Source organism: Macaca mulatta, chromosome X (genome assembly GCF_049350105.2).
Source record: "Macaca mulatta isolate MMU2019108-1 chromosome X, T2T-MMU8v2.0, whole genome shotgun sequence".
NCBI classification, from domain to species: domain Eukaryota; kingdom Metazoa; phylum Chordata; class Mammalia; order Primates; family Cercopithecidae; genus Macaca; species Macaca mulatta.
Window position 1 is genome coordinate 14,470,805 of NC_133426.1, and position 144,179 is coordinate 14,614,983.

Below are 144,179 nucleotides of genomic sequence, written 5' to 3' on the forward strand. Positions count from 1 at the left end.
TAAATAACTGAAAGAGTATAATTGGATTGTAACACAACATTCTCCATGATGTGATTATTAGGCATCATATGCTTGTATCAAAACACCTCATATACTCTATAAATATATAGACCTACAATGAACCCACAAAAATTAAAAATTTAAAACTTTTTTAAAAATTTTGAAAACCATGTACACTCAAAGAAAAGTTCATTTTTTTTCTTTCTCTTTTTTCCCTATCTTTTTATTTATTTATTATTTTTTTGACACAGGGTCTTACTATCTTGCTCAGACTCATCTCAAACTCCTGGGCTCAAGTGATTCTCCCTCCTCGGCCTCCAAAAGTGCTGGGATTACAGGTGTGAGCCACCATGCCCAGCCTAAGAAAAATTCATTTAGAGTTGATTTTTGTATATGGTGTGAGATACAGGTCCAATTTCATTCTTCTACTTGTGGCTATCTCATTTTCCCAATACCATTTATTGAAGAGTGTCCTTTCTCCATTATGTGTTCTTGGCAAAGTTATGCATTGTATATTTCAAAATTGCTAAAAGAGTAGATTTTAAATGTTTTCACCATTAAAAAAAAGTATGTGAGTAGAGATTTAATTGGCCTAATGTAATCATTCCACATTGTAAATATATATATCAAAGTTTCACATTATACCCCATAAATATATAGTTATTATTTGATTTCACAGCCATAAAAGAGAAATCATATCCTTTGTAGCAACATGGATACCGCTGGATGCCATTATCCTAAGCAAATTAACCCAGGAACAGAAAACCAAATACCGCATGTTCTCTCTTATAAATGGGAGTTAAACATTGAGAACTCACAAACATAAAGACAATGACAATAGAAACTGGGGACTATTAGAGTGGAGAGGGAGGGAGAGGAGGCAAGGGTTCAAAAACTACCTACTGGATACTATTCTCAGTATCTGGGTGATGAGATCATTCATTCCTCAAGCAACATACCCTTGTAACAAACCTGCACATGTACCCTCTGAATCTAACCTAAAAATTGAAAAAAATGTGTTTAAGAGGATTGAATAAAATGTACAAATAAAATAATAAGAAAAGAATTTGATGAACACAGATGCAAAAATTTTCAACAAAATACTAGCAAACCAAATCCAGCAGCACATCAAAAAGATAATATATGATGATCAAGTGGCTTTTATTCCAAGGATGCAAGGATAGCTCAACACGTACAAGTCAATAAATGTGATTCACCACATAAACAGAATTAAAAGCAAAAACCATATGATCATCTCAAAGTGCAGAAAAAGGACGTGACAAAATTCAGCAACCCTTCATGATAAAAACCCTCAAAAAACTAGGCATAGAAGGAACATACATCAAAATAATAAAAGCCATATACAATAAACCCACAGCCAACATGATACTGAATGGGAAAAAGTTGAAAGCATTCCCCCTAAGAACTTGAATAAGACAAGAATGCCCACTTTCACCACTAGTACTAGAATTCCTAGCCAAAGTAATCAGGCAAAAGAAAGAAATAAAAGGTATCCAAAGTGGAAAAGAGGAAGTCAAATTATCTCTGTTTACTAATAATATGATCTTATACCTAGAAAACCCTAAAGACTGCTCCAAAAGACTATTAGATCTGATACATTCACTAAAGTGTCAGGATACAAAATCAACATACAAAAATCAATAGTATTTCTATACACCAATAACATTCAAGCTGAGAACCGAATCAAGAATTCAATCCCACTTATAATAGCCAGATACACAAAAATAAAGTACTTAGGAACACATCTAACCAAGGAGGTAAAAGATCTCTACAAGGAGAACTACAAAACACTGATGAAAGAAATGGCCAATGATACAAACAAATGGAAAAACATCCCATATTCATGGATTGGAAGAATCAATATCATTTAAATTACCATATTGCCCAAAGCAATCTACAGATTCAATGCAATTCCTATCAAAATTCCATCATTTTTCACAGAATTAGAAAAAAATCCTAAAATTCATATGGAACTAAAAAGAGCCCAAATAGCCAAAGCAATCTTAAGCAAAATGAAAAAAGCTGGAGGCATCACATTACCTGACTTCAAATTATCCTACAAGGATATAGTAACAAAAACAGCATGGTACTAGCATAAAAACAGACACATTCATTAATGGAAACAGAAGAGAAAACACAGAAATAAAGCCACATACCCTCAGCCAACTGATCTTTAACAAAGTCAACAAAAACATACAATAGCGAAAAGACTCCCTCTTCAATAAATGGTGCTGGGAAAATTGAATTACCACATGCAGAAGAATGAACCTGGATGCCTCTCTCTCACCATATGCAAAAATTAATTCAAGATGGATTAAAGACTTAATGTAAGATCTGAAATTCTAAAACTACTAGAAGAAAACCTAAGAAAAACTCCTCTGAACATGTGCATAGGCAAAGAATTCATCACGAAGACCTCAAAAGCAAATATAACAAAAACAAAATCAGACAAATAGGACTTCATTAAGAAGCCCTAAAAAGCTTCTGCACAGTGAAGATGGGTGATTTCTGCATTTCCAACTAAGGTACCTGGTTCACCTCATTGGGACTAGTCGAACAGTGGGCATAGCCCATGGAGGGCAAGCCAAAGCAGGGCAGGGCATCATCTCACCCAGGAAGTGCAAGGGGTCAGAGGACTTCCCTTTCCAAAGCCAAGGGAAGCTGTGAAAAACTGTACCGGGAAAATCGGGACACTGCCACCTACATATTGTGCTTTTCCAACGGTCTTAGCAAACGACACACCAGGATATTATATCCTGCGTCTGGCTCAGCGGGTCCCACGCCCACAGAACTTTGCTCACTGCTAGCACAGCAGTCTGAGATGGAACTGCAAGGCCACAGGCCTGGCTGGCAGAGGGGCGTCAGCCATTACTGAGGCATGAATAGGTAAACAAAGCATCCAGGAAGCTCAAACTGGGTGGAGTCCACCTCAGCTCAAGGAGGCCTGCCTGCCTCTGTAGACTCCACCACTGGGGGCAGGGCATAGCTGAACAAAAGGAAGCAGAAACTTCTGCAGACTTAAACATCCCTGTCTGACAGCTCTGAAGAGAGCAGTGGTTTTCCCAACACAGTGTTTGAGCTCTGAGAACGGACAGACTGCCTCCTCAAGTGGGTCCCTGACCCCCGTGTAGCCTCACTTGGAGACACCTCCCGGTAGGGACCAAATGACACCTCATACAGCCAGGTGCCCCTCTGAGACGAAGCTTCCAGAGGAAGGATCAGGCAGCAATATTTGCTGTTCTGCAGCCTCCGCTGATGATACCCAGGAAAACAGGACTGGAGTGGACCTCCAGCAAACTCCAACAGACATGCAGCTGAGGGACCTGACTGTTAGAAGGACAACAAACAAACAGAACGGAATAGCATCAACATCAACAAAAAGGACATCCACACCAAAACCCCATCTGTAGGGCACCATCATCAAAGACCAAAGGCAGATAAAACCAGAAAGATGGGGAGAAACCAGAGCTGAAAAGCTGAAAATTCTAAAAACCAGGGTGCCCCTTCTCCTCTAAAGGATCACAGCTCCTTGCCTGAAACAGAACAAAGCTGAACAGAGAATGACTTTGATGAGTTGACAGAAGTAGGCTTCAGAAAGTCGGTAATAACAAACTTCTCCCAGCTAAAGCAGGATGTTCAAAACCATCGCAAGGAAGCTAAAAACATTGAAAAAAGATTACACAAATGGCTAACAAGAATAAATGGTGTAGAAAAGAATTTTCAACCCAGAATTTCATATCCAGCCAAATTAAGCTTCATAAGTGAAGCAGAAATAAAATCCTTTACAAATAAGCAAATGCTGAGAGAGTCTGTCACCACCAGGCCTGCCTTACAAGAGCTCCTGAAGGAAGCACTAAACATGGAAAGGAATAACCGGTACCAGCCACTGCAAAAACATGCCAAATTGTAAAGACCATCAATGCTAGGAAGTAACTGCATCAACTAACAGGCAAAATAACCAGCTAACATCATAATGACAGGATCAAATTCACACATAACAATATAAGCCTTAAATGTAAATGGGCTAAATGCCCCAATTAAAAGACACAAACTGGCAAATTGGATAGAGTCAAGACCTATCAGTGTGCTGTATTCAGGAGACCCATCTCAAGTGCAGAGACACACATAGGCTCAAAATGAAGGGATGGAGGAAAATCTACCAAGCAAATGGAAAACATAAAAAAAGCAGGGTTTGCAATCCTAGTCTCTGATAAAACACACTTTAAACCAACAAAGATGAAAAGAGACAAAGAAGAGCATTTACATAATGGTAAAGGGTTCAATTCAACAAGAAGAGCTAACTATCCTAAATATCTATGCACACAATACAGAAGCACCCAGATTCATAAAGCAAGTCATTAGAGACTTACAAAGAGACTTAGACTCCCACACAATAATAATGGGAGACTTTAACACCGCACTGTCAATATTAGACAGATCAACAAGACAGAAGGTTAACAAGGATATCCAGGACTTGAACTCAGCTCCACACCAAGCAGACCTAATAAACATCTACAGAACTCTTCAGTCCAAATCAACAGAATATACATTCTTCTCAACACCACATCACACTTATTCCAAAACTGACCACATAGTTGGAAGTAAAGCACTCCTCAGCAAATGTAAAAGAACAGAAATCACAACAAACTGTCTCTCAGACCACAGTGCAATCAAACTAGAAGTCAGGATTAAGAAAGTCACTCAAAACCACTCAACTACATGGAAACTGAACAACCTGCTCCTGGATAACTACTAGGTAAATAACGAAATGAAGGCAGAAATAAAGATGTTCTCTGAAACCAATGAGAACAAAAACACAACGTACCAGAATCTCTGGGACACATTTAAAGCAGTGTGTAGAGGGAAATTTATAGCACTAAATGCTCACAAGAGAAAGCAGGAAAGATCTAAAATTGACACCCTAACATCACAATTAAAAGAACTAAAGAAGCAAGAGCAAACACATTCAAAAGCTACCAGAAGGCAAGAAATAACTAAGACCAGAGCAGGACTGAAGGAGATAGAGACACAAAAACTCTTCAAAAAATCAATGAATCTAGGAGCTGGCTTTTTGAAATGATCAACAAAATTGATAGACCACTAGCAAGACTAATAAAGAAGAAAAGAGAGAAGAATCAAATAGACGCCATAAAAAATGAGAAACAGGATATCACCACTGATCCCACAGAAATACAAACTACCATCAGAGAATACCATAAACACCTCTATATAAATAAACTAGAAAACCTAGAAGAAATGGATAAATTCCTGGACACATACAATCTCTCAAGACTAAACTAGGAAGAAGGTGAATCCCTGAATAGAACAATAATAGGCTCTGAAATTGAGGCAAAAATTAATAGCCTACCAAACAAAAAAAGTCCAGGACCAGACGGACTCACAGCCAAATTCTACCGGAGGTACAAAGAGGAGCTGGTACAATTCCTTCTGAAACTATGCCAATTAATAGAAAAAGAGGGAATCCTCTCTAACTCATTTTATGAGGCCAGCATCATTCTACCAAAGCCTGGCAGAGACACACACACAAAAAGAGAATATTAGACCAATATCCCTGATGAACATCAATGCAAAAATCCTCAATAAAATACTGGCAAACCAAATCCAGCAGCACATCAAAAAGCTTATCCACCACAATCAAGTTGGCTTCATCCCTGGGATGCAAGGCTGGTTCAACATATGCAAATCAATAAATGTAATCCATCACATAAACAGAACCAAAGACAAAAATGATTATCTCAATAGATGCAGAAAAGGCCTTCAACAAAATTCAACAGCCTTTCATGCTAAAAACTCTCAATAAACTAAGTATTGATGGAACGTATCTCAAAATAATAAGAGCTATTTATGACAAACCCACAGCCAATATCATACTGAATGGGCAAAAACTGGAAGCATTCCCTTTGAAAACTGGCACAAGACAGGGATGCTCTCTCTCACCACTCCTATTCAACACAGGGTTGGAAGTTCTGGTCAGGGTAATCAGGCAGGAGAAAGAAACAAAGGGTATTCAATTAGGAAAAGAGGAAGTCAAATTGTCCCTGTTTGTAGATGACATGATTGTATATTTAGAAAACCTCATCATCTCAGCCCAAAATCTCCTTAAGCTGATAACCAACTTCAGCAAAGTCTCAGGATACAAAATCAATGTGCAAAAATCACAAGCATTCCTATACATCAATAACAGACAAACAGAGAGCCAAATCATGAGTGAACTCCCATTCATAACTGCTTCAAAGAGAATAAAACACGTAGGAATCCAACTTACAAGGGATGTAAAGGACCTCTTCAAGGAGAACCACAAACCACTGCTCAACAAAATAAAAGTGGACAAAAACAAATGGAAGAACATTCCATGCTCACGGATAGGAAGAATCAGTATCGTGAGAATGGCCATACTGCCCAAGGTAATTTATAGATTCAATGCCATCCCCATCAAGCTATCAAGGACTTTCTTCACAGAATTGGAAAAAATTACTTTAAAGTTCATATGGAACCAAAAAAGAGCCCACATTTCCAAGAAAATCCTAAGCAAAAAGAACTAAGCTGGAGGCATCACGCTACCTGACTTCAAACTATACTACAAGGCTACAGTAACCAAAACAGCATGGTACTGGTACCAAAACAGAGATATAGACCAATGGAACAGAACAGAAGACTCAGAAATAACACCGCACATCTACAACCATCTGATCTTTGACAAATCTGACAAAAACAAGAAATGGGGAAAGGATTCCCTATTTAATAAATGGTGCTGGGAAAATTGGCTAGCCATATGTAGAAAGCTGAAACTGGATCCCTTCCTTACACCTTACACAAAAATTAATTCAAGATGGATCAAAGACTTCAATGTTAGACCTAAAACCATAAAAACCCTAGAAGAAAACCTAGGCAATACCATTCAGGACATAGGCATGGGCAAGGACTTCATGACTAAAACACAAAAAGCAACGGCAACAAAAGCCAAAATTGACAAATGGGATCTAATTTAACTAAAGAGCTTCTGCACAACAGAAGAAACTACCATCAGAGTGAACAGGCAACCTACAGAATGGGAGAAAAGTTTTGCAATCTACCCATCTGACAAAGGGCTAATATACAGAATCTACAAAGAACTCAAACAAATTTACAAGAAAAAAACAAACAACCCCATCAAAAAGTGGGAAAAAGATATGTACAGACACTTCTCAAAAGAAGACATTTATGCAGCCCACAGACACATGAAAAAATGCTCATCATCACTCGCCATCAGAGAAATGCAAATCAAAAGGACAATGAGATACCATCTCACACCAGTTAGAATGCGATCATTAAAAAGTCAGGGAACAACAGATGCTGGAGAGGATGTGGAGAAATAGGAATGCTTTTACACTGTTGGTAGGACTGTAAACTAGTTCAGTCATTCTGGAAGACAGTGTGGCGATTCCTCAAGGATCTAGAACTAGAAATACCATTTGACCCAACCATCCCATTACTGGGTATATACCCAAAGGATTATAAATCATGCTGCTATAAAGACACATGCACACCTATGTTTACTGTGGCACTATTCACAATAGCAAAGACTTGGAACCAACCCAAATGTCCATCAATGACAGACTGGATTAAGAAAATGTGACACATATACACCATGGAATACTATGCAGTCATTAAAAAGGATGAGTTCATGTGCTTTGTAGGGACATGGATGAAGCTGGAAACCATCATTCTGAGCAAACTATCACAAGGACAGAAAACCAAACACTGCATGTTCTCACTCATAGGTGGGAACTGAACAATGAGAATGCTTGGACACAGGACAGGGAACATCACACACTGGGGCTTGTCTTGGGTTAGGGGGCAGGGGACGGGATAGCATTAGGAGAAATACCTAATGTAAATGACAAGTTAATGGGTGCAGCAAACCAACATGGCACATGTATACATATGTAACAAACCTGCACATTGTGCACACGCACCTTAGAACTTAAAGTATAGTAATAATTAAAAAAAGATTGGTGGGGGGAAGAATCCCAAATTAAAAAAAGATGCCATAAAAGGTTAAAAAAAAAAAAAAAAAAAGCTTGTGCACAGCAAAATAAATAATCAACAAAGTGAACAGATTGATTAGCTCAATATTGCTAATCAGATAAAAGCAAATTAAAACCACCAGCCAGAATGGGTATTATTAAAAAGTCACAAAATAACAGATGTTGGTGAGAATGTGAAGAAAAGGGAACACTTATACACTGTTAGTGAGAAGGCAAATTAGTACAACCTCTATGGAAAACAGTATGGAGATTTCTCAAACATCTAAAAATAGAACTACCATTCGATCCAGCAAACCCACTACTGAGGGTCTACCCAATGGGAAAAGCAATCATCTTATCAAAAAGACACCCACAGTCATATGTTTATCACAGCACTATTCACCATAGCAAAGATATGGAATCAACCTGTCTATGAACAGATGACTGGATAAAGAAAATATGGTACATATACACCGTGGAATACTACTCAGACATAATAAAGAATGAAATAGTGTCTTTTGCAGCAACATCAATGGAACTGGAGGCCATTATCTTAAGTGAAATAACTCAGAAACAGAAAGCCAAATACGGCAGGTTTTCATTTGTAAGTGGGAGCTAAATAATGTGTACACATGAACATAAAGTATAGAATAACAGACATTGGAGACTACAAGAGGTGGGAGGTTGGGAGGTGAGTGAGGGATGAGAAATTACTTAATGGATCCAATGTACACTATTTGGGTGATGGCTATACTAAAAGCCCAGACTTCACCAGTAGGCAATATATCCATGTATCAAAACTGCATTTGTATCCCCTAAATTTATGTAAATAAAAAAGAAAGAATTGAACAGATAAAATGTACAAATATAAAATAAAACAAAATAATTTTAAAAGGAGGATCAGAAATCTTGGCAAATATTAGTAATGTCTACACAGATACATAGAATATTTTTAGATTTTACTTCTAGGCAAAGAAGGAAAAATAAAATACAAATGTTATATAGTAAAAATAAAATTAAAATATTTCAAGGTATTTTCAAGTATCAGAAGTTTTTTCCCACCTTCCTCCCACTTGTTTCTTGTTTCAGTCTCTTGTGACCAAGGAAAAAAAAGAAATAAAAAATAAGACTTCAAACACTTTATTTATTTTAATCCAAGCCATGTCATTAATGAGGGAATGAGAGCTTTATTTAATCTATCACAGGGTTTCTCAACCTCGACATTACTGACATTTTGAGCTGGATCATGCTTGGGCACTGTCCTGTGCATTGCAGGATGCGTTGGCAGCCTTTCTGGCCTCTACCCACCAGATTCCACTCCAGTTGTGAAAAGGAAAAGTGTCTTCAGACATTATCAAATGCTCCTGGCAGAGTGGAAACATTAATTCTGGTTGAGAACCACTTTTCTAAGTTTCTTTTGACCAGTAAATCATCTAAAAGGATGAAGATGGTCTAAAATATCAAGTGGCTCATATTGAGGTCAAGTAGATCAAAGATGAAAGAAACACCTTCTCCCAGATCTACCACTTATTTCCCCTGTGACTTTGGGCAAGTTTCTGAACCACTCTTTACCTTATCTATAAAATGAGAATAATGTTACCTAGCTCAGAAGCTTATTGTAAGAATTAAATGAAACACTATCTACTATTTTCTCTCTGTTTTGGGAAACTATTCCTATTATACACCCAGTTCCTATACAGACACAGGGAGTCTATTTCTGAACTTTCTGTTCTCTTCTATTTGTGTCTCTGCCTATTTCTGTGAGAGTTCCCCGCTGTTTTTATTAACCATTATTATTATTAGCCCTCTATTATCCACAGGTGACTTGTCTGGGAAACTCAGCCATTCATACATGAAGAGGCTGGAAACTGAGAAGTGAAGAAAAGGGCATGTAGAAGCCCTGCACTAAAGGTCAGATACATTTCTCTCACCATAAAGCCCCCAAAGTTATTAAGATGCTTTATAAATTATTTCCTCCTCAGCCCCTACATCATCTTTTGCCTCACATACAGGTATAGACACCCAATAAATGAGAAACGAAATGACCAATTTCAGATATAAGGCAAACAAGATTATCATTATCGGGCTTCTCCATATCACCAAAGAAGTCCCAAATTAGGTAGGACAGGGATAGGGAAGGTGTTAATACAATCAGGACTAGTGTCAAGATGTCAGTAGTAAGAAGTAACAGGTCTGACATTAAAAGAGTAAATTAAAGGGCAGACATTAATTTAAAAATAAAAACCACATGCTCTGGAGAGTAAGCAGCCATAAACACCACAATAACCCCTTAGCTGCATTACATTGTCAGTGCATAATAACTGACATTCCTAATAATGACTCTGACATTTTGAAAAAAAATGCTAATTTCTGTTCACCATGTTCCATTTACAAAAAAAAAATCAGGGTAGTGTATAAGGCATTTGAAAAAGATTTCCATCACAGGCTTGTAAAATATGTGATTTGCAATGCACTTTAGGGATTCCCTAATCTAATTGTTTTCTAGATGAAGAAAGTCATTTCCGGAAAGATGAAGTGCACTTGCCCAAGGTCGGGCACCAGAGAGACAGAAACGGAATAAAGGTCTTAGTTTGCCAACTCCACAGCAACTGCTTTTTCCACTGCTGCACATCTGCACAAACATAAATATATATTTTAAATTTATTAAGAGTACCAAATTTAATATTTGGCAACTCAACAGGGATAGACTTCAAATATTGGAATTTCCCTCACTGAGCTATTAATCAACTGGTCCTTATTGAGCCTTTGTATTGTTCAAAAAAATTAGATCTGATGGGTGGGTGTCAAAGGAGTGAGAAAGCATAATGGTTGACTCAGATGAATTTTTAGAAGGGAGGGTAAGATTTACATGTAAGAAGTCAGAGCTATGCAAAGCAGTAGGGAGAGTGGTGCCCCGGGAATGGAGGGATAGGAAAGGGCAACCCATGGCTGCTGGTCAAAGAAGGTACAGGGGTGGAATGGGGTGGGGCAGATCACCTGGGCTGGACCCAGAAGCATATTTGAGTTGGACCCAGAAGCATATGTAGGCCTTATTAAAAGAAAATAAAAAAGAGAGAGAGAGAGACTCTAGATGTGAAGAATATTAGAAAACACTAGGGGGGTTGGGTGGAAGCCTGGATCATACGTTCCAAAACATTCATTCAAACAAACTATTTAATGAGTTACTTATGAAGATTGGGGGGGGGCTGCTACAGAAAATATTAAAAATTGAGGCTTCCCTGGAAAATCGAAGTTGAAGGGATGGGAGAATAAGGAAAATGGCCCAAACTGCTCTGGAATGGCACTATCTGGTAGAAATATAATACATGCCACACATATAATTTAAAGTTTTCCAATAAACCCATTTAAAAAGTAAAAAGTAACAGTTGACATTTACTTTAATATTTTAACTAACTCAGTATATCCAAAATGCTATTATTTCAATATGCAATCGATATACAAAAATTATGGAGAAGTTTTACATTGTTTTACTCATAGCAAGTCTTTGAAATAGAATGTGCATGTCACACTTAAGCATATCTCAATTTGGGTACTAAATTTTCAACAGAAACACTTGATCTGAACTTAGATATGGTAAAATTTGCAACTGAAAAAGTGAATTCACATACTCAAGTTGTTCCAAACACACTTAAAACTTTTCCAGTAACTGCATCAAATATCAAAAAATCATCTTCCACTAATATTCAAATCCACACCGACAAAACTGCTTCAGTTTTTAAAATTTAAATGCCAATTAACTAATAGTAATTCAAAGTTCAGTTCTCCAGCCCCCCTGGACAAATTTCAAGAGTTGAGTCATACATGCGGCTAGTGGCTACGCATCAGGTAGCTCAGGTCTAGAAGGTTGGTTTTAGCAGTGGAGCAGGGTTATCCCATGACATAAGGCCCTCAGAACATAGACCCAGAATGCACAGAGGTAGACTCTGTGTATGAGCTAGTTCACAAAACAGAGCCACTCTATACTATCCAACACTTGGAGAGGATCAAGATAAAAATAGATTTCTAGGGAGGTTAATATGCAGCAGAACAGAGAAAAAAAAAAAAAAACAGGGAAGCCAATCAACAGTTTTTTGTCATAAATAAAATGTGAAGTAATGAGAACTCAAACTGGAGGTGGGAAGGAGAAACGCAGGGGAGCTGAGGATCTGAGAGGCAGCTGGATGGAAGAACCAACAAGACTGAAGAAGAGATAGGATACAGAAAAAGAGCCCCCAGCTAAAGACCTCAGAGGAACCTGATTTTTGTTTGATTGGTTGTTTGAGTTTTTTGTGTGTGTGTTTGTTTATTCTCTATTCTCTCTTCTACACATATTTTATAGGAAAAATTATATAACCAAAGGAGTGAAGTACTGTAAAGGTCTGTTTCAAGGAAACCACTGCAAAGAGCACCCCATTTAATATCTGCCTGAATAGGCAATCTATTACACAGCAATGACAAAGTTCTGCCATTTGGATGTCAAAATATTTCTCAGTTTCATTCATTTGCCTTACGACTGCCCTGTTCAGGCCACGTCTTTTACCCAGATTGTTGCAGTAGCATCCTAACACTGCCTGCTTAGTATTGCTCCACTCCAACCCATTCTCCAAATGGTAGCCAGAGTACTCTCTCCAAACATAAATCAGATCATGTCACTTTCTTGGTTAAAACAAGTCAGAGGCTTCCCATTGTCCCCCAAGTGAACCCTTTAACATGGTTTTGCAAGACTTTCATGATGCGGCCTTTCCTTCCTTCTCTAGCCTTAAATTTCACCATCCCCTGCCTTTCTCACCACTCAACTAACCTACCCATCCCTCTTCCCTAGTCCTATGCTCCTGATTGGTTTTCTCTTCCTGGAAAACACTAATCTATCTCTCTTTCTCTATCTCCATCCGTCTGACTCTGCCTATGTCTCTCTTCTTCCTCCTTTCCCTTCTCTCTCCAGCTCTCACTTCCCAGCCTTTCCCCTTCTTGTTCCTCTGCCTGAAATAATCTATTCTTTACTGGTATGCTTCCTACTTCCTTATGTTACAGTTGAAACCCATGTCATTGCTTTGGTGATCCTCCAAGACTGGGTTAGAATCATGTCTTATATACTCCCACAACTACTGAACTTTATTGTAACGTAATATCCATTGTTAAGGTATTATAATTATCCATGTCATTTTTCTTGTTTGTTTTCCAACTAGAAGATAAGCTCATTAAGGACAAGGACTCTGTAAGAGTTTAGCTGATAGGAGACACAGAATAAAAATGGGTTACATAAATAAATAGAATGTAATACAATTTAATATCAAAAGTAACTGACTTACTAAATGCAGAGTAGTGGCAATAAATAATTTTGTTAGGGCATCAATCCAATTAGACCCAAATTTTACCTTCTTAAAGTTTAAATCTAAAAAAGATAACTGAGAAAGATAGATAGCAATGATCTCAGCTGTCCAGATCTTTATACAAAAATGGTATTTTTATTATTAAAATGCATTTTATTATAGTTATAGATGTTAACATAAGGAAAAGCTGGAGGAATGGTATACAGGAACTCTGTACTATTTTTGCAACTCATTGAAAGCAAATCTAAAATGATCCCAAATTTAAAAGCTTTTTAAAATGATTTTGGATGCATTCTCTCCTTCTTAGGTATGTAATCCCCTTCAAAAAAGGAATTTCATGAAAATGTGAGGGCAAAAGAATGAAAATCTGAAAGTTTTTCAAAATAAATATTGATCATGGGTCTCAGATATATATTCAGAATGCCTAAAATATTCTCTTCATTGCATTACTAAACATGTTATGATGAGTCTGGTCTATACAACTTTTTTTTTCTTGCTATAAAGATAAAAGTAAATATAGAAAATTAAGATTTTTTTGCCATAAACTGCTTTGGTTCTCAAAAATGCTTTGATTCTCAAAATTCCATAATGCCTACAATGGCTAAAATACTATTCTTAGTTAAGAAACTGCCATATCAATTTAGTTGAAACACACTATAATTGTATCACAGTTCAGTAATAGATTATGTGTCTCAATTACAGAAAACCCTTGAGAGAGAAAAATCATATGAAAAGTGAAGCCCCATGCTGAGGGTATAAGTCATAAAAGCCAGTTAAGCAGGGAAAAGAGTCTATCCAATTTCATATTTTAATTATATTTTAAAATATTTGTTCAGAAAATGCCATCCTCTAACAAATTAGCCCTCAGTTACACAGCTGACAAATAGTTAAGACATATGACATGACATAGACCCTAACAGAGTAAGACGAAACATTCAATATAATTTATGACATATATAACCTAGTTATTTAAACAGATGATTATTCTGGTTCTCTTTCAGTCTGCTACAAATTCACATGGGGCTTTTCTTATCATCTGGGAAGTCCTGTTAAGTCCCCAGAACCGAAGCCAATGGGCAACAAGTGTGCATTCATTCTAAAGTCAGCTGCTAACTTAGTGACAGGCTGCCAGACTGGTTCAGTAACCACCACCTACACTCAACTTATTTAGGAGAGACCCAGAGAGACAGAAAAATGAGGAGAGGTGATTCTCAAAGTGAGAAGAAATGAGAGGATCCGGGCATTTTGTTTTCTTCCTCATAGGGACATTCTCTCCTCCTTCAAGCCAGGTCAAGGGGACACTAAGAAAATCCTTTGAAGAGATGGGAGAAATGCTTGTCAGAAGGGAAGAAGAGCATCTCACTCTGCAGTTGGTGCTTGCTGAGCTGCACATATTCACAGGTTTGCCCTGTCCCACCAGACTAGAGGGCAAGAGGATTCTTAGGGAAGACCTGATAGCAATCATAGACCTTTAAGGAGCACCAAGACTAGTGCCAGACTGTCCTTTGGAGAGGTCTGAGAGCTGCCCCCTGACAGCTGGGAGAGAAGGAAGCAGTGCAAGCAACTGTACTTCCTGAGATTCAGGGGCACAAGGGTGACTGGTTTCTCTGTAGGCCAAGTAGATGCTGTGGGAGGTAGGTAGCCAACTCTGCTTGATTGCCTGATCCTCCACTGATGCTGTGGGGGAAAATGGAACAGGGTTGGGGTAGCCTTCACATTATCACTGTAAGGAATTGAACACTTGAATGTTAATTTCATTTTGACTTGCGGTCTTAATCAGCTGCCCTGACAACTGGCAGCTCAGCTCTCTCTAGCTTGCCTGAGCTCCTGACAGAAACTGAGGCCAATGGAGGTAAAGGAACTGACCTAGTATTCCTAACTAGTATGTGGTGGATCCCAGATTTGAACACTGGCCATTTTCCAAAAAGTAGTCTTTACTTTCTAAGAATAATATACATAACTAGCGGAGAGTAATTAAACCCACAAGATTGAGCCCTTTCAAGCAGAGTTCACAAAATGGTCAACTTTAGCAAAAGACTTGTTACTCATTGCAAATAACACAAAGGGTTCTGGTATTAATTTCCAATCTGACCTCTCTTGAAACCAGGTATGTGGTTGAGGGAAATAACTTTCTTCTGGTTCTACAAACCCTAGAAAATTCCTATTAACTTTATTTCTAGATTTGCTTCACTCTAATGGTTTTGAAAAATGTTTGTTGCTCTTTTTACCTGAAAAGAATTCTCTCACTAATCTGAACCATGTTAGTTTTTTATTTTGAACATGGGGATCACATTATATTTGGTGTTAACTTAATATCTGGATATATTCACTAGTTTTTTTACACATTATGTTTATGAGATTAATCCATGTCTTTGTTCTGTTTTATTTCCAACTAGTATTCCATGGTAGGAACATAAGTTCCACAACTTATTTATTCTGCTATTAAAGGACATTTAGGTTGTTTCCTTCAGAGGCTATTACAAATAAAACTATCACAAACATTAGTGTACAGGTGTTTCTGTGGACAAATATTTTCATTATTTTAAGTAACTACTTAGGAGTGCTAAGTCACAGAGGTTTCTATTAACTTTTGGTGTTTGACTTACAGATCACAAAACACATATTTGGCTTATTACATCATAATACAAATAATTTTTTCATTTTCCTGATACTTCTAGAATGTAGTAACTTAAAATCTACTTGCTGTCCTAAATTCGTTTTGAGTGTTGTTCTGCATTTTAGTTCTGCAAATAAAGTCAAGACATGGCAATTACTGTCTTGTAAAGAAATTATTTATATTTACATACTACATATATTTCATACATTGTTCATTACCTCCTGCATTTCCATGTTCTGTCCAGTATCATTTCGTTCCTAAAATCTCTTGTAGAGGAGGACGGCTGGAAAGGAATTCCCTTGGTCTTTGTCTGAAAATGTCTTTATCTTTTCCTTATTTTTGAAGCAAATTTTTGCTAGGCATAGAATTCTAGGCTATTTGTTATAAGCAGTTTTAAAGATATTAATTCCACTGCTTTTGGGGTTTGTTTCTGACAAGACATCAGCTGTCAGTTACATTGCTGCTTCTTTGAAGGCAATCTTCTCTCACCACTTTAAAGATCTTCTCAATGACTTTGCCTTTGTTTATCTGCTGATTTTCCATGAAGTGCGTAAGTCTGGTTTCTTCTTTTTTTGCTACTTGGGGTTTTGTGAACTTCATTCTCTGGGTTGATGTTGCTCATCAGTTTTAAACAAATTATCGGTTATTACCTTTTCAAATAATGCCTTAGCCTTATTCTCTTTCTCCTTTTCCTCTGGAGCTTCAATTATGTGTATCACATGTCTATTACATGCTAGTCTTTTTCCCACTTTGTTTTCCCTCTCTGTGTTTCTGTTTAAGTATTTTATATTGATCTATATTTCAGTTTACTAATTCTGGATTCTGCTATGTGCCCTCTCCAGCTAAACTCATTCATTGTTTTTAATTTTAGATATTGCATTTTTTAGTTCTAAACTTTCTGATTATTATTTAAGCATTCTGATTGCTTTCAATTTTCCATCCTTTCATCTTTTGTCCTTTCCTCTATTTTGAACATATCATTTAACATATTATAACTATCTGCTAACATTAATACCTGTGCATCTGCATTTTTCTCTTGATTTTCATTGTCTTTCCTCTTTACATATCTAGATATTATATTGTGTGCCAGACACTGTATATAGAAGAACCATAGATGCTCCAGATAATTTTATCTTCCACCAGAGAGGATTTCTCTTTTACCCCATTAGGCAATAAGAGTGGTTAATCAACTCAATCCAATCAGAATTTGTGCTTAATCAGAAATATACTGCAAGTTTAGTAAGATTTAAGCTATCTCTGGTATGTTCATGCTCCTAAATCCTGAAGGGTATACATCGCCTTAGCACTGGAAATTAACAGAGACAGTTCTGTCCTTCAAAAGTTTTCAGCTTAGCTCTTTAGCCTCCTACTTCATTCAGTTTCAAAATTTGGCAAATGTCTCGAAAGGGAAACCAGCCATGTGCTTTAAGTAGAGCTCCTCCCTGGCAGCACTGTACAATTTAAAGAAATTTCAATCTGCCTTTTAGAAGTTTTGGGGCTAGCTCTCCCATTTCTTGTGTAACCACAGAACTATGAAAATATTCCAAAATGAAAATTGTTTCTGCATTTAAGGCTCCTCAATATTTTAATTTGTCATGACAGCACCATACAGCTGCTAAAAGGTTGCTGACTTCTGTTCCCAAGCAGAAGCCCTTTCCTTGGACTAAGCCTGATTCACAGCCTGTCCCTAGAGAAACAGTGTAGTTATCAAGTTACTTTGGAAAAATTCTCCCTTTTCTATAATTTTAGCTCATCTAGACCTTATTTTCACAGTTCTCTGTTGCCTTTAAGATGATTTCTGTAATGTATCCAGTTTTGTCTAGTGGGAGAGTATGCCTGTAGCAACCTATTTTATTTCACTCTTAAGTCATTTTTTCAATGTACTTTAAATCATTTCACTTGAGTGAAGCTGCACATGTTAAGAGTTCACTTGCATATCTTTTTCTGCTAACTATTTTTAAGTTTCCTTGCCCCTTTTTCTATTGACTCTTTTCCTTTATCATTTTCAAGACATTTTATCTGTATTTTGGAGGTTACTTCTCTGAGATAGGAGTCACAAATAATGTTTTTCCAGTGTGTATCTTGTCTTTTGACTTATGTTGTTATTTTTAAATTGAAGATGTTTTGGCTTTTTGTATGTGACATGGCTTCTGAATTTTGTGACACAGATTGATAAGCCTTCCCTACTCCAAGTTAATAAGAAAATTATCCCTTGCTTTCATCTAATATTTTTGTTTCATTTTTTTACATTTGAAATTTTGTTCTATTTCAAATTGATCATGCTGATAGGCACATTCTTTCCTTTCTCCCCAGATGGCTACTTAGATTTCCGAAGATCATCTTTTCCTCACTAAAGTGGAATGTCATCATCATCATATGCTAAATTCCCATGTGTATTTGATCCTATTTCTGAACTTTCTGTTCTATTGTAGCAGGTATCTATTTGCACACTAGAAACAAACTTTTATTTATATTATATATTTTAATATCCAGTACAGTGGATCTCATTTCCCTACATGCTTTTCTTTTTCAGAGTTTTCACAGCTTTTCTGGCTTGCAAATTTTTCCATAGAATTTTAGAATCAGCTTGATTTGTGCCTTAGATGGCTTATTGGTATTTTTATCAGGAGTGGGTTAAATATATAAATTAATATAGAGAGACCTGACAGTGAAATTTAGTTTTTCTATCCACGAATATGGTATATATTACTATTTTAAAGCCATTTTTTGAAATATTTTAGTATTATTTAAATGGTATTTTTTATTCAGATCTTACACATTTCTTGTGATGAGTACTTTTTAGTTGTTAATGTAATTATATTTGCTTTCTTATATAGTCTCATTTTGAAGACAATAGACTGGAATGAACTTTTCAATACCTGAAAATGAGATTGCTCTTCAGTACCTAAAAGTACCAAAGAAGCCATAGTGATGAAACAGAATTACTATCTGAGGGTAAAGAAAGAAGGCTTCTCTCATTGAGGTCAGCCCATTTAATAAAAATTGTTTTCACAAAGTGGGATAGATTTATTGAGGAATTCAAACTATTCTTCTAAAATCCTCTATATAATTAATCCAAAATAAAAACCTGGGAGTACTCCTTGACTACTCCTGCTCCTTCCATTGACCATCTCATGGTTTTTAACTAATGATGAGCACCAAAATCACATTTGTAGCTTTAAAAAATACATATAGCTAGGCCTTATTCTTGATTATTCTGGTTCAGATATAAAGCAAGTCTAGGCATATATAGAAATACCTCCAAGACATTTTGGGTTCAGTTCCAAACCACCATAACAAAACAAATATTTCAATAAAGTGAGCCACACATTTTTTTGGTTTCCCAGTACATATGAAAGGTATGTTTAAATGTTTAAACTATACTTTAGTCTACTAAGTGTGTAATATCATTATGGCTAAAAACCGTAATATATATATATATATATATATATATATATATATACACATTAATTTAAAAATACTTTATTCCTAAAAAAAGCTAACCATCACCTGGGCCTTCAGTGAGTTGTAATTTTTTTGCTAGTTGAGGATCTTGCCGTGATGTTGATGGCTGTTGACTGATCAGGGTGGTGGTTGCTGAATACTGAGGTAGCTGTGGCAATTTCTTAAAATAAGACAACAATGAAGTTTGCCATGTTGATTGGCTCCTCCTTTCAGGAAAGATTTCTCTGTAGCATGTAATGCCATTTCATTGCATTTTACCCACAGTAGAACTTCTTTCAAAATTGGAGTCAATCCTCTCAACCCCTGCTGCTGCTTTATCAACTAAGTTTATGTATGTATCCTTTGTTGTCATTTCCATAATGTTTACAGCACCTTCACCAAGAGTAGGTTCCATCTCAAGAAATTACTTGCTTTGCTTATCCATAGGAAACAACCCCTCATCCATTCAAGGTTGATCATGAGATTGTAGCAATTCAGTCACATCTTCAGGCTTCACTTCTAGTGCTAGTTCTTTTGCTATTTCCATCACATCTGCAGTTACTTCCTCCACCAAGTCTTCAATCCCTTAAAGTCATCCATCAGGGCTGGAGTCACCTTTTCCCAAACTCCTGTTAAAGTTGATTTTTTTTTTTTTTTTGAGACAGTCTGTCACCCAGGCTGGAAGTGCAGTGGAGCAATCACAGCTCACTGCAGCCCTGTCCTCCCAGGCTCAAGATATCCTCCCACCTCAGCCTCTTGAGTAGCTGGGACCACAGGAGTGCACCATCATACCTGCCTATTTTTATATTTTTTATATTTTGTAGATACAGGGTCTCCCTGTGTTGCCCAGGCTAGTCTCAAACTTCTGGACCCAAGTATTCCTCCTGCCCTGGCCTCCCAAAGTGTTGGGATTATAGGTGTGAGCTACCATACCCAGCTGAATGTTGATATTTTGACCTCCTCCCATGAATCACAAATGTTCTTAATGGCATCTAGAATGTTAAATTCTTTCCAGATGATTTTTAATTTACCCAGATCCATCAGAGGAATCATTATGTATGGCAGCTATAGCCTTACAAGATGTAGTTGGGTGTCCAGGAACATTGTCAATGAGCAGTAATACTTTGCCAGAACTCTTTTTGTTCTGAGCAGTAGGTCTCAACAGCGAGCTTAAAATATTCAGTAAACCATGTTGTAAGGAGATGTGCTGTCACCCAGGCTTGTGGTTTCATTTATAGAGCACAGGAAGAATAGATTTAGCATAATTCTTAACGATCCTAGGATTTTCAGAATGGTAAATAAGCATTGTCTTTAAGTCATCAGCTGCATTAGTCCCTACCAAGAGAGTCAGCCTGTCCTCTGAAGTTCTGAAGCCAGGCATTGACTTCTCTCTAGTTATGAAAGTCCTAGATAACATCTTCTTCCTGTAGAAGACTGTTTTGTCTATATTAAAAATCTGATGTTTAGTATAGCTACCTTTATTTATGACCTTAGTTAGATCTTCCAGATAACTTGCTGCAGCTTCTATATCAGTACTTGCTGCTTCACCTCACACTTTTGTGTTATGGAAATGGTTTCTTTCCTTAAACCTCATGAACCAACCTTTTCTATCTTCCAGCTTTTCTTCCAACTCCCTCACTTCTCAGCTCTCACAGAATTGAAGAGAGTTAGAGCCTGTTCTGGATTAGGCTTTGGCTTAAAGGGATATTGTAATAGAAGAACGTTGATCTATCCAAATTACTCAAGCGTTCTCCATACCAAAGATAAGGAAGGCTTGCTTTCTTAGTATGTTCACTGAAGTAGCACTTTTAATTTCAAGAACATTTCCCTTGCATTCATGGGTTGGCTAACTGTTGCAAGAAGCCTAGTTTTTAGCTTATCTTGGCTTCCAACTGCCTTCCTCACTAAGCATAATCATTTCCAGCTTCTGATTTCAAGTGAGAGACATGCAACTCTTCCTTTCACCTGAATACTCAAGAGGCCACTATAGGCCTCACTTTAATATTGTTGTGTATCAGGGAATAGGAATGTCCAACGAGAGGGAGAGAAACAGGGTAACAGCCGGTAGGTAGTCAGAACACACACGTTGATCAATTAAGTTTGCCATCCTATATGGGTGTGGTTTGTGGCACCCCAGAACAATTACAATAGTAGTGTCAAAGATCACTGATCACAGATCACCATAACAGACATACTAATAATGAACAAGTTTGAAATATTGCAGGAATCACCAAACTATGACACAGAGACACAACATGAGCACCTTATGTCAGAAAAATGGTGCTGGTAGACTTGTTTGATGCAGGGTTGTGGAGCTTTCAATTTGTAAAATATGTAATATATGTGAAGCACAAAAAAACAAGGTATGCCTGTTATATGCATGTCTTTGTGTACATGTACATACACACATATTTAGCTCCAGTGATTCTGGCTCCCCACCCTTTAAAAATCATTAATAAAAGAAAAACTAAATCCAATTGACAATCATTAATAAAAGACAAACTAAATCCAATTGACAATATATCCTTAATATCTCTGCAATACACTTCACCCTTACCTTTGTGAATTTAAATCAATACTTCATCTACTCACACCTAGACTACTCTAGCAATATCCTCATTCCAGAATCTACTTTGCCCCTTACAATCCTGCCTCCAAACAGATGACATGGTCACCTATGTAAAACAAAAAGCTGACCATGCCATGTGCCAACATAAATTCCTTCAAAATTCTCCTAAATATTGACCCCTGCTGACGGATGCCCATCCATACCTTTCCACTAGTGTGTTGTACAATGAGACTGAGAAAAATAAAGACAATGTGATTTTTCCATGAAACCAAATGTATCCACTTTAGATTATCTGTATTCTATGATTACACATTTAGTATCAATATATTCTTTGTTTTATGAAATCATGGTGGCAGAGGTAGCATTTTTAAATGTCCTGACCTGGCAAAACGAAAAGGTTGTGAACTTCATGTTAGTCTCCACAGTGTTTAAAATGACACTTGCCAATGTGATCAAAAGGAACCACTGACTGCAGAATGAAGTACAAGCTCCTTAATGGACCGTCATCTCTGACACAAAGACTAGCCCCTTACTTTCTTAAAACAGTAATACATTTCATTCATTCATGTTTTCTTGAAAAAATTATACTAACATTAGTTTACCACCTACTACATGCAAAGCATTATGTTAGATGGGATACAAAGATGATCAAGATAGAAAATGGGCTCTGCCTAAAAGGAAGTTAGAGTACTAGGGGTTTTACATTTTGGAGTCAACAAGCCATGGTTTCAAATTGGTGTTAACTTTATGACCTGTCTATAATTAGCTATTAAATTATAACTGTGAACACTGGAAAGAAATGAATCAAGAGCTGAGAGGTGAGAAATGAATGGGTATAAAACTAGGTGAATGGGGAAGTAGGATTGAAGAGAAAGCAGTATAAGCAATGGAAACTGCCTGTCCAGAGTTTGAGGTGGGAGGCAAATCACTGGTGCTTGAACTGAAAGGATGTCAGAGACTAGAGCCCACAGAGATGGGGAATGGAATCTTAGCTAGACTCATGAGGTAGGCTAGATGACACCATACCTTGCATGCCACATAGGGAATTTGATCTTCATTCTAAGAGTAATGGGAAGTCATTGAATGAACACTGAAACAGTAGAAAGATGATGAATAGTTTTTCAGCAGTGGACGATCAGACTTGTGCTTTGAAAAAACAACTGTGGCTGCAGTTTATAGAACAAGACTGGAAGGAAGCAAGAGTAAAAACAAGCAGACAAGTTGGGAAGCTGCTGAAATAGTCTAGTTAAGAAATAATGGTAGCATGAAGTAGGGAGTAGCAATGAAGAGGAGGAAAACTAAAAAAAAAAAAATGTAAAGATATTTAGGAGAACAGACTGACCACCAACAATCATGTTTATAGTCCCCTGGAAACATCATGGTGTTTCATGTTTTGTTGCCTTTAGAATGACCTACCCTCCTTCTTCCAATATACCCTTGATTTTCTAATTTCCAAAAGTAATGAATGTTGTACTAGTTTCCTAGGGCTGCTGTAATAAAATACCAAAAACTGGGTGGCTTAAAACAACAGAAATTTATTGTTCCTCAGTTCTGGAGGCTAAAAGTCTGAAATCAAGGTGTTGGCAGGGTGAGGCTCCCTCTGAAACCTTTCTTACCTCTTCCTACCTTCTCGTGATTTACAGGCAATATTTGGTTTGCAGCTACGTAACTCCAGTCCTTGCCTTGTCATGAGCATTTTCCCTGTGTCTCTGTATTAACATGGCCATCTTCTTAAAAGGACACCAGTCATTGGAATGCAGCCCACCCTCCTCCAGTATGACCTCATCTCAACCACATCTGCAACAACCCTATTTCTAAACAAGGCCACATTCTGAGGTACTAGGAGTTGGAACCTCAGCATATCTTTTGGGGGGGGGGGTGGGGACATAATTCAACCCACAAATAAGTGCCTACACAAAAAACTGCAGTAGTAGTAAACAGTAAAATGTGAAGTCTCCCTCTCTATCTTCAAGCCTAAGCCAATTAATATAGGGTATTCAACTGGCCACAGATAATAGTTCAGGATTGAATGTGTGAATGAACGTGGGGCAGTAAGACATGAGGGAAGATTTTCCTTTGGAAAAGAAGGTTCCTCACTCTTCCATAAAGCTCTCTTCTGGATGGAGTGGTGTGCAAATGTGTATCCTGGAAGTGTTGCAGCCCTTCCATAACACATGGGGGGCCAACTTTAGGAGGAAGCTGACAATCTCCTTAATATCCTGCTGAGTTGCTGCGTCGAACTGACTCAAGCTTGAATGCTTTCCACTGGTTACAACCACCATTATTTATGTCTTTCATGTGTAAATTTGTTTTGAGTTGGGTTTTTTTAGTGTAAGTCTTAATGAATAAAGGATATCAGGCATTGTACAATCATCATCTTCCCATTGCTTCTGCATTCAGAATAATTTCTCATTTTAGGAATTAAAGAAAACATATCCTTCCTTCCACAATGATCATTTACATAAGGCATGAACAATAACCTAAATGGTAAAATGTAAAAATAGAAAAAGATTAAGTTTATGTATCTTTTCATTTTCCTTTCATCAGCAAAGATGCTGGAACACAGATAATGCAGGGAAATACTTTTGTACAAAATTTCTATCAGTGAAAGCACAACACCAGCAAAGATGGATTACCTTGTATTTATCCATTCAGAGAACACATCGGATGGTGAGGACTTTTTGGAATGACAACAAAGCTCTATTTGAATACTTGAATTTTCCCCAAAACAAAAGCCCTGACTTTGATGAGGGTTACTTATTGAGTCTCAAAGTGTGGCCCATGAACCAGCAGAATCAGCATCAACTGTGAGCTTGTTAGAAATGCAGTCTCAGGCCCCACCCTAGACTTACTGAATCACAAAGTAGATTTCAACAAGATCTCCAGGTGATAGTATGTATGTTAAAGTTTGAGAAGCACTAGCATATTACATTGTTAAGACAATTATGCTACTAAAACTGAAAAATCTGTGAAGCCCTGCGTCCTGAAATGGTCAAGCTGATTGTACAGCAGTGGCTCTTAACCCTAGCTGTACATTAGAATCACCTGGGGAGGCTGGGCGTGGTGGTTCACACCTGTAATCCCAAGTAAAATCCCAACACTTTGGGAGGCCGAAGTGGGCGCATCGCTTGAGCCCAGGAGTTCCAGGCCAGCCTGGGCAACATGGTGAAACCCCGTCTCAAACAAAACAAAACAAACAAAAAAACCACACTCTCTATATATATATGTACACACAAAAATTAGCTGGGCGTGGTGATGTGCACCTGTGGTCCCAGCTACTCGGGGGTGCTAAGCTGGGAGGATTGCTTGAGCCCAAGAGGTGGAGGCTGCAGTGGGCCGAGATTGTGCCACTGCACTCCAGCCTGGGAAACAGAGTGAGACCCTGTCTCAAAATAATAATAATAATAATAATCACCTGGGGAGCTTTTAAAGCGCTGCTAAGGCTCAAGGCAAAACCCCCCTAAACCGTATGGATCAAAATTTTACTTTGAGTTGGGCTTAAGATCAGCAAAACATTTTAAGAAGCCCTTGGGTGATTCTTTTTTCTCCTTTATTAAAATAGTGAGTTTTATTTCACTTGTATATTTCTGTCTCCCCACCATTTCCATGTCTGACCACTGCTACTAATACGTCATAACATTCCATACATACTTAAAACCAAGCAAAGAGTGGAGTTCCATCTTTAAAAACTAAACAGGCATTTTGGACAACACATTCTTGGCAATGCAACCTGGACAACATTTATCAAACATAGTAGGGAAAGTTCTCACTCTGCATTATAAAAAGGAGAGCCAGATATCAACTGTTATGGAAATGAAGTAAGATGGAAAATTTTTAACAAATTGTCCAAAATATTTTCTTAAAGAGACTTCCTCCACTGCCAGAGATCTTGAATAGCCTCCTGGTCAGTCATCCAGAAGCAATTCTTCACATAACTGATGAACCTGGCTTCCACTCTGGGAAGAGAACCACCTTTTCTATACTTGCTTGCATTTTTGCTTTAATGTCTTCTACAGAACTAGGTCCTTTTGGTGTTTTAGGAGTTTTTTCCTGTTTTTTGAAGGATTCTTGTCCTTTTGCTCTTGGTGTTGATGATGGTTTTGAGTCTTTTCCATTCTGATTTGACTTGTGTGCATTTTTGGCTGGAGTATCTCGTATAGATTTCTTCACTGGTGTGGCGCTTTTTCTTCAGTTTCTTCATCATCAAAATCATCATCATCATCATCATCTTCATCTTCATCAGCAGCAAGTATTACTTTTTTCTGTGGAACCTTGCTACCACTTCCAGGGGCCAACCACTTTCCAGATATACTTAAGAGTTTCACATCCTCCTCTTCATCTTCTGACTCTGCATCTTCCTCCACAGTTACTAAGTGCTATCCACTAATATGCACTGGCCCTGAACCACACTTCAACCATAAGAGCACTGGTGGTGTTATTTCAAAGCCCCCAAGGGAAACTGTTGGCTCTATAGACATTTTCAAAGTTGCCAGTGTTACTTTAATTGGACTGCCTTCATAATTCATTGCCTCTGCTTCAACAATGTACAATTCATCCTTTGCACCAGCCCCTAAACTGACTGTTCTTAAAGATAACTGGTGCTCATTTTCATCATTATCCACCTTAAAGCGATCATCTTTGTCGGCCTTTAGTTCACAACCGAAAAGATAGTTCTGGGGCCTCAGGGGGCTCACGTCCACATCCATCGAATCTTCCATTGGGTAGCTACACACACTTAGATGGGAGAGAAGGCGGACAGAGACAAATGACCCCACTCAAGAGAACAGCCGCACAGGACAGAATCACACCTGGGCAGGTGATTCTTATATGCAACTGTGGCTGAGAATTATTAGTGTAAAGCAGCAGTTCTCAAACTTGAGTGTGCATCAGAATAACCTAGAGGGCTTGTTAAGATACAGATTACCATGCCCAACTCTCAATTTCTGATTTAGCAGGTTTCAGGTAAGGCCCAATAATTAGCATTTCTAATAAATTCTCAGATGTTACTGATGCTGTTCCTCTAGGACCACACTTTGAGAACCACTGATGTAGAGAAAAAAAAAGTGACTGAACTGGAAACTCAAAAGGCTGCCCAGGGTCTCTTAAAGGCAAAATAATTCATTATCTCATACCCGTTAGGATGGCCACTATCAAAAGAACAGAAAATAACAAGTGTTAGGATGCAGAGAAATTGGAATCCTTGTATACTGTTGGTGGGAATGTAAAATAGTGCAGTTATTATTAAAAATAGTACAGAGGTTTCTCGAAAAATTGAAAATAAAATTACCATATGATCTAGCAATCTCACTTCTGTGTATATAGCCAAAAGAACTGAAAATAGGATCTCAAAGAATTATTTGCACACCCATGTTTATTGCAGTATTATTCACAACAGCCAAGAAGTGGAAGCAACCTAGATGTCTAACAGATAAACAGATAAACAAAATGTCATATATGCATACAATGGAATACTATGCAGCTTTAAACAGAAGGAAATACTGTCACAAGCTATGACATGAATGAACCTCAAGGACATTATGCTAAGTAAAATAAGCCAGGTACAAAAATATAAATACTCTATGATTCCACTCATATGAAGTATATCTAAAGTAGTCAAAATCACAGACAGTAGAAAGGTGGTTGCCAAGAGCTGGTGGAAGAGGGAGAGGGAACTAATGCTCAATGGGTATACAGTTTCAGTTTTGCAAGATGAAAAAGTTCTAGAGATCTGCTATACAACAACATGAATATACTTAACACTATTGAACTATATGCTTAAAAACTGTTAGGATAAATGTAATGTTTTTTCAACCACAATAAATAGGGCAAAATAATTCAGATAATCACTTTTTAAAAGTTATTTGCTTTAATGTACATGCATATGTTATTTAAATTTCTACAACAAATTTTATTCTAAAAAGCTTTAAATATAATTATTTTAGTTCCCCAATAAAATAAACCAAATTTTCAATCAAGAAATACTTCAAAATCATGATTTAAATATTTTAGACCCCTTTTTGCTATTCAAAGTGCTTTGGTTTGAACTTCTTTGTGTAGACATTTTTCTCTGAGATTCTCTCTAAATGATGAGGTAAAACACCACGACATTAAAATACCACTTTAATCTTACAACTGCCCCAACATGAACTCCTTAGCTTTTGTCAGAACCCCAAAGAGTCCTCTTATCCAAAATTAAGAACTCCTGCTCTCAGAGGGTATCCCTACTGGGTATAGTGCCCTATAAGGGTGTTCCCATGGAACTGCAGTAAAACTTTGTGTTAATTACCTCAGTGTCACCTACAACTCTGCAAGCTTTTTGAAAACCAAGAAGAGTCTTAAATTTATCTATCTTTGGCACCTAGATGTGCATGAGAATGTATTCAATGAAACCTCTATAGACACATGATTGAATAAAAGATCTCTATATTCCCTTCCACTTTGTACACTATTGATAATTTGCAAGAGGTGAAATGTTTTCTATAGGCATATCATTTGGAATGATTAGAGCAGGCAAAGGGTACAAATAGAAAACAGAATTCTACCTCCTTTTCTTCACAAGTGCTATAGTACTCATAGAGAATAAAGATGTAAATCTTTCTGGCTAGACACCTTGTACCTTTCCCTGGAATCCCAAGCCCTCAACCGCAGTGATCACCAGCCACTGACAAACACTTCAGAGATTCTCAGGACCTAGACACGTCTCAAAGAGAAACTACATAAAGGGCTATTTAGAGAACTGACACTTTCATTTTAAAAATCCCCAAAACACGAACCAGCAATGGTAATGCAATAATTCTGGAGACTGGTGGTTCTAACAAAGACAACTGAGAGGAAATAGGGAACAGATACACAGGTATTTAGACATAATTGGAGGGAAGTAGTCAAGAGATAAAACTCAGCTGGGGCCATCAACCAACTCTAATAACTTGTTCATTACAGGATTTAGGATGATGTGGTCCACATTCTCCCTGACAATTCAATTATGTTAACAGATTTATACTTTTATAGAATTGTGTATTACATGTGACTTTCCCTTTTTAACAAAAAATGCATTTTGGTAATATAAAACTGTCAAGACATGATAGTGTTTTATTACAAATTGACTTTATACACAGAATAGCATAGTGGTGAAAGAGCAAAGGTTCTGTAGCTAGACTGGATGATTAGAATCCTGGCTCTGTTCCTTACCAGCTATGTGACTTTGCATATATTATTTAACCTGTCTCAGTCTCAGTTTATTTATCAATAAATAGAGTTAGTTAACAGTATACATTTTATAACATCATTGCCTAATATAACTTTCTGTGATTATGGAAATGTTCTCTGCAGTGACCAAATGGTAGCCACCAGCCTCATGTGGCTACTGAGCAGCTTAAATGTGACTAGGATCAACTAAGGTACTAAATGTATAAACTGATTGTATTTTAATTGATTTAAATATAAATAGTCCTATATGACTCATAGCTACTATCCTGGGAAGCACAGTTTTATAGGGTTGTAAGGATCACATGGGCTACGCATTCAGATCAATGTCTGGCACACAATAATCAATAAATATTCACTATTGATATTATGCACCATGTCATAGAAAATGGATATGCGAGTATGGGTTATAATTTTCTTTAACACTTTTCCTAAATATTGTGGATAATTCTTTTTCCTACTATTTATATTTACTGGCTAATTCCCCTTCCAGCTGGCACCGGCTTCAGGAAACACCTGACTAGCCTGCACACCAAGCCCTACCCACCCTTCCTGGGCCTAACGCATGTGCTGCATGTTGAGTTTTTCTTAAGATTTTGCATACTATTAAGAACACATTTGATCCTGGTCTGCTTCACATTCTACCACCACCATTACCCCCCAACCCCATCCCACCCCCAATGTTTTTACTACTTTTACCAGAATCTTTCAAGTATTAAAGCATATTGATTTCCTATTGGGATAATTTGTAAGATGATTTTATTATTGTACTTGACATAACCAGATTACTCAGTCATTCTAAATCTTAAAACATCTCATCAGGCTCACAAAAAAACCTACGAAAATTATAATCACCTTGTTTTTTAATGAGGTTAGAATGAAGTTAGAAAGGTTATCTTTTGTTTCCTAGTATATACTAAAAGGCAACCACTCATGTTTTAGCACGTATATGTTATCATTGAAAAGGTTATAAGCTCTAATTAATAATACTGTGCATCTCTTTTCATATAGCAATAATATTCTATTTCCTAAACAGTCCCATGACATTAAACCAGTTGTTTCTAGCAGAAAGATTCCTAGAACAATACAAATTGATAAAGATTTCCTTCTCTTCCTACTGGAGACTATAGAGCTAGAACATGAGAATGGCTGTCAGGAGAAATGAGAACTGAGGCTGGGCATAGTGGCTCACGCCTGTAATCCCAGCACTTTGGGAGGAGGTCAAGGAGGGCGGATCACCTGAGGTCAGGAGTTCAAGATGAGCCTGGCCAACATGGTGAAACCCCATCTCTACTAAAAATACAAAACTTAGCCGGCAATTGTGACATGCGCCTGTAGTCCCAGCTACTTGGGAAGCTAAGGCAGGAGAATCACTTGAACCCAGAAAGTGGAGGCTGCAGTGAGCCGAGATCACACCACTGCACTCTAGCCTAGGCGACAGAGTAAGACCCTGTCTCAAAAAAAAAGGAAAGAAATAAAGAAATGAGAACTGAAAGTCTGAATTCAGATATCTAAGAAACACACTAGACAGATATGGCCCTTACATTTATAATTTTATATTCTAAAATATGAAATATTGAGAAACAAGTTAAATAATCTGACATATACTTCTACCCAATGAGGAAGGTATAATAAATCAACTGGCCTCATGTAATACCAGAGAGAAGCTAAGGAATAAAGAAAAGAAGATACAAAAAATAATTAAAGCATCTATTTTCAGGTATATACTACTATCAAGTATATAATAAATTGAATTATAAACTCAAAAAGAAAAAAAGCAAACCACTGCCCAGAAATAAAAGGGGCATATGGGGGTGGTGAGTGGATGGTTCTTTACTACTCTTTTTAAGGTAAAAGCATCCTGTTTCTGTAATAAACTGTTTCTATCCTGGGACTCCCCATGCTTTGTTCTCTGGGATTCTTTTTCCCATTTTTAACAGTTAGAAACAATTTTAACTACAAGTAATGGAAACCTTGAGTTCTGTTACAAGGGATTTTTTTTTTTTTTGAGACGGAGTCTCACTCTGTCGCCCAGGCTGGAGTGCAGTGCAGTGGCGCAATCTTGGCTCACTGCAACCTCTGCCTCCAGGGTTCAAGCAATTCTCCCACCTTAGCCTCCCAAGTAACTGGGACTATAGGCGTGTGCCACTATACCTGGCTATTTTTTTATTTTTAGTAGAGATGAGGTTTTACCATGTTGGCCAGGCTGGTCTCAAACTCCTGACCTCAGGTGATCCGCCCACCTCGGCCTCCCACAAAGTGCTGGGATTACAGGTGTGAGCTACTACTCCTGGCCAAGGAATTTTTTTTAAGTAATTGACGGTCCAGGAAAAGGGTGAGATTTAGATTTGATTCTGGGGTACAACAATAAAAAAAATTTGCATTCTATTGTGTCAATTTCATTCTAAGCCTTGATTGCCTTGTGATTATAAGGTAACTCTCAACTTTTTAAATAAGGGCCACCTACCTTCAGTCCAACATAGTCTTTTTCTCAGAAAGAACCAAGCCCTTCCCCTCAGTCTGATTAGACCCATTTAGGTCTTGTGTCTACCCCAGATCAATAACAGCTGCCAGGGAAAGGTCTTGCACTAACTGGCTTAGATTAGTCAGGACTAATCTCTGGAACTAGGGATGGGATTCACCTCCCCAATCACATGAACTATGGGAAAGGAAGTTCCCTGGACAAAACGAGAGTTTCAGTAAGAAAAAGAGTGAAACAGATGTGGAAAAGGTAATCAATAGACTGCACTTCTCTCTCCTGACTGACCTGCTATCTAGTGTTAAATATTTTGACTGATTACTAATAGCATGCTTTACTGACCATAGCACTGCTTGTACATTTAGTGATAAGTGGCTGTTGCTGTGGGGAAATGAATAATTAAAGTTAAGGATGCTAAAGAAACTTTCTAGCTGAACCTAAGGCCATCATGAGCCACAGTTATGCACACAGGTACTTTTGTCCAGCATAGGTGCTCACAGGTATAGCACAGCAAAAAAATCTGAATAGTCAAAGCATGGTAGGGGTCTGATTTACCGCCCTTACTAAAGTTCAGGACCTGAATAGTATGACACCCTTCTGAATAAAAAGGAAAGGCAGGATCATTGAAATAAGGCCCTAGAAAGTGACCAGACCATTAGCATTGCAAGGATATTCATCATAGTAGGATCTTACAGGACAGGGCTATTTTGTTGAGGCAGTAAAGCAATACAGCAACAAATATAGAAAGTCCAAAAATGGAAAACAGAACAAACCCTTGAAGAATTAAGAATACTGTTTATGTATCAGCATTCTTTCCATTGTACCACACTGTCTTTAGCAGAAGCCTAAAATTCTTCAGATGGGTTACACAAGAAAGATGTTTCACTTCCAAATTCTTAAAGTGGAAAGTAACATCTTCGTAATTTAGAAGACAAGGAAGAAAATAGAATCCTCTCAGTTTCTGATACTGTCCAAGTTTTAGGCAAAAAGGAAAAAGAAAGCAAAGTTTTACACAGGTTTCTAGCCAAGAGAGTTGGAAGTTTTTGTTTCTTCTGGGGAGAGCAGGGAGAGATGTAAGTTAATAGCATCTTTTCCTTTCTAACACTAGAAAAAAATGAGTAGTCAATTCTACACGGTATAAAGAGATGCTCTGAGGACAATAAGAGATTCACTTGTGTACTATTAGAATTCTTAAAGGGTCTACAGTGTTTGAAATAATTTGCAACAAGAGTACAGGATCAAGGTGTTTTCATGCATCTCCTTAGCTACATTCCAAAACACAATTCACTTTCAATTTGGCAGTGTGGATTTGGGAGGACTGTGTTTTTGAGAGGAGTCTCAGAGTTGTGACCAGGGCAGTAGTCAATAAAATACGCTTGTAGATGCAGAGAGACAACTGAATCATCAAAGTTGCAAGAGTGTCATTTCTTCAACTTTGGCTTTTCTAGTTTGTAGTAAGTTAAAAAAAAAATACTGGAGTACAAAATTCACTAGTAAGTTATTTGGCATATCTGTATCTTTTGGTTGCATTGATAATTTAAAAATAAGCAATATGTTATTTTTAGTATCTTAACTTCCCTACACATAAACTGTTACAATTAAATCCTGTTTAGTTTTTTTTTTTCTAAGCAACTCTACTAACATGACTAGTTTTTTCACCACTTCTACTTTACAATTTACTTCCTGTATTTTACATTTGGTTGTTCTTTCAGAACATGTCATGGGCAGTTTCAACAGATAGCACATGACATATATTCTTTCCAGATTTCTACAATTAATCCTGAATTTATTCCATTTCCATTTGGAGAAAGTCTGAAATATTTTCCATTGACATTTCACAGGGATACAACTGTAGAGTTCTATCTCAATTTGCAATGGATTACTAGGAAAGGAGGTCCCTTATTATATGTACCATCATAAAAACCAAGACAAGAAACTAATAACCTATATTCTCTAAAAATCATGTGCATCACAAGATCATTAGGTATAAGCATTTGTAAGGCATGACAGAATTAGCACTTCACAGCTACAAGCACAAGATGCTACATTCTATAATCATCTTTCTTTCCTTCAACTGAGATGGAAACTTGCATCTCACTTAAGGATTTTAGAGCAAAAAGGATCAGGAATATTTATTCTGGCCCGTATCCTTTTGCGTCTTTTCTTTCTCCTGAAGCTCTCTTATTAATCCAGCATTCTTATTTTTCAAAGAAAAGACTAGCTTGAATATTTATCCCTTTGAAATGTATCTCATTGGACCCCTTATAAATCACTTCTTAACTGAAGTGAATTTTCATTTATTTTTAAATTTCTCAGTCCCTAAGGAGTACCATATTCTTTACGTTACTTTAGTTAGAATTTTATATTTTAATTTTGCCTAGAGTTGGAATTTCAGATAGTTTAAAAGCATTTTCATTGTTTTTTTTTTTTTTTAACAGTGGCCTGTAAGGTATACTCAGCCTTTTGAAAGAGATACGCTTTTCTGAAAAATGCCTTACAATTTTTACATTCTTATAGACTTACATGATTTCAGGGCAGCTTTGTAATAACATTCAAATTGACAAGGGTTTCAAAAACTTTCATTTTAAAGGTCTCGCCCAGACAATCTGCCATTTAAATTTTTGTAGGAGAAATATTGATATTTACAGAAACTTGTGGATCCTTACAACCTTGCTTAATTTATCTATTTGAAGTTGATTTTTACATGCTAGGTTTTACTAAGCAGAAAGCAAGAAAAAAAATGAAGCTTTTAAAAGATTTAGACCAAAATACTATTATGCCACTTCAGTCTTCACTTAAGTAACTCTAAGACAGGATTTCTCAACCTCTGCATTACTGACATTTTGGGCTGGATAATTCTTTGTTGTAGGGGGCTGTCTTTTGCATAGTAGGATGTTTAGCAGCATCTCTGATCTCCTCCCACAGCACCTGTGCCTCACTCCTTCCTGACCCCACAACTTCTGACAACCAAAAAAAAAAAAATCTCCAGACATAGCCAAATGCCCCTTAGGGGTAGAGGAGAGGGAGACAAAATGGCCCTAGTTGAGAACCGCTGCTGTTTATTTTGTGCATCATCAAAACTAAAGATTCTACTACAGTAAGCCTCGGTGTTTATTTTTACAAAGGAGGCATATAGCAAGTAGAACCAAAATCTTATATGGTGGTGAAAACATATTTTAAAATATGATCAAATTGAAATTATAATTATAAATTACTCAGTTTCTGTGCAGCGAAGTCTGATTTCAACTGAACCTCAGCTACTTTTAAAGTTATTTCCCTGTAAAGGGCACCACTCACTTTTAGGTTCATTTGCAACATTTTCTTCTTTTCTCTCTGAAGTTCTTTTCTGTAGGGATGGATATTTTCCCTTCTGTCTGATAAAGCAGCCACGACGACACTACTCTTTCCTTTGCTCACTTCACACCTCTGCATAAAATTGCTTTCATGTTTAGCTATGGCAGAAGAAAGAGAACTAAGGGTGACTAGTTCCTTCTCCAAAGTAAATGCCATATTATCAATTAGGAAATTCTCACTTCCTGATTTTAGATTTTTGAGGAAACAGTTTATAGGGAGAATTCTGATGAGATTATGAAGGCACTGGAACATAACTGTTTGATTCCTAAAATAAAAAACCAAACAAAATATTACAAAAATTAGGACAGCACAAAGCAGTCATGTACAATATACTGCAGTAATCAGTTAATATTCATTTATAAACACCATAATGATAAACAGAACCAATTACGTATGTGAGAATTGATAAAATTCAGACTACAGCAATCAAATATACATATCCCATATCAAGTCAGTTAATATTAATCAGATTGTTTCCAATTAAATTTTTTTTTGCTGAGTAATAAGGTCAATATAATATTTTTAAAAATTTTACTGTGGCAGAGAGGTAACGGGAAATCTCAAAATAATTACTAGGCACTAAAAAAAGCCAAAAACAAATATAAAATTAAAGCAGAGATCTTCAGTTTCTAAATGAAGCCAATGTGTCCATTCATGCTAAGCCATGGCAATAATACAAAACCCATGCAGATCGCTGTTCAACCACACATTGATCACACTCATACACACTAACTTCTCTGGACTGATTACAATTTAATGTGCATTACCTGGAATAGATTATTAAAATCCCTTCAAATGGTGTTCTCTGTTTCCAGGTGAACAGTGTCCCATAGAAACTTCCCGGCCTTTCACAAAAGTACACTTCTGGAAATTCTTTGATTATTTCACATTTCATATGTTCTAAAAGCCACACCTTCATTGAATTCAGGGCATAGCCAGGTGACATGATTTGAAAACAAGATTTGTGGAATGCTGCGAGAAGTGCAAACAGATCTTCCATGTGCTCTACAAAAAAAAGTCACAAGCTCTATCATTAAACTCTGTCCATTATCAGATAAACAGAATTCTTAAAATTTTCTAATTCAATTAAATATATAATCTAAAAGTGCCAACAAAATTACCTATAGGTTTCTTCTTTGGAAACGTCAGTAGGTACTTCCCAGTTGAAAGATCTTCTAGACTTAAAAACACTCTGCCACACACAACATAACGATCTTTGGGACAGTTACCACTTTCTCTCTCCATAATGTGTAGCAGTACAGTGCAACAAAATTTACTGAATGCTAAAAGTGGTGAAAGAGATGTTACAGCAGTAATTATCTGTACACACTCTTTCTTAGATGGGTGTTCACAAACAAAGCTTTCCTCTTTCTTGCTATCAGGGGTCAACTTGACCCTTTTTGCTTCCAATCCTATTTCATCTGGCTTCAAGTATGGTGCTGGGAAAGGATTTGTACTCAACTTAATCACTCTATTTTGACACTTAAGAAGCCGAAATCTGGAGTCATGGGCTTGATCCATTAACAATGATAAAGTCACATCATTCAGGGACCTGTAAAAAACCCAGACTTTGGTTTAATCTAAAAGCTCATTCTTTAAAATCAAATTGATGATTAAATGTCATACAAACAACAGTAAAAAAAATGTTTATTCTTTCCTTTCCTAGAAAACATCATTTCAAATGTAAAATACATCAGAAAGTTAAGAGTAAAAGCCAAACACATTTTTAAAGGTCCTGTGATAGCACCTCTCTTTAAAAAGGCAAGCAAAACATTGTAAATATGCTAGGTTTTAGGAAAGCAAAATTTTTAAGATAGAGGAATGGTATTAGGAATAATAGTAAGAGAAATTAAAGAAAAAAAAATTTAAGGTAAAGGAATGGTAAAATAATGCCTGGATTTTATTTTTTAAGTAGGTCTTTTTTTGTCTCCTCTTTTTAAACAAAAAACCTACTCATTATTTTTTAAGAGTTTATTTTGGTAATACTTTAGAATGCTAATAGCTCTAAACGAAAAATTGTATTTTTTGTTCCTCTAAATGACTTGAATAAAATCTGTTTTTTCAGTCAGAATATTGTTTATCCCTCAGCAATTCTTTCCATATCTACATTTATAATAATTTACAAATATATACAGGCTTATTGTAGTATATTCCAGCATTGTCAAACAGGTAAGAATGGTGACATGACCAAAGAAAGAACTTTAATGTAGAAATTTAATACAGAAAACTCCTTTAATACAGGAATTTGACCATGTCTAATGAGTTATACTAAAGATTTTAAAAGAACTCAAAAATCTTCATTTGCACTAATTGAACTACTGTTTTGTTGGGAATGCTGTTTTATCAACACTACATATATACTGTAGAGTAATTATGTAGTAGGTACAACAGAGAATTGGAATTATCAACAGGGGAGAAAGATGATACAGAAAGAAGAAGATACATCATGATGATAAGCAAAAACCTTGAAGTTTTTACATCATGGTGATAAGTAAAAATGTGAAGTCCTTAATCTGAATTGGAAGTATCAGCATGGACTTACAGTATATTTTATCTCTAAATAAACCAAAACCACAACAAACCAAACTAACAAAACACATTATTTCCTACCTCTGCTTACTAAAAAGGCCCAGAAACAACAACCCACTCAGGATAAATAAGCACTTCTTGCACTCAAATTCTGATTTCTAAATTACAAATTATATTTGAGGGTCTAACTAAATAATTGATGAGAAGAGGTTTCTCTTTATAGAAGTATTCCAGGTAATAAATAAAGAAGCAATAATAGAATTAGAATACCATCATGTTGTAAAATGTAATGGAACAATGGAACTAAGCAATGAGCATCAATAGTTGCTAATATCACAAAAGGAAAATGACCACACTTTATATACTTCCCAATGGAAGAAAGCTATACTATGAAGTATTCTGTTAACAAAAATCCAGGCATTATTCTGACCCAGTCTCTAGATCTAACCATCAACTTGGAGGAAATACAGGAGACAGAGAAACATGTTAAGCAATACCACAGGAAGTAATCAGCAAAATCCAGTCTATAGAACTTCACAGGGCAAACTGCCTGGCTTCTATAAAATATACTTTGCATTAAAAAAAAAAGACAGAAAAAGGATACCTACAGACTACAGATTACAAAGGACTTAGAGATAACAGTCAAGTCCAATTTATAGTCCTTATCTGACTCATGACTTGAAAAAATACTTTTAAATTCAGAAATGGGAAATTTGACCATTTACTGAGGGAATTACTGTTAATTTTGGGGGGGTAATTATATTTTTTAAGTTCTTATTTTTTAGATACATACACTGGAATAGTTACAGATGAAATAATATAATGCCTTTGAGTGCTTCAAAATAATCTGGGGGATGGGGGTGAGGAGTGCATGGAGGTATAGATGAAACAAGATTAGCAATGAGTTGATAGTTACTAGAGCAGAGTGATGGGCAGAAGGGTTCACCACACTATTCTCCTTGTATGTTCGAAATGTTCTATATCTAAAAACATTTTAAGTAATTCTGTTTTGCATATGAAAAAAAATAAAAGACAAGACAGAAAATAGAGAATAAAAAATTACCAGGCAGATCTAAAAAAGAAAGAATAAAACTTATGATAATACAAATAATAATAAAACTTAGAAACTCAATGACTGGATTAAATAGCTGAATAGAAAGAACTGAAGATATAATTAGTGAAAATAATATAGATCAGAAGAAATTATCTAGATGAATAGAAAATATGAAACAGATGTTAAGAGACATAGAGTATGGAATGAGAAGGTCTAACAGAGTACTAACTGAAGTTCCAGAAGGAGACAGATACTAGAGAAAGTTAGGAAGCATCAGTATGTTGAGAATTAAGAATTAAGAATTTTTTGAATTGCCAGAAGAAAACAAAACAGTTTGAGGAAGCTCAACAATCTAAAGGAGGAAAAAAAAAAACCGAAATCTGCACTTAATCACATCACTGTCAAATATTTAGAAAAAGAATAACAGAATACATCCAAATAAAGTAAAAGTAAATACTAAGGGATCAGAAATGAACAGGGAATACACAATGGAAGATCAACAAAAAATTTAATTATTTGAAAAGATCTAATAAAATGGATGAATCTCTGGCAAGATCAAGGAAAAAGAAGACACAAATAAGATTTGGAATAAAAAGACACTGACAAACACTAACAATACAGTTGATAAACACCTAAAGAGGATCTTAGGAACAACTTATGCTAATAAATATAATAATTGAAAAATATAAGCAAAACGTATTCAAGAATAAATAAAAATGTGAATAATCCTGTAACTAAAGAAATTGAATCACTAGTTAAAAGTCACCTCACAAAGAAAATGCCAGATTTCTACTGCATTCCAGGCGACTACAACCAAATATCAAAGAGCAGGTAATTCCAAATTTACACAAACTGCTCCGGAGAACAGGAAAAAAGGAAATATTCCTCAATTCATTTATAAACTAGCATAGCCTTGATACTAAAACCAGGCAAGTATCATTCAAGAAAATTTCAAGCCAATTTCACTCATGAATTTAGATGCAAATATTCTTGACCAAAGGACAGCAAACCAAATCTAGTGACAAACTGTTTATCACAAGAATGCAAGACTTATTTTACAATATAAAATTGATTAATACATTAAAGAGAAGAAAAACCCAGATGATCAACCAGCCCAAAACAGCTTAGAAATTCACTGAAACAAAACAATAAATCCATATCTCAAACCCACGAGATAAGTAGTCTGGCTCCCTTACTATGTTAAGCTGCTCAAATATACTGACATCACCTATTACAAGGCACTATCTGGTTTCTCTCTATTTGTGTATCTGTGGTTCAAATTCAGTGTAGTTACTGTAATGCCTGTATTTAGCCTGTTTTGGCTAAAAAGCTCTTTGCTAGACTGCAGATATAGATGGTATGCACATTACTTCTCTATCCGTGATTTCAACAGCCCAAAAGAGAATATCGTCTGTTATCAGAGGGAGATACTTTGTTATTTAACTAAACTTTTACCTATTCACTTTGGTCAATAGTCTCTAAGTATCCCTAATGCCTCTAAATGTTTTGATTAAAAAGTTCTGTACGCTGTTTGATTATCTCCACCGTGAGACTACAGCGTCTTAATTTCATAAACCTCATCCTCCTCATATTATTAACTCAATGCATTTGTGTAAAAGAGATACTTCTGGAGCTGTGCTGGCCAAGAGAGTAGCTATTAGATATATGTGGCTATTAAGCACCAGAAATGTGGCTAGTTGGAATTGTGATAGGTTATACACGTAAAATACACACCAACTTTTAAAAACTTTGTATGAAAAAACAGATGCAAAATATCTTATTAACAATTTTTATACTAATTACATGTTAAAATGATAATGTTTTAGATATATTGGGTTAAATAAAACATATCATTAAAATGGCCAGGCATGGTGGCTCATACCTGTAGTCCCAGCGTTTTGGGAGGCCGAGGTGGGTGGGATCACTTGAGTTCAGGAGTTTGAGAGCAACCTGGCCAACATGGTGAAACCCCATCTCTACCAAAAATACAAAAACTAGCCGGGCATGATGGTGCATGCCTGTAATTCCAGCTACTGGGGAGGCTGAGGCATGAGAATTTCTTGATCCCAGCAGGTGGAGGTTGCAGTGAGCCGAGATCATCCCATTGCACTCCATCCTGGGCAACAGAGTGAGACTTTGTCTCAAAAAAAAAAAAAAAAAAAAATAATAATAATAATAATAATAATAATTTCCCCTGCTTCTATTTACATTTTTAAATATGGCCTCTAGAACATTTAAAATTGCACATGTGGCTTACTTTAATTTCTATTGGACAGTACTGTTCTGGAGCATCAAGATAGTGTTATCATGTTGGAATTTACTTACAGCTTTAAAGAAGATGTAGTTTTCACTCCAACCACCAAGGTATCATCCATTACACGATACCATATCTTCTCTACTAGCTGTTCTGAATCTTGAAAATTGTCTGATAACTTCTCATCTGAGATATGGACGGAATTTTCTTCTTCACCCCAAAGAGGAACAAGACATTCCTTATAAAAAAAAAAAAAAGTTTAAATAACTAATTATAAAATATGTACCATGTGCAGCAAAACTAAACAAAAAAGTTAAGTGTGCTTTTGGCTAGGGCTTATGACCTAAATATTTAAAAACAAATCATAACATATCATATTATAGATTATACACAATTTACTAACATGAAATGTATAAAATATATAAAATTCCCTATCTATTCAGATGAGGTATCCAACAGAGAGTCAAAAGGGAGGTAAACCTGGAGTCCATTTTGGAAAAAAAAAAAAAGTCTGATAATATGTACCCCAGTTATACTGAAAATAATCCACTCTGTATTTTATCAGTGACTTGCACTAAGCCTATAACTGTAAACTTTTGTATGAATAAAACTGATTAAACTATCTTTAGACTACTTAGAGCTTATTGCTAAAATTTTATTCTTAAAAGTCCAAGCCATACTCATTTCCACACACATATGGATATACAACATTAGAAACAGCAGTAATAAGAATAATAGTAATGATAATAATAATATACAACATCTATTGAGTGTTTGCTTTATGCCAGGCACTGTTCCAAATGCCATTTTTGTATCAATTCATTTAACCCACACGATAACCCTAGTACCCTAGGTCTGTGGTATTATCATCTACATTTTACAGATTAGAAAAATGAGGTACAGGGAAGTTATATAACTTGCCCAGGGTCACACAGCAAGTAGCAGGGCTGGGATCTGAACTGAATCCAACTGGTCCCAGAGCCCATGCTCTTCCTTAACTGTTACCCTATACTGCCTCTCTATGTGGTAATTACTGAAGAAAGATAGGGGCATTCACTCAATAGGAGACAAAATATGTTCCCAGGAATCTGACACTTCTGCCAGTAGTTGTGAGTTCTGAAGCAGGCTATTCATCTGAAACCTGGGGACATTTTTACTACCTGCCAGGTTTGCTTTTAAAACTAACAATGTAAAGGGCCAAAAATGGGGCCTTGCACATAGTGGTTTCAATATATTAATTTCTAAACATTCCTTCCCCTTTCTAAAATTGGCAAAATCATTGAGGTGAGGAAAGGAAATGGTGTAACAGTTTTAACAATGACTTTCATGAGGTTTCCCAGGAAATTAGAACAGTAATACAGCAACACAATGTGTTTTTGTTATGTTTTATTACATTAACAAGATCATATTTTGGACCCAAATCCTTATATGGCTAAGACTGGAATACAAATACAAAGCACAGCCCATGACAAAAATGGTCAATCCAGAAGGAAGTCAGAGCTAGGCACTACAGTGACTTGAGGGAATAAAAAGCAACATTAGTTCAGCTCTTACTGATTTACTTCTAGTGTCGCCATGTGTGTCTTTCTCGGTATGAAATTAATGTGCATAAATATTATTTTTATGAAGTTTCAGCAGTTTTTACTAACTTCCTACATTAATGTACTGACATAAGTTACCACATAAGAGACCTGAGGAAGTTCTTTTTTTTTTCTTTTTTCTTTTTTTTTTTTTTTTTTTTGAGATGGAGTTTTACTCTTGTCACCCAGGCTGGAGTGCAACGGCAGGATCTCAGTTCACTGCAACCTCTGCCTCCCAGGTTCAAGTGATTCTCCTACCTCAGCCTCCCAAGTAGCTGGGATTACAGGCATATGCCACCACGCCCAGCTAATTTTTGTATTTTTTGTAGAGATGGGGTCTCACCATGTTGGCCAGAATGGTCTCAATCTCTTGACCTCATGATCCACCCATCTTGGCCTCCCAAAGTGCTGGGATTACAGGCATGAGCCACCACACCCGACCCTGAGGAGGATCTTATTATAATCAGCCACAAGGAAAAAGAGAGTAAAATTATAAAAAGCAGATAGAAGGACTAAAAAACCCATAGCAGTGTAGGAACACTTGCTAGAGGGAAAAATATCCTTAGAAAGAAACAATCCAACAGACTAAAAGAACAATCATTATACTAATAATAAAATTATGTCATCACCAATACAAAGTTAAATAATACTCAGTATATTCTATTTAAGAAGTCAGTAAACACATAATTCACTTATGAGTAATTTCTATCCAAACAATACAAATAAAAAAGTTTAACAGTTAAATCTGTAAACAAAAGGACTTGTTCCCCAAGGTTCCTGATAACTGAAACTTTAATATGCTACAGAATTACATACAAATCGATAAAATATTGGCTCCTTAATCAAATATTTTTCAATGTCATAAAAGTCCACCATTATAACCTCTGCTGCTTTTTCTTCTTGATCCACTGAGCAGCATTTTCTAATATATTCTAATATTCCAATTTAAATGACTTTTCAATAGCTCACAGATTTTTAATTCATAAAATGATAAAATGGTCACATGATTACTTTTACCTCCTCTGCACTTGATGTATTATCATCTTTTCCTTGAACCAGGTTTATCAAAGCTTTGTAAGATTTTGAAATAATTTTTTCCTTAAGAAAGAGATGCTGCCGTAATTCCCGAAAAGAAGAAAAACAAATCTATGAAGTAGAAAGAAAAATAGTTGCAAGAAACATGATTTCAAATGAAACCAGACATACCAATAATTCAGGAAGTACTTTCTCCAAATGTGCGTATCAATTCATTTTTCTGCAGAAAATAAAATACTTCTCAGAGCAAAACTGTTTTATTTATAGATTTTAAGTCTCTAAGTTTAAAAAATTTATCTTCTTTCAAAGGAAAATATAGAAAATAACTGCAACATAGAGTTTATGTATCAAATTGAGAGAGTGGCAATATATTAGCATGTTTCACTAGTGAGTCATTAAGTAACTTCGAATCAATGTGAATAAAAATCAAGGCCTACAAATACACTCACCCCACACAAAATAACTTTTTCTTGTTGAAATAATTTCTGCTTCATAAACAAGGCATCCACATAAGCAAAGACATCATAATGAATAGAAATTATCACTTTTAATCTGATACTGTTCGAAATTTTCTGTTCATGTAACCTTTATAGCAAAATTTTTAAATAAAATTAAAATTGTAATAGCTCCCAAACTATGTTTATTTTTGTGCTAATAAACTCGGTGCTAGAGTCTACTGAAAAATACTGAAAACTACTGAAAAAAATAACAATTTGGCTCTGAACCGCGCATACAGCAATCCATTCCTTTCATGATACCAGATAACTAGATTTCAGCACTAAGGATGAAACATTCACAGAATATATTTTGCTACTGAAAATTTAAAGAGTCATGTTATTGAACTGATAAAAGTTGTTTCATTTCAGGTGGATATCTGAGGCTGTTTTAAGTATTCATCTGGCTTTTAATGAAACATCTTTTTCTAGATTTAAACAACAAAATGCACCACTTTTGGGATTGTTTTCTTTTAAATTACATTTCAAGGCAAGTAAATTATTTTTCTTTTAATCAATGAATAGAAATTGGAGAATGAAGACTGAATTATTACTATGTGTCACCTTATTGCGCAAAGTATGTGAAGTGTCTAGCTAATGTTTTAAAACTTCCTATGCTGACCTAGTTCTGTGGGCTGCACATGATTCACACTCCATCACTCAGTAATTTGTGACAGGGAGAGGCAGATGTACCCATCAAAGGTATGTAGCCACAGCTGAGCTACTGGAGGGGTGGGGAGTAGAAGAAAAAACTATGTGGGCAGACTGAAATGCACCCTCGAAAATTAACAGTGTTCACTCTTCCTTCCTCCTTAACATGGCCCTTACTCCAGGACGATATAGTGATTCAGTAGAGTAGTTAAATAATCTTGGCTGTGAAGTTTTGCTACAAAGCTACAAAAATAAATTAGACACATGGTAAGAAACTTAAACAATGTGAAAAAGTACACCTCACCTTCTCTTCCTAGATGCTGAATTCCATTTGCAAAACCAATCGATTGTGTACCTTCCCAGAACTTTTCCATGTGCATGTTAAGGAATGCTTTTTCCTTTGCACCAACAAAAACCCACCCAAAACCAAACACAAGGAGCACATCGCACTGCATGACACTGAACCTTGCTTTTTTGTTCTTTATTGTGATCTCTATCATACATGCAGAAGAATGCACATTACAAAATAACATTTTACAGACTAATAATGAGGCCGACACCCATGTAATTCCACCCAAATCAAAAAGTAGCAGTCCAGGAGCTGCCCAGGGGCCCTCCACAATCACAGTTGCCCTTTCTCCCCTGGAGTCAATATTACCTTGGCCTTTTAAGATAATTTCCTTACCTGTCTTCAAATTTTACAACCTTTGCATGAATTCTTAAGGAATATTTTAAGTTTTTGTGTTTTGCTTCTGAACCTTTTATAAATGGAATCGTTCTGCATGCATCAGGCTTTAGAGTTGCCCATGTTGACACTAGTAGCTGTAGTTCATTCCTTCCATTGCTTACAGTATTCCATCATATGACTGCCACAATTTACTTCTCCATTCTCCAGCTGATGGGTATTTGGGTTATGCTCAGTTGTGCAGTGTTACAAACAATGCTGCTATGAACATCTGTGTACATGTGTACAAGATTCTCTAAGGTCCTGGTCTCCCCATCTCCCCTTCCAGTAACTGATTGGAATACAAATTTCAGGGGAGAAAGAACAGTGAAACGGACTCTAGTTCTAACTCTGTAAGTCACTTAACCTTTCCGGCTCTCTATTTGTTACATCATGTGCAAAATGGTGCAAAGGTAGGCTGGCTCATCTCTAAAAGGCCTTCCAGCATTTAGAACTTTATTATCTACATTGAAAGCTACTGTTAACATGTGGATACTTGAAACAAAATGGATATAAGAGATAGTTATCTCTTATCCACCACCTCCATTCCTCCCTTCCTTCCCTTAATGTTGTTTAAAGCCTTTCATACTTTCCTCGTCTCTGTGCTACATTCTGGATAATTTTTCTCATATATTCGGGTTCACTAATTTGCTCTGTATCTCTTTTATCTCTTTAACTGTTAAAGTCATCTATTGAGTTTTTTATTTCAGTGTGTTTTTGCTTGAAATAGATGCTGTTTGGTTATTTTCTGTGAATACTTACTCATGATGCCTTTTTTCTTTATGTGTTTAGTTATTCTGTGGACAGCTCATTTTCTTTGAAAAATTACTTGTGAGATTTATGAGGGCTAGGATGAATGTGTGTTTCCAGAGAGGATTTTCTGTTTGTTTCTGTCAGGTGCCTGGGGCACCACCAATTTAAGTTCAACACACATGCTCCCAGGGCAGAAGTAGCATCAGTGTTCTGCTTATCTCTCTGGGTTCCAGTCTTTAAAGTTTGATTTGATAATTTATTCTTATAGTGTCAGCTTTTTGAAGCTTCTAAGAAGGTTTATAAAGGAGACTTCATCTATCATTTTCAGTTTTAATCAGGAGAGTTGATCCTGCTTCATAAATTAAACCTTTCATAAAGTCATGCTTTCATAAATTAAAGTACTTTGGCATCATTTCTAAATCAGTATAAAAATATGCATTATTCTCTTTGACAGCTACATAGTATTCCATGGTTCAGCACATCACAATTTACTTATTATACGCCTAATGATGTATGTTTAGATTTCAGCCAACATTGTAGTTTATAAATACTACATAAACATTCTTGTAAAATCATCTCTATCCTTAGAAGAGATTTCTAGAAGTGAAACTGCAACAGTAAAAAGACATGAGTAATTCATCTTTTAGTAACTACAATAACTTTACCTCTGAGAAGGCTGGGCCACTACACGTTCACAAAAATACGATAGAAGAATGTACATTTATATTAAGAAAATTAATATTTTGTCATTTATTACAATTTCTTTTTTCACAATTTGTCTTATTACTTTTACTTTGTTCAGGGTACAAAAATTTTGAATAGATGAATGTCTTCATTCATGGTTCTATGTCTGTTATGATGTTTTATTAATCTGTTATTCAAATTCATGTCTAATACATGTTCAATAAGCATTTATTAAAGTAAACTCACTCTAATGATGAAATAGTTGCAAAATAATTTTAAAACAACCTGCAAAGTAAAAATATTTGCCACCTGGCCCTTTCCAGAAAAAGTTTTCCAATCCTAGGCAAAGAGGAAAAAGTTCAGTAACACAGCAAGAAAAGAGACAAATCCAAAAGAGAGGATACAACTAGCATGGCCTCCTCTTTAGCATAATTTTTAAAAGGGGAAAAGGGGAATTATTCTAGATAAAAAGACCAATAATAGATATAATCAAATGCGAGTAAAAACTTTGATTGATTGGATCCTGGAAAAAACAGTTATAAAAACATTTTTGTGATAACTAAACATATTTGAATATGGACAAGATAGCAAATAAGATTAATGGATCATTAATAATTTTCTAACTTTGATAATGGTATTGTAGTTGCATGAGGAGAATATCCTTATTTTTAGGAGATTCCTGCTGAAATACCTATGAGTGAAATATAACATTTGCAACTTTTAAATGGTTCTACAAAAATATATACACACACACACAAACACAAACAAAGGAGGCCAGTAAGATTTTTAAAAGTAACAAGAGTTGAATGTATGTGGGGATACAGAGATAATCACTGTATTCTTGGAATGTTTCTGTATATTTGAAAATGCTATAAACAAAAAAGGCAGCTTACAAAACAACATACATCTTATAATCACATTTCTATGTAAATTTGCATAAATTCATTTAAAAATCTGCAAGAATATACATGCCAAAATGTTAAAATTGGTTATTTCAAAGAAGTGGAATCACAGACAATCATTAGCTTTGTTTTGTTTTGTTTTGACATTTATTTGCAAAGCCTCAGTATTTTATAGGGAATGTGCATTACCTTGGTACACTTGGGAAAAATCAAAAACAAAAAACTCTTTTAGGGAGCTTCTTATGGAAAATATGAGAGTAAACTGTTCATGTCTGCAATGTATTATGATTTATCATATTCACTGCTACTCTAAAAAGATACTGTGGTATACTGATCCCGGAAAGAACGTGTTTTCAAAAGTGAGCTGCTTCTATTTTCTCTCATGAGGCTTATTAAATCTATAGAGTCTTACTATAAAAAAGGTATCATGTTTAGACGATACATTTATAAGTAGTATCATAATAGTTTGTACACAGGTGCCAAAAAGATAAAGATCCTTTGAAATACCATTTTTCCCCAAGCACCAAGTTGCTTATACTTTAAAGACCTTTCTTTCAACGTTCTTTCCTTCATTTAGAATAACACTAATCGAAAAGCAAAAGAAGCAAACAGACACTAACTTTCAGTCCTGTTTCTAGAGGTGGAACCACCAGGTAACGATTCTCTTGTTTGTCTTCAAATAAGTCATCTTCATTGCAATCCGATGGTTCACTCTAATAAATAAATAAATAAATACACTAAGACTGAAATTTTGAAATAATTGAAAATTCATAAAACTAACAAAACACAATTAAAGTATATCCAGTCAGAACACCCTGCTACACACTATTTTATAAAAGGCAAACTAGGCCAGACGCGGTGGCTCGCGCCTGTAATCCCAGAACTTTGGGAGGCCGAGGTGGGCAGATCACCTGAGGTCAGGAGTTCAAGACCAGCCTGACCAACATGGTGAAACCCTGTCTCTACTAAAAATACAAAAAATTAGCCGGGCATAGTGGCGCGCACCTGTAATATCAGCTACCTGGGAGGCTGAGGCAGGAGAATCATTTGAACCCAGGGGGTGGAGGTTGCAGTGAGCTGACATTGCACCACTACACTCCAGCCTGGGCATGACAGAGCGAGACTCAGTCTCCCAAAAAAAAAATAAAAACCAAAGGCAAACTGTATATTTTCCCATCATCTTCTTATAACTAGAAAAAAATTATTATGGTTCCTACAACTACCACCTAACATTTATATACTGCTTTACAAAGTATCAGCTGGTTAGTTTTCTTTTTGAAGAGCAAACATTTTTCCATTTATTTATTTAAGAGACAGTGTCTTGCTCCAACACCCAGGTTGAAGTGCAACATAATAATCACAGCTCACTGGAGCCTTGAATTCCTGGGCTCTCATTAGCTTTTCAAAAAATCCTAAAATTCCATAACTGGAGAAAAATTAAATTATGCTATTTTTACTAATGAAAAAACTGAGGCTTTGAGAGATTTTTTATTGATTTGAAACTTCAGGGGCATAATTTCCCTTATGTCCAAGATCTCAAGATATTGTGAGCTGTTACTTCCTTTACTAAAGCAGTTTTGCTTCATTTTATTCCTTATTTAATCCAATATTATATTTATTGGTATAAAATGTGATTTTCAGAAGCAAGAATAAAGTTAATTTATAGTATTGCTATCACTTAAGTGATCACCAGATGTACTATAATTCAAATTTATATCAAAAGCATGGTCAATTTGTATAACATTTGTTGAAAGGAGATTCGATGTATATATTTAAAAGATTCAATCTATATATTTTTAAAGTTCAAAATTTTAAGTATAAAACCACAAATATTTAAATGATAGGTCAAAGCTTTTGGGCACTTAAGTTTTCTGAAATGGTTCTTAAAATACCATATGATAAGTAAATAGAACTTACTGAACAGTTTATTTTTCCAAGATCCGTTATTTTAAATGAAGCCAGGCAATCTGAGTTCAAGGAGTCCTTAAAAAGTAGGAGTACTTGTTCAGTTCCACTTCCAATAAAGTCATCTATCAGTACTAAGCTAAGTTTTTCCCACTTCGCAGCAACCTAAAAGAAAGGGAGCATTATAGGAGGAATAGACAAGAAAAAAATCAAATGTGAAATAAACAAATTAAGTCCTTTTGTTTCATGTAGTTGTAATTTGTAAAATTCAATCTTATAAATGAGTAATGAAAATAGCAAAAACTAAAAATAAAGATATTAGGGGATGAGAAAATATAAGAGTTATAACAACTTCATAAAGAGCAAGGTACTTAGATTTAATATTTTATTCAGGTTTGTCCAGGGACTGTCACGTTCTTGATTTCTATATTAAAATTTTATTGTAATCTATAAGTTCTAACACTTTTCATGACTAAACCTTTGGAAATTCTAACATTTATCATGAGTCAAACTCTAGTGAAGATTCTTTCTCTCACACAGCTAATTTAAGGAAGACCCTCATTCCCATAACTCTTAGTGAATATATATTTATGATCAGACAAATTACCCAAGGAATTCAGTTGCGTTAGGTAACCAGACAGTACTAGTAGACACCTTAAGAGCTCTAAATACAAACTCACCTATAGTAGAATCAAGATGAGCTTAAAACCTTAAACCCTGATGTGGGTATGGAGGGGAATACAGCTAGTATCGGGTACACAGGTGAGGGGTCCTAAGAGTGGAACAGCCAGAACCATCCTAGCCTCATGGAATGATTTGGTCAGTTTATATCAGAACCTGAGACCTCACATTTAAAATAGAGGACAACTTCTTAAAGGTACATATAGCTGAAAGCCTCAAGATTGGTCCCAGGGAAAACTAACACCATGAGGATCAAATCCCCCTTCTCCCTGAGACAAAAAAGCTAAAACCCCTTCTCAGAATTCCAGGAGCACAGATACATCATCTAGATGATACAGGAGGGTAGCTCTCATTACAGCAAGAATGAAAGTAAGGCTCCTCAACCCACATACCCAAATATCAATCTTCCCCTACAAGGCTAATTTCCAAAGTTGATTCTTCACTTGTGCAGAGAGACAGCTTATCTGTAAACCCATATCCTCCCTTTCTCCCACCAGTATCATGGAGTATAATGGACTATGGGAAGAGACATTAGTAATAAGAATGTGCTTGGCAAGAAAACAGCACAGAACTATGTATGCATGCATGTATGCACACACATATTTGCAATCTATAGCTCTAGAATAGTGCCATCCAATAGAAAGGTAAGTGAGCTCCAAATACAAGGCATATAATTTTAAATTTTCTGGTAGCAGTAAAAAAAATGAAATTTTAATGTATCTAACACAATATATCTAAAATATTGTCATTTCAATTCAATGTAATCATTAAAAAATTGAGAGATGTTACCATTTCTATTCTATTCATCTTTGAAATTTGATGGTTGACATTTATAACCTGTTTTAATTCAGACTAGCCACATTTCAAATGTTGAATAACTACATCTGGATAGTGGCTACCATATTAGACAGCACAGCACCAGAACACATTAACCTCTATCGACAACACACCAATAGCTATGCTTCCGGTATACTTGACAATGACCTCAATTTTATTGACAGATGGATTTTTTTTTTGAGACAGGGTCCCATTCTGTTGCCCTGGCTGGAGTGCAGTGGCACAATTATAGCTCACTACAGCCTTGAACTCCTGGGCTCTAACAATCCTCCCACCTCGGCCTCCCAAGTAGCTGGGACTACAGGCATATGCCACCACACCCAGCTAATTTTTTAATTTTTTGTACAGACGGGAGTCTCACTATGTTGCCCAGGCTGGTCTCAAACTCCAGGCCTCAAGCAATTCTCCTATCTTGGCCTCCTAAAGCACTGGGATTACAAACATGGGCCACCACACCCGGCCTATGATCTCCATTTTGAAATGCCTGCCACATAGTTTCTTGTCAAAACTTGCAGAGACAATTTCTACTCAAGAGAGAAAGCCGAAGAAGAAAAAAGCTAATCATGTATTACTTTAGATTCACCTCTGTTTCAGGTCCTATTACCACATTAAACATCATACCTCGGGCTTTTATGAAGTGTTGATCTGGGAAAACACTAACCTTGATTTTCATTATTTACTCTAATTTATGCTTGTTTGTATTTTACCTCTCTTTGTAAGCTGGCTTAATTCCTTCTTGGAATGAGGTAATAAAAGGATGGATGGATGGATGGATCCATAGCCAACCCAAAGGAAGATGGCTTCTATCGCTTTCTATTTTGGGGGAAAACTGCTATCAAAGACCCACCTTATTATTTAATAAGGTATTCATCTTATTACTCAAAACCTTTTACAAAATACCACACACAGTAAATTCTTCTCAGAACCTAATGTTAGAAAAAATATTTTCCCTTGTAGTATGTTCCTTTCAGTTGTAAAACCCATCATATTTATTTTTTTGTCTTAACTGTTAAAACTAAATGTAATTGTTCAAATGTAATTACTTGTCTTAATCTGGGTTTTTGTTATAATTATTTCTATTCCCACTTTATTTCTAGATTCTTAGGTCTTATTTCTGGTTTTTTTTTTTTTTTTTTTTGGAGACAGATCTTGCTCTGTCAACCAGGCTGGAGTGCAGCAGGGCGATCTCAGCTCACTGCAACCTCCACCTCCCAGGTTCAAGCAATTCTCATGCCTCAGCCTCCTGAGTAGCTGGGACTACAGGCATGCACCATGTTGGCCAAGCTGCTCTTGAACTCCTGGCCTCAAGTGATCTGCCTGCCTCGGCAGCCTGAAATGCTGGGATTACAGGCGTGAGCCATTGTTCCCAGCCTTATTTCTGTTTTTAAAGTAACTGAATATTTTACCCTAAACTAATATTTCCCCTTTTTTTTTTTTAAGCAGTTGAGTATAAATATAATACCAAGATAGAAGCAGGACCTGAATATGCCCAAAGTGGCAGGGTTAGAGGCAACTTTGAAGCACTTACTTGTAGATATCAGGGTGAATTCCAGAGCTTTTAAAACAAGGCATTTGAGAGCAAGTTAGAAGTACAGAATTCCTGAAGAAGCAACTTAGGGGGTAAGTCAGTAGGGACTTAGGGAAGCAATGTGTGGAAAAGATAGTGGTCCATTGTAGAGAGAGTGCCCTAGAACACAACTTCGAGTCAGGGAAGCAGCAGTTACAGGTCCACCTACAGGGAATGATGCAGTCTCCTGCCTTGGGTAACACGTTAGTGGCAAAGCTTTACAGGGTCCAAGGAGGAAACCCACTTCAAGAGAGTGAGTACTACAATTAATGACATATAAAGGAATTGTTTTTTCCTTATCTAGGTGAATAGGGGATCTTGAGTAGGTGCAAATAACTGAGGACAGCCCTGACTTTTGTCTAACAGTAACATAACAGAGTAATACCTGCTACTTACTAAGTTCCTCCTGTATGCCAAGCTCTGTGCAAGACACTTTACAATGTCATTTGACTTAATTCTCCCCTCTCAGTCAGGATGATCCCAAATTTCATAAAGGAGGAAAATGAGTTCACAAGAATTACACTCCTTAAGGTAACACCAGTAAGTGGCTCAGTTGGGATTCAAACCCCGGTTAAGTGTGTTCTTTCTATTGTATTACCTTGACCACAGTAAAAGACTATAGGGTATACCAGATGTTTTCCCCCTACCATTTCTTTAAAGGAAAAGAAAATAGAAAAAGACAATTCCAAATAACTTTCAAATAAATGTATAATGTGCTTTTAAAAGACTGCTTTCAAAATAAAATAGGATAGCTTTCAAATTATTTTCCTTTTGCATTCTCTATGTATTAGAGAGAATACATATGTATTACAGAGATTCAAAATAATCCCTATTAATATAAAAGTACTTGGTAAGGCAAAGCCTGATTCACAATTCCAACTTGACATTCCTCCCCCCACACAAACAATAATGATTCACATTTAAAAATGAATTTCAAACTTTCTAAAACATTTAACAGTATTCCATATAGAGGTGACAATATGATAAAAATTTTCATTGAGCTTCTAATTAAATGGACAGGGCACACAAAATAAGGTAATATCTGCTTTTTTCTCCTAAGTAGCACAAAAACTAAAAATTGTATAGTGTACTACTTTTGGAAGAGACATTTCTAACTAGTAATGATTTGTCTTAATTCGTAAACACTTCAAATCACATAACTGAATACATTTTAAGCCAGAAGGATGCGACATTACCCAAAATAACAGTCAGAGAAATATTATTGGTGGAGACACTCAGTTACAAAACTCTAATTTCCTATTGGTTTTCTGTGCCTTTTTACCTGTTATTTAACACTCAATACCAATAAATATTTTAGAGCAATTTCCAAACTTACTTTAAAAGAGCATACTTGCTCAAAGGTCCGTTCTGCATTTCAAAATATAACATAATAAAATCTCTGAGCAAGTTTTTAGAAAAAGTAATGCTTACCACTTGTCTCCGGAGAACAATTATTTGTCTCTCCAGATTTCTAGGAATTTCTCTATTTCACTTTCAGAAATGAATCAGAGACAAGTAAATTTAAACAGATAAGTATCAATGTTTAATAAGTTGGCCTGGCATGGTGGCTCATGCCTGTAATCGCAGCACTTTGGGAGGCCGAGACGGGCGGATCACTTGAAGCCAGGAGTTTGAAACCAGCCTGGCCAACATGGTGAAACCCCATCTCTACTAAAAATATAAAAATTAGCCGGGCGTGGTAGCACATGCCTGTAATCCCAGCTACTCGGGAGGCTGAGGCAGGAGAACCACTTGAATCTGGGAGGCGGAGGCTGCAGTGAGCCGAGATCACGCCACTGTACTCTAGCCTGGGTGACAAAGCGAGACCCTGTCTCAAAAAAATATATAAAAAATAAAAAATAAAAACATGAAAAACTGATTCAAATTTTCCAGGAAGGCTTATCTATCTAGTCAAATCACTAATAATCTTATTGTAAGTGAAAATGCACATCTACTATATTAATAAAAATTAGAAAGTTATACTAACAGGAAAGTAAATACATAATTATAGTTACATACGTATTTACACATTTCCAAACAACTCAAAGGCTTTATGACTCAAAATGGCAAGACAAAAAAAACACCATCAGGTTGTATTCAGGTAACTTTAAGAAAAAAGAACAATGTAATATACATTACTTCAAGTACAGAACTGAAAATTGACTTAAATAATAAGACTCCAGAATGAACTCTATGAAGTACAGACATGTTTAAAAGGTCTGAGACCACCAACTGAATTATTATCACAGTAAGTGTAGTACCTGAAAGTTCTCTTTCCATACAGCACAAGCATTATTGGACATAAAGGATACAACGAAAAACAGGTTTCCTCCACCTGAATCCATAAGTTGAACTGCACAAGGATCTCCAAATGGAAGCTGGCACACACTTTTAGGAGTTCCATTCTGAAATGAAATCAGCTGATTCCTTCGAGTAAGGGCAATGAGAGATATTCTTAACTGATGGTTGATGATCTCAGTTGCACAAATATGTACACAAGTCACCACACTGCTATAAGCAGGAGGAATAATGTATGTATCACTTAATACTTCTTGACTTTCAAGAGAATATACACAAAATTTGGTATTCCAAACTGCATAATCTGATTTTGAAGGCTCTTGAGTACATTCTTCCTCAGATAAACAACATTCCTTTAGTCCCAATAAAACCATACCTAAATTTTCAATCTCCCCTGCCCACTGAATAGAGGAAAGGTTACCTGACACACTAGCAACTTTGCCAGTTTGAGAAGAGATAAAGAAGAATGTTTTGACATGCTTCCATAAAATTAAAGGGCCATTAAGGACCCTTAGGCCATCCTTCATCTCATAGCCTAGTTTAAAACTCAAACGCATTTCAAATTTATTGGTACTGTGAAGGATCAGTAAAAAATATTCAAAAACATTATTCTTTTTATTGTTTTGTATCACAATGTAAGGGAGGTTGATTCCAGTTCTGAAATCTGACACACAGTTGCAACACATGATTTTTAAATGAGAGTTTTCTTCCTTTATGGTAAAAAATCCAGTGGACTTCTGAACAAATACTTTTGTTCCTCTGTCAAATACCATTCTTCTGACATGTAATATGGGTGTTTTTGTAGGCTCTTTATCTGCAAAATTTCCTTTAGACAACTGGAAAACAAGGACTTGCCCATTATAACACAAGAGCCTTTCTTGTTTGTTAGATGACATTGTTTGCTAGTCATTCCACAATATCAAGTCTTTGTGCTGATCTAATTTTCAAATGCAAATTGATTCCAGTTGATGTTTCCAAACCTAAAAAAGAAATGAGGAAAAACTGCCATGAAGTAGGAAGAGTTGAAAAGAAAACACATTTCTGTTAGAGAACTACAACATAGGTAACTGTACATTTTATTAAGTAAACATTTTAAGCTTTTTATACTATTTTGACAACATCATACTTATCAAAAAAATCCTAAATACTATTTCTCTAGACCCTTTAAAAAAGTTTGCTAAGAATACAAATAACCATATCAAAAAAAGATAACTGAAAGTGTTAACAGCATATATGTAAAGCTTTAGATGCTCTATTAAAAGTGACTTCAGATATTTGTTCTGGCTCAGAAAATTGCTTAAGGGTTATACTTCTCTGTTTCAAACCTAACAACTCTAATGTGGTTTCCCACTCTCTGCCTTAGCCCCTTTAGAATGACAATTCAATTAGTGGTTTACTTGTCTTGCAACTCACTCTCCCCAAATACGGTGATTTTCAATTATACTTCTCCCACAGCCCAGGCAATTGGACTTCTGCTTTCTAGAGACAGGAGCCTATACATGCTCTAAGACAAAGAAGAAACCCCAGGAATAAAATTAGGAGATGCTGTAACAAGGCTTTAAAAAATCTCCATAGGATTAATACAAATAAATCTTAGTTTACAAAGGCAATGCATTTGTATGACCCAACGAAGTCACTACTCTTATTCAAGTTAGGAAAAAAATAGAGGATTAAAACAATTTATTATAATGAACACAAGAATTAAACAATAGTTATCAATCATTCAAGCTTATTATATGGCAGGTACAATACATGCATTATTTAATTCTAATAACTATTCTCTTAAAATAAGTACTCTTATTATTCCACCTTTTAAGCAAGAAAGCCTTATTTTAAAGAAGATAAGAAAATTTTCCAAGGTTACAACACTAATCCACAGTTAATAGTAATCAGCAATGGTGCTAGTTTGGAAAAGGGGCCTTCTGACTCCGGAGTCTACACTTTTTAACTACCACTCTGCCCTGGCATGCATTCCCTTATTCTGAACAAACTCATTATAAGAAAGGCAACTTGAAATAATCAGTAAAATAAAAGACAAAAGAATATCCTCAATATTGAACACACGTATAAAAAAAGTTGTTGATCTCTTTATTCAGTCTTCTATATACTGCATACAAGAAATCCTAGCCAAAACAATTAGGCAAGAGAAAGAAATAAAAGACATCCAAATCCGAAAGAAGAATGTAAAACTGTCCTTGTTTGCAGATGCCATAATCTTATACAGAGAAAACCCTAAAGACTCCACCAAAAAACTGTTAGAACTAATAAATTCAGTAAAGTCACAGGATACAAAAATCAGCAGCATTTCTATATGTTAATAAGCGAACTATCTGAAAAAGAAATCAAGAAAACAATTCCATTTACAAAAGCTACAAAAAAAAGATAACTAGAAATAAAGTTAACCAAAAATGTCAAAACGATATCTACAATGAAAACTATAACATACTGATAAAAAAATTAAGATGACACAAACTAATGGAAAGATCCCATGCTCATGGATTGGTAGAATTAATACTGTTACAATGGCCATACTACCCAAAGCAATCTATAGACTTAGTGCAATGTCTAGCAAAATATCAATGACATTCTTCACAGAAATAGAAAAAACAAGCCTGAAATTCACATGGGACCACAAAAGACCCCTAACAGCCAAAGCAATACTGAGCAAAACGAACGAACCTAAAAGCATCATACTATCTGACTTCACAATATACTACAAAGCTACATTAACTGAAACATCGTGGTACTGACATAAAAACAGACACATGGACCAATGGAACACAATGGAGAGGCCATAAATAAATTCATGTACCTACAACCAACTAATTTTTGACAAAGGTGCCAAGAACCACACATTGGGGAAAGGACAGTCTGTTCAATAAATGGTGGTGCTGGGAAACTGGATATCCACATGCAGAGACCAGACTCCTATCTCTCACCATAAAAAAAATCAACTCAAAATGGATTAGACTTAAATGTAAACCTGAAATTATTACACTACCAGAACAAAACACAGGGGAAACACTTTATGACATTGGGCTGGGCAAGGATTTTTTAAATAAGATCTCAAAAGCACAGTCAACAAAAGCAAAAAGAGACAAATGAGATTACATCAAACTGAAAAGCTTTTGCACAGCCAAAAAAAAAAAGTAAAGAGACGACCCACAAAATGTAGGAAAACATTTGCAAACTATACATCTGACAGGGGATTTATATCAGAATATATAAAGAACAGCAATATCCCAATTTTTTAAATGGACAAAATAACTTAATAGACATATCTCAAAAGAAGACACACAAACGGTCAAAAGGTATACAAAAAAAATGCTCAATATCACTAATCATCAGGGAGATACAAATCAAAACCACAATGAGATACCATCTAATTCCAGTTAGAATGGCTATTACTAAAAAGACAAAGGATAACAAAGGTTGGCAAGCACGTGGAGAAAAAGGAACACTTACACACTGCTGATAGGAATGTAAATTAGTATAGCCACTATGGAAGACAGTATGGAAGTTCCTCAGAAAACTAAAAATAGAACTACCCTATGATCCAGAATCCCACTACTGGGTCTATATCCAAAGGAATGAAATCAATGTCAAAGAGATGTCTGCACACCCATGTTTATTCAGCACTATTTACAACAGCCAAAATATGGAATCTACCCACGTGTCCAACAACGAATCAATGGATTAAAAAATTTGGTGTATATACCAATTTTTGGTGCATAGTATGGAATACTATTAACACAGCCACAAAATTAAATGAAATCCTGTCATGTGTAACAATATGTATGGACTTGGAAGACATCATGTTAAGTGAAATAAGCCAGTCACAAAAAGACAAATACCGCATGATCTCACTAATATCTGGAATCTAAAATTTTTTTAAAAAGAGTTGCTATCATGGAGGCAGAGAGTAGAATACCGGTTATCAGAGACTGGGGAAAGGAGAGAGGATGGGAGGATGGGGAGGGGTTGCTCAAAGGGTAGAAAGTTACAATTAGATAGGAGGAATATGTTCTAGTGTCCCATTGCACAGTAGGGTAAAAATAGTTAACAGTAAGGTGTAATTTATTACTTATTACAAAATAACTAGAGGTTTTTGAATGTTCTTACCAGGAAGAAAGGATACATTCATGAGGGAAGGATACACTAAATACCCTGACTTGACCATTATACAATATATGTATGTATCAAAACATCAAACTGTACTCTCTAGATATACACAATTACAATGTGTCAATAACAACAGGTAAATAAAGAAGAAAAAAGAAGTCATTGGCTTACTGGTTTGTTGTTAGGCAATTAACAGAAAGATCTAGGACAACAGCCATCACAAAGTAGTTTCAGCTTCATCAGTAAAGAAGATAGGGTAGGTAAATCAAAGGTGTGGCTTTTACTTACGACACTATAGTTTAGAGAAAATAAATGTATTAGTTATATTCCATCAAAATATATGAATAATAATGTATTTACCAAAGGTCCCATGTCAGGTTTCCTAGATTTCTAGAAAGGAAAAGCATGAAAATTACACATTCTGAGGTAAAGCTCTAAGAGTTCATCATCTTTTACTACCTAGTCAAAGTTTTTCAGATTTCTTAATATCAAAAGCAAACAAAAATCACCTCTGTATGAATTTTATTATTTTAATGTTAAATATCACAACTAATGTTTAATCAGTACAATGCTCTGGTTCACTTACCAGTAACTTAAGTGTGATAGGAGTAAGGAAAATCTGATTATAAAATGGTCAGAATTTAGGAAAGTTAGGCCCCTTACATTTTGTTCTTTAAATGTCATCATCAAGTTCCCTAAGTTAGAAACATCTAACTTCCAACTCTCTGTTCCAGTTGCCACTACTATAGTTCAGGCTGTGATCTCTCAGGTTGAGGTAAAAGCTTCTTAGTCTTCCTTAATCTAATCTCTCTTCCCTCCAAAACATCAACTCATTTATGCTATTTAATACATCAGTTAATTGTTCTAAAACATACACTTGATCCTGTCACTGTCCACCCCCTAATCCAAAAGCTTGCATGTCCCTTGCCTTTCTCAATAGACCTGTGATTCTTGAATTACTACCTGGAAAAATAGATGCTAAACACTGTGTATAGAACATATGAATGGTGTAAAGAAAAAAAGCTTGCGAACCATTGCTATGAAGCTTAGCATGGCATTCAAAACTCTGTTGTATAATCCTAATTCAACCTGCTTTCAATATGATCTCCAGGCAAAAAGCAAACTTATTCTCATGAACTTAAACTGATCTAAAAACATAAATGACTATTGAGTGAAAAGTTTTTGCAAGACTTATTGAATTTACATATATGTGCATACCCACTATATTTTATACTAATGCAACGTTTCCAATCTCATTTGTTTTTAATGTTTGCTGCTTATCATATCTAATTAATACTCAATCATTAAAATTTAATTCATTGCTAAAATGAATTTTAACTTTTTTCCCAGCTTTATTGACGTGTAACTGCTAAGAGAGTAGATATGAAGTATTGCTGCTGCAACGTCTATTTTTAAAGTTTTTGGCATATGTTCATAAAACCTGCAGGCCATGAAATAACTGGCATTTTTTAAAAAATAGAAACATATCTGGAAACAAATCAAACTAATGTTCAGTTTAGAGGTTCTTAGTCCAATTATAAGCAACCCCTCACTATTTTAAACCCTGATTATCAGGGTGCCAGGTTTACTATTCTAGCCTATGGGTTATTTGACTTTTTACTTATTAACATTGTAACAGTGGCTGCAGAAGATACAGAAGAAGTAACTAGGGATGGCGGTGTAGGGCAGGGTGGCAGGGCAGGGCGTGGAGACCAGAAAGCAGATTATTTATAAAATACTACATAATTAATTTGAGCTTTTCCTGTTCTATATTACCATACATCAAAGTTGACTGTAGCTATTTTATATATAAAATTAAAACAGATGTGTGTGTATACTAGAAAAATGATAATATATACAAGCATATGCTAACACAACAATAGTAGGCTGGCAATAAAATCACCATCCTTATCTATTCTTTACTGTCCCCCGCCCCCACTTAATAAACATGTTGTTCATTCTCTTTAAATGCTCGTAAATCATTTTGGCCCTATAAATGTGATAATTCTTCAAATAAACTATCAGTGTGGTTCCAGATTATCCTAGAAGAGCAGATGAGATCCAAAAAGTCTAAGAAACCATATCAATTGTGACCAAGCGAAAGTATCCTTGGGAAAAAAGTAGAATTAAGACACCCAACTAAAATGGCACCTAAAAATACTGAACATAATTTTATGAAGATAATAATGATAGATGTTGTTTTTCCAAGACATATGACATTGTTAACCAAAGTAAATTAACATTCCTACAAAATAGGGCCACTGTTAAAAGTTTTTTTCTCCCTACGTAAGTTATTTATTGGGCCCTACACAGAATTGATCTCACCTTTTTCAACATTATCTAATATACCTGAAATGTGAGTAAATGTGGGAGAATGGCGATCAACTAGAGAATTTGGGAAGATTACATTAAAGAAGATTTTTATGTCATATTAAGGACTTCTAAATTTCTCATATAAGTAATGATAAACCACTGAAAGACTTCAAAAACAGAAATCACAGGACTGTACTTTTGAGTTATAAAGATCCTGGTGACAGTGTTAAAAATGTGAGTGAGATCAGACTGGAAGAAGAGCTAACAATTAGAAGAAAATTATGAGTACTTAAATAAAAGGGAGAGATGACCCTGAAGGTAATTTGGCAGTCAACTGAAATGCATATATCCAGTAGTTTCATTTGTAGATAAAAACCCAAAGACATAATCCCACATATGAATGAATACATTGCTCTAGAATGCTCACTGTGCTGATATTTGCAATATAAAAAAAGTACGAACCTCAATGAACACCAATAGGGGAATGAGTATAGATGGACTATCATACGAGAGTTAAAAGGAACGAATTAGATCTATCTATATGTATATGCATATATATATATATATAAAATCATGGTTAGATTTCAAAAATAAAATGAATTAAAAATTAAGTTGCAGACAAATGTACACTGCAGTATATTTACGTAAATTAAAACAAATAAAACAGCATTATATATGTTCTATTTACCTACAATGGCTACATTCCCTGAGTGCTTTCTCAAGAAATAGTGCCATGTACTATTTTTTTTTCCTGAAGAAACAGTGCCAGGTACTGTTCTAAGCACTTTGGATTAACTCGTTTCTTCCTCACAACATCCTTATGACACAGGCACTGCTACTATCGAATTTTATAGATGGAGAAACTGAGGCATGGAGTTTCAGGATCTTCTCAAAGGTTTACAGATAAGAAGTGACAGAGCCAGGATTCAAACCCAGGCAGTATGATCCAAAATAGAAAATGTAAAACTGTAAACATTTCATGCCAAATTCTGAATGACTGTTGATTCTGAACAAGTAAGCGTCCAGGATAGGTGAGTAGAGGTAGAAGGAGACTTTAGTTATATCTGAAATATCTTTTAAGGATGTAGTCAAACAACGTTTAGACAATGTGTTCATTTTTTCCCAAAAAGTGTAAATATATTTAAAAGTCTAGGACAAAAGATGCTAACATGCCATTCTGTCATGGATGACTACGGTTGATGGAAATATGGGGGACTATTCTTTCAACTTGTTTGTAGTTTTCAGTGTCTTTCAACTTTACAAAAGGCAATATTGTATGCGCAACTATTTTCTTTCAATCGTTTTTAACTGACGAACAAAATTTGTTCCAGTCCCTTTAATTCGAAATCTTTCTCAACCTTGACACTATTGACATTTTGCCCTGGATAACTGTTGTGAATTTTCATGTACACAGCAGGATGTTTGGCAGCGTCCCTGGTCTCTATCCACTAGAAGCCAGTAAGCATCTCTTTGGCCCCCGGCCCCCAGCAGTGGAGACTAAAAATGCCTCCAGACGTTGCCAAAGGTCCCCTGGGTGGTAAAACCGCCCCCCACATCCCCCCGCCCCCCGGCTGAGAACAACTATCTTAATTAATAAGCCGAAAGACGCTTTTATCATTTAACTTTATATAACAATTAAAGATTTCACAGATATTTTGCTCATTAAGCATCTCATTAAGCATGCTACTCACAGAATAGGCCCTCCAATGCTGGAAGAAGTTCTTATTCCAAACTGTATCTTGCAAAGTACCTGTGAGTCCAGAATTGATTTATTGGTTGAACATTCTGTGTTCAGATGTCACAGATACTTGAGTTGTCAGGTACTTAACCGAATATTTAATACTTGTACAGTAATTTTGTAAAACATATGGAATAACTTATTGTAAATATGTAATTAAGTAAAGATTTAATTTTGCTCATTAAGCATCTCACACTCCAAGTTGGAAGGATACTGAAGGGATGAAAAAAAGCTTCAAGAGAAATAATCCCCGAATGTAGCACTTAAAATCCAATTATAATTCCAAGGAATGGCAGACCCAGGTCTCGGAATGCCCACTTCCTTCCCTCTCTCCCGCAATGCGGGGACAAGGGGAGGAAATGCAGCCCCATCGCCCCCTCTGCAAAGTCCCGGGAAGGGAAGACTTGCCAGCCCCATCCTACCTCAACGCAGCTGCAACATACCGGATGCCCCACGCGGATACTGTATCCATCGGCTCCAAACCTCCCGCCAGCGCGCTGCATCCTGGGAGGCCGGACGGAGGCTGCGTCGTCGAACGCAGAGGAGGCGGAGCCTAGAAGCCAGCCAGGTTGCCAAGGGAGGCTGAGGAGGCGGGGCCCTGGGAGTGTTGTGAAAGCAAATAGCCGGCAAGCTCTCTAGGGCGGAGCTCCGCAGGGGAAGCGCCGGCGATCTCCCGGCTGGCGGGGGCGGGACCGCAGTGCGGGGGATGTCGCGGGGCGAGGCCGGACGAGAAACGAATGGGACCTAGGCTGAGGGCCTGGTCCCGCCTCCAGACCCAGGCGTCCGCATTGGATTGGGCGGTGCGGCAGCACTTCTGTCCGCCTTCCGGTGTCACGCGACCGCCTCCCCTCCCACCCTTCTCTGTCTACCTCTGGGCGGGACTGGCGGGTGATGAGATACTCGGTTGGCGACGATAGAACGGGCGACGGCGACAACTGCAATCACTTCCACGACCGTGATCATGGCCGAGGTGAGGAGCCTATTGCACCGCCGCTGGCCCCCCGGACCCGGAAGCCGCCTCTAAGGCCCGGGGACCGAGCGCTGGTGTGCAGGTGGGCTGGGTTGAGGGTAAGCGGGTTGATGGAAGTAGTATCTAAGGTCCGGTCATGTCTCCCATCCAGAATCACGCCCAGAATAGAGCCAAGCTCATCTCTGAGACCCGGCGGAGGTTCGAAGCTGAGTATGTGACAGGTGGGTACTCTGTTCCGGGTGTGCAGTGAGCATCCCCAACTTTGCTGGAGTGTTTGTGAGTGTATTTGTGGGAGGTGTTAGGTACCCTTTCAACCCTCACAAGAATGATGCTGGGCACGTCTCAAAGGTTTTCCTCTCCATGACAAGCCGTGTGCGCTGCTTCAAATGGTCAAGTGGTGTGTCCCATGCTCCCTTTAAAGGATGAATGTAAGTTGGAAATCGGTTAAGTTTTTAGCATGTCCTCGTGTTTATGGAACTTGCAGGATACTTGTTAGGCCCACAAGACGGGTGACATTGTCCAGTCCACGGTTCCACTGCTGGCCTTTCACCAGCAACACTAGAGAAAATGTACCTGGAAACTGCCATAATACTATTGATGTGTACTTAATCGGGTATACAAATTCCTTGGATATTTTGCTTGATCTCGCTTTCATACAACCCAGCATGCTACCCACAGAATAGGCCCTCCAATGCTGGAACAAGTTCTTATCCCAAACTGTATCTTGCAAAGTACCAATGAGTCCAGAATTGATTTATTGGTTGAACATTCTGTGTCCAGATGTCACAGATACTTGAGTTGTCAGGTACTTAACTGAATATTTAATACCTGTACAGTAATTTTGTAAAACATATGGAATAACTTATTGTAAATATGGAATTAAATAAGGATTTATATGTTGCCTACCTTAAGATTGATTATAATCCTGACCCTGCCACTAAATAGCTTGTCTATTCAGAGCCCCTGTTTTCGTATCTATGAAGTGCAAATAATATAGTAGGATTAAATTTTTAAAAAACATGTATCAAACCGTCTAGCATGTCTTAACATATAGTAGACTCTCTGTGAATATTTTGCCTCAGTTGTCATTTTGGTTACTGTGAAAGGAGTGAAGCTTCTACATCTTGGCTAGTATTCAGCAGAGGTTCCCTGCAACTTTAAACCATCCTAGATTATACATCAGTTGATGACAGAACAAATCTGGAAATCGGTTTCAAATACTTGTCAGTAAATCTTTTCATACCTCCTTGCCAGTTTTCTTCACACCCCAAACTTTGTTCCGGAGAGTTGCAAAAGCACTTGATTCACTTTTCACCCAGAGTTCCTATTTCTAATAATATAGCTGGTTCCAATAGAGATCATTCTTCAATTGCTTTCTACAGAAATGTAACTACTATAGCAGTGAATACATGGTTTATAATATTTTACGAAGTAACTCAGAATTAGACCTAATGAGCTAGTAACACCCCAATAGTCATTTATTTATGCTGAAGGAAGGAAGCAGAATACAGGCAGAAATTAGGCAATAAACAAGATCTTAAAGGTCATCTTGGGGCAACCTTCTCGTTTTTAAAATGAAGAAAGTGAGGTCTAGAGAGATTAAGAGATTTGCTCAAAATCCCTGATGTTATTGGCTAGGCCAGGACTAGTGTAAATATCTTCTGATTTTCACTACAGTAATCTTTTGGCAATACCCTGATGTCGGATTAGATCATGTCACTCTCCAGCTTGAAACCCTTCAGTGCCTTTCCAACTGCGTTTAGAATAAAATCCCAATTCTTTATGGTGGCCTATAATTCAAGGCCATGTGTGATCTGGCTCTTGCCAGCCCTCCACCCCCTATCATCATCTGTTACTACTCTGCTTGCTTAGTGCAGATTTGACCACGGTTCAAAGTAAGATACATGTTATATGTTGCAACCCAGTACAAACATGTGCACACTCACATAACTGAAGCAAAAGTTCATTAAAGAATACTTCTGAAAACATGTGACTCTCTGATGTATTTTTTCTATTTGACTTCCTTTTAAAAAATGCAATTACCCACAAACTTAACATCGCAATTTAAAATGTGACCCCCAGTTTGAAAAACCACAGCTAGCCACACTGCCTTGTTTGTGTTCCTTAAACAGAGTGAGGCTGTTTCCATCTCGGACCTTTCCACTTGTCTTTGCTTGGGAAGATTTTACCCAGGTATTGCGCATGGCTTGGTCCTTTTATCTCTTCAGTGTTTAAATGTATCTGAGAGGCCTTCACTGATTATTGAATGTCTCCCTGTGTTGTTTATTTTCTCTGCTTTACAGCCCTTATCGTAATCTGTAATTATCTTGTTCATTGGTTTGTATGTTTTTCATTTTCTCCAGTAGAATGTACATGGGTTCTGTAGCAGCCTATAGACATTTAGAGCAGAGGCCTTGTGTGTCTTACTCACCTCTGTATGCCCAGGACAGTTCTCAATATATACTTACTGAATAGATATAGCAATACTTAAATATGTACATAAGAAGATTAGTCCAATTTTAAAGATTTGCATGGAAAAAGAAAATAGAAGCCTTTGAAGACCTTCTTACCTTAAGGTTTCAGTTGTTTCCTGGAATATGGCAACAGATAAAGGTAGAATTGGAAAGTGATAATAAAAGGGGTGTTTTTTTGGTTGTTTTTTTAGTTTGCCTGTGTTTTCCCCTTAGAATTTGCTTTTAGAAATTAACTCAGGTGTTTAGAACATCCACTTTCCTTCTTTTTCTTTCACCATTTCTATTGTCATTAACAGTATTTTGTTCCAGAAGAGGCTTAAGGCAGACTTAAGCAAAGTCGATGAAAGGAAAATATTTATTTTCTGCAAGTGTGTCACTTCAAGCACAAACTGTATTCCAGAAATGCTTTTGGAGGTAGGTTCTTAGGAATGCCAAGCACAGTTTTGTGTCCATAGAAACTAAGTTATCATTATGTATAGATTTTTAGCTGGCAAAAAGAATAAAATATTAGCCCATAATTATGGTACTTGTTTCCTTATTGTTTCTGAGAAATTCCATGCTGAGTCTCAAATGAGAAACGTTTCCCATTCTTTCTTCCTCTTTCTCATGCCCAAGAGAAGAGACTAATCTCTTGTGACAACAATTTATTAAGTTCCTTAAGTACTCATTATATGCCTAATTCTGGGAAGCAGTGTATCAGTATTAGAGAAAGAGCAGAGGAAGGATAGAGCCCCTTCTCAAACTTCTACAACCTAGTAGAGGCATTAAAACAAAGATAGCTATTAGAATTAAGGTAAATTGTATTAAGAGTAATGGTGCTAAAATATTTTCTGTAGAAATCAAAGAGAGAAATAACATCTGGATGGGGTGACTAGTTTAGCACAGAGTTAGAAAAACATTCATTAAAAAGGTGGTGTTTCTCATGAACTTCGGAAGATGGTAGAACGCAGCCAGGTAGAGAAGGTGATCCAGGCAGATTGAATAGTCTGAACTGAGGCACTGAGGTCAAAAGATATGGGGCATGTTCGGAAGCAGTAGGAAGTCTACTTTGATAACCTTAAGGAGGGTAAGCACACATGGCCAAATACAGTGGAAATATAGTGTAGAGAGCCTTGGGCACCAAAGTGATGTGTTTGTACTTTAGTTAATATGGAGAGCCATTGAGAGGTTTATGGGTTTTGTAATTAGGTTTGTTGTCTAGCTTTACAAGTATATGAATTCATTTAAATTAATTTGGGTCATACCAAAAATATCTGGAGAAACCCCCATAAACTCACCATTCAGAGATAGGTGTGATAACAGTGGATACATTGTTTACGGTCTTTTATCTTTTTTTTTTTTTTTTTTTTTTTGAGACGGAATTTCACTCGTTGCCCAGGCTGGAGTGCAATGGCGCAATGTCGGCTCACCACAGCCTCTGCCTCCCGGGTTCAAGCGATTCTCCTGCCTCAGCCTCCTGAGTAGCTGGGATTACAGGCATGCGCCACCATGCCCAGCTAATTTTGTATTTTTAGTAGAGACGGGGTTTCTCCATGTTGGTCAGGCTGGTCTCGAACTCCCGACCTCAGGTGATTCGCCTGCCTCGGCCTCCCAAAGTGTTGGGATTACAGGCGTGAGCCATTGCACCCAGCCTACAGTCTTTTTTCTATACATTTAAGAAAACAAAGTTAGAAGACTATTCTGGGCTAGGCGCAGTGGCCCACGCCTGTAATCCCAGCACTTTGGGAGTCTGAGGCAGGTGGATTACGAGGTCAGGAGATCGACACCATCCTGGCTAACACAGTGAAACCCCGTCTCTACTAAAAATACAAAAAAAAAAAAAAAAAAAAAATTAGCCAGGCATGGTGGCGGGCACCTGTAGTCACAGCTACTTGGGAGGCTGAGGCAGGAGAATGGCATGAACCCAGGAGGTGGAGCTTGCAGTGAGCGGAGATTGCACCGCTGCACTCTAGCCTGGGCAACAGAGCAAGACTCCATCTCAAAAAAAAAAAAACAAAAAACTATTCTGTATATAATTTTGTGTGTTATAAAATACATTTTTATTGACATGATTTTATTTCTCCGTATTTATGAAGTAAGCAACATTGTATAGCCATTCAATATTTGGTTCTATAAATAAAAGATAGTTTTCTTATCTTTTGTCTTAGATAGTCCCTTTGTGGACATTTAGATTCTTTCCAGTTTCATTTAATACAGTTTTTTTTTTTTTTGTGCAGTAGTTCAGATTATTTCCTTAAGATTCATGTTCAGAAACTGAATTATTGGTTTTGAGAGTGTTTATATTTTTCAGGCCTTTGATTATATGTGCTAAACTTCCTACATGGAAGTTGCACCAATATTCATTCCTGCCAGCTTGTAGGAAAGTGTTAGTCTTACCACACCCTTACTCATATTTAGTGTTGTTATTTCTTAACTGATGGTTGTTTTAGTTTGCTTTTGATTGCTAATAAGAGTAAATTATTTTCATGCATTCACATCCATTTGTAGTTTAAACATTTTTTTATTAGTATGACTTTTAATATTGGTCTGGGCTTTTCTTGTTTGTGTCACTTTTACTTTTTTTCAGTTTTTGAACATATTCAAAATTACCCATTCCTTTGTGGTTTCTTCTATGGCTATTAAGTTAATAGGTTGGTGCAAAAGTAATTGCGGTTTTTGCCATTAAAAGTGACTTTCTAGTCTTTTCATTTTTGTTTTGTTTTGGTTTACTATTTTTTAATTTTGAGTTTTGGAATTCTGTTTATGTACAAAACGTATAAAACATGGATAAAATAAATACCCATGTGCTCACTACTCAGCCAAAGAACTAGAGCCTCCCAGTACTTTAGAAGCCTCCTGTGTATCCCCGTGCCTGCTATTCAGGGAACAGTTACTTTTTCTGCATTTGATGTTACTCATTCTCTTACTTCTCATTAGTTTCACAGCCTATGACATACTCATCACCGATACTTCATTAGGTTTTGCCTCTTTTTGAACTTTATATTAAAGCTGAATATATTTTTTCATGATTTACTTCTGTTGCTCAAAATTCAGTTATATTGTCAGATATGACTAATTTATTACTTTTTATGGCTGTGTAGTAGTTCATAGGATGAATATACCAATTAATGGGTTTGGGGTTGTTTCTAGGTTTTTGTATCATGTACAGTATAGCTATGAACATCCTTATACATGTCTGGTGCACACATGCAAGAATTTCTCTTGGGCAGTGGTTCTCAAAGTTGGTTCAAGAACTGGGGTTCCTTGAGGCCGTTGCAAGGAGTTTGAGAGGTCAAAATTATTTTCATAATACTAAACTACCATTTTCCTTTTTCACCTTCATCCTCTCACAAGCATATGGTGGCATTTTCCAGAGGCTGGGTGGCATGTGATGCCGTTGTTCTGATGGCTGATAGACTGTGTACTTTATGTTCTCATGTCTAATTCTTTTTCTCAATTTTCATACCTAATACAGTAACTACCAATAAATATAACCCATATCAACAAAGAAGCTTTTGGAGGGTCTGCAATTATTTGTAAGAGTGTAAAAGGTGTCCTGAGACCAAAACGTTTGAGAACTGCTGCTCTAGGGTTTGTTCCCAACAGTAAAATGGGTAGGTGGTAGAATAAGCGCATTGTTTCTTGTTCAACTTTAGTAGGTAATGCTGAACTGTTTCCCAAAGTGATTGTACCAGTTTTCATTTTAACCAGCAGTATTTGGGCATCCTTACTCTTCTACACCCTAACAATAGGCACTGCAAGTTAAAAAAACTAATAATTGCCCATCTGATGGGTGTGTTGGGAGATCTCATTGTGGTTTTAATGTCTTTGAATACCAGTGAGATTGAGCGGTTTTTTTTTTTTTTTCATACCTTTATGATAGGACCTTTGGTTTCTGCTTCTGTGAAAATTACTCCTTCCAACTCTTCTTGGTCCTTATTTCTTCCATGTAAACTTTAGAATCAGCTTATCATATTTCTGCAAAACAAAACAAAAACCACTTTTGCTGGGATTTCAGTGGTATTATGTTAAATCAGAATGTAATTTCATGGAAGTTGACATTATCATGGTTGAGTCTTTTTATCCAAGAACCTGGTATATATTTGTATCTGCTAAAGTCTTCCTTATTGAAAGATTTATAATTTTCCTTATAGTGGTTAACACAATCTTTTGTTATATTTCTTCCCAAATACTGTATGTGTTTTATTTTTGTTGTTGTTATTTAAGTGGTATGTCTTAATATATATTTTCTAAATGATGGTTGCTGGTTTATGAGAAATATAGATGATTTTTTCCATTAATATTGAATTTACTCTTATAAATTCTGATAATTTACCTGGGATTTTTTAGGTACATAATAACCACCTTGAAATATTGATCGTTTTCTTTCTAACTTTCCAATTCTTAAATCTTTCAATGCTTTTCCTTTATTACATTGGCTGGAACTTTTAGAACACTGTTGAATAGAACCAGTGGTAATAGCCTACTTACCTTATTCCTGATGATAGAAAGATAGCTCTGAACATGTCACCATTAAGTATGATCTTTGTATATACCCTTTATCAAAGTGAAGACATTTTCTTCCACTTTTGGTTTGCTAGTTTGGGTTTTTTGTTTGTTTTGTTTAGTTCCGATCATGATTGATTATTGTGTTTTACTAAATGCAGTTTCTTCATCTGTTGCACACATTTATTGTATTTGATGACATTTTCATTTGGTATTTCTCCTTTACTGTGTTAATATGGTAGATTACATTGATAAGGTTTTAAAAATAAATTGCTAAATTCAGTTTACTAATAGTTTAAGAATTTTACATTTGTATTGTTGAATTGGCCTATAATTTTCCTTTCTAGTGTTTTTCTTGTGCAATATTAACATCAAGATTATCTAAGCTTCAGAGTGAGTGTTCCCTCTTTTCTATTCCATGTAAGATATGTTCATTGTTTAGCACAACCTGATTCCCGAAATTCACTACTCCCCCAATTTATTATTGTTGTTTTATGTGTCAGTGTTTGTTTACTTACCATGTATTTACTACTATTTTCTTCCTGAGTTTCAGATCTTGTATCCTGGGTCATTGTTGTTTCAACTAAAGTATAACCTTCAGATTTCTCCTGGTGGGATCTGTTGGTAGTAAACTTTCTTGGTCTTGAAAATACCTTTATTTTGTCCTTGTGTGTGTGGTTTTTTTTTAATTAAGCAGTTAGCTTTGAGGAATGCCTTCATTTTGTTAGGCTGAAGGAGACGACATGGTTAGAGAAGTAGGAGAACCAGGAAACTTTATTATTGTGGATAACAAAAAAGAGAATTTCAAGGACAGGAAGATAAGCAGTAACTGGAAAAAACTCCTGTAGGGTAAAGGGAACATATAACAGGGATTGTCCTTATTGATTACTCTTTCTTGAAAGGAAAATGACATTTAAAATGTAACTATAATACTGGAGAGTTTGCCTATGTGTCTAGACTATGAACCACTCAAGGGACTAGCTCAGGCTCCACTCATCTTTGCATCTGCAATACCTGGCTCTTTTAGGCTAGCATCTGGCAGGTGATCACAGATCAGTGCTCATAACTAATGAGTTATTATTATTTCCAAGTGAGGAAGCCTTTAAAAGATAGATAAATAAACAGACACACTTGGATTTGCTTAAATTCTGCTCCATCATTAACATTCTCAAGATCAACCTTTTTAAAGTTGTCATCATCAGAATAAGAGGAAAAGATTTTAAGAGGTTATGAGATGAATGGATAAAGACAATGTGGTATATATGCAGCCATAAAAAAGGATGAGTTCATGTCCTTTTTAGGGACATGGATGAAGCTGGAAACCATCATTCTGAGCAAACTGTCGCAAGGACAGAAAACCAAACACCGCATGTTCTCACTCATAGGTAGGAATTGAACAATGAGAACACTTGGACACAGGGTGGGGAACATCACACACCGGGGCCTGGCATGGGGTGGGGGGAGCGGGAGGGATAGCATTAGGAGATATACCTAATGTAAATGAGGAGTTGATGGGTGCAGCACACCAACATAGCACATGGATACATATGTAACAAACCTGCACGTTGTGCACATGTACCCTAGAACTGAAAGTATGAAAAAAAAAAAAGGAAGAAAAAGAAAATGTAATATATATATATATACACACACAGTGGAATACTATTCAGTCTTTTAAAAAGAAGGAAAGCCTATCATTTGTTAACAGTTTGGGTGAACTTGGAGGACATGTTAAGTGAAATAAGCCAATCCCAGAGAGACAAATACCACATGATCTCACATAAATGCGAATCTTTTAGATTTTTAACGTTGAACTCATGCAAGTAGTGAATAGAATGGCTGTTAACCAGGGGCTGGAGGGTGAGGGTTGAGGCAGGAGATTCAAGAGATATAAGTCAAAGGAAACAAAATTTCAGTCAGACAGAAGGAATAAGTTCCAGAGATACATTGTACAACATGGAGACTATAGTTAATACAATGTATTGTATACTTGAAAATTGCTAAGAGTGTAGATTTTAAGTGTTCTCAGTACAAAGCTAAGTATGTGAAGTAATGCATGTCAGTTAGCTTGATTTAGCTGTTCCACAATATATAAATATCATGTTGTATACCATAAATATAATTTTTGTCAATTAAAAAATTAATTTTTAAAAGAGTTATCAATTTATGTCCTTATTACATATCTAAAAATATCAAGACTGCTTTAGAGAATATCAGATTGTAACTTCACATTGGAGACTTGAGTGATAAATTTGTGTTGGGATAGAGAATTGGTAAACCTATTTATTTTTTAATGTTTCTTTTCAGTAATGACTTTTTGCAGTGCCTAGTGAATACTCTTTTTTTACTCATCTCTTTAAGTTGTTTATACCTGTTCTTCATATATCCTCATTCTGAATGGTTAGGGAAATGTGCGACTCTAAAGAGTCTGTTACTAGGGGCCGGGCACAGTGGTTCACTCCTGGAATCCCAGCACTTTGTGAGGCCAAGGCGGGTGGATCACCAGGTCAGGAGTTCAAGACCAGCCTGGCCAAGATGGTGAAACCCTGTCTCTACTAAAAATACAAAAATTAGCCGGGCGTGGTGGCGGGTGCCTGTAATCCCAGCTACCCAGAAGGCTGAGGCAGAGAATTGCTTGAACCCGGGAGGTGGAGGTTGCAGTGAGCCGAGATTGTGCCACTGCACTCCAGCCTGGGCAACAGAGTGAGACTCCATCTCAAAAAAAAAAAAAAAAAAAAATAGAATCTGTAACTAGAATACTGTCATTTCTAAGATATCAGTTTGTTTTTAGTCATTGTCATTTGGAAAGCTTGCATGAGAGGAGTGGTCTGTTTACCAAATCTACTGTGTGCTCTTGATAGTAGTACTCTATGATATGAATGTTTTTCATTACTGAAAATTTACCCTCTAACAAGAATTTTGGTTTGATAAGATCTCTAGGAGATTGAGTAGTGCTCACAGAAATTCCTAAAGGATTTTTTCTTCCTGCAGCCATTTTGCAAGGAATAGGAGGACAAAAGTTTGCTACATTTCAATCAAAACTAGTTTAAGCTGAATTTGTAGTGACTATAAAGATTTGACACGTATGTGTAGAATTTTCTTTGATATTAGAGTACTTACTAGTTGGGCCACGGTTTGCAGAAGCTTTTCTTTACCCATTATGCTGCTATATATTCACAATTGACATAGGACATTCATAGACAATTTTAAAGTTTTTCCACAAGTACTTACTCTATACCCAGATCATTGAAGGAAAAAAACAGATAAAAATGTGTAAGGAAAAATAAAAGGCATGAGAAACCCTATATACATTTAATCAAACTTCCAGAAGGAAAAAAAGAGTGCTATTAGAAGAAAAATAATTGACAGTAACCCAGAATTTATAAAAGATATCAAATCCTCAGATTAAAGAACCATAAGAAAATCTGAGCATCATAGAGAAAAAGAAATTAATCTCAAGGCATATTTTAGTGAAACCAAAAAACACCAAGGACAGAGAAAATCTAACAACCCAAAGAGAAATGACACATTATCCACAAAGAAACAAAAATCAGACTGATACTTGATTTCTCATCAGTAACAGTATTGCCAGGAAACAGTGAAATAATTTTCTGAAAGCGCTAAGGGAAATAACTGCTCACTTAGAACATTTTTTCAAAAGTGAAGGTAAAACTTTTTAGGCATTCTAAGATTGACCATTGCTGGGGGTGGGGGAACAACTACTCGTCGTCTACTTCACTAGTAAGTAAATAGTACACCAAAAGAAACAGAGGGATGCAAGAAGTAATGAAAAGCAAAGAAATGGGTAGGCAAATTAGTAAATAAAAAATCTAACTGTGGATAGTAAGAAAAAATAACAGAAATAATATTAAGAGTAGAAGAAATGGAGGTAAAGTATTACAAGGAACTTTCAGAATGACAGTAGAGGTATTAACTTCAGATTTTGTTGTTTTCAATGTGAATACTTAAAATAAGGGTAACCCTTGAAAGACAGAAATAAAATGTTTGACTTCCACACCAGTGGAGGAGTGAAAAGGGGAATAGAGAAAAAGTCCTCTCCAGCAAGAAGCAGAAAAGGAGAAAAAAAGCAGCATGGTTACTAGAAAACACAGAGGAAGGATTTTTAAAGATCTTAATTGCATGCAGTCTAAGAGAGACTAACCTAAAATAAATTAATGTAGAAAGGTTGAAAATAGATGGAAAAAGATACAAAACAAATATTAACCGAAAGTAATCTTGTTTCGGCAGTACTTTCATTAGGTAAAATGTTAGTTAGGGTGAAAGACGTTAATACATATAAAAAGGGATACTATTCATGATAAAAGGAACCATAAAAGTGTATAACACCTAGGAACTAACAACATAAAAAACTACCTAACCATATAACCTTAAAATACTCAAAGGAAAAGCACCCAGAATCATAAGGGAACTCAAGAAATCTACAAACTTGTTGAATGATTTTAACAACCCTCTTTCAGAAACAGAACTAGCAGGCAAGAAGTATTTAAGATTTAGAAGATTTTAACACTACAATGAGTAAATTTGATTATAGATATATATGTGTATGTATATAAGCATATAGACTCTCCTGCCCAACTATTGGAGAATATATACTTTTTGAATATGTATTTGTACTTTCAGAGTCTTTGCAAACATTCACCACATACTAAGTCATAAAGGGGGTCTCAGAAAATTCCAAAGAAACTACATCATACAGAACATGCTCATACATTATTAAGCAACTACATCAGAAGTCACAATAACAGGTACTTAAACACATGTCATATAATAGAAAACTAGAATAACACCTCTAAACATATACACACCTCTAAACAATAACACACCTCTAAATAATCCATGGATTATGAACTTCTCAGCAATGTGTGTAATTCTTCTGCTAAATAGCCCATGGGTTAAAGAGGACATCACAATGGAAATTCCAGAGTATTTAAAGTTAAGTGTATCTTCTAAAAACCTACAGCAAATGTCATGTTTAATTGGGGAACTTTAGAATGATTCCCATAAAGTCAGGAAAAAGACAATGATTTCTGCTATTATTTCAGTAATTCTACATTATACAGGATAACTTAGTTATGAACGTGGCAGGAAAATATGAGGTATAAAGTTTGCCAATCTTATCATAGGCTTATGATAACAACACAAAAACTTCTAAACTGCCTAATCTAGCAAAGAAATGTAAGGCTTTTATGGGAAGATCAAGGGTAACTTTAGCTTTATCTATGACATTCTAGTCCTTTTATTAAAAAAAAAAACTGAAGCCAGTAACTTAATATTTGTTAATTTTGGGCTACAGCTACATAAGTATTTGTCAACATCATTTACTATTCTATAATTTTTTAACTTTTCAGAAGGGAAGCAAAAAAACTGTTAGTGAAGTTCTGGGTCCTCATTGAACTCAAGATCTACTAGGGGATAGACTTGTACATGGCTAATCATTCAGTAACAAAGATTTAGCATGTACTTACTGTGTGTTGGGCAGAGTTGGAGGGAACAGGGTGTGACTTTTCAAAGTCCCTGACCTCGTGGAGCTTAGTAGAGCAGACAGCATCAGTCCCACTCCTTTCATGCCATCCCCTATTTGAGGAGCTCCTCTCAAAATGACTGACTCTTACTATTATTTTATTAATTTTGATGAAATTGGCCTTACATTCTCCCATTTGACCAAAATGAGCCAAGTGAATGATTATAGATAGTGTGCTTATGCCAAGACCTTGAGACAGAGTCTGTAATATACAGGAATAGACCAAGGTCCATTATATCTAATTAACCTGGATAACTGGCTGGTGACTAATGAGGACCTGGGGAACAGTTTTGAGACTTTGCTTGTTCAAGTGTACTAAGGAATCCAGCTCTTGAAGGATAAGAACTGAAACAGAAAGCACCTCCCCTTTTTGCAATAGACCAGAGATCAGCAAAGTCCTGTTTCTGTATGACCCTTGAGCCAAGCCTTTCAAAGGTTGTTACACACACACACACACACACACACACACACACACGAGAGAGAGAGAGAGAGAGAGAGAGAGAAAGAAATAGAAAGAGAAAGAAAGAGAGATAGAAAGAAAGAAATCAGCAACAGAGAATGTAATATGGCCCTCAGAGTCTTAGATATTTGCCATCTGGGCCTATACAGAATAAGTTTGCCAGCCCCTGCAGTAGAACAACAGTTCTCGAAGTGTGATCTCTGACCAGCAGCATCAGCAGTATATAGGAACTGGTTACAAATACCAATTGTCAGATCCCACCCAGAATTAAACAGTCTAGGGGTGGGGCCCAGTAATCCCAGTTTTAATAAGCCCTCCTAATCATTCTGATATGTGCTGAAGTTGAAGAATCACTGCTATAGACCAATGGCTTAATCCCATTATAAAAGATTACCTGTCTCTCAGTCTCACCAGTTTCACAAAAAAGTGGAGATTCAGAATAGGTTGTGGCCAACTAGCAGAGAATAATCTTGAGGGAACATTTTGTTCTTTTGTCTTGATCACACCCATTACTGACATTTACACAGTCCAGCTAATAGAAATAGTCCATCCAATATAAATGCTCTTTTAAGGCCCTAGAAGCACTTTCAGTGGATCTGTGCTCAGAGTCATGGAGAAATAAGAAATCCTAAGATGTTTTAAACTACTATAATGATCTAGAGTTATATGTTTGCTGCTTTGGAACATTAACTGTTCTCTAGTTTTCATTATCAGAATACTTGCATATTTTTTCAACCTTTATCTGAAATTTAGTCACATTTATAATAACAATATACTTCCAAGATTTTCCTTCCTGGTTAACTAATAGGTAAATTTGAATTTAGTCTTCTTTTCATGGTTAGCATTCTATCATATGTTGATAGAAATTCATCTCTATAGTGTTTAAGTTTTTCAGTGTTCTTGATCTTTCTAAGACTGTAGGTAGACAGACCTCATTTTCATTTTACAGAGAAGAATAGAAAGCCTAGAGCCTGCTTAGCTTCACTATACATGGTGGCATGGGTCTTCCAAGTCCATCATTCTACTCTACATCCTGAATGTGGCCAGAAATTTTCTCACGTTGTTAACCTTAAAACACAGTTTCTGACCTGTTGGTAACATCACTAGCCAACAAACGCAAGAGAAAAAAAGAAAAGTTTATAATAAAGTTTGCTATTTTACAAGTTAGAACTATAGTTTATCTTACAACACAATTTTTAAAAAATATTAATTTTTTTATTTAAAAAATCGTATGTGTGAGAGAAACAGTGAGAACATACACATGCATGTGTATTGAGAGACGTGAAAAGCTGAGACAGATCATTTTTACCTTGGAACATTTAATACTGTGTGTTCCTAGAGACATATCACCATTGTCTTGTATCTTTAATTCTTTCTCTGCCAAATTACGGACTTTACAATTTATTTGGTGGTAATACACTTGTATAAATGTAAGAACAATTTACAGAGCAAAATTCATGTTAGAACAAATAAATAGTAGAAAGGGCCAATGAACCACAGGGTGCTGGTAGTTCATTAAGAAGGTTTCTTCATGAAGGATTGGCTGAAATTAGCTATTTTAAAGAAATACAGAGATGAGGCTTAAAAATCCACTACTTGGAATTAATGTTGTTTTTGATGTGGTTTTCACCGGTATTATGAGACAAGGTATCATTCGTGTATGAGGACAAGTATTGGGAGAATACACACACACACACACACACACACACACACACACACACATCTTTTTATAAAACTGATCATATTCTATTCTATTCACACCTTCTGACATGGTTTGGCTCTCTCCCCACCCAAATCATCTTGAATTATAACCCCCACAATTCCCATGTGTCATGGGAGAAACCTGGTGGGAGGTGATTGAATTATGGGGGCAGGTCTTTATTTGCACTGTTCTCATGATAGTGAATGAGTCTCACGAGATCTGGTAGTTGTAAAAATGGGAGTTTCCCTGCACAACCTCTCTCTTTGCTTGCTACCATCCGTATAAGACATGACTTGCTCCTCCTTGCCTTCTGCCATGATTGTGAGGCCTCCCCAGCCACGTGGAACTGTAAGTCCATTAAACCTCTTCTTCCCAGTCTCAGGTATGTCTTCATCAGCAGACATTATGAAAACAGACTAACCCAGTAAGTATATATATATATATATATATATATATATCCTATTAGTTCTGTCCATCTAGAGAACCCTGACTAATACACCTTCTCACCCTCATCTCTACACTTTAATTGTTGATAAAGTTTTTCTTTTTTTTTTTTTTTTTTTTTTTTTTTTTGAGACAGAGTCTTGCTCTGTCGCCCAGGCTGAGGTGCAGTGGCCGGATCTCAGCTCACTGCAAGCTCCGCCTCCCGGGTTTAGACCATTCTCCTGCCTCAGCCTCCCGAGTAGCTGGGACTACAGGCGCCCGCCACCTCGCCCGGCTAGTTTTTTGTATTTTTTAGTAGAGACGGGGTTTCACCGTGTTAGCCAGGATGGTCTCGATCTCCTGACCTCGTGATCCGCCCGTCTCGGCCTCCCAAAGTGCTGGGATTACAGGCTTGAGCCACCGCGCCCGGCCTATAAAGTTTTTCAAAAAAATGTCCTAGGTGTGTGTGTGTATGTGCATTCATGTGTGTTTTTATATCTTTAACCTTTTTGAGTGTACATCTTTAGCATCTTTCTGTAACATCTTGTCTTAGTCAATTTTGTGATGCTATAACAAAATACCTGAAATTTCATCAGTCTTAGTCCATTTATCTTGCTTTAAAGGAATACCTGAGGCTGAGTGATTTATAAAGAACAGAACAGGGTAATTTATAAAGAACAGAAATTTATTTTCTCAGTTTTGGAGGCTGGGAAGTCTCCGATCAAGGTGCCAGTATTTAGTGTCTAATAAGGGCCTTCTTGCTGTGTCCTCCTGTGACAGCAAGTGGAAGGGCAAGAGGAGGACACTGCTACATGAAGCCTCTTTTATGAGGGCCTTAATGACATTCATGAGGGAGGAACCCTCATGGCCTAATCACCTCTTAAAGACCCTACCCTTAATCCTGTCACATTGGCAACATTTGAATTTAGGAGAGACTTGCTTCAAACCATAGCACATCTGAACTTACCAAAGGACTGGTTTTCTGAAATTTCCAATCACTTGAGGGCTCAGTTGTCTGTAGGCTGTGTGTGAAAGCAGAAAATTGTGTTGACATAAGCACAATTAATTATCACCCTTGGCCTTGTGCTTCCTGGCCATGTTTTCCTTACCTTCAATGCTCAGTTTATCATGTTTGTTTCTCTGCTCTTTCTATCTTTACTTCCCTCACCTTTCTCTTCTCTGTGTCTCATTCTATCTGTCTCTCCCCCGTCTTCCCCCTCACCCCTCTCCTCTGTCCTGTTGTCCTCTGTCCTCTTCTGCCTCTACTTTTCTCCTGCCTCTCTCCCCCAACCCCCATGTGCCTAGCTCTCAAATCTTTATCTTCTCTTTTCTTTCCCCCACTCTGATTTCATTTCTATTTGTCTAGGAGTAAATGGTCAACAACTAGCATGTTATATGTAAGAACATTAATAAAAGTCATTTTAATATAAATGGGGATTTCTAATTTCAAAGATCAACATTGCTGAAAGCTATCAAAGAGCCATGGGCTTTAAATTTCTTGGTAATGGGCATTCATTTGTTTATGGTATCCCTAGTGATGGTACTAGCAGTGGTGGGAAAAATGACAACAACAACAATAGTGTTTTATTCTTCTTAATATGGCTAATATTTGCTGAGTTTTTACCACTTGCCATATATTGTTCTAAGTAATTGGTTTTTAGAATATATCTGGGGACCCTCAGGGATGGCCAAGACTTTCAGAAAGCTATGAGGTCAAAACTGTTTTCATAATAATGCTAAGATATCGTTTGCCTTTTTCACTTTCTTTACATTTGCACTGATTACACATAAGCAATGGTGTGTAATCAGTACTGGTTGCTTCGCCCAAATCAAGGCAGGTAGTCACTGTAGTCCTCGTTGTCAGCATTCTTAGTTTAAAAAAAAAAAAAAAGCCAATTTTATTTTAGAAAGTCCCTGATAAAACAGTAAATTGTATTAAGTCTTGACCCTTGAGTACATGTCCTTTCAATGTTCTGTGTGACAAAATGGGGAACTATGCATAAAACATTTCTGCATGCTAAATATGTTTGAGTTGCCAACTGAATTAGTCACCTGTTTCACAGGCCACCCTCTTCATTTGAAAAAAAAATTTTTAAATGTGCTTTGAATACTGATGAATTTTCAAATAGCAGAGCTAAACAACCATCTCTAAGATTACTTACCACAGAACCACTCATTTTATAGATTAGAAAAATACAACCCAGATATTAAAAGCCATATCCAAGACAACACTCTTACAAATGCGTGATTTATGGCCTCATCTTATATTTTATAGTGCTTTAAATTTCCAGATACTTTCATATATATATACTTTTTCATCCAATCCTCATACAGCATTGTGAGTATGTAAAACAGCTTAAAGATAAGGAAATTGAGACTCAAGGAAGACAATTCTCTGAATACATTTTATATTTTCCTGGCCTTTCAGCTATTATCTCTGAGGGCCTGAAGTAAGGCAGTGCAAATCAAGAAGAGATAGAATTCATAAAACCTGGCAACTAACTAGATGCAGAAGAAAAGGAAATGAAGGAGCCAGAGAATTTCCTGAAGTTGTTTTGCTTTGTTTTGTTTTGGTTTTTTGTATGAACCTTAGGAGGGTATGACTAACTGAGAAAAAAATGAAAAGGAATAGATTCCATCAACAGATGTTTATGGAAGGCCTTTTCATTGGCACTACTGTAATCTGCTTTGGAGGATGCTTAGATGTATAGACTGTCTGTCTCTACTGTCTATTTGGGAAATATGTCTTCCATGCCAGTAACTCTTATTTCAAGGTAAAAGTAGTAAGCACCTTAAGAAAAGCTTAGTTCAAGTCCCATAAAAGTAATTGCTTTTGCATCAACCTAATACTTCTAGACTCAGGGAAAATTTTCTGGAAAGGGGAGCGTTTGAAAGGAGACTTGCAGAATGGTAGCATTTGGATGAGCAGAGACAAGGGAAGTTCAGTTACAGAATAATAGAGCAGGGCAAGGAAGGAGGAATGTCTGCTATGCAAGTTAGTGTGAATACAGTGTGTGTGTGAGCAACTGATGAGAAATTATTGTTATTAGAAATAATTATTCCATCAATAGAAAAAGAGGGAATCCTCCCTAACTCATTTTATGAGGCCAACATCATCCTGATACCAAAGCCTGGCAGAGACACAACAAAAAAAGAGAATTTTAGACCAATATCCCTGATGAACATCGATGCAAAAATCCTCAATAAAATACTGGCAAACCGAATCCAGCAGCACATCACAAAGCTTATCCACAACAATCAAGTGGGCTTCATCCCTGGATGCAAGGCTGGTTCAACATTTGCAAATCAATAAACATAATCCAGCATATAAACAGAACCAAAGACAAGAACCACATGATTATCTCAATAGATGCAGAAAAGGCTTTTGACAAAATTCAACAGCCCTTCATGCTAAAAGCACTCAATAAATTCGGTATTGATGGAACGTACCTCAAAATAATAAGAGCTATTTATGACATACCCACAGCCAATATCATACTGAATGGGCAAAAACTGGAAAAATTCCCTTTGAAAACTGGCACAAGACAGGGATGCCCTCTCTCACCACTCCTATTCAACATAGTGTTGGAAGTTCTGGCTAGGGCAATCAGGCAAGAGAAAGAAATCAAGGGTATTCAGTTAGGAAAAGAAGAAGTCAAATTGTCCCTCTTTGCAGATGACATGATTGTATATTTAGAAAATCCCATTGTCTCAGCCCAAAATCTCCTTAAGCTGATAAGCAACTTCAGCAAAGTCTCAGGATACAAAATTAATATGCAAAAATCACAAGCATTCGTATACACCAGTAACAGACAAACAGAGAGCCAAATCATGAATGAACTTCCATTCACAATTGCTTCAAAGAGAATAAAATACCTAGGAATCCAACTTACAAGGGATGTAAAGGACCTCTTCAAGGAGAACTACAAACCACTGCTCAGTGAAATCAAAGAGGACACAAACAAATGGAAGAACATACCATGCTCATGGATAGGAAGAATCAATATCGTGAAAATGGCCATACTGCCCAAGGTAATTTATAGATTCAATGCCATCCCCATCAAGCTACCAATGACTTTCTTCACAGAATTGGGAAAAACTGCTTTAAAGTTCATATAGAACCAAAAAAGAGCCCACATCTCCAAGACAATCCTAAGTCAAAAGAACAAAGCTGGAGGCATCACACTCCCTGACTTCAAACTATACTACAAGGCTACAGTAACCAAAACAGCATGGTACTGGTACCAAAACAGAGATATAGACCAATGGAACAGAACAGAGTCCTCAGAAATAATACCACACATCTACAGCCATCTGATCTTTGACAAACCTGAGAGAAACAAGAAATAGGGAAAGGATTCCCTATTTAATAAATGGTGCTGGGAAAATTGGCTAGCCATAAGTAGAAAGCTGAAACTGGATCCTTTCCTTACTCCTTATACGAAAATTAATTCAAGATGGATTAGAGACTTAAATGTTAGACCTAATACCATAAAAACCCTAGAGGAAAACCTAGGTAGTACCATTCAGGACATAGGCATGGGCAAAGACTTCATGTCTAAAACACCAAAAGCAACAGCATCAAAAGCCAAAATTGACAAATGGGATCTCATTAAACTAAAGAGCTTCTGCACAGCAAAAGAAACTACCATCAGAGTGAACAGGCAACCTACAGAATGGGAGAACATTTTTGCAATCTACTCATCTGACAAAGGGCTAATATCCAGAACCTACAAAGAACTCAAACAAATTTACAAGAAAAAAACAAACAACCCCATCAAAAAGTGGGCAAAGGATATGAACAGACAGTTCTCAAAAGAAGACATTCATACAGCCAACAGACACATGAAAAATTGCTCATCATCACTGGCCATCAGAGAAATGCAAATCAAAACCACAATGAGATACCATCTCACACCAGTTAGAATGGCGATCATTAAAAAGTCAGGAAACAACAGGTGCTGGAGAGGATGTGGAGAAATAGGAACACTTTTACACTGTTGGTGGGATTGTAAACTAGTTCAACCATTATGGAAAACAGTATGGCGATTCCTCAAGGATCTAGAACTAGATGTACCATATGACCCAGCCATCCCATTACTGGGTATATACCCAAAGGATTATAAATCATGCTGCTATAAAGACACATGCACACGTATGTTTATTGCGGCACTATTCACAATAGCAAAGACTTGGAATCAACCCAAATGTCCATCAGTGACAGACTGGATTAAGAAAATGTGGCACATATACACCATGGAATACTATGCAGCCATCAAAAAGGATGAGTTTGTGTCCTTTGTAGGGACATGGCTGCAGCTGGAAACCATCATTCTTAGCAAACTATCACAAGAACAGAAAACCAAACACCGCATGTTCTCACTCATAGGTGGGAACTGAACAATGAGATCACTTGGACTCGGGAAGGGGAACATCACACACCGGGGCCTATCATGGGGAGGGGGGAAGGGGGAGGGGGGAGGGGGGAGGGATTGCATTGGGAGTTATACCTGATGTAAATGACGAGTTGATGGATGCTGACGAGTTGATGGGTGCAGCACAGCAACATGGCACAAGTATACATATGTAACAAACCTGAACGTTATGCACATGTACCCTAGAACTTAAAGTATAATAATAATAAAAAATTTAAAAAAATAAAAAAAATAAAAATAAATTAAAAAAAGAAATAATTATTCCAAGAAATTATTGAAAATGTTGGCCAGAGTCTGAAAATAGTAAATACCATAATATGGCATACATGATCAGTTTTCCATAGGTACTTAGTTAATTTTTTTTTACTGTTTTTTTATTGTTGTTGTTGTTTTCGTTTTTTGTCCTTATTTTTGTATTTAATTTTATTTATTTATTTATTTATTTTAGACAGAGTCTCACTCAGTCACCCAGGCTGGAGTGCAGTGGCACAATCTCAGCTCACTGCAACCTGCGCCTCCCAGGTTCAAGCGATTCTTTTGCCTCAGCCACCCGAGTAGCTGGGACTACAGGGTGCACCACCATGCCCAGCTAATTTTTGTATTTTTAGTAGAGAGGGGGTTTCTCCATGTTGCCCAGGCTGGTCTCAAACTCCTGACCTCAGGTGATCTGCACGCCTCAGCCTCCCAAAGTGCTGGGATTACAGGCATGAGTCACCACACCCAGCCTACTTAATTTTTTTTTAATGACACTTGCCAAACAAATGTCTTTTTAAAGTACAACTTAGTTATGTCTTTACGTATGAAATTTCTTTATTTTTCATTGACTTAAGAATTTCAAGTTCAGATAACATAATTGATCTTCCCAGATGTTGGTGTATAGTTTTAGAGAGGGCTGTACCAAATATTTTACTCAGGTGTAATTTTTAACATCTGTAGTGGCTTACTTAAACCTGCAGTCTTTAGATAACTGTATTCTCCTCACACTTGGAAATTCCATCAGTCTTAGTCCATTTGTGTTGCTATAAAGGAATACCTGAGGCTGAGTGATGTATAAAGAAAAAAGGTTTATTTGGCCCATGGTTCTGCAGGCTATGCAAGAAGTATGGTGTCAGTATCTGCTTCTGGTCAGGACCTCAGGAAGATTCCACTCATGACGTAAGACGAAGGAAAGCAGGCATCACATGGTGAGAGAAAAGGCAAGAGAAAAAGGAGGAGGTGCCAGGCTCTTTTCAACAATCAGTTCGAGTGTGAACTAAGAGCAAGAATTGAGTCCTTGTCATGAGAATGACACCAAACCACTCTTGAGGGGTCCTCCCCATGACCCAAACACCTCACACCAGGCCCCACCTCCAACACTGGGCATCAGATTTCAACAAGAGACTTGGGGGAACCAAACAAATCATATCCCAGACAATAGCACCATCAATCTTTTAAATGGCACTTTTATCTGAACTACATCCCTGAGTCTATCCTCAAATAGCTTAACTTTGTCTTCGAAGTCTTTCTTCTCCTTTGCCACTGGTGGTTATCTTTCACTGCAGAATTAATCTGACTTGGATGTTTATTCCTGTTTTTTCCCTAGATAAGTCAGATAAATATGATGCACGTGATGTTGAAAGGCTACAACAAGATGATAACTGGGTTGAAAGTTACTTATCTTGGAGACATAATATCGTAGATGAAACACTGAAGATGCTCGATGAGAGTTTTCAGTGGAGGAAAGAAATTTCTGTCAACGGTAAGCTGTTCAATTTAACCTTGACTGTAATATATCCTGTATAAATGGTATTGTTTTACATTTATCTAATCATGTATTTGCACATACTCCTAGCAGCCATCATAAACACCAAAATATAATTATTTATAAAGACCCAGTAATACTTTCAAAGGAACAGCTTATAAGTCTTTTTAGTAGAAACATTCATAAGGAAATCAGATCACCAAAGAGCAGAATCACACTCAGATTCTTCAGTCACAGCAGAGTTTCCTAATCTGTGTTTAATTCAGTACCATTAAGCAATAGCAAGACAGTAGCTTTGCTACTAGGCCTAGAAATAAGGAGATACTGTCCCTTTTTCTCAATTATTTCCTATGCCCTTCTCTATCCCCACAGTTCCTTGTGCTAATAGGTTAATAGGTGCACCATATAGAATTGTTAAATGAATGAGAGTCACCCCAAAAATGCAAGCTTATCCCCAGGGAAGCCTATCACAGTCTTCTCTTTATATTGTTTTTATTTTTTTCGGTACATAGTAGATGTATATATTTTGGGGTACATGCAGCCTTAGCGTCTTAATTTCTAAGTCTGCTACTAGATTCAATTTTTTCCCAAAAATGGGAGTTTCAAGTCTTGTAGTTTTATAATGGTCTTCAAGTACATGATGACCTGTTAGTTCTCTCCTCCAAAAAATTGAATAAGAAGAAACTGGCATAACTTCTGATTTCAGTTAGGCATAAAGCAGAATTTTCTGTCCTTGAGGATTATAACCTCTGAAGTGACTTCAATCTGAACACTTAACACAAAATGGTCAACAAATAAATCTAGAGCAGATACTCTCCTCACTCTTCATGCTTGCAGAAGGAATCCCTGAAAAGGGGAGTAGTAAGAAATAACGTGATTGGAAATTTAACAACCGTAGGTAATTTCAACAGTGAAGTATTTATTAACCAAGCAAAGAAATATAAATCTGATATTTCTAAACGAATTAAGTACCGAATAAATATTTAAATTCAACAATGTTTGTTTTCTTATGTAGAATTGCTATTTTCTGGTGGAAAATAGCAGAGATCTGGTAAAAGGGGATTGGGAAAGATAAATCTTTGAAAGGTCTTAAGGTACTGCTGGTGAATGAAACAAAAGCATTGGCATTTACTGCCTTGCTATGTTGGTCCTTAGCCTCCCCAAAAACTGGAGAGGCACTCTGTTTGTTCCTCCTGCTGAAGTTCAAGTTCTCACATTTTTTGTTTTCATTTCTTATTTTCTCTTTTCTTTCTTTCTTTCTTTTATTTTATTTTGAGACAGGGTCTTGCTCTGTCACCCAGGCTGGAATGCAGTGTTGTGATCATAGCTCACTGCAGCCTTCAATGCCTGGGCTCAGGTAAGCCTCCCACCTCAGCCTTCTGAGTAGCTGGGACGGCAGGCATGTGCCACCATGCCTGGCTAATTTTTATTTTTTTATTTTTAATTTATTTATCATTATTATTATTATTATTTTTGAGATGGAGTCTTGCTCTGTCGCCCAGGCTGGAGTGCATGGAGCAATCTTGGCTTACTGCAAGCTCTGCCTCCCGGGTTCACACCATTCTCCTGCCTCAGCCTCCCGAGTAGCTAGGACTACAGGCGCCCACCACCAAGCCTGGCTAATTTTTTGTATTTTTAGCAGAGACAGAGTTTCACCGTGTTAGCCAGGATGGTGTCAATCTCCTGACCTCGTGATCCACCTGCCTCAGACTCCCAAAGTGCTGGGATTACAGGCGTGAGCCACCACGCCCGGCCTAATTTTTATATATTTATCTTTGTAGAGAGGGAGTCTCACTGTGTTGCCCAGGCTGGTCTCAAACTCCTGGCCTCAAATGATATTCCCGTGTTGGCCTCCCAAAGTGCTGGGATTTTATGAGTCACCATGCCTGGCCATTTTTCTTGAAGTATTTTCCACTTTCCTAAAGGTTTTTAAATGCATTAAAGTCTACTAGATAACAAACTTCGTATTAGATTGGTGCAAAAGTAATTGCAGCATTTGCCATTATGTTTAACTGCAAATACCACAGTTACTTTTGCACCAACCTCATAGAAAAATACCATTTTACTAAAGAAACCAAAGTGATTTTTTTCTACTAATTCTGAGGCTGCAATGTGGATATTTACTGGAATGTTCTCTTGAAACTCTGATGGTGATTGTTTGCAAGTCATTATGTGAAACAATCAAAATGTGGAAATGTATACACATAAATAATGACCTCTCAGGGGAAACGGAGTTTGTCCATTTTGGTCACCTGTCATTATTTAGTTTGTTTCCTTGGTAGGAAACACCACTTTATATTGCCAGAGATTTTCTTTTTGAATGTTTGGGTACATTATATCATTTTTAAATATCAGAACTACTACATAACATTATCTTTACATTATGAGTTTTATTTTTAAACCCCTAAATTACAACTACTGATCAAAGCTTACCACTTTTTAGACCTTAATGAATCCTCCATTCCCAGATGGTTATTGGAAATTGGTGTTATTTATCTGCATGGTTATGACAAAGAAGGTAACAAATTGTGTAAGTATATTTATGTTCTGGCTTTTCAAGATTTTGAGATTGAGATATCTATGTCAACTGAATTAAGAATTAGCAGAACTTTCTCCATCTGTAGCACTCCTCAAGTCTACTGCAATGAGGGATTGGTAGAACCATTTTTACAGTGTTAGATACTTAGTAGCTGTACATACTGTTTGCGTTATAATAAAGTAGGCAATAAAGGCAAATGCTGCATCCTACAGCATAAACAAAGTTATTTAATTCAGAGTCATTATCTTCTTTCTAATCTGACTGTGATATTAAAACTCAACTTAGTGTTTTTATGGAGAATTTTTTTTGACAGTCGCTAAAGGTTGCTAAGTAGGCCTTTTCCTTTTCAAGTCTCCCATAATCTCACTCTAGCTTTTTCTGAAATGTGTATTATAATGAAAGGAACAGTAACAATCATCTCTTTTGTTCCAATGACTCCCCTGTTATACCTCTCTCCCACTTGCCCCAAATCCAGCCTGGTTTTGTACCAGGGATGCAACTTGGCAGGCGAGTTTGAGCCCCATACTGAACAGATGTCCTGCACTCATCTTCACTTCTCCGTAGCATGTTGTCTGTCCCTGTTTCAGCAATACTCTTTTTGCATTTTTCTCTTACTGCCACCTCCTCCTTTTCAACCTTTTTTTCTCATTTTTCTTCTTCCTCCTGTCCCTTAAAGGTGTTTCCTAGGCTTTATTCCTTTCTTGCATCTTTTACTTTACAGCTGATACAGTCTCCTTGGGTGATCAATCACGAGCATCTTGGCAGCTTTAGCTACCTCCCCCAGCACAGTATTGACCCCACACTATCCCCAGGACACATGCACATACCTAGCTACCCACTGACTGGCCCCACCTGCCTGTCAGCAGCCTTTAGCACAACACAGTACTGAACATCCATGCCCCTCCACTTGCTCACTTTCTGTATTGCCCACCTCAGTCCCACTCATTGGCTCTTCCTCTAATATAGCTTCAATTTGGCCTTTTTTCCATCCTCACCAGCTACTTCCTCAATTCAGTTTCTAACTACTACCCCTTTGCCCCAGTCCCTTCCCAGGTCATAACCTGGTGGGTTTCCTTCTCTGCCTCCTCCACTCTACCCTCTGTGCTATTGCCTGAAAGGTGTTCTAAAATAGGAAAATCAAAATGCCCTAGAGTTTCATTCAGAGTCCTTCAAGTCCAGTTCTTTCCTATTTTGCTTCTCCTCTCACCACTCATCACATTTCATCTTAGCTACTACCACCATCTGAACAGTTTACCGTGCTCCACACACATGCATGGCACTGGCTCATGCCTCCATCGCCCTGTGTCAGTATCTTTCCTCTGGATGGAACATTTTTTCCAGTGCTCGACAAAAGCAGTGATTTTCTTTTTTGTTAAGCACAATGCAGAGCACATTTAGATTATTATCAAATAGTGTTTGTTCATCTGTATTTTCTTTTCCGTCTTACAAGTGAAATTTGTTTATTTCCTAAGGGAAAGAAACAGTCTATCTCTTTGCTACTCTTTAAGGCTCCCAAGTGCATCTCTTTCTCACTGAAAATAAGAAAGAGATGTTTTTGATCTAAGAAACAAAATGAATTGTAAATGAAAAATGTCAAGGGAAAGACTATATATATGTATAATAATAATATAATGCCATAAGTCTTGTTCTTGTTTTTATCTTCTGCTTAAAGTCTGGATCAGGGTGAAGTATCATATAAAAGACCAGAAAACCATATCGGACAAAAAGAAGCTCATAGCATTCTGGTTGGAGCGTTATGCTAAGAGGGAAAATGGGAAACCTGTAACAGTGATGTTTGACCTGTCAGAAACTGGAATAAATAGCATTGTAAGCATTTTTCATTCATTTCAAATCAGTGTTTATCATGGCTTCCTCGCTTTCTCCTATCCTTGCTGCCAACCACATATTGCTGTAAAATTGAGGCAACTAACTTGTATTAGGGATTTATTTTTTCACCTTGCAGTGTGAGTGTAGTCAAACATGGAATAGGGCTTGCAAAGAATTAAATTTGTTTCTGTATTTGGCGTTGAAACTGTTGATTTCCTAGAAATGTTCCTTGTCTGAGACACAGGATGGGGAGGTAGCATGTCAAGGCTGGCAAGGTATGAATCGATGTGATAACTGTGAACTTTGATATCAAAGCTAATATCCTATAGCACCTGCCCCGGTGTGTGCCACAGAGTAGTATATTCAGGAAATATCAAGTAAGGTAATATACCATCTTGAATTTGTTATATTCGTACCATGTTTTAGTTGCAAGATGTTCACATGAGTTTTGCACATATAACATTTTGTGATTTTATTGAGTGTTTTTGTTTGCTTGTTTGGATTTGTTTTCTATCTGTTTGATTTGGTTAGCTTTGGAAACCAGTTTTCTTCAGGTAATTTTGCCAAGCTTGAAAAATAAGTAAAACCTACCTGTCTTTAATTTGGGTCCTTGTGGCCTTAGTGATACCTACAAACCCTTCAGCAGCAATTGAGATCACTTGGCACATTTATTCTAACTACAGTCTCTTATATTTAATCTGTGGCTGATTCTGATAGCAGTAATGTCGAATTCGCAAACATGCTCAGGGCAGTGTTGAAATCTTTTCGGAATTCCATTTGGCAAAGTATGTTAAGAACCTTAAAGTGTTTGTATTTATACTCTTTGCCTGGTAACCAACTTCTGGAAATCTATTCTAAAGAAATAACCCTGAATACAGAAAAAGCATCATATATCAAAATATTTTCTCAGTGTCATTTAAAGTAATGAAAAATTAGAAAAGAAATGTAAATGTTCAACATGATGAAATGGCAGATTATATATCTAATTGATGGAATATATATAGCTATGTAAAATGTTGTTTATAAGGAATTTATAGTAATATTGGAGAGCACACATTTTTCTGAGATGAAAAAAGCTGTTTGATTATACATACTGTAATATGCATGTATACTATACGATACATAGCCCAACAAAGGAAACTGTAGCCATTATAACAAACACCAAATAGGCTAGAGAGAACTGCTAACAAGAGTTTTTTTTGCAGTGGCAGGACCACAAATTTTTTTTCATGTTTCTATTTCTCTTTTTATTTTTCAAGGATCCGATGCCCTGGAGTTTTCCAACCTAGTTTCCTTGTCAATGGGTTTTAAATTAGAGAGAGTAAATTATTTTATATCCAAAATCAAAATCAATTTGCCTAGATAAATAAATATGCCATAAAAATAAATCATGATTCTTTTATCCTTTGGATATGATAGTTTCCTAATTATAACCCAGAATCATGAAGAATAAATGTTAATATTTTTGTTGCCAAGTATAAGGAAAGAGAATTGACTTGAACTGTTTTATTTTTTCAAGCTACATAATTATCTCACCATCTTTAATTTGTAAATAAGGTGTATTTGCACTGCTAAGAATTTAAGTCATTATTAATGTTTTAAAATACTTGAATCTTGCTGAAGAATTTATTTTTATAAATGACCCTTTCATGATTCACAAAGAATTTAAGTGAGCTTATAAAGATGTCTACAAAATCTCAAGGCAAAAAATAAGAAAATCATTTGCTAGAGTTGGGACACCAGTTTGGCTCTAAGCTTTCAGCTGCCTGGCTGAAAGAAATGTAATCATTTAAAATTATTCAGCAACCATCCTTCACAACCAGTGTCTTAGAAGTATATCCATTCCTAATACTTGAACTAGAAAGTCTTTCATGGGTCCTCAAAAGGACGTTTTACAGGATAATAAATAACAGCCTCGAAAACTTCCTTATATAATGCTGAGCAATAGGGTTGATGGAGCTATTTCTTGTAGTCCCCATTAATAGAATATACCAGTGACATCTTATCATATCCACTTGAATTAGCAGTAACTCACGATTTTACGAAGAAGGATATTCAATTAAATAAATGATAGAAACAAGAATGTTATACCAAGACTATTTAGACAAAAATCTCTGGGGGCCATAAATTATAAACTAGGTAAACGAGGTAACCAAATTTTTATGTAACTGGTTCTTTTCAGCCATTTTCTTTGACTGTTACTTAACTACCAATTATGAAAACTCCATGCACAGTGGCTATAATGATTAGTTACAAAGGTATTATTTTATATATATATACACACACACACACAAAGGTATTATTTTATTTATATATATACATACACACACACACACACACACACACACAGGTATTATTATATATATACCCATAACAAATACTTAAGATAGTTAAGGACACTTACTTTTAGTTTACTGCAATTAAAGATGCTGCAACTAACATTCCAGGGATGAATTTAGAAACTTTCATCTCTAGGACAACCCACCTTTCCAGTAATTGTGATGGATTTCAGTTTGCTTGGTTATATCTTTCATTCCACAGTCTTTATAAGATGGCCAATCGGAATTAGTGAATCAGTATGTGGCCATGGAGTAAAATGACCCATGGAAATAATAACCTTAATGACCTAATTTACTGTTGCTGTGCTCAAAGCAGTAGAACCAACCAGATAGCTATGTTTGTAGTCTCCCAGAAATCAGAATCAGTGAACAACACTGGAATATAAACTGAAAAACTAATTATAGGTCTCTAAATAAAATGAAAAAAGCCAGAAGTGGAGTAGATACAGCAGGCCAATGTGATTAGATTAAGTATTGTGATAAAAAAGATTGATAAAACATATTTTATTGACACTGTTATGAGGTATAAAAAGTAGGATTAAAAAGCAAATATATGAGAATTTACATAAATGTGTATTATCATCCCAAGTAGTCTGATTATAAACTGTTTACTTGTTTCAGTAATTCTTTAGTTATTCAACAGATTTTTAGAATTTCTCTGTGGAGATTGCTTTTAGATCCATTTTATGCCCCGTTGCCTTAGCAGCCTGAAGTACGTAACTAGTTTGAGGTAATGTGAATAATTTTAAAACATCACTAAGCATCTGGTTTCTTCAAGTCAGTTTTAGGGCTGATTATTATAAATAGCTTAATGACCTAAAACTTTAATCCTTGAGAATATAGATATTTAGATATGAGCTTACTTTTTAAAGAATTTAATAATTGTCTCATTTGTATTTAATAATTTCTCACCTTTAGAAATGTGCAATTTTAAGTTATCTAATGTGGACAGTCTTAAAGATTTAATCTTTATTTTAGGACATGGACTTTGTACGCTTTATCATCAACTGCTTTAAGGTTTATTACCCTAAATACCTCTGTAAGTAACTTACTCCTTTATAAAAATATAACATATTGAAACTGTAGACAATGTCTGAGAATTGTGGAGCCTTATAGTATTATAGACTTTCATACCTGAAACTTTGTTTTCTGATGAAGAATTTTAAATATGTTCATAGACATTATTCTAACACATACAGAGGACAGTTTTTCATAAGTATTCATTGTCCTTCACAGTTAATTTTAAGAGTTTAAGTTCTAAACCGTATGTATGGCATCCTATAACACACTCACCCATTCACACACATAGGTACATAAAAGCATACATTTATTTCAAAATTATCTCATTTTTACTAATATTTCAATTTAGAAATTCATTTCAAGTAGTATTTATTATATGAAACAGATAAGCAGTACTGATAAAGTACACTGTATGATAAGCAGTATTGATATGTAAAGTATACTGTTACCAACTGCTATTTAAAAATTGTCATTAAGAAAATACTTGACTAGAAGGTACAACATTTGAATCTGGCATTTGGAGTTTGTTTGTTTTTCGTTGTGACTATTCCATTAATTACCTGAATGAAGAACTCCTAAACCTTATATAGTCCATTTTTTACTTGTTGAATTTGTATGATGGGTTCCCCCTAGGGAAGCCAAGATGCCAACTCACATAAACAGTCAAGTATATTTAACCCCAATGGTTTAAAAGTGAAAAGACAGAAGAGAGGCAACAGGGACATCAGAAAATGGGAATTTACAGATCTGCCTGAGCATACTCCTAGAAAACAGCAAATTGGGTCTTTTGAGACTCGTGATTCAGGTGACTTTAGCATAAAATCCCTAAATTGTCTTAATTTGGCATATTGATTTTACTGTTGTTAATGAGAAGTGAGGAATAGACAAAAAAGCATAATGGATATCAAGAGTCAGTGCCACCCCTAGCTCTATACTCTCATCTTTTCAGAGAGAGTATTCATGAATATTTTTAGGTGAAAAGAATGATCAATAGTGTCCAGTTTGGGGAACCTGTACTATCTTAGGTTCCTTATGGATTTTTCCTGTATCTGGCATGTACCCTGATTCCTTAAGGCCTCCTGAGCAGTGCCAGTCATTGGTCAGTAGGAAATCACTACCCCATAGTTTTAGTTTGTTGCTCTTATGGACAAAATGAAAAAATACCCACTTGATCATTGAAATATCTAAAGGAGTTTGTGAAGAGCCACTTATCAATAGTATAAATATTACTATTACTTTGTAAAATACATCTGAGATTCTTTTGAGAAAACTATTAAAAAGTTAATAAATCTATATAAAGATGAATTATATAGATTCATCTTAATTAACTAGAGATTTTATATATATATATATATATGTTCTACCTACATAATGTAGCTTTGCAGACATTGAATTTTGTGGAATCTTAATTGATTATTCTTCAAAATCTGTCATGAAGAATAACTATTGTATCTTAAAATCTTGAGTCCGCATTATTTTAAGCATATCCCAGATGAAGACTGCGGTATTAAGCACCAGGGTGCCTCTTCACAGATGCCTTTTTCCTTATATGTACTTTACTTGTCCTACATTAATGCAACAACTCTAGGAGGTTCTCTGCTCAGAAAAGAGTGAAATTACATTTTGATTCCTCTGGAATAGAAGAATGAATTGAATCTCAAAAATCTTCTTTGCAGTTTCTGTTTCTTTCTCACAGTTGTCTCATTTGTTAATAGGGCTGTTTAGTATCTTCAACTCAATGTGTAAATAATACTTCTGTATACTTTGGAATTATTAGCTTCCTGGTGCTCATGATGTAAATTAGAAATAATTTTTGCTTCTGAAAATGTAGTGATGTATTAAAAGGGGAGGGGGCAACTGTGAGACTGGTTTAACAATAGAATCTCTAGAAAATTGTAATTGAAACCATAAATTAGAACTGGAAATGATTTTAAAGTTCAGTGGCCTCAGTGCTACTATGACATGCCACATCCAAAGACTCCATTTATCCACTTAACTGTTTTCTTTTGTACTTCCCTGCAAACAACAAACACAGTGAATGACAAAAGAATAGGCTGTTTACCAGAGGACAGTGACAGTGCACTATTGATTTCCCACAAGTCCTCCTCCTGGGCTGGCACCTCACCATTGTGACATGCTAGTTCAGTTCCAGCACCACATGGAATACTATTCATGATACTATACACTTCACTGAATTAGAGCTCAGACAATGAGCTCAGTTTTTACTTACATTTAGATGACCAGATTTTTCTAGGCCAGTATAAGTGATGTTATTACAGAGGTACTGATTCACATTCAATGAATTTTTTTTCATCTTTCAGCAAAAATAGTGATCTTTGATATGCCTTGGTTAATGAATGGTGAGTATATTTATACTTTCTTAAAACAAAATGTCTAATTTTCTTTGCCAATTTAGCCATATTTCTACAATTGTTTAAAATAATGTTTATATTGTCCTTTGCATGCACTCTTAAGAGACTGAAGCTAGAGCACTCGGAGGCTATTCCTAAGCAAACAGGGCTAAAATTCTATACCCAGGATCTGGGGGCACCCATTAGTCTTCTTTAAAAACAGCCTTGCCAGGCATGGTGTTGCACACCTATAGTCCTAGCTACTCAGGAGGCTGAGCCAGGAGGATCACTTGAGCCCATGAGTTTGAGGCCAGCTTGGGCAACATAATGATACCCTTCTCTTAAAAAAAAAAATTAACAACAGCCTCAAAATATTCAACCATTAAGGTAATACTGTAGTCAGAAGCCTGAATTTGACATGCACAGATAAGGTGTGTCACAGAACACAGGCCTTGTCTAGGTTTTCTCATGGGCTTCAGGTGTTGAGAAGGAAGGTGGAATCAGTCTGAAACTCACCCCAAATCACTGTAGTGACATGACCCTTTTGACAGTCAAGATATATTTTTTGGTAAATTTTTTTTGAAAAAGCCATTGGTTGATAAACTATCTTGACCAACTTTAAAATTACTATAAATTTAATGTTATTAAATGTTATTAAATGTACATTCTCATTTGTGTTTGCAAAAGTCAGTTGTTACATAGAAAGCAATAGAGAAAATCAACAAATCCAAAACTTGGTTCTTTGAAAAATGCAACACAATTGACAAACCTTTAGCTAATAAAGAAGAAAAGGAAAGACTCAAATTATTAAAATCTGTAGTGAAAGAAGGGACATTACTATTGACCTTAAGGAAATAAAAAGGACTATAGGGGGATACTGTGAATAATTATATGCAAAGAAATTAGGTAACCTACATGAAGTTAACAAATTCTTAGAAAGATACAAACTACTGAAACTAATTCAAGAAGAATCAGAATAGAAATATAAAAAGGAAGTTGAATTAGTAATCAAAAAACCTTTCCACGAAGAAAAGCCCAGGCCCAGATGGCTTCACTGCTAAATTATGTGAAATATTTAAAGAAGAATCAACATGAATCCTTCACAAATTCTTCCAAAATATAGAAGAAGAGGGAATACTTTCCAACTTATTTTATGAGGCAAGTATAACCATAATATCAAACATCACAGGAAAAGAAAACTACAGACTAGTATTCCTTATGAAAATAGATGCAACAGTCCTCAACAAAGTACTAGCAAATTGAATCCAGCAGCATATAAAAAGGATTATACACCATGACTAAGTGGGCTCAACATATCAAAATCAACTAATGTAATCTACCATATTAATATAATGAAGGGGAAAATGATGTGATCATCTCAAGAGACACAGAAAAAGCATTTGACAAAATCTAGTACCCTCTCATGATAAAAGTACTCAACAAACTAGCAACATAAGGTGCAAAGAGTTGAAACAACTGCCAAGTTAAACCACAGTAGTCCACACAAGACCACCCCCATTTCTGACACAAACTGCAAGTTCAGGAGGTGCTGAAAATTACCCTTAGGTTTGATAATTCTAGTGAATGACTCTGAGAACTCACTGAAAACTATTATACTCACAATTATGGTTTATTACAGGGAAAGAATTTAGATTAAGGTCAACCACAGAAAGTAAGGTGTAGGGCAGAGTCCAGGGAAGTACCAAATGTAGAGCATGTTACTTCACTGGCATCAATATGTGGCAGTGTGCATGGAGTATGTCAACCTGGGAAGCTCACCCAAGCCTCAGTGTTCAGAGTTTTTATTGGAACTCCATTATGTAAGCATGATTGATTGCCCATGTGGTTGATCTTAGTCTTCAGTCTCCCCCAAGGTCTACTGATACCGTGTAACCCAAACCCCTACCCTGAATCACATTGTTGGTCTTTCTTCCATGGCCAGCTCCTACCCTAAGTCATATTGTTCCATTGTCACTCAAGGCCCCCAGACGAAGACAATCCTATCAGGCATGAAGATTACCTCTCAGAAGCTGAGGGCAAAGGCCAGACCTCTCTTTGGGTAAGGCTAATCCTTCACAGAAAAGAACTTCCTCTGCCTGTCTATAAAGGGCATATATGAAAAACCTGAATCTATGAAAACCCACAGCTAACATCTTACTTAGCAGGGAAAGAATGGATGCTTTCCCCCTAAGATCAGGAACAAGACAACGCTGTCTGCTCTTACCACTTCTATTAATAAAAGAAGTTCAAGACAAGGACACTGAAAATTACAAAACACCATTTTAGTAAATTCAAGACCTACATAAATAAAAAGACTTCTTGTTCATGGATTGGAAGACAATACAGTCTCTCTAAAGTATCCATGGGAGACTGGTTTCAGAACCCTTCCCCCACCACCACCACAGACTCCAAAATCCTTGGATGCTCAAGTCCCTCATATATAATGGTATAGTATTTGCATGTAACTGACACACATCTTCCTGTATACCTTTTTCCTTTTTTTTTTTAATGAGTCTCATTCTGTCACCTAGGCTGGAGTGCATTAGCACAATCTCAGCTCACTACATCCTCTGCCTCCCAGGTTCAAACGATTCTCCTGCCTCAGCCTCCCAAGTAGCTGGGACTACAGGCACCTACCACCGCACCTGGCTAATTTTTATAGTTTTATAGACACAGGGTTTCACCATATTGGCCTGGCTGGTCTAGTCTTGAACTCCTGACCTCAAGTGATCTGCCTGCCCCAGCCTCCCAAAGTGCTGGGATTACAGGCATAAGCCATCACACCTGGCTCCTCCCATATACTTTAAATCATCTTTAGATTATTTATACTCCCTAACACAGTGTGAGTGCTATATAGTTGTTCTACTTTATTGTTTCTCATTTATATTTTTGTCATATTGGTTTTATTTATTTTTTAATATTTTCAATTGTGGTTGGTCAATCAAAAATCCATGGATGTGAAATCTGTGGATATGGAGGGCCGACTGTATTGGTAAGAGGTCAACACTTCCCAAATTGATCTACTGATTCAGTGCAGTCCCTATCAAAAGCCCAGCTGCCTTTTTTTGCAGAAATGGATATGTTTGTCCTAAAATTCATATGAAAATGCAAGAAACCCAGAGTAGTCAAATCTTGAAATAGAAACACAAAGTTGGAGGATTTAACACTTCCTGATTTCAAAATTTACTACAAAGCTACAACAATAAAGACATTGGCCGTGTATGGGCATAAGGATAAACATATAGATCAGTGAAATCGAATTGAGGGTCCAGGTATAAACCCTAGTGTTTATTATGGTCAGTTGATTTTTTTTTACAATGGTGCCAAGACAATTCAGTAGAGAAATAAGACTTTTTAAATAAAAGGTGCTAGGACAACTGGGTATGCACATTCAAAGGAATAAAGTTGGACCCTACCTCACATCATATATAAAAATTAACTCAAAATAGATCAGAAACCTAAATGTAAGAGCTAAGTCTCTTAGAAGAAAACATAGGATTAAATCCTTGTGCTTAGATTGGGCAATGGTTTCTTAGATATGACAACAAAAGCACAAGCAACAAAAGAAACAGATAACATTGGACTGCATGAAAATGGAAAACTTGTGCCTTCAAGGACACTATCAAGTAGGTGAAAAGACAATTCTCAGAATGGAAGAAATCATTGACAAACCATACATTTGATAAGGGACTTGTTCTAGAATATATAAAGAACTCTTAGAATGCAACGTTAAAAAGACAAGTGGCCAGGCATGGTGACTCACACCTGTAATCCTAGCACTTTGGGAGGCTGAGGTGGGCAGATCACCTGAAGTCAGGAGTTCGAGACCAGCCTGCCTAACATGGTAAAACCCCGTCTCTACTAAAAATACAAAATTAGCCGAGCATGGTGGCGCAAGCCTGTAATCCCAGCTACTCAGAAAGCTGAGGCAGGAGAATCGCTTGAACCCGGAAGGCAGAGGTTGCAGTGAGCCAAGATTGCACCATTGCACTCCAACCTGGGCAACAAGAGTGAAACTCTCTCTGAAAGAAAAAAAAAAGACAACCCAATTAAAAAATGAGTGAAAGATTTAAATAGATGTTTTTCTAAAGAAGATAAACAAATGGGCAATAAGCACATAAAGAGATGCTGAGCATCAGTAGTCATTAGAGAAATGCAAGTCAAAACCAAGTGAGTTATGATTTCACACCCACTAGGGTGGCTAGAATCAAAAAGACACAATAACAGGTATTGGCAAGGATGTGGAGAAATTGGAAGCCTCGTACACTGCTGGTGAGAATGTTAAGATGGTCCGGCCACATCAGAAAACAGTTTGGTAGCTAAACATAGAATTACCATATGACCCAGAATTCTACTCCTTAGTATATGCCCAAGAGAAGTGACAACATATGTCTACAGAAAAACTTGTACACAAATGTTCATGGCAGCATTATTCATAATAACAAAAAGTAGAAACAGCCTAAATATTCATCAGTTGCTGAATGGATAAGCAAATATTGCATATCTATAAAATGGACAATTATTCAGTCATAAGAAGGAATTAAGTACTGATACATGCTACATTATGAATGAACCTTGAAAACATGCCAAGTGAACAAAGCCAGTAGAAAAAGCCACGTTGTATGGTTTCATTTATATAAAATGTCCAAAATAAGCAAATCCATGAAGACAGAAAATAGATTAGTAGTTCCTAAGGACTTGGAGAAGGAGGCATAAAGAGACATTGCTATATGAAGGTTCTTTTTGGTGTGATGAAAATGTTCTAGATTAGATTGTGGTGGTGGTTGCACAATTCTGTGAATATACTAAACACCATTGACTTGTATATAAAAGGGGGATTTTATGACATGTAAATTATATCAGTAAAGTCATGAAAAATCAGATTTATCAAATTAATTAAAGTAGCATAGTTTCAAATATGTCAACTCACATTTTAAATTGAAATTAATGAAAATTTAAATGTTATGTAAAAAACTTATAGTTAGCTAAAATAAAAAGATACTTCTCTAATGTTTATCATGCTATTCTTATTTTCTGTTGTTTTTAATTGACAGTTTTGCAAATTTAATGCAGTATTTCTATTGTAATTTCTTAAAAATGTACTTAGATTGTCACAGTGAAAATTAGGTTTAAAAATTAAGCATAAATAAGAAATTACATGACAGAACAAGATTATAATTACCAAACAGCTGTGTTTGACAACAGAACAGTGCAGTTCGTGCCACTGCACTCCAGCCTGGGTGACAGAGTGAGACTCTGTCTCAAAAAAATTTTTTAAACCAGTTTATTTTTGAGATTCTGTAAGTTCCCCACAATTATATAAACTGCAAGCCTGGGAGAGAGGCAGAGAAGTGTAGGGTTAGGAAGGAAGTCTGGATCCAGCTCACACTCATAATAAGAAGGGCTGTTTCTTTCTTTCTCTTCTGACTCGCTGTTTGAGAAGGTTTTTCAGATAGAGAGTTTATGAGAACCATAAGGTAAATGACTCTTTCCATACTATTGTGCAGTTATTTCCTGAATCATATTGCTGTTTGATTCAGTGTCTGGAAATCTAAATAGTTGGGATCATTGATGGATTTGTTCAGAGGCCAAAACCCTGATAAGCTTATTAATGAATATCAGGGTAACTTAATCTTCCTGAATCTTCATAGAACATTTGAAACCCATAAGGGAGAGCCACAATGTAAACGCCTACAGAAATTAGAGAATGTTAATTAAGTACATCACGTAAAGATAAATATTAACAGATTATAGCCCAAACTGATTTCAGAAGACCTGGGTTAGCATTTATGGTAAATTAATTGAGAATAGGAATGAAGATAATTTTAATGAAGTGACTGGTTTTTCTTCAGCTGCTTTCAAAATTGTGAAAACCTGGCTTGGTCCAGAAGCAGTGAGCTTGTTGAAGTTTACAAGCAAAAATGAAGTTCAGGACTATGTCAGTGTAGAATACCTGCCTCCCCACATGGGTGGAACTGTAAGTATAATATTTGAAACTTGTTTATAAAACTATACTGGATAATGACACATTAGGCTGTATACTTTCCTCAAGGAAAAAAGAAAAGTAGTATCATAATATACAAAGAAGTATCACAGATACCCTCAAAATAGCAAGTAGTGTTACACACATTTTTAAAGTTTTAAAGTTGTTGATTTTTTATTTTTTAATAGGTAATATATTTATGTGGTTCTAAACTGAAGAATATTCAGAAGAATAATGAGAAATAAGTCTTCAGTAAAAATATCTCCTCCTACTTCTATTTCCAATCACCATATTCCCTCCCCAGCTGAATTTCTTATATTAATTTGCAGGGATATGTATTACCTATATAAACAAGTATAGTATATAATTCTTCCTCCCTCTCATCTCTTCTAAACAGTTAGTGCGTTTATGTGCTACTGTGCATCCTGCTTTTCTCTTCACAGCATGTCTTATACCAAATCAGTATGTAGCAGGCGCTCATACTCGTTTATGGCTACATGGCATTCTACTATCTAGACATAAGTTAGTGAATTTCCTCTTGATGTGTCTTCAGTGTGCTTCCAATTGTTTGCTGTTCAACAGTCTTTTTAGTTAAAAAGATACTGTTAAGCATATACTGTCAAGATTTTTTTGAGCTGATTTTTACTACTCATAAAAAAACTGTACAACTTATGGACTTGGTACGCTTTGGGTTAACTTGATAATATTTCACTTATCTGATTTTTTGCAATCTTTTTTTTATACTGCCTGCCTGGCAAAATTGTGTTCAATCAGAACTAGCAAGAGGAATAGTTTTGATATGTCCTTCTGTTGATTGTCTTTGATTAGAAAAGACCTGAACCAGTATTTTTAATTTGAAGTCTGCTTCTTTCTTATTCTAAGGCTTTATTTCACATTTTCACCTAGAAAAACCAAATACACTTCATTTCAGGTGCTATGCTTGATTTAAAATGTGATTTTGTTTATTTTTAATAACTTGCTCATAAAATTGTTGTATCTTAAATAATTATAATTAATATAATTCATAACATTTTAAATTATATTAATTTTATGTATAGAAAAGGTTATTTTATTTTCCCTCTCTGTTCTTAGTGATATATTTCTTCAGAATTACAGTCAAAATTATAGCAGGACTATTTTTTAACATTAATTTTTAAGTTTTTTTTTTCAAAAAGTAATACATATACATGATTTTTTAATAAAGTAAACACAGTACCAGAGATTGAAAAGTGTAACAGTACCATGAAAACTACATCTCCCTTCCCAGGTCCTTGCCCACTGCCACTCCCTAGAGGCAGTCACCATTAAGTTTTCTATCCCTCTGGAGTTATCTATTACAGTTTTTTACACAAATGGTCACATACCATATATATTGTCCAGTTGTGCTTTTTTCACATCTTTTATTTTGCAGATTATACCATATTGATTCACAGAGGTCTATCTCATTTTTAAACCATTCCAAAATATTCCATTGTGTGGATGGATATAACATAATTTATTTAATCACTCCTCTTTTAAAGGACTGCAGTGATCATTGTATTCTAATTTTTTGCCATTACTAGTTTTGCTGCAGTGAATATCCTTGTAATAACACTTGATGTATGGGTGCAGCAAGAATGCATACAGAATAAACTCCTAGAAAAAAAATCAGTGGGTATAGTTTTTAATTTTGATAGCTGTTGCCACATTTCCTCTAAGAGATTGTGCCTGTTTACCAATAATGTATGAGAGTTCTTGAACCACCTCCTTGCCAGCATCGCATATTCTTGTTTTTGTAATCATTGCCAGTCTCAGGTAAAAAATATTTCATTGTCATTTTAATTTGCATTTCTTTAATTATAAGTGACGTTGAAAACTTCTTTATGATTCAAAAGACAGTTTTCATTCTTTTTCAGTGTATTCTATATCCCTCTTTTGTATTGTTACAGAACTTATATGGTTCTTAAAAACACACACACACACAACATATACATTTAAAGCTTTTATCCATCTGAAATTCTTTTTGGTGTAGAGAACAAGCTAGAGATCTAAGGTGATTCTGTATAGATGGCTAGCCAGTTGTCCCACACCACTTATTGCTGCTTTTCTTTCTGGTTTGAAATACTTCCTTTATTTTAAATTTCGTGATCTAATTAAGTCTATTTTCTTGGCCAAAGTAATGAACTGTAAATCTACTAAGAGAATTATTTCTCCACCCACCATTTAGTAGGCTCATGTGAAATTATTTTCTTTTAGGATCCTTTCAAGTATAGCTATCCACCACTAGTAGATGATGACTTCCAGACCCCATTGTGTGAGAATGGGCCTATTACCAGTGAGGATGAAACTTCAAGTAAAGAGGACATAGAAAGTGATGGCAAAGAAACATTGGAAACAATTTCTAACGAAGAACAAACACCTCTTGTTAAAAAGGTAACTTTATAAATAAAATGAAACTGAATCACAAGTTACGGTCTATCCCCAATTCTGCCACTAGCCAGCTATGTGATTTTGGGTAATTCACTTAACCTGCTACCCTTCCACATTTTTGTGTGTAAAAAGAAAGAGAAAGGATGGGATTAGCTAACCAGAAGCACCACTTTAGTGTATTTAAGGCTGATTCCAGGCCAGGGCCTGTGTCTTATACCTATAATCCCAAGCACTTTCTGAGGCTAAGGTGGAAGGATCGCTTGAGCACGGGAGTTTGAGACCAGCCCGAGCAACATAGGGAGGCCCTGTCTCTACAAAAAATAAAAAATTATCCAGATGTGATAGTGCACACCTGTCGTTCCCAGCTACTCTGGAGGCTAAGTTGGGAAGATCGCTTGAGCCCAGGAGGTCGAGGCTGTAGTGAGCCATGATTGTGCCACTGCACTCTGACCTGGGTGACAGAGTGAGACTTTGTCTCAAAATAAAATAAAGGCTGATTCCATGCTTTTGTATAAAGACTAGCAAAACACATCTAGAAGTAATTGTTTTATCTGAATTTTTTTTATTTGTCTAAAAGTAATGAATTTACAACTTTGATTTAGTTCCTTTCTCTAATTTTTAAAAGAGCACTTAGTAGTTGTCACTCTTTTTACAGGTAATCAGGAACTTGATAGATGGATAAATACAATGTTATATTTTAGAAAAATTTAAAGACTCTTAAGGGAAGGGCCATGTTGTATTTTCTACAGTAACCTATGTAGGCACTAAAATAGATGTTAATGGTCATGTTAATATATGCTAAATAGTTATCCTTTTTTTTTTGTCTTTAGAGTAACCCAACCGAATCTACTTCCAAAGCAGAAGAAAATGAAAAAGTTGATTCAAAAATGAAAGCTTTCAAGAAACCATTGAGTGTGTTTAAAGGCCCCTTACTACACATCAGGTAATCGCCAAATATTTTATTAGCTATAATTTTATAACGTATCTTGATCACCTTGAGGGAGCCACAAAATTAAGAAAACTTCTCTTTGGTTTTTGAAACTGTAGAAATATAAAACCAAGAGTTATCTGAAAATTACCTTGGTTTCCAGACATAGTGGATATTTTTAGCTACCTTTCTTTTACTATGTCGAGTGTCTTTAAAGGGCTCTCATCACATATCAGATAACAAAAGTAAATATTTATGTATTAGTCAATCTGAATGGCAGTAGTTTCCTCACATTACTGATACTATTAGACTTGCCCAAGTTCGGGAATGCCAGAAATGACACGAAGGATTTGTTGATTTTACTTTCCAAAAGCCAAAGATGAACTAGAAAAATAGGTTTGTGACTGAAGCCAAACTTCAGGCCATCTCTGTTTTTCTGCTAGGTTATTTGATTCAAAAGATTCCAGGTTTCTTTCAGCATTGTATAAAGTGTATAAAGACCTTTTTCTCACTGATGTTTTTGGTTGGTAAATATATTTTGCCTTACGTTAAATTGCTACACCAACTTTATGATCTCATGTAGCATTTTCTGTCCCTTTACTTGAAACCTTTCTATATAGCTGCTTTATGTGTGTCTCGTGTGAACAATACAGCCAGACTTCTAAAAAATCTAATCTGACATTCTCTAATTGATAATATTAGTTTGTTTACATATATTTTGATTACTGTTATATTTGGATTTATCTCCACCATCTGTGTGTATGAAAGCCAACAAACAAGAGAGACAGATGCACATGCATTTTCTATTTTTCATGGTTTTTCTTTCCCATTTTCTCCCTTCGCAGTTTATCTTTTCTGTTCGTTTACTTGTTCCCTTTTTTCTCCCTACTTATTTGGAAGTTACACATTCTGTTTTCACTGGAAGCCTGTCACATCATAGGTCCTTGCCTGTAATTGTAGAGGTATGACAGGAAAAGCAGGCTAGGGAGAAAGCCAGACAGCTTCTCAACTGCATATCAGGCTCTGCTCCTCCCTTCCTCCGCCCCCGGTGAAGTCCCACAGCTGCTCCTACACGTACACAAGGACTTAACCAACCTCTGTCTTCCTGGAGCTGCTCACAGTTTTGTGCTGGTTACTAAGAACAATGAGATCCATAACCTTGTGTTTTTCTATGACTTACTTAAGATTGGGTTCTAAAAGGAAGCCAGCAACCATGTAAATTTACCACCTTGTCCGAAACTAGGCAAAGCCCTCCTGGGAGAGCTCATTCTTTTTTTTTTTTTTTTTTTTTTTTTTTTTTGAGACAGTCTCGCTCTGTCGCCCAGGCTGGAGTGCAGTGGCGCAATCTCGGCTCACTGCAAGCTCCGCCTCCCGGGTTCACGCCATTCTCCTGCCTCAGCCTCCTGAGTAGCTGGGACTACAGGCGCCCGCCACCGCGCCCGGCTAATTTTTTGTACTTTTTTTTTTTTAGTAGAAACGGGGTTTCACCGTGGTCTCGATCTCCTGACCTTGTGATCCGCCCGCCTCGGCCTCCCAAAGTGCTGGGATTACAGGCGTGAGCCACCGCGCCCGGCCAGGAGAGCTCATTCTTAAAAACATGTGTGTGTTAGATTAAAAAACACCCCCAAGGTACAGACATTCCTGATATAAAATTAACCTATTTAAAGATGTATCTCAAAATCAAGGGCTCGCTGAAAATCCACTTTAAATTATTCACCTTTTTATATAAAACAAAAACACTATTCTTCCCATCGTTTTGAGCCACCTGATACAATTTGGATAGTGTAATTAAACTACACAAACTTTGCTTGAATTGTTTTAAAAATTTTTTAGGTCATAGGCATTACAATGGAAAGTAATAGTAAAATTTAAATTTTGAAGCTCACTGATTTTACTGTTTAATAAGTTCTTCCTACAGCTCCCATCCCAAATTTACTTTTATGTTTATTTATCTCCTTCCCTATTACTTAGAAAAGCTGCTATATAGTAAGAAATTATTCTATTAAATACATTCCTAATCATCTTTCTTTTTAAGTTATGCTCTTTCCTGTTGGTGTATAGAAATATGCCTTATTCTAATTATTTGTAATTAGGTAAAGTTGAAGCAGCAATATCTTCTTTGCTTTATTATCTATAACCTTCCAAATAGTTTAAATCAGTGCACCTTAAGATAGTGCTGATTATAGGATTAATCAGAGCCTTCGTCATTCTCTCTTCTGTTCTTCCTGGTTTGCTTTTGATCTGGGGGAAAACCATAGGACTTTTTAAATAGTGTGCATTGAATCAGTAAGATTAAAATACAAAATTGTATTGGGTAATTGTTTTGTAAGTCTTTTTTGGTGAAATGCCTTTATACAAATGAGCCTAAAATATTAACTAAATATTTTTTCTTCAGGCTAATGATTAGATTGTCATTTGTTCTGATTATTACAAATGTTGTATGTTTTTTTCACTCCCTAGCCCAGCAGAAGAACTGTATTTTGGAAATACAGAATCCGGAGAGAAGAAAACTTTAATGGTGTTGACAAATGTAACTAAAAATATAGTGGCATTTAAGGTAAATATCTCAAAGATACAATAAATTATGTTTGAGAATTTGACATGGAAAGTGATTTTAGACATGTTCTAATTGGAAGATTGAAAAATTTGAACTTGTACAGTGTTTTAATTTATGACAATTTTTAGGTATGTAGTACTCCCTTCTGGTTCTAACCAAGTGGCATAGCTTATCAAAAACTGTTCCCTGAACTCTGTATCTGAATTTTTATGTGCAGTAATAGGTTAATGTCTAAGTTAATACAAGGGTTTAATGTTTGTTGTAAATAACAACCCAAGAAAAATTACTCTTTACTATGTGAATAATTTAATTTATAATAACAGTGAAACATAAAACTATAAAATTGATAGTGCATTTTCCCCAAGTGTGGTATATTCTGGAGTGTAGTTTATATCGGATATTAACCTGATACTGAGCATTAAGTGTAAGAAGACTGAGTCCGTCTCTACCCCATATTGTAGGTTTTCCTGCCTTAAATCTTCTGTTTAATTTAGACGTAACCACCAGGATGTTCCTGATGTGCTTTGATTATCTACTGTTTTTTAATTTCTGAACACCATTGTATTAATTACATGCAATCTAATGTGCATTGTTTTTGTGAATTTATGTCATTAAATTCAGGCAATTAACAGGATAAATATTTAACAGATGGATTGTTTTATTTAAGAGGGAGTCTGAATGACAATTTGACTTACAAGTATCTTTTTAGATAGGTCGAAATGCTTTCTTCCTGTTAGTGGGGAAAAAATCTATTCTATGCATAACCATCACTGTTACTTTGTAAACTCTTTGTTATTGATTATTCACTGCTAATTTTTTTTTAGAAAGTCATTCTTAAGCCATTTCCCCCCCCCAAAAAAAGCACAAAGGATGTTATGTGACTATTGTGTTTATAAACAGGTGAGAACAACAGCTCCAGAAAAATACAGAGTCAAGCCAAGCAATAGCAGCTGTGACCCGGGCGCATCAGTGGATATAGTTGTGTCTCCCCATGGGGGTGAGTTGTCACTTAGTAGCCACAGCAGGTGTTTAGTGTGGCGGGGGGGAAGGGGACCTGGAGCTGGGCTCTGAGTCAGCAGAGATGTCGGGCTAGAATCTAGAAATTAGCGGAGTATCACGAGTCACCTCACCTCACTGTAGACATCGGTTTTCCCACATGTGAAATGGGATGGTCAAAGAGGTCTCTAAAGCCCTTTCCAGCATTAAAATGTAATTGTTTCTAACAAGTAAAATTGTTTAAACTGACACCAATTGAAATTGAATTTCAAAGGAGAAATTCCTCACTTTTAGAACTTTTTCCTTTTTAAAGATATTTCCATTTTCTTCTTTTTCCTTAATGTTAAGTTCCAGAATAATGCTTTAAACCACATGCATATGCAACCCCTTTGAAGGTTCCTGTTTATATGCTGAATTACCCTTTTGGAATGCAGGTTTAACGGTCTCTGCCCAAGACCGTTTTCTGATAATGGCTGCAGAAATGGAACAGTCATCTGGCACAGGCCCAGCAGAATTAACTCAGTTTTGGAAAGAAGTTCCCAGAAACAAAGTCATGGAACATAGGTAAGCTTTTTCCTCACATTCTTCTCAAATGTAGTGGGAAGAATCAGAAAGAGAAAAGTGCCTCCTTGGACCAGGTGGCCTCCCTTTCTTCTTACATCTGCTGGGTGTCCTGCAAGGCTCTGGGGATGCCCAGATGAAAGAGACCTGGTGTTGCTCAAGGAGGTCACTAGTAGCAGAAACTCACTTGCAAGTCAGTGCAAGAGTCTGGATCTGTCCAGATCACAAACACAGATTGTCTCAGCAGTTCTCCCTGTAGGAACGCTCACCTTACATACTAGAATGTTTTTACAGCATTGTTTGTAATAGCGAAAAACTGGAAAGAAAGAATCTAAATGGTAACCAGTAAAGCAATAGTGAGATACGTTTGAGTATATCCATACTAAAGCGTGCTGCAACCACTCAAAAAGGTACAGCAAGTCTATTTGTTCTGACATGGAAAAACATCTGTAATATATTTTAGAAAACAAATCTAGTGAGAAAAATTGGTTATGGACATTATCCTACTTAAGAGGGGGGAAAACTTGTGTATATAGATATATATGTGTATGTGCATGTATATAGATATATCAGGTTGTGACAAATTTCTTGAAAAGATGCATAGAAAAGGAGAAAAGACTGTATTGTAGTTTTATTTTGCTTTTTTTTTTATTGGAATTGTGGTTTATTGGAGTGTTCCCATTTTTCCCCCCAGGGGACATCTGTCAATGTCTGGAGACACTTTTGGTTATCACAACTGGGTGATGGGGTACAATGGGCATCTCATGGGGGCAGCACAGGGATGCTGCTAAACCACTAGCAGTACACAGGACAGCCCCATCCCCCAAAAATGATCTGGCTCCAAATGTCCATAGTGCCAAGGTTGAGAAATCTTGCTTTATAGGGTAGTTAAGGATGGCCATTCCAATGACATTAGAGTAGGCCCTGAAGCAAGCCACATAGATAACTGGACAGAGACCTTTCCAGACAGAACAACAAATGCAAAAGGAGTGTGCTTGGCCTTTGGGAGGAACAACAAGGAAGTCACTGTCTCATGACTCCAGTAAGGGAGGAGCATGGTGAGAGATGGGGACAGAGGTAGTAGGATATCAGATCGTCCCTATGGTGAGGACTTCTGAGTGAGAGGAAAAACTATTAGGCGGTGCTAAGCAGAGCCATGAGGTGATACGGGCTTATTTTTTTTTTTAAGGATTCTTCTGGGTACTGCGTAGAAACTAGACGGTGGGCAGTGATACCAAGTTCACACTAAAATGGAATTTGCTATATGCCAGCACTGTTCTAGATGCTTTCGACATACTGATTCATTCAGTCACGAAGACAGCCCTGTGAGGGAGGAAGGCATTTTTCCTACTTTATAGAGGAGAAGCTGGGAAACCTGATAATGGCTATGGTTGAATGAAATCTTCAGGGCTGGGCACAGTGGCTCACACCTGTAATCCCAACACTTTGAGAGGCTGAGGTGGGAGGATTGCTTGTGCCCAGGAGTCTAAGACCAGCCTGGGCAACATAGGGAAACCTCCTCTCTACAAAAACTCAAAAGCTTAGCTGAGAGATCATGAAAATAGATTATGAACAGTGAAATTCCTGAGAAGGCTGAAAGTGTGTGGGGGACCAAAGCAGGGGAGATTAGCCTTGGTCCAGAGGAGGGAGAAGCAAATGGAGGTCAGCAGCCTGCCTTGTTTTTACATGTAATATTTAAATTTTCAAATTCTATTACAGGAGGGCCTACTTTCTGTTTTTATCAAGAGTTTTTCTTTTGTTCAAAGACATGGTTATGGGAATGTTTTGAAAGGGTAAGAAACACTGGTATAAAAGGTGTTGTAGATTAATTTGAAGTTCTTATGAAACAGTCTCTCAAAATGAAGGGTTATTTTTGGTTTTGTTATGTTCGAGTTGCTTTGTTTTCTTTGTTTTTTGCTGTACCAATTACTGATGGTTTGCTTTTCTGTAACTGTGAGAGGAGATCACTGTTCTGCAGAAAGTGGGAGGGAGGCTTGGTGGTGGGGTACTGAAGCTCAAGGAAAGTACCTTTCTCCTATCTAGAAAGGGTGATTTCCTTCAAATCATAAGATATTTTGATGAATTCTACTGAATACCATATAAAAACTTTCATTTGAATTTTACTGAATGGTATCTGCCATATGTTGTGTTCCTTATACGTACATTAATTAACGAAGCTGGAAGATACATATACACAGAGCAGCTGTGTTAGGTGAACCTGGGGAAGAGGAATGAGGGTTTTCACCTCTGTTACATAGTCTTCTGTGTTTAGCTGTTTTCATTTTATATTTTACTTTTATAAGAAAATTCATTAACATTTTTAAGAAGTTATGTTTTCTTTGGATTTTCATAGGTTAAGATGCCATACTGTTGAAAGCAGTAAACCAAACACTCTTACGTTAAAAGACAGTGCTTTCAACATGTCAGATAAAACCAGTGAAGATATATGTCTACAGGTAAGTATACTTTCTTCCTACCCAAACAAAGTTATTAATGCTGATCAACATTAGAAATCCCTTTTTTTCTCACGGACATAAGGAAAAACCTTTGGCATAGACACAACAGAAATACTGTCTTCTTTGTGAAGAGATGCCAAATCAGAAATGGTAGGCAGGCCAGGTGCAGTGCTGCCTGTAATCCCAGCACTTTGGGAGGCCAAGGCAGGAGGATCACTTGAGCCCAGGAGTTTGAGGCCAGTCTGGGCAATATAGCGAGACCCTGTCTCTACAAAAAAACTGAAAATTAACCAGGTGTGGTGGCACACATCTATAGTCCCAGCTACTAGGGAGTCTGAGGCAGGAGGATTGCTTGAGCCTGGGAGGTCAAGGCTGCAGTGAGCCGTGATCATGCCACTGCCCTCCAGTCTGGGCAACAGAACAAGACCGTTTCTCAATAAAAAAAAAAGAAAAGAAAAGAAATGGTGTAAGAAATGAGTTATTTTTGGAGATCTACTAACCATTTGAAAGCTTTGGCCATTTTTAGCAAAGCACAAGGTGCTTTGGGGAGTATCAAATAATTCAGTCTTGCAGAAAAAAAAGTACCAAGTAGTGCATTTAAATTTGAAAGAGACAGAGGGGCTCTCCGAGTAGCTGAAGGCTACTTAAGGGTTTCTGTACCTCCAGGAACTGACTGCTCTGCTCCTGTCTCAGCTAGAAATGTAGACCTCTCAAAATGAGAATAAGCATAGACATATCTGTCCACCAAACAAATCTAATGCCCTGTTGCACTTCCACCTCCTTCCACCAGCCTTACAGAGAGTAGTGGGCCCCATCCTTTCAGTGTTTGGATTTCTAGTATTCCTGTTTGTCGTGCCCATGATTAATGACTGTTTTATTGATATAAATCTTTCATCCCTTTTTCCCTCTTCAGCTCAGTCATTTACTAGAAAGCAATAGGAAGCTTGAAGACCAAGTTCAGCGTTGTATCTGGTTCCAGCAGCTGCTGCTTTCCTTAACAATGCTCTTGCTTGCTTTTGTCACCTCCTTCTTCTATTTATTGTACAGTTAAAGAAGTGGTGCCAAATAGGAACCACGGCTCCTTCGTCCATTAGTTGGAAAAAGTAACAGACCTAAAACTCTACCAAGCTACTAAAAACATTGCACATCTGTGCTTCCTAAAAGGAAATATGCAGCACTTAGAGGGGAACACATACATGTCTTGAAAATAAACTGCTAGAATAAAGAAATGCTGGAGAAATTGATTATAAGAGACTATAGCTATTTAGTAAAGTAAGTAAAGGCATATCCATTGTGTAAATTAATAGTTTAAATATAATTTATTTTTTCCTTTTGATCTGAATACTTTTAAAGCTTAAGTTTTATCGTGTAAATACATTAGCTAAACTGAAAAGTATAAGTAACATGCTTTGTTGCAGCCAAAAAATGTAATCTGCTTTTTTATGACAGAATTATTATAGCTGAGCTGACTTACTAGCTTTTCTATACTATGTATATAGAAGAACATGTATACTGAGAAAGAAAACATACTTATATAGAGGAATTTATGTAACCATGACTTTGTAATGTTGAGAATTCCTCCCAGGTGATGGTCAATATTCTTTTGGAATGTAAACCGATTTAATGCCAAACCACCTTAACCCTTGTTTCTCAGTGTTCCTTAACAGCCTGCCTTTTATTAATCTCAGACTTTTTTATGAACACTCTCATTTCAGTAGAATTTGGAAAACTAAGCGTGGTTGGAATTTCTTTGAATTCTGTTAGTAATGCCCAAAAGAAAAGTCTCAAGCAGTCCCCCTATCGAGTCATTTTTATGGAGTTTCATGTTGTCCACTATAGCTGGACACTGAACTTTTTGCCTAATTTATTAAAAAGGCCTGACCTTCTGTTGTCCCATCTTCACCCCCATTCCAGAGCAGAGGAGTCTCTGTGGACCATGAATTGCACTGTCTCCCTCCTCATTTCTAAATGAAAGGTGTTAGATATAAATGTTTTGAAAAGTTAGTTGTATGAGATGCTAAGCAGGATAATAAATTTAGATTTTAAAATGTTCCTTGTTAAAGTCAGCCCATGACAAGGAAATTTACAAAATACTAGAGTATCTAGAAGGGTGAAAAGAAAAAAATAAAAAGAAACATAGATGCCCAGGTGTCAGCTCTCCATTTAAAAAATGAAAAATGTAACTCACGATGATCTCTGAAACCTTCAAACTAGGACCAATTGACTTACTTGATATTCTGCCTTTGATATGGTAGTACCCACCCGGTATTCCTAAAATCCTAACAAGATACACCTTGCAGTAGCAGAGGCGATGAAATTAGTTTGTTTTCTCATTAATATGGCCAGTTTGTTTGGGTCTATGTTGCTTCACATGTGCATCTACTTTATTTGAAAGAAAAAACAGTCTGCCTGTAAAATGTTGAGTTTTGATTGAGCCATGTTTAGAGATTTTATTACTATTCTGAAGGGTAGTGTTGTTGGCTTTCATCTTCAAGAAGTTGATTCCAAAATTGAGTTATGAAGAATGATATAACAGAATTCCTTCAAAATTGGCCTAGAAAATAAAACCTTAAAAGGACACTGGTGTGCTACTTTGTCTTAATTTGGGCTTTTCTGTTTCAGTTTGCCACCTCCAGCTGTGAAACGGACTGCAGTCCACCCTAAGTACTGTGCACAGTATCTCCCTGTATGTGTGCACAGTGGCTTCCCCTTACATGGTAGATTTTTGGCCTTAATATAATCTAATCCCAAAGTAGTTGTGTATGTTTTCTGTTCCTTGGCAAATAAATGAGGAAATAATTAGCCAAGATTGAAAATGTATTGTCCTAACGGTGTCCCTTTAATGTTTCATATGAAAAATTATGTTGACCCACTAAAATATCCTTGCTCAATGTCTGGTCAGTTGACTTTAATAACATATCCTGTTAATGTTTGTGTATCTATTAAATGTGACTAAGCAGGATTACTGAAAATTAACTATAAAATCAAAGGCATCTAAACGTTTGTACTTGTCTTGATTAATCATATATTTACACTTGATTTTATTCTGTCTTCATTTGTTTTTATTTAATCATAATTGCATGATTATTTTTGGTACTCTAATCAGTAATTTTATTTTTAATCATGTCATTACCTATTCATGACCAAATTACCAAGGAACCAACATTTAGATTTAGATACTTGTTTTCACTTAGGAATGGAAATTAATCGATTTTCCATGGAAGCACTAGTGAAATATCATTACCTTGATCTGCAAGTAGCCTGAAAATGCGATTGCTGGTAAACCTGGCCTCAAATTTCATACTACCATAACTGTTTTTATATATCGCCACTAATTTTGACTGGATTTAATAGCACTTTATTATACAACTACAAAAAAATATATTCCTAGAATTGTTGCCAGTGTAATTTCTCTAATGTTCTGGTGCTTTTCATATATTTTCAGTATTTTTATTACTATATGGGTATTTTCTTTGTATAAATTGATTAAAAGAACATGTTTTCTATTTTAATATGTTTTAGAAAAATAATTACATTTATGAAATAAATATCATCAGGAAAAAAAACCTCTGGTCTCTAATTGATAAAGCATCTTAAAGAAAATCAATATTCAACCTCACTCTGACCTTTTCAAGATCATAGTAATTTCTTTTGGATCTGCTTTGCATTTCTATAAGGACAGCACTGCAGGCCTCCAAAGATGCAGTTCAGTGTCAGGTTAGCCTGTCCTTTAGTGTGTCCTGTTTCTCCTTGTCCCCGTGTCAGGTGTAGCTGCTCTTCAGTGTAGTTCTTCGTTTTCCCCAGACATAGCATTGGACCCACTGTCATGCTTGGAGCTCATTGTGGAGCCTGTTGCTGAAGCTGCAACGAGTCAGAATTGCCACGTAGTTTCCCCAATCCTAGTATTCACACATAGTTCTCTGACAGGAGCAAGCAGGAGGCAGGCTAACAAGAAGTCTGCCTGACTGCCAGACACACAGGGAAGATAGCAGTGTGGCACTGATCATTCTGAAATCAGGCACGTGCTCAGGACCTGGGACCTGGGGGGTGTTGCAGAGGGGCAGCAGGGAAGCCCCAGGATGGTGATGTTAGAGGTTCTCAGGGTTCTTGATTCCTGGTCTGTCACCAATGAAATACACAGCCTCCCAAATGGCAGCTACCTCTCCATAAAAATAGCATGAATGGGACAGGTCCCTCTTCTACACTGAAAAATATCCTGGAGATAACAAAATCAGGTGGTTAAAGAGTCCCAACCCTCTGATAAATTCAAAATAGAGCCACAAAGAATGTTAACCTGCCAACAAACACCATACTGACCCGGGATGTGACAGGGTGGTCTCCGTCCCTAGAGGACACAATTTTCTAGGAGACTAGAGCTCCTGTCAAGAAAATCTCCAGCTAGGTCGGAAAGGATTGGTTACTTTACAACAGTCTCCAGCTCTTTCTCCCCTAAATGTTTACCATCAACTCTAGGTTTCCTGATATCAGAACAATATGGGCCCTCGAAAGCATAGGGCTCCCCTTCTCTCCCTGGCCCAAAGAGACAGACTAGAAATCTTCTGTTCCAACTGGAAACAATGGTTGTTAGGAGTGAGGGCTCTGAGGTAAGACTGCCCGTGTGACTTGGGAAAGTTAAGCCAGTTTCAGCCTGCTTCCCTAAGTGATAATCATAGTACTACTCCACAGGTTAGGTGTGAGAATGAGAGGAAATAATGCATTTAAAACATCCATGGAGTCTAGCCTTGCTTTGCTGACATATTACCTCCACCTCCTTGACAATTCTCCAAACTTTTTCCTGTCTTTTATCCACTCTTGCATTCTTGGCACCTCAATAAAATTATCAAATCAGTTCTTTCACATCTGCATCTTAATTTGTCCTTGTATTGAATAAAAATTATCTCCCTATAATGTCCAAAGAGTCTCATACCTTCCTTATTCCCCACACATGTTGCCTGCCATGAAGAGTGAGACCGATCTCCCACGTGTTAACATATTTGAAGACAACTGGTTTAACTGACAAGAATACAGAGAAATATCTCCCTGACCCATAGGGACAAGATTTGTGCACATTTTCAAGTCTTCCTGGAGGGAAAATTTGAGTGGTCCTTGAAACCAGCAGTTTTCCCACGCTCATCTTGAGCAGTCTCGAGACAAAACATACTTGTCATAACACGCAAATATGGTTAAGCAGCTTGGATCAGATACCAAATAATTTTTCAGTCATAAGTGGAATACATCATAACACACTGTCTTTTATAGATAAAGGAAACCCAAAGTAACATGACTAGTTGGTGTCAGAACAAAGAGTTTAATCTTTTAAGTCCAATGCTGTCATAACTGCCCAGAGCTGCCACATTGGAGTAGTAGGTTAAAATGCTGAACAGGTACGTCTGAGAGCTTTACTTGCACCAACAGTATGAGAAGAAAAGAGAATGAAGATAAAATAGGTGACAAAGTAGAATAGCCTCTCAGGACCCTTGGCTGGAAGTTTCTTGGTATTCTAAGCTATAGACAGATTGTATTAGTCCATTCTCACACTGCTATAGAGAACTACCTAAGACTGGGTAATTTATAAAGAAAGGTTTAATTGGCTCACAGTTCTGCAGGCTACACAGGAGGCATGGCTGGGGAAGCCTCAGGAAATTTAAAATCATGGGAGAAGACAAAGGGGAAGCAGGCACATCTTGCGTGGCTGGCGCAGGAGGAAGAGAGAGAAGAGGGAGGTGCTACACACTTTTAAAAAAACCAAATCTCATGAGAACTCACTATCACAAGAACAGCAAGGGGGAAATCCACCCCCATGATCCAGTCACCTCCCACCAGGCCCCTCCTCCAACATTCCCCAATTTGGCATGAGATTTGGATGGGGACGCAAATTCAAACCATATCACAGATCTTATTTTCAAAAAGGTTTTAAACATACAGATTAACATATGTTTGCTTTGTGGAGTGGTTTGATGTGCAGCATCAACCTTCAGGGAAGTTTATTCATCTCTCTGTAGAAGGGCATATAGTAGGGTGTGTTACCACCAGCTGTCTGAGGAGCCATAGTCTAGTAACCTGAACAAGTCTTGTATTTAATAAAATCAGAGCACATATGTTAGTTTTCTATTGCCATATAAAAATTTCCACAAGCTTAGCAGCTTAAAACAGCACAAATTTATTATCATCTCACAGTTTCTGTGGGTTACACCGGTACAGCATGACTGGGTTCTCTGCTCAGGGGCTCAGTAGTCTGAAATCAAGATGTCAGCTGACTGCATCCTCCCTGAAGGCTCCACTAGGTAAAGATCCACTTTCAAGTGCCTTCAAGTTGTTGGCACAATTCATTTCCTTGTGGCTATAGGACTGAGGTGGTCAATTTGCTAGCAAAGGGTCTTTGCAGCTCCCCACCCCTATAGGCAGTTTACAGCATGGCTGTTGCTACCTCCAATCTTCCTTCAGAAAGGACCCGGTTCCTTTTAAGGACTCACCTGATTAAGTCAAGCCCACCCAGGACAATATCCCTTGGGATTAACTCTAAGGTAGTTTATTCAGAACCTTAATTATATCTGCGAAGTCCTTCTTAATCATGGGAGTGACATCCCATCACATTCACAAGCAACACCCCCACTCCGTACTCAAGGAGAGATGCTGTGTGGGTGCTGGATGGGACCTGCAAACTCATCCAATTCAGTCCCCCAGGAAACAGAGGGTTGAAGAACTGAACTCAACCTTAAGCAGTGTGATTGACAGCTTTGAATTCACAGATGTTCCACACCTGAAAGGAAATAGACTAGAACTTCTTTATTAGGCACCAAATGGCAGGTGTTGAGACCATATATCTCTATCTTGGTTGGCTTTCTCTAGTCTCTTAGATTCAGTTCACACAAGTATTCAAACTTTTATGAGTAAATTGTTAGGGGAAAGTATGTCACCACTATTTTAAACATTTATTCAATCATAAAAAGCGCTTAAGAAAGATTCTCACAATGAGTTAATTTGCTAGGACAAAGGGTACTTCCAGTAATCGTGTTCTTTTATAAATGAAGCTCTAGAGAAAGCAATTAGCTTTTTTTAACTTTCCCTTTTCTTTCAGAATAATCCATTTGCTTCAGTTAATTTGAGTTAGTTTTCTTAGACATAAATATGCTCTGTGGATGTAAGTAAATAAGAAGGACAAAACTATTAAAAAACAACAAAAAAGGAAACAATTCTTACAGAAACCTGCATCATGATATCCAACATGTATACTCTCTAATTTACTTTGGATTAAATTCTAGTGCCTTGAATTCTATTATTTCAGAAAGTCCTCTGCACATTTTCAGGTTGTTCTGGAGCTATGTATACATGATGTATATGTGTTTAAAAATCTCACTGATTTCCTGGTTCATTTTGGAAATCATGTACATATGTGTGTATTCTTAGTAAGTTTCTGAACACAAGAAACTTCCAAAACTCCTAATATTATGCTTGACCATTTCCCTTGCTGAATCTGAGACTATAACAAACCACGAAGCCAATCATTTGTGTTTCTCAATCCAGTACCCATTTATCCTTTTCTGCATCAAGTTTTCACTCTAATACTATAATACAGATTCGTTCAGTAGAACTTATGAAATTTGCCTGAACTGCCTTCACCCACTACCATGAAAATATGGTTGAACAACTTGAATCAAATACAAAACAACTGTTTTCAGTCATAAACTAAGTGTCAAAAATGTGTTTTGGGTACTTTTCCAATACTCTAGATTCTGTGACTCCAGCTACTTCCTCTTAGTGGGGGTGCAGAGGAAGGAAGCTATTATTAGAAGCAATAACAATAGTATGACACAGTCTAGCAGAATTTAATTTTTTAAAATGTGACTGAACTGGTAAGTTACTAAAAAGGATAAGTGAAAGGAAATTGATGTAAAAAGCAAAGCATCCTTGCAAATCCAGTATTTACTGCTCTAGGATTTCTTAAACTGCTTAAGAACTTAGTCATTAAAGGTGGAGGTGCATCTTACAGAGGAGCTATATTCTAAAGTCAGTGCTTAGGATAGAATTGAGTATAGTTAGAATTGTTCTTTAAAAATCATTAGGAAGGTGTCAGCCAGACACCGTGGCTCACGCCTGTAATCCCAACACTTTGGGAGGCCGAGGCCGGTGGATCACCTGAGGTCGGGAGTTAGAGACCAGCCTGACCGACATGGAGAGACTCCGCCTCCACCTCCACTAAAAATACAAAATTAGCCGGGCGTGGTGGTGCATGCCTGTATTTCCAGCTCCTCGGGAGGCTGAGGAGGAAAATTGCTTGAACCCAGTAGGCGGAGGTTGCCGTGAGCCAAGATCACACCTTTGCACTCCAGCCTGGGCAACAAGAGTGAAACTCCGTCTCAAAAAACTAAAATAAAATAAATAAATAAATAAATCATTAGGAAGGTGCCACAACAGAAATGGCCATAATAACGCCTATCTTGGTCAATTAGACATTCATTTTTAACACCAGGTAAAGTATTTGGTTTACTTTTTATTATTTTGCCAGGAGGAGGGGGTCATGTAGTCTAATAAATATATGTAACATGTCTTTAAAACTAGAATCACCATCAGCAAGATTCTCTTGCTTTAAGAAGCACAAGAGAATTGAGAACGAATGAAAGAAAAACATTCTTATTTACCATTCTACATGTGTAGAGTGGAACAGACCTTCTTCATTCTAAGAGTTAAGATATAAGTGAGGTCACTCATATAGTTAGGGCCAAACTCCAAACTGAAATCTGATCTTCCTCTTAGACAAATCTCTAAAAAGGGCCCTCAGGACATTTCCACTTGCATCCCTCTCCTTGTCATCGCACTCCATTCTATTGTTTATATCCATCACTCTGGCAAAACAGTACCGTGTACTTGCTATGGCCCAGCAATGACCTCCTTGTTGCTTCTTCCAATGGACCCACTTTGACTTGAGTCTGAAGTGAGTTCTTTTTTTTTTTTTTTTTTGAGACGGAGTCTCACGCTGTTGCCCAGGCTGGAGTGCAGTGGCGGGATCTCGGCTCACTGCAAGCTCCGCCTCCCGGGTTCCCGCCATTCTCCTGCCTCAGCTTCCTGAGTAGCTGGGACTACAGGCGCCCGCCACCGCGCCCGGCTAATTTTTTTTTGTATTTTTAGTAGAGACGGGGTTTCACTGTGGTCTCGATCTCCTGACCTTGTGATCCGCCCGCCTCGGCCTCCCAAAGTGCTGGGATTACAGGCTTGAGCCACCGCGCCCAGCCGAGTTCTTGCAACAGCATTTGACTATATCAACCACAAGTTTTGTAAGACAACAAACTCCTGCTTTTTTCTCCCAGTGACATTCTTCAGTTTCCTTTACTGGCTCATCTTCCTTCACCAAGTCTTTAAGATGTTAAAGTCAGAACTGAACTCTCTTAGCCAGGCGTGGTGGCTCACGCCTGTAATCCCAGCACTTTGGGAGGCTGAGGCAGGTGGATCACCTGAGGTCGGGAGTTCGAGACCAGCCTGACCAACATGGTGAAACCCCTGTATCTACTAAAAATACAAAAATTAGCTGTGCGTGGTGGCCGGCACCTCCCAGCTACATGGGAGGCTGAGGCAGGAGAATTGCTTGAACCCGGGAGGCGGAGGTTGCTGTGAGCCGAGATCACACCACCGCACTCCAGCCTGGGTGACAGAGCGAGACTCGGTCTCAAAAAAAAAAAAAGAACTGAACTCTCTTTCCTCACTCCCCTTTAGGTTAACTCCTCCATACCCATGGCTGCAATTACCATCAATAAGCCATTAACCCTTGTATATTTCTAACCCAGACTTCCTGTTTTAAGTCTAGACACATATACCCAGTATCAACTCAGTAGTTCCAGGTATCTATCAGAAAATGTCAAAACCAACCCGTAACCTTGTCTTCCATTCCCATCTCAATGGATGGTAGGCTAGGCTAGGCTCCACCCATGTGTCAAGTACTATATTATGCTATGTGCTGGGGACTAGATGGTGAATACTTCATGGAGTTTATAGTCTAATGGGGAGTGAGACATTAATAAAAATTGTACAAATTTTTAAATACAAGCTGTAATGAGTGTTATGAAGAAAACATGGTGTCATGGGAGAATCTAATAAGGGGACCTCCATCCATTTACACCAGCTAGAAACTGAACTCCATCCTTGACGCCACAGAGTTCACCCTCTTCCAATTCTACCTCTTCATTGCCACCCTCACTTCAATCCACAGCTCTGTCACTTGGACTACTCCTGCAACAATCTCAAGTGGTCTCTGGGCATCTTCTACAATCCTTTCTCCATACTGATTCAGGAATATTCAGGGCCTATTGAAACTGCACATCCAGTCATATCTCTCTCCTCATTAAAAGTTTCAAGTAGCTTCCATGGCTTTTAAACAATGATTAAGCTTCCTAACTTGTCCTACAAAGCCCTGAATGATCAGTCCTTACCTGCTTTCTGGCCTCATTCCCCTTGGTCCCTCTTCATTGTTCAATCCCATTCTCTGCTTGGAATTCTTCATCTCAGCCTTTCACCTTTACCCCTTCAGTATTGCTCTCAGCTCATCATTTGCTCAGAGAATGAATCCCTCATCCCAGGAATCTAGGTAGTCAGGTCCCCTTATCCGATGCTCCCATGACGCCACCATGTTTTCTTCATAACACTCATTACAGCTTGCATTTAAAAACGTGTACAATTTTTATAATGCCTCACTCCCAATTAGACTATAAACTCCATGAAGTATTCACCATCTAGTCCCCAACACATAGCACAATACAGTACTTGCCATATGGGTGGAGCCTACCTGATGAAAATATTCCTGAAATTTTAAAAATAGACTATTTTTAAGTTCTAGACTAGCCTTCCTTTTCTTCATTTCTAGCTTTTTGCCTCATGTATATCAATCAACTGACATTCATCAAGTACAGTTTTAGGCAAAGCCTATAACTTGGTACTCTAGGGGGAAAAGCAACTATAAGAGACAGTGGCTGTTCTCAAAGAATCTGGAATAGCTGGTCTGCAGCTCTAATGGGAATTACAGGTCAGTAGAGCCCCGGTCTCTCCAAGACTTGCAAAAACATTTCTTCTGTCATGGACTCACTACAGCAGGATAGTGTTTGGACTCACCCAAATGTTTAATGAGCAGGGAGCTTCCCCCAGCTTTTCTTACCCTCTACTCACTTCACAGCAGGGACAACTATGCCCCATTAATATGCTAGAGCAGTTTTTCAGGTGCTGTTTTCTATCTCTGTAGGCCTGCATTTTCTCAAGTAGGTACCTTAGAACACTTAATTCCATAGTTTACACTGGGCCAAAAACTTTCCCTTGCCATGTAATTTTGGGAAATATTGCGTTAAACAAAATTAAAGTTTTCCCCCATAGAATTTCTCAAAATCTTTAGTGTACTAATGTGCATGACAAATCTCTGAGAATATTATATATTTCCCAAATTTATAAAACCATGGAATCCTCTTTTCAAGCACTATGTTTTGGGACTAAATATCCTGAGAATACATTGTGTTGGGGGTTTTAACACAGAGTTGAAGGGTCCCCGCGTGCCTGTAAGCCCAACCTGCAACAGAAATGTAAAACAGAGCTGAAGGTGACGGTCAAAGTTAAAATTCCACAACACTGGTAAATAAAGGAGAGGAGATTTATAGCTAAAGCCCAGGATAGATCTTTGTATTCTCATTTTCTTAATTCCATTTGTAAAATTAATTGAATGTGACAGCATGTGTATTTTAGCTAAAAGCTGCATGTAATCTTGAAGACCTTTCTGTGGATTTGCATTTCTGTGTCCTATTTTGCCCACTACAGCAATTCGTAGTTTAGTCAGGGCCAGATTGCACACATCTGACTCTCTCTTCCTTCTTATCCCTATATGGACTTATTTTTGTCTGTCATCTTTCTGTGGATTGGTTAAATATGTGAAACGTGTTTGAGACTCTCTGGGATGGAAGTTCATCATGACAACCAGCCATTATTGCTCTCTGCTCGCTGCTCAGCAGGACTTCAGCCAACCCACACACAGCTTGGAGCACAAGCTCCTGGCAGTAGGCAGTTACTACCTGCAGGACACACACCTGCCTTTGGCTTTCATTGACTTAGGGGCAAATCCAAGTAGACCTCAGGGGCATTACGAGGTTCCTATGTATTTAGGGGACTTCCTTATAGATCCTAAATGTAAGTATGCAGATAATATTTGCTTAAAGCTAATGGTATTTTGTAAGTATTGGCAGACTTGGATTTAACTGTATGTAATTCTTTCATCTCAGCCTGCATCTCTGTGTATGTTAATGGCATTTCCTTTTTGAGTCTTCTTTTCCATATTGCTGTTTCTCTGAAGACAGAAATTCTGCTGAGTTCTTCACCTTCATTCCAGTAGTATTTTCTTCTTCACTTACATCTTTGAATTTGAATTTGTAGCACTGAGTTTTGGCTAATTATACCCATTAATGCTTTCATTTCATGGCTTAAAATCAATATATATTTTTATTAAAGAGTCCAGGAAAAAAAGGTAACTCTGAGCTTCCTATATCCAAACACATTTTATTTACCCCAGGCACATCTTTCTGCTACTTATTGAATCTAATGTTCTTTGACTAGATTACACATGAAATTTCTGAGTTCCTTTTCTTGCCCGTGGGACTCATTAGCCAATATTGTATTTTCCTGACCTCCAGTAAACAGCATGTATAATAGTATTACACTGTTTGCTAGGCAGTCCCAAAGCAGACACGCTTGAATCAAAGGGACTGAAAGTTCAAAGTTCTATGGTTTCAGAAAAAGTAGGAATAAAAATGTGCCTTGTGTACCTTCAGCAATAAGCTTGGACAAGCCAATCAATTATAATGGAGATATAGAGCCATCAAAGAAATACCACTTCTTAAGCAGGGCCAGGTAACCTTAGAAAAAGATCAATAGGAAGTCCTTGGACCTTTGCCAAGAGTGTTTTTGAAGGAATCATTGAAAAAGGAGCCAGAGTCTGATTTAAGAAGGGCTGGGATAGGGCTGTAGATCCTGCATTTCTAACAAACACCTAGGTCATGCTGATGCCGAAGTGCCTATCCCATACTTTGAGTAACAAGCCTTTAGAAATTTTAGAAAATGCACATCTCAGGACTCATCCCAGATGAATCAGAATCTGCATGTTCACAAGATCGCAGGTTCCCAAGTGATTCTTATGCACGTTAAAGTTTGAAAAACATTCATCCAAAAGACTCCTATCTTTTATTCAAAAGTCTTTTTTTCTCTCTCTTTTTTTGAGACAGGGCCTGTCTCGCTCTGTCTCCTAGTCTGGAGTGCGGTGATCTTGGCTCACTGCAACCTCTGCCTTCTAGACTTGAGCCATCCTCCCACCTCAGCCTCCCAAGTAGCTGGGACTACAGGTGTGCACCACCATGCCCAGCTAATTTTTGTATTTTTAGTAAAGACAGGATTTTGCCATGTTTCCCAGGCTAGTCTTGAACTCCTGGGCTCAAGCAATCCTCCCACCTCAGTCTCCAAAAATGCTAAGATTACAGGCGTGAGCCATTGCACCCAACCTAAAAGTCTTTTTTTTTTTTTTTAAGTGACTTCTCATTTTATTTGACTGTTAAACATTTTCTTGGCTGCAATAGTTGTGGTTAAAACTGTTATGATCTTTTGTGGGTTTTGCTAGCCAAGTATTTTACAGCCATTTATAAGTGGGTTATGTTATGTATGTATATTCTTTAAAATAAATTAAATATTTATTGAGTCTTTTCTAGGTGCTGTGTGCTGTGCTGGACATTGTTACAAAGAGGATTAAGATGTGCTGCCTGTTCCCAGGGAATTACAGCTGTAGGGTGAAATGATCCTGGCCCAGATTTAACATAGGATATCTCTAAGTGTCATAAGGTGGGGAGTGGAGAGACACTATTTTCACAAAAGCAGCTATTTTTGTCATGAAACATCTTCATTTTATACCATGATCACTAAAAACGCCATTTACCACCTGACCATGCTCCAGAAATTCACAGATTCTAGGTGTGTTTACCATAAATAAGCCTAGACAAACCTGGTATATCTTGACAAGAGCATTCTATAGATAAGGACTCCCACTGGCAATTACCATCAGGAAGTCCAATTAGCAAATTCACAAGGACATGTGACCTGGTCATTTCTCTCAGGTGTGTCCCCCTGGGTAAGAAAGGCTGGATTGCAGATCAACTGTTAACCCTTTCCTTCTCACTTGCATATATGTCACGCGGGGAGCTAGCTGATGAAGTACACTATTTAGAAGGTGGGCTCTTGGTAATGGGGGAAGAACAGGCGAAACAAATTTCTAAGAGGTTTCAGTGGAAAACAGCTTACTGTAGTCTAACAAAACACACCCTGTAAATGTAGCATCTGAAAGAAGATAGGCATGCAATAAACATTCATCAAATACACAAAAATGCAAATCTTCTATAGGGCAAATGACTTAGAACACCAATTGACTCGAAACACACACCTGCATCATCTTAAAGACATTAATGATTAACCCACTTTCACACTGATGGGATTAATCCTGTGTGGGATTAATCTAGCACAGTAAAAAATGCAGGGTTTGCCCTGACCTCTAATTGGCCTAGTCCACTTGTTAGAACTGCTGGTGTGATCACTGGTAATAAATGGCTTTATGTTTATTCTCACTTTAAAAAGCCACTTTGACATTCAGCTTTGCAAAATGAATTCAGATGTTTAATGCTCCATTGAGAATTAGTGGATTTGTTTAAGGTTCAAAACCCATGAACAAAACAGCTTATTCTAGAAACCAATTATTCTATTCTGGAGCTCTCCAGAGCACATATAAAAGAAATACCTTGGCCAAGCATGGTGACTTGTGCTCGTAAGCCCAGCATTTCGGAAGGTTGAGGCAGGTGGATTGCTTAAGTCCAGGAGTTCGAGACCACACTGGGTAACATGGTAAAACCCCATCTCTACAAAAAATACAAAAAAATTAACCAGGCATAATGGCACATGCCTATAGTCCCAGCTACTTGGGAGGCTGAGGTGGGAGGATCACCTAAGCCGAGCGAAGTCAAAGCTGCAGTGAGCTGTGATTGCACCACTGCACAACAACCTGGGCAACAGAGTGAGACCTTGTCTTAAGAAAAAAGAAAGAGAGAGAGAGATACCTGAATAGGTACCATTTAGAACTGTTTAAGAAAATACCTGAATAGGTACTGTTTGTTTTTTGTTTGTTTGTTTGTTTGTTTTTTTGAGATGGAGTTTCACTCTTGTCACCCAGGCTGGAGTGCAATGGTGCGATCTCGGCTCACTGCAACCTCTGCCTCCTGGGTTCAAGTGATTCTCCTGCCTCAGCTTCCTGAGTAGCTGGGATTACAGGCACCCACCACCACGCCCAGCTAATTTGTGTATTTTTAGTAGAGATGGGGTTTCACCATGTTGGTCAGGCTGGTCTTGAACTCCTGACCTCAGGTGATCCACCCGCCTTGGCCTCCCAAAGTACTGGGATTATAGGTGTGAGTCACTGCGCCCAGCCTCTGTTTACATACTACCATATAGGATGGTCCTTGGAAACAGAAAATACCACCCGCACTCTCTCCTGGCAATCACCCTTAAGTGAGTACGTTTCATTTTGGTGCTAATTAAATGAATTTTGCTTTGCTGGATCTGTGAAATCACTCAATTTCTTGTTTAGCTCCTTCAGATAAACCATAAGTAGGCTGGGCGCGGTGGCTCACACCTGTAATCCCAGCACTTTGGGAGGCCGAAGCGGGCAGATCACCTGTCAGGAGTTGAAGATTAGCCTGACCAATATAGTGAAACCCTGTTCCTACCAAAAATACAAAAAAAATTAGCTGGGTGTGGTGTCACGTGCCTATAGTCCCAGCTACTCAGGAGGCTAAGGGAGGAGAATTGCTTGAACCCAGGAGGCGGAGCTCACAGTGAGCAGAGATGGCGCCACTACACTCCAGCCTGGGCTACAGAGCGAGACTCCATCTCAAAACAAACAAACAAACAAAAGCCATAACACTACTAACTTGTCTCTTTTTCTTAATTCTTTTTTGACAGATTTATTGAGATATAGTTCATATTCCATAAAATTCACTATTTTAAGTGTCTAGTTCAGTGGTTTTCAATATATTAAAGAGTTTTGCAACCATCACTGCAATCTAATTTTAGGCCATTTCAATGTTCCTCTATTAAAAAAGGATCTCCTAAACTAGGGCTAGCTACCAAGTATTCCCAGGGTGGAAGAAACGGGAGCTTTTAGATTATGATTAGGTCTAAAGAAGTGTCACTGGACTGGAAGGCAGATGGGGAAAGAAGAGTTGTTTTGTGTGGTACAGCAACCCTGCCTGCCACTCACAAGGAGAGAAAAAAAGGTCAAGTTTGCGTCTATAAATAGATTCTAGAAATAGCCACTGAATGAAAGCAGCAACTCTCTTGGAAGAGCTTTGCTGCCAACACAGATTAGATTCCTAGTTCCCAAATGAGGTAAGTGCTAGGTTGTACTGGGAAAAGCCTCTTGACTCAAAAAGTCCTTTGAGTAGATGTTGGGGTAGCAGGATATTATGTTATGGATTTAAGTCTCCAATTAGAAGATATAGGGCTTGTGAAATGCACACACACCTGTGCAAATCCAAGCACCTCCCATAAATCTTCAGAATGGTTTTGTACCCAAAGTGATGCAAAGATCACATAATGAAAAAAAGTGACAGAATTTAAGTGAAGAAAGCAGTATATATAACTATTGGAAAGTATAATTTAAAAGAAAATGCTTAATATTTTCAGAAAGAAAAAAATGAAAATAAAATACAGTGAATTAACAGAAATTGTATCTAATGGTAGAGGACAAATTTTTTTTCCTAAATTTTCTGTCTTATCCCATTGTTTAATAAGCTTATGATACTACTATACTTTTTTATAACTGAAACTTTTAATGGAGATATAAAACAAAAGCAAATTGTGAAACATTAGTGGGTATAATTTTTTTGATACTTTAAAAATATTTTTTAGCCAACATCAAAAAGCAAAATTAAAAAATGAATTATAAAATTAAAATTAAAAAATGAATTTATACTCAGTGACAACTGAGTATAAACAGATACCATAAATGCATTTCTAGCACAGTGTCTCATACGTCATAAACATTCCATGTTTCTATGTTCATTTTCTTCCCCTTTAAAGTGGACACTAGTCCTCTTTCAATTTTTATTCATCAAAGCTAAGAGCTCAAAACCTGAATAATTTTTTTTGTTTGGTTAATGAACTGTAAGTGATCAATCTCAAGTCTCATAAGAACCTTTTCATGGAAACCTGATTTGCTAGACAGTGATCTGGACACTGCTGAGGATTTCAGAAATACTCTGCTTACTCCAGTCAGAGCTCCAACCTGGGCCTCTAATCCTCCATACCCCCAAATCACTTACACTTTCTACCTCCTAGATGTCTCCTGAAAGTGTCTGTTTTCTCCAACACTACTTGCTGCTTCTCTAGAGCAGGAGTTGGTAATGTTTTTCTGTAAAGGGCCAGATAGTAAATATTTTAGACTTTGCAGACCATGTGGTCTCTGCTGCAACAACTCAACTCTGCTGTTGTGCAGCAAAAGCGGCCATGGACAATATGCAAATACATGGACATGACTGTAATAAAATTTTATTTACAAAAACAGGCAGTGGGCTGGATTTAGTTTATAGCTCACAGTTTGCCATTCTGGCCCTAGAGTGTTTCGCTACCTCATTGCTGATCTACCCGGCTCCAGTCTTCTTCCCTTACAACCTGCTCTCCACACTTCCTGAAATGTAAACCTGATTATGGCAGTCTTTCAGAGAGATATGGGTACCAAACGTACATTCTCTTCTATGTACTTTGTCACAGAGTTCTGATTTTTTGTCAGAGAATATACAGTACATGGCAGTCCAGAAAAAAATAATAAATACACTACCTAGCCTCCTTCACAACAAGGTATAAATATGTAATAAGTCCTGGTCAGTAACATATAAATTGCAGTATGATGTGAGATTTGAAGAGAGGCCCCTTTAAAATTAGGAAGCAGTGCTGGGTGTGATGGCTTACCCCTGGAATCCCAACTCTTTAGGAAGCCGAGGTGGGAGGATCACTTGAGGCCAAGAGTTCAAGACCAGTGAGATCCTGTCTCCACAAAAAAATAAAATAAGATAAAATTAGGAAGTGGAGTATTGACTTGGAGTGCAGATGTGAGGATGTGATGGGTAAAATTTCAGCAACTATCATGGCCAGCGCCATCTCTGCTCACTGCAGCCTCTGCCTCCCAGGTTCAAGCGATTCTCTCACCTCAGCCTCCAGAGTAGCTGAGACTACAGATGCATGCCACCATGCCCGGCTAATTTTTGTGTTTTCCGTAGCGATGGGGTTTCACCATATCGGCCAGGCTGGTCTCAAACTCCAGACCTCAAGTGATCCACCTGCCTCGGCCTCTCAAAGTGCTGGGATTAAAGGCGTGAACCACTGCGCCCGGTCCCCTGCATTATTTCTACAGCCTCAGCTCATGCTCGTTCACTTCCTACTCTCAACTTCAGCCACGTTTTACTTTCAGTTCCTTGGAGGGGTGATGACTGATCTGCTGACCACCTCCCACGTAGCACCCTCTGCCTGCAATGCTCTCAGTCTTTCCTGCTTCTCCTCCTGGATTGTCACTCGTTCTCTTGTCTCTGCTGAGGTGTCATTTCCTCCAGGAAGGTTTCCTGAATGACAATGCCTTCCCTCATAAGTGGAGTTTCTTTCTCACTGATGTTTGGATCCCCAGGACCTAGCCCAATGTGTGATATTCAGGGGGTTGTAGAACAAATATGCACTGAATTCATTAACTAATCAATGAATCAAAGAAATGATGTACTATCTACAAGTCAAATGCAGTATCTCAGCTGCAGTCTTCATAGCCAGCTTTCCTGGAATACCAGCGGAAAATTAACAGATTTTTCTAAAGTCATTTACTCCTTTTAAAAATTAAATAGAGGTTGCCAACAAAACTACTAAAGCTAACTTAAATAATATAACTTAAAGGTGACAAAAAACGGAATAACATGTAAGAAATATAGACTTTAGAACAATTTCTTACTATGCTGCAAGTATTTCTTAATTGAATGCATTTTTTCCTCTGATTTCCTCCAGATTAGCGCCACTGAGTACCAGGCTGGTTCATTATTCATTACTTGCTCATTTAAGTATAGAAATTGAGAGTACTTAGAAATATTGTCACCTTTACAGAGTAAATGAATTATATTTCAATCTAATAATAAAAATATTTTTGTATTTTTTGTCCTCTTCTTACTTTATTTTTAAGTAAGTAAATGTTACTGTGTTTTAAAGATGTATGGGTTCACAATAAATAGGAAATTGTTTTAAAAGCTGGTTTTCCCCACTGATAATTTGGGAAGCACTGTGCAAATGTTTTAATCTGGGTTAGATCATCTAAAGCTGTGGTTCTCAATCAGGGGAGTTTTGTTTCCCAGAAGACATTTGGCAACGTCTGGAGACATTTTTGGTTGTCACGACTGGCATAGGGGGAATGATACTGGCATCTGGTGTGGGTAGAGACCAGGGATGCTGCTAAACATCCTACAATGCACAAGAACAGCCCCCACAGCAAAGAATGTTCGGGTCTCAAATGTCAACAGTGCTGAGGTTGAGAACCACTGATCTAAAGATTCATCTAAACTCAGAACCTAAGCCAGTTTAGGGTAAAAGACCGACCTACCCTCCCTCCTTTTCTCCCTTCCTCCCTTCCATTCATCTTTCCATCCTTCCTCTCTCTTCTCTTCTCTTCTCTTCCTCTTCTCTTCTCTCTTCTCTTCCTTTCTTTTCCTTCTTTCCTTCCTTCCTCTTTCTTTTCTTTTCTTTCTTGTTTGTTCTTCTTTCCTCTTCTCAGCTGATAAGTTGCTTCTTCACATCAGAATGACAGACAGAAAAATCACATGCTCACATGCTTACACAGATTTGATAAAAACGTTCTGCTCTTTTTTTTGAGTCAAAGAGACTTTCTTCTTCCTCTTGACACCCTCAGATTCTTCATGGCAGAGCAAAAAGAGAAGCACAGTATGATTATTTTGCTGCGGGAGGGTCTCATGACTCTTTTCTCCTATGACCGGTTTTTCTGACAGTTAGCTTTTCTTTTTTTTTTTTTAATTTCTCAGGCTTTTATTTAGACTGTGTGTTAGCATGAATTTGAAAGCAGTGCTGAGATGTTCCCATTACAAAAACTTCTCTATTGACCCTTCTGGCAACTATCTCAATTAAAATTATTTTCCTGTTGGACTTGAATTTACTGTTCAAGCTTCTTGGAAAATAATTTTTTCAAATACATATAAACAGGCCCTAACAAGTTTTGCTAAACAGAAACATGAAGTGATTTATCTATTGCTGTTTATGCTTATTTGCATTCTCATTGCTACTAGAAATCATTTAATTTCACTTGATTTTCATTAAATGACCTGATCTGTTTTCTTCATTTTGGCAGAAGCACATTTATGTCATCAATGCTATTTCTAGTTTACTGGCCCCAAAATTAAAATGGTGAATCAGAATGGGACCAAACAGAGGGAGTTACTTTCCAATGCCTCACAAGACAGCCTTAAATTGTGGTCTCTAAACTAGCAGTGTCAGCTGGGTGTGGTGGCTCACACCGGTAATCCCAGCACTTTGGGAGGCCAAGGCGGGCTGATTACTTGAGGTCAGGAGTTTGAGACCAACCTGACCAACATGGTGAAACCCCATCTCTACTAAAAATACAAAAAATTAGCTGGGTGTGGTGGCATGCGCCTGTAATCCCAGCTACTCAGGAGGCTGAGGCAGGAGAATAGCGTGAACCTGGGAGGCAGAGGTTGCAGTGAGCCGAGATCGTGCCACTGCACTCCAGCCTGGGCAACAGAGTGAGACTCTGTCTCAAAAAAAATAAAATAAAATAAACTAGCAGCATCAGTATCACCTAGAAACATAGCAATGCAGATTCTCAGATCCTACCTTAGACCTGCACTCTAAGGGTGGGGCTCTGCAATCTATTTAATATATTTCTTAAAACTATCCTGATTATTCTGATACAATAGGTTTGAGGACCATCGGCCTATACTCATGATTTCCAACCCTGTTTGCACATTAAAGATCACTTCGGGAGTTTTACTTTATTTTCATTGTTTTTTGTTGTTTTGTTGGTTTTGAGACAGGGTCTCCCTCTGTCACCCAGGCTGGAATGCACAGGCGCAATTGTGACTCACTGCAGTCTCGATCTCCTGGGCTCTATCAATCCTCCCACCTCAGCCTACTTAGAAACTAGGACCACAGGTGTGCACCATCATACCCAGTAATTTTTAAATTTTTTATAGAGAGAGGGTCTCACGATGTTGCCCAGGCTGGTCTCAAACTCCCGGGCTCAAGCAAATCTTCCCACCTCAGCCTCCCAAATTGCTGGGATTACAGGTGTGAGCCACCATACCCAGCCCACTTTGGGAGTTTTAAAAGCCCAGAGGCCCATGCTACATGCCAGACTAATTAGATTGTTTAAGAGTGAGACAGAAGAATTTTTTAAAGCTCCCCAGGTAATTCCACTGCGTAGCCAAGGTTCAGAACCAGTGGGTTATCCCAGGGTTCCTTAACTGCAGAAGGCTGTTCTAGCACTGCAGGGGGTTTAGCAGTGTCCCTGGCCTCTACCTACTAGAAGCCAATAGAACTAACCCCCCCACACACCCCCACTGCCATTGTCATCCAAACTTTGTAGACATTGCCAAATGTCCTTGGGGGCCAAATTCCAAAATTGCCCCATCAACCGTTGAGGCCTCCCTCCTACCCATCCCACTGTGGCTGAGAACCACTGGGTTAGAGTTCATTGTTTACTTTCCAAGGGAGATCATTGACCCACCCATATCAGAATCATCTCAGCTCAGGGCTTATTAGCAGCGCAGATTCTAAAACCCCACCCAGATCTGAATCAGAATCCTCCAGGAGATCCAGATGCTTGTTAGTATCTATAAATCTTAAGTGGTTTAAAGTTAGAGAATCACTGAGTTCAGTATTCCTTCTTAAGGGCAGATTGACTTTGGTGCTTCAAAAAGCAAAATATGGTCTGTTTGGGATCCTGTTATTTATCATGGGTAGAAGGAAATTGATTTATGGTTCTTCCAAAGATTCTAGCTTAGTCAGACAGTCCCACTTAAGTTTAGACATCTCTCTGATGTGCAGTGAGATAAAGCAAAGCTATAAAATTATAATCCAGTGATGTTTTGTGTAAATGACTATTTCAGCATCAACATAACATTTTATTCACAGATTCTTGACCGTAAAGGATATTCATTGTTTTTGTCTGTACATCTTGAAAATCACTGATCACAGAATCAGATGAGTTTGCTACATTGATTCCAATTTACTTAAGAGTGTGAGCAGCACCGATGATCATTTTTTGTAACTATTTTGGTCTTTGGTTTCCATTGTAGACGCTGTCAATCCTCTATGAATTTTGTTAACTTTTTTGGAGAGCTTCTTGGCCATGTCCCAAGCATGTCTCCACTTACTGGCTACTTTTGCTCTGTACATTGTCTGTGCATATATAAAACCCACTTCCCAGTTTAATCAAAGTTTGCCATGCCTCAAACCCCCTACCTGTAATGTCACTTGGAATCATGCATTCATTCACTATTCAGGGATGACTATAATAAGGAATAGATGCTTTTAGAGGAGCTTTGGCAAAAATCTAAGAAACCTCTGACAAAGGGTCATTTTTCTGCCTTTGGAAATTAGCAAAGTTTTCATACACAAGGAGGCATTTGAACTGGCCTTGTAGGATGAGCAGGAATTCACCAAGCAGAGTATAGAGGACTGTTTTAGAAGATGAATTTTATATCAAAGATTCAAAGATTAGATAAGAATCTGTCCTATTTCTGTATCTCAAAGAGTTTATAGTACCATGGCCTGAAACAAACATTACTGTAAGAGGTCTGTTGCTGGATGCACACAGCAAATCAATACACCAAGGCACCAGGTTGTAGCAGAGAAAAAGGTTTAATCATAGGGGCAATGAACAAGAAGATGGGAGGAAACTCAAAGTCCATCTCTCCAAGCAGTCTGGGGCTAGGGGCTTTAAGGGTTTTGGAGTGGGCCAGAGTGTGGAGATCATTGATTGCTTGAAGAGTGCAGGGTGAAGTCATGGGACAAGGAGATGAAGAAACTGTGTTCTAACACTGATTGGGTTCCCCTGCAGGGGACTTCATATTGGTTGGTACCAGCTGTTTCACTGGAATTCAGGATCTGCTGAAACAATTCTTAAACAGAAGCCTTGTGATTTCTAACGTCAGAGATCCTATTGATAGGAACAATGGGGCTGGAAATGGTCAGGATCTAGTGTTACGTGACTTGTGGTTACAAGGAAGTGGCACCAAGTGCAGCCTGAGGAATGCTTAATGATTACTCTATTTCTGTCCAGATTTCTTGAGAACCCCATGAAAATGGCCTCGGTGCTGTTTTATCAATGACCAAAGAATACCACAGGAACTTTTAGACAATATAATTTTCCCCCAAAGAGGAAAACAAGTTGGAGAGCTTGACATTCCATAATATTAATCTTTAATATTAAAGAAATACTATTAGTCATATAAAATTTCAAATTTGGCCAGAAAGAAGAAAAAAGGAAAAAACAAAGAAGTAAACCTCCATGCATGCATCAGAAATTCATTTCATTGTGGTCCAGTGATTCTCAACTGGAAATCATTTTGACTCCCAAGGGACATGTGGCAATATCTGAAGACATTTTTGGTTGTCTCATCTGGGGTGGGAGTGTGATTACTGGAGACCAGAGATGATGCTAAACATCCTACAAGGCACAGGACAGCCCCTCACCACAAAGAATAAAAATTGTTAAAAACTTTAAAATCCAAAATATCAGTAGTGCTGATGTTGAGAAACTGTTCTAGTCCACGCTGTAGACATGGCTAAAGGTACATTTATTTAAAGTGGCATGCTTCATTTTGTAGAATGGAAATCAGTCTTGTTCAACTCTTTGTTCCTTAGACAGTTTAAATGATGACATATAAGATTTCCCTTGTCCCACCCTTACTGCTGCACAGTTTCATCTATAAACAAGGCCCTCATGAATTTAGAACACTGGGCAAACTCATGCGAGTTTAATAACTTTAGTTGAGGAAAAATAAGGTAAGAATCAAAGCATGAGGGAAGACATCATGGCTCTAAGGCTATGGGCCCATCACTGTCAGCCCAACATAAATATTTATGGCAGCACATTCCACTATGAATGTATTTGTCTAGAAAAGAGTTGTTTCATCCCGCTTTAAGCAGAAGCAAGGTTTTCTCAATACAGCCTGTATTATCTGAAATGAATAGTCCTATAGTCGTGCTAGGAAGAAACAGTACAGAAATTTAATATTCGGTCAACAAACACGCAAAGAATGGGGGTGGGAAACAAGACTGCCTTTGTCTAAAACTGCACTGCCAATTTGGTAGGCACCAAGTAAATGTAGCTATTAAGCACTTGAAATGTAGCGAGTCCAAATTGAGACGTCCTGAAAATGTAAAATACATACTACATTTTGAAGACTTATTCCAGAAAAAAGGATACAAAACGTCTCATTAATAATTTGCATATTGACTACAAGTTAAAGTGATATTTTGGACATGTTGGGTTAAATAAAATATTGCATTAAAATTAATTTAACCTTTTAAAAAAATTTTAATGCGGTTAATAGAAATTTTTAAATTATATATGTGACTTGTTTTATTTATTTATTTATTTATTTAGAGACAGGATCTTGCTCTGTCACCCAAGCTGGAGTACATTGGCACCATCTCAGCTCACCGTAGCCTCCACCACCTGGGCTCAAATGATCCTCCCACCTCAGTCTCCCAAGCAGCTGGGACTACAGGTGTGTGCCACCACGCCCGGCTAATTTGCTTTTTTAAATTTTTATAAAGACAGGGCCTTACTATGTTGCCCATGCTAATCTGGAACTCCAGAGCTCAAGTGATCCTCCTGCCTCGGCCTCCCAAAATGCTGGGATTACAGGTATGAGCTACCACATCCAGCCTGGTTTTACATTTCTATTAGACAGTGCTGGTCTAAAAGCACAGATTTCTGTTGTTCTTTTAAAAGCTTATTGTGATGGTCATGAAGGCCTTAGAATTGAGATTTCTAATTTCAGTCACCATGCTACTGGTCCTCAGCCTTGGCTGCTTGGAGAGATTTTAAAAGATATTGATGCTTCAATATCCACAGGCAAAGAAAGAGAAAAATAAAAAGACCCTAGACTGAAACCCTACATCTTATACAAAAATTAACTCAGTGTATAGATTTAAATGTAAAATGTAAAGCTATAAAACTTATATAGGAAAATATAGAGGAAGATCCTCAGGGTCTAAGGCTAGGCAATGTGTTCTTCGGCTTCATTAAAAAGCACAGTCTGTAAGAGGAAAAATAAGCTGGACTTAATCAAAATCACAAACTTCTGCTCTGTGATAGTCCATGTAATGAGGGTGAAAAGACAAGCTACAACCTGGGAGAACACATTTGCAAACCCACATCTGACGAAGTATGGAGAAGATCTAGACAGTTTCCAAACTCAACAGTACAAATACAGATAATTGAATTAGAATTTGGGGAAAAGTTATGAACATATATCTGACCAAAGAGGATATATAGATGGCAAATAAGCACATGAAAAGATGTTCAACAACATTAGCCATTAGGAAAATGCAAATTAAAACCAATGCATATGGGCCGGGCACGGCGGCTCATGCCTGTAATCCCAGTACTTTGGGAGGCCAAGACGGGTGGATCACGAGGTCAGGAGATCGAGACCATCCTGACTAACACGGTGAAACTCCATCTCTACTAAAAATACAAAAAATTAGCTGTGCGTGGTGGCGGGCGCCTGTAGTCCCAGCTACTCGGGAGGCTGAGGCAGGAGAATGGCGTGAACCCGGGAGGCGGAGCTTGCAGTGAGCTGAGATCAGGCCACTGCACTCCAGCCTGGGCAACTGAGCGAGACTCCGTCTCAAAACAAAAACAAAAACAAAACAAAACCAATGCATATGAGTCTACAATAATCTCAGTATAAATTTCAATTTTAAAAAGTACGAACACCACCCCCATTCAACCCCTTTCACCCACCACACTGATTTAAATGGCTTGGAGTGTGACCTGGGCAGTGAAAGTGTAAAATCTCCCCTATGTGATTTTAATGTGCAGCCAAGGTTAAGAACTATTCTCCTAGGATAAAGAGTATAGCTTAATAGAAATTTTTAAAATAGAACCTGAAGGGGAAAAATGCTGATGTGGAGTTTTCTGATTGAGAGTTATCTTCACACTCAATCTCCAAATAAGAGAATGAATGCAGCTTGTTCTCAGGATGTTTTATGTTGCAGCTATAGATCTAGCAATTTCTAATCACCACAAAGAATATGATTTGGGCAAATTGACCAGGTGGATATAATTATTAGTGATGCTTTTCTGTGTCCTCTTTTTTTCTCCATTAACTTCTCTTTCCAACTACTAGTTTTCAAATTTGTCGTCTGCACATTGGACTCACCTGGGGTGCTTATAAAATGTTGATATCTGGGTCTTGCCCTGGAGATTCTTATTTTATTGCTGTGGAGTGTGGCTTGGGCATCAGGACTTATAGAAAATCTCCTAGAGGATTCTAAATATACAGAATTTAGAGGACCACTGTTACAGGCCACTGGGTTTCAATCCTGCCTACAAGTTGGAATTAACTGGGAGAGATTTTCAGCATCCTGATGTCTGACATCCAATGATTCTGATTTAATTGTTCTGGGATATGGCCAGGCCATAGGGATTTTTAAAGGTCCCCAAGTACTTCTAACATGCAGTCAAGTTTGAAAACCACCAGTTTAGGCATTTATCCTGCATTATCTTCAACAGCGCTATCATCTGTGTTCTTGCGCACTGACGATTGAATGCTTTAATAGGGAGGAGAACACTTTATAGGTCGGGGGAAGGGGGAAGACCTAGTTTGGTCTCTTCAATTTCGCTAACTACTTTATTTATTTAATTAATTAATTTAGAGATGGAGTCTCACTCTCGTCACCCAGGCTGGAGTGCAGTGGCACGATCTTGGCTCACTGCAATCTCTGCCTCCTGGGTTCAAGCGATTCTCCTGCCTTAGCCTCCCAAGTAGCTGGGACTACAGGTGCCCACCACCACACCAGGCTAATTTTTGTATTTTTGATAGAGACAGGGTTTCACAATGTTGGTCAGCCTGGTCTTGAACTCCTGACTTCAAGTGGTCCACCTGCCTTAGCCTCCCAAAGTGCTGGGATTACAGGCATGAGTCACCACACCCGGCCTTACTTTATTTATTTTTATTTATTTTTTGAGACATGGTCTCACTCTGTTGCCCAGGCTAGAGTGAAGTGGAGTGATCACTGCTCACTGGAGCCTCAACCTCCTGGGCTCAAGCCATCCTCCCACTTCAGCCTCCCAAGTAGCTGGGACTATAGGCATGCACCACCATGCCAAGCTAATTTTTTAAAAAAAATTTATAGAGATGGAGTCTCACTATGTTGCCCAGGCTGGTCTTGAACTTCTTGGCTTAAGTGGTCCTCCCACCTTGGCCTCCCAAAGTGATAAGATTATTGGCATGAGCCACCATGCCTGGTTGACTACTTTTTCTATTTGTAAGGCTGGGAAACCATTTTCACTTAGCCTTATTACCAGTGCACAGCATAATATCCCCTTTCCCTTACAAATGGATTTGTCTACCTTGAGCCCACAACCACCCATCCAACTGCCATGAAACTGCCCATGTTGAGGATCAGAAAACAATATCCCAAAGTATGGCATTTGGACATGCTGAGTATTGTGTGTGTGCGTGTGTGTGGAAAACAGGGTCTCACTATATAGCCCGGGCAGGTCTCCAACTCCTGGGCTCAAGCTATCCTCCCATTCCTCCCTCCCTAAGAGCTGGGACTACAGTATGTCCATGCCCGATGGACATACTGAGTACTTTGAACAAAAGAAGCAGCTTCAGAACCAATGTTTCTCTGAACTTTTCCTGCCTTCGTTTCTCAGCCTTCTGCCTCTCCCAAAGTACGGGGAGGGGATTTCTCTGAAGGTCCCTTATCTGACTAAGAGAAGTTCCTCCAGAAGGAAGGCAATGGTTTTAAGCCCCCTCCCTAGAATCTCATCAAATGGGGAAGAGTAACTCTCTAGAAAGAAAACTAGAATTGACACCACCAGAACCCAGAAGAACTCTGTCTCAGGATATTGTCTGTTCATCGGACCCATTCATCTCCTCTAAAAATTACTTACTCTTAAAATTGCCTACATTCTCGACTTCCCTCTCCCTTATGAAGAAGGGTATATAAGCTTTATAAGCTTTAAATCTCATTGGGTTATTGGGTACTCACTTTCCTGTGATGACCTTGTACATGTAATAACTTTATATGAGTTTCTCCTGTCAATCTATTGTAGGCGCATTTTCATAGACTCAAATTAATCAAACGTCCAGAGGGCACAGGGGAAGTTCCCTTTGCCCCTGCACCCAAGCCAGTGATTCTCAAATTTTGCTGCATATTAAAATCTACTGGAGATCTTTAAAAAACATCAATGTATGGGCCCTAAACCCAGAAAGCCTGATGTAAATTGCCTGGTGTGCAATCTGGGCATTGAGATTTTTAAGTCTCTAAAGAGTCTAATGTTTAGCTAAGTTTGAAAACCACTGGCCAATGTGATATTTTATTTAGTGATGCAAAACTGACTTTTGTACCAAAGATCCTAACAAAACAGTCAACAAGAAGGAGGACTGTAGAATGTCTTATGTTCAAACTAAGGACTCACTACAACATGGTGCAACAAAGAATATTCGTAGATGCATCATTACTTGGAACACCATATTCCAAATCTGAATCACCCCTACACATGCAGCTAAGACTGCCACAGTACATCAAAGAGTCTCCTGTGTAAACTATGCAGAGTTCATGAACACGCCAAGTCTCCAGATGTGCTGAAGGGAAAGTAGCTCTTCTGCAAAACAGTAACTCTCAACTCATCAACCCTCTACCTCCTAGTGGGCCAACATCAAATGCAAATTAAAGATAAACTAATTTAAGTACTAACTGCCTCTACCTCATCTCCTGAGGGAGTTGGTGTTTGTGATCACACCTCCAAAGTGGTATACCACCTGCAGACTGCCATTTTCATCTGATGTGCATAATTGCACAGCCTCATTTTGAATATATCTGCTTGCATTCATTTCCAGATTCCATAATAGTGGAACATATTATCCCATGTTAAAATATTCTTTTCATCCCCATTCAGAGGGCACTTTCAGTTTCAAGATGAGCATCTGAGACGAATCAACACCCCTGCGAGCAATCTTTAGGGAGACTCGAAAGAGAAAATAAATTTAAATAGACGTTATAAGAGAGAATCATATGCTTTATGCTATGATTAAAAGTCCAACCTCTTGCTGAAAGGGATAAGTGCCAGAAGATGAGTTGCATAGGCAAGAGGAGTGGGATGTATACAGCAAGCAAGAGTATGTAGCAGGGGCCCTAAAAACCATGGCTAAAGGCAGGCAAACACGTGGGTTGAAAGCTTATGGTCCCCAATTTTCTTGAGCTGAGCATTCTGGAAGCAAGCTTTTAAACATCTAGGAGACACTGGGATGGTTTTGCCCAGCTGAGCCCACTGGAAGCTCTTTCCACATGCAGATGATGATGTGAAGTCAGAATATAAATAAAGGTTAGAATGAGCACTGGTATTTCTAAATTTCCCATTGATTATGTATATATTTATATAGATATCTATTTTCTACATAAGGGGTAGTCTGTCCTGGGGTACAGAGTTTACCAAATCAGGGAGCAGAATGAGTCTGTATTAGGCTTAGCTAAAAACTTCAGAGATTCTGCCTGCAAAGCTGTGTAACCAGGTCATGGCCAGAAACAGAGAGACAAGAAGCAACTGCATTTTTCATTATACACACTGGCTTTTCCTGAACATCTGTGTTTCAAATTCTAGTAAAATTAAAAATCTATACACATGGGCCAGGCGCGGTGGCTCACGCCTGTAATCCTAGCACTTTGGGAGGTCAAGGCAAGTGGATCTCTTGAGGTCAGGAGACCAGCCTGGCCAACATGGTGAAACCCTATCTCTACTAAAAATACAAAAATACAAAAATCAGCCAGACGTGGTGGTAGGTGCTTGTCATCCCAGCTACTCAGGATGCCAAGGCAGGAGAACTGCTTGAATCTGGGAGGAGGAGGTTGCCGTGAGCCGAGATCACACCACTGCACTCCAGCCTGGGCAACAGAGTAAGACTCTGTGTCAAAAAATAAATAAAATAAAACAAAATAAATAAACTACAAATGATTCTCACACTTCAGCATGCATCAGAATCACCTGGATGGCCTGTTAAAATACACCTGGTCTGTTTTGGGTTCTGTAGGTCCAGGGTGGGATCTGAGAATTTGCATCTCCAACAAGTCCCCAGGAGATGCTGATGCCGATCCAGGGACCACACTCTGAGGGCCACTACTGTGAGGATAACTTACAGATATTTTGTTAAATTTAAAGGATGATTTACACATGACTCTGGGGGCTTATAACCAAGTTTTTTTTTTTTTTTTTAATATTTGGATCGCCAGTAAGTCAAGTTGGCATGGGATTTGAAGTCACATGGAAGATGCTGACTTTGGATGCCCATGACGTAATCATGTGATGGGAACTTCTGATTTCACATACAAAGCAGTAGCTGACTACTAAACAAAGAAAACAATGTATAAAAAAACACATGGGGGCATAAAGGGAAATACCAAACTCCAAATGCAGAAAGCAGAGTGAGTGGGTGGATTGGGGAGACTGGGAAGACAAAGAAATGTTGTTTTGTGGATGAGATGCTCATCTTTTATATGAAGGACAGACTGCTCCTGAAGAACTAAGCAGGAAGGTTCTGGTTATTTATTTACAAATTTCATGATTATTAACGTCCACAGGGTTGTGCTGAATCACACATCTGAAAGAATTTTCTAGTTGGGAGGTTTGTGATGTTGAAATATGGTGTGAATGGAGATGAAGTTTATCTTCTTTGAAGATTTAAATTTGGGACTTTGCCATTATTTACTCATCAGCCAGAGCTGGTTTTAGGTAGACTCTCCTTGATGGAGAAGGACTGATTTAATGATCTCTCAAGTTCCATTTCTTCTTTACGCAAAGAAGATATGTAAAGACAAATTACTGCTTCAGTGGGAAACTATGCATTGTCTATAGCTCACCTTGCCCCATTATTTTATTCTGATTCTACGAAAGCTATTTTACAACTCTGTAAGCTATAGATAACCAATAGCAAAACAATTTTTGGTTATATGCAGGCAAATTTTGTTTCTTGGAGGTTCAATCAGCTTCCTTCTTCCACTGAGGCAAAAGCTGGTTTTGGTTTTACATACAATACCGTAATACAGTTCTGATAGTAACCACCTGGAGTTAGTGCAGACTCCACAGGTTAAGGGCACAGTCCTCAACAAGATTTCCCTCTCTACAGATGCCAGCTGCAAATTTGGCAGAGACACTTTTATCATTTGAGAAATTTTGAGGATTTAGAAGCTCCTTTCCAGGAAATGGTGAGGACAAAAGCCAGTCCAATTTTTTTTGTTATATAATGGTCTACATTTGCATATTTAGTTTGATATTATTGATCTATAACTGTGTCTATTTTTTTTTTTTTTTTTTTTTTGAGGCAGAGTCTCGCTCTGTCACCCAGGCTGGAGTGCAGTGGCGTGATCTCAGCTCACTGCAAGCTCCGCCTCCCAGGTTCACCACCATTCTTCTGCCTCAGTCTCTCTAGTAGCTGGGACTAGAGGTGCCAGCCACCACGCCCAGCCAATT

At 37.3% G+C, this 144,179-nt stretch overlaps 2 protein-coding genes and 1 pseudogene across 5 annotated transcripts; 1 reads left to right on the forward strand and 2 right to left on the reverse strand.

Moving 5' to 3' along the window:
- Positions 1-25,737: 25,737 nt before the first annotated feature.
- Positions 25,738-26,838, reverse strand: LOC720938 (nucleophosmin pseudogene; annotated as a pseudogene).
- Positions 26,839-34,151: 7,313 nt separating this feature from the next.
- FANCB (FA complementation group B) lies at positions 34,152-63,847 on the reverse strand. 3 transcript variants are annotated; one of them, XM_077988086.1, is made up of 11 exons: positions 63,588-63,676; positions 63,119-63,177; positions 59,475-59,504; positions 54,956-55,972; positions 49,622-49,774; positions 48,325-48,417; positions 43,479-43,607; positions 40,953-41,119; positions 36,166-36,596; positions 35,812-36,049; positions 34,152-35,309 (listed from the first exon to the last, which is right to left on the reverse strand). In XM_077988086.1, exons 4-11 carry the CDS (start codon positions 55,886-55,888, stop codon positions 34,895-34,897), a joined length of 2,559 nt encoding a protein of 852 aa, XP_077844212.1. In that variant the 5' UTR covers positions 55,889-55,972; positions 59,475-59,504; positions 63,119-63,177; positions 63,588-63,676; the 3' UTR covers positions 34,152-34,894. The 3 variants fall into 3 exon arrangements, with proteins under 3 accessions (XP_077844212.1, XP_077844210.1, XP_014982479.3); XM_077988084.1 differs by lacking the exons at positions 59,475-59,504; positions 63,119-63,177 and having other exon boundaries at positions 63,588-63,847; XM_015126993.3 differs by lacking the exons at positions 59,475-59,504; positions 63,119-63,177; positions 63,588-63,676 and adding an exon at positions 59,286-59,406.
- Positions 63,848-64,058: 211 nt separating this feature from the next.
- MOSPD2 (motile sperm domain containing 2) lies at positions 64,059-115,926 on the forward strand. 2 transcript variants are annotated; one of them, XM_001100061.4, is made up of 15 exons: positions 64,059-64,135; positions 64,287-64,356; positions 86,236-86,391; positions 88,838-88,924; positions 90,606-90,760; positions 94,078-94,138; positions 96,441-96,479; positions 102,323-102,447; positions 104,689-104,865; positions 105,693-105,805; positions 108,251-108,347; positions 109,248-109,344; positions 109,778-109,907; positions 112,258-112,360; positions 113,274-115,926. In XM_001100061.4, exons 1-15 carry the CDS (start codon positions 64,127-64,129, stop codon positions 113,409-113,411), a joined length of 1,557 nt encoding a protein of 518 aa, XP_001100061.1. In that variant the 5' UTR covers positions 64,059-64,126; the 3' UTR covers positions 113,412-115,926. The 2 variants fall into 2 exon arrangements, with proteins under 2 accessions (XP_001100061.1, XP_014982480.1); XM_015126994.3 differs by having other exon boundaries at positions 114,983-115,926.
- The last annotated feature ends 28,253 nt before the right edge of the window (positions 115,927-144,179 follow it).

Bases quoted from the DNA above. Each gene is read 5' to 3' on its own strand.
- FANCB (XM_077988084.1), bottom strand. From the start codon at position 55,888: ATGTCATCTAACAAACAAGAAAGGCTCTTGTGTTATAATGGGCAAGTC. The intron at 41,120-43,478 runs GTAAAAGTAATC...TTTTTTTATAAG, and splicing joins ATACATCAAGTGCAGAGGAG to GAATGTCTTGTTCCTCTTTG. The intron at 36,597-40,952 runs GTAAGTAAATTC...GGTTTTTTACAG, and splicing joins ACTACATCTTCTTTAAAGCT to GTCCCTGAATGATGTGACTT.
- MOSPD2 (XM_001100061.4), top strand. The intron at 86,392-88,837 runs GTAAGCTGTTCA...ACCACTTTTTAG, and splicing joins GAAAGAAATTTCTGTCAACG to ACCTTAATGAATCCTCCATT. The intron at 109,345-109,777 runs GTGAGTTGTCAC...TTTGGAATGCAG, and splicing joins AGTTGTGTCTCCCCATGGGG to GTTTAACGGTCTCTGCCCAA.